The following is a 121896-nucleotide window of genomic DNA, read 5'->3' on the forward strand; positions in this document are numbered from 1 at the left end:
TTCCTTGCTTTAAAACTATGACAAAAATTCTACGGCCGTAGGCTCACATTTTTCTTCTTCATTCCACTTAAGCCTTCTTACTCATAGTCATACTTCTTCTAAGTGTTTATGAGCCTTCCTAGGTTGCAATCACATTTCTACACCCCAGGAAGAAGAGATGAGACCACAGACTGGGCTGATAAGGACTGAGGACACAGAGGCTGGGGGTGTCAACGGTTTTTGCAGGGCAGGGCTCCTGACTGCTCCTCCCGCAGTGACTGGAACCTGAGCGACAGATGTCAAGCTGCATCATGTCTGTGTGAAGGTTCACTCATCACATCTTTTTAGCTAAAGCTTTCCATGAAGTTTTGCATTTTTTTTTGCAGTCTGCTGTTCACCCCACAAAGTGAAGTCTTCTTTGCCTTCCTTTTGTCCCACCCTCATGATATATTGACCTGGTCTGCTAGCACCATGGAAAACATCTCATTAGTGTCTTGTGAACAGGCCAACTCCAGATTCCTTCTCAGGCAGAGAGGGCATGAGTGTGTAGGCACGTCGTCCAGAGGGATCTGTCTCTTTCTAGCTGGTCTGACCTCTTTCTAGCTGGTTACTTAATAAAGACCATCCAAGATGAATCTCCTTGGGTTCATGTTTTCCTTCTTACACAGATAAAAACATGGTTTACAAGCTAATATTATATACTTACTTGGAGGAGCAAATACTCCTCTAAATGAGCACTCCTCGAGTCCTTAAAAGGGATTACAAATTAAATATATCTAACCTTTTAAATGACAACTACAACTTATATGCTTTAAATAATTTATTTATATTTTTGGTATCAGTCCAACTTTTTATAGCTTGTAGTATTTCAATTAATCAATTAACAAATCATCACAACTCAACCACAGTGAGTCCCTGAAAAGCAAGTTCCTTTGTCCTTTGAACACTGCCTCTGAAATCCTTGGATACCCAGCCTGCCCCAGGCCCATTCTAAATCATGTGTGTGTGTGTGTGTTTGTGCGCTTGCATGTGTATATGTGTCTTTACATGCATGTGTTTGTAGGCATGTGTTGTATATATATATTTTTGTATGTGTACGTATGTGAATGCATATATCTGCATGTATGTGCATGTGTACATGTGTATGTGTGTGTGTGTGTGTGTGTGAGACCTAGAGTCTGTTGCTCTCCAAAGTTCTGCTTCACTTCAGGGAAGAGGAGTAGTAGGTCTCAGATGTGAAAATGAGGGGCCCACGTGAGCATTGTGATATATGAAGCTGCTACCATAAGGGCTGTTTCCAATGAGAGAGCTCAAAAATATTTTTGTTGGTTTTATATATTAGTTTCAATTTGCTTTTTAAAATAAGAAACACTCATGGTAAGAGTGAAGTCTACCCTCGCCATCTGCCTACCTCCAGATACAACCATGGTCCCCATGTTTTGGTGTCCCTCTACATTTGCAGGTTCTGAGTGCCCAGGGGTGTCTCCGGCCTTCCCTGTGACGGTGCTGTCCCCCAGGCTCTGACTTCCCTGTAGGATGAGACTGTGCTGCTCACGTTGACCTCTCCTCCCAGTCTATCCCCTAGAGAAGCTCCCAGTCTGGGGGAAACAGAGCTGGGCCGTTTCCTCCTTGGAAAGCAGAGTGGAAGGCAGTGTGGGGACCCACAGGTGAGTGTGCTGGGGTGGTGGCTTGGAGGGTGGGGGGCATCACTGTCACGTGTCAGCCAGGATGGCTGAGTGTAACAAACTCAGGTAACCCGAGCAACAAACTTGGGTAACAACCTCCATATTGCAGTGGCCCCAGCCACAGGGCTCACTTTTTGCTGTTGCTCGGTGTCCATGGTGGGATGTTTGCATCCCCTCTCAGGACGCTGGCTGGTGGACGCAGGTGCTGGAGTCAGAGAGAGGGCATGCTGGAGTGTCACTGCAGGCAATCCAGGGCTCTCGCCCGGGTGATGGGTGCCCGCTCCCCTCGCCTCCCCTGTGCCTGAAAGAGTCCTGGGGCCTCCCCTAAAGACAGTGAACCCAGGAATGCGGCCCGACCACAGGCCCGGAGCACTGGTGACATCCTAGAGGAAGATGCAAATCACAGATGGCAAAGTGGACATTTATTTTGTTTGTATTCTTATTACGTTTTTAAAAAAAATGTGTTCCAAAATGGGAACCCCTTAACATTCCTATCATCTTCTTTCACTAATACATCAGTTTCCGTTATCATTATATGTGCGACACCTTAACTCAATTCTCAAGATGTTAGTAAAAGTCTTCCCTATATTTCAGAAAAAAAAAAGAAGGGAGATTTATTTTTAAAGCTGGGCTATTTCACAGGAACAGATCACTTGTGTTTCCTCCAAGTGGTTCTCAGAGAGGGCTGTGCATCCCCCTGGGTGCTCTCCCCAGGCAGGGGGGCATGGGGGCCATGGCCTGGGCACAGGGAGAGAGCACAGGCCTGGGCTGGGGTGATCACGTATGGGGGCTCTCAGGGTCCTCACCGATCCTGGTGGTCTAAGAACTGCTGTCATTTGATGAAGGAGAAACCAGGGCCACAGAGGCGGGGTAGATTGTCCTGGCTGAGGGTGTGTAGGATGTCAACGCTGCCCTTTGGGTGGCGAGCCTGCAACTCTGGACCCCTGTGTGACTGTGGCTGCTCTCAGGAAAAGAACCGCACACTCTGCTGTGCCCAGCCTGCAGGATGCAGAAGTAAGCCCTTGGGGCAGCACCAGCCCCAGGAAGATCCGATCCATAGCTGCTCAGGTCTCTGTGCCCGGGCTTGAACAGAAGCCTATTGGGGCCAGCTTGGGAGCATCACTTGTTGGCTCTCCGGGCTCCGGTTAGGCTGGTGGGAAATGTATCCAAACATTCAGGCAGTGCATTTGGCTGCTAGTACTGGAGAGCTGGAAAATACCGGCTCGGACAAGGAAGTGGTTTCCTAGTCCACGAGGTAACGACAGGGTTAGCAGCCAGGCCTGGCATGGAGGGCTGCCTGCCTGTCGCCATCCCAGGGTCCTCTCTGTCCAGGGGAACTCCGCCCTCATGATCTAGTGAGGACCGTGGGGGCAAGGGAGGGCTCAAAGGGGTTCCCTTTGAGAAAGCCCTTTGATGGCACTTCCCTGAAGCCCTACTCAGCCACCTGCTGCCACCCCTGGCTGAGCTCAGTCCCAGGACCACCCCTCCCTGTGGGGGAGGCTGGGAAATGATGCACCAACAAAGGTGGTGTCTGGCACTGAGCAGACAGGGGGCAGCGGGCAGGTGCTGCCAGTGATTCTCCAAGTGCTGGTGCAACTGCCCACCCCCATTGCTTCCCACACTTCTCCATTCTTCCCAGGACGGGAAATACTGACAGGTACCTAGGGATGGAGGGCTTGAAGGCCCGGGCCCTGACACGCCAGATGAGGCTCCTTCCAGGGCAGCAGCCTGCTGGCATCTGGTGGGGTTTTACATTTGCTGGTTCTCTGAGTCTTGGTGGGAAGGTTCTGTGTGTTGGGGTTCAGCAAATGCTCTCTGCAGGAGAAACAGCAGGGAAAGCAGGAGGTGCCCTGCAGAGAGGTGGGCTCTGGCGCACCCCCAGACGGGGGCACTGTAGACACTCTGGAGGTCTGCGCGATCAGCAGCCCCGGAAGGTGGTGGCAGCCCAGCTGGTGAGCAGGCATTGGAGAGCCTGCTGCTTCCCAGGTGCAGGGTGGTGGGGGGGAGGGGGCTGGGGGCCATCTGCTGGGGGAGGACTCCTGGCCCTGCAGCTGGCTGCACATGCTCTAAAAACCAGGGCAAGGGTAGAAACGGGTCAGAGCCCATTGACTGTGGATGTCTGTGCCCTGCCTTTCACCCCCATCCCCTTGCTGTGGACGCCCACCTCAGCCTGGGACTCTGCTTGCATACGGACAGCCAGGTAGCTTCTGGTTGAGCCATGCCACAGGGTCACATGGATGTGACATTATTGGCCCTGCCCCTGGGAACTGACATCCTCCATGGAGATCAAGTGCCCCCAAGGAGGATAGCACAGGGGAACTTCTGGACACTAAGGCCAAGGGGCGTCCTTCCTGGGGCCCAGGGGAGTCCCTCCCAGCCTGGCTTACTTTCATAAAGAGGCTTATATACAATTCAAATGGCGCAGAAAGGTATAAAGTATAAACAAAGGGTCTACTGCTTTGTCCCAGTCCCGTTCTCCCCTCAGGGACCACGCTCCTGGGCACCCCTCAGGACACTCTCGCAGGGCACCCCCTTGGAGGTACAGCACACGGGTACTTACTTGATGTCTCCATGACCATTTCCTCACTGTTGGGTGAGGTTGAGTGGTAGGTCCTCTACCTGTTTTCCTCTTTCTTATTGACAGGTACGAACTTTTTGTATACAAGGTAAATTAGCTATTTGCTTTTCATTTGTCATACATATTTTTTTTCCCCAGTTGACTGTCCACCTTTTGATTTTTGTGGCAGTGTTTTCCTTTACGTTTCTAATTTTTATGTGGTCAAGTTCATTACTGGTTTCTAGCTTTTGTGAAGAGGTTCCCTAAGCTGGCTCTGTTAGGCCATGGGCTGAACACCTAGCCTCTCCTTCCAGAAGCTTGGGCCCAGGCCTGGGCTCTGCTTGGGAACAGGAGGTGAGGTGGGACAGGAGGGTCAGGGCTGGATCGTGGGGACCCTGAGTGTCAGCATAGCAGGCTGGCTGCAGGGGATGTGGGGCACAGGTCTGGGGCAGGGGAAGGACGGGACCCAGTTTGCACTGGGAGGTTAACTGGGCAGCGGTGGGGTGCTGGATGAGAAGAAAGGGAGAGAGGTGACATCAGGCCCTGCTGAGGGGCCAGGGTGAGAATGGTGGTAAGGGGCCGTCAGCGCCCCCTCCGCGACACTCAGTGCTCAGGCCGGTAACAGGAAGTGAGGAGACTGAGGGAGCAGCCGTCTCTGCTGTGAAGTGCAGGGGGGTGGCCTGCACGGGGCAGCTGTGGACCTGGGAGGGGCTGCCATTCCGCCAGGGCAGTGAGTGGGCCTGGGTGGGGTGGGGCCTGTGGTTATTACAAGCTCTCTACAGACGGAGGCATGACTTCATTCTTGAGAGAATCTGTTTATTTTCAGATAAAAAGAATCACATTTGCCCGCACTCCTCAGCAAATCTTAAAGTTGATTTTTTTTAAGGTTGATTTTTATAATTTAATTTTAGAAAAAGGTCAACAACTTTGGAGTATGATCTCATATTCAAACTCCCGTTCTGGGTTAAGCAGCCTCAAAAAGTCACTCTCTGTTAACGATGTAGGTATGCGTGTATGTGAGTGCATGCGTGTGTGCACATTAATTTATAAAAATTCTCGCTGTTGCACCCATAAATCCCTTTAACAGTTTCACTTTTTATACTCTGCTGTACATGTCTGTAGTAAATGTTTAGCAAGTACATAATTTGATATAAGCCCCATATGATGTGATTTCACAACCAGAGGCCTAACCACTCAGATATTACTTAATTTGTCAAAGTGATAAACAAGATTATTATGTGCAAACAAACAGGGTTTGTGCTCCAGCTGCGTCCAAGTTTATTTTACAAAGCCGTAAACACAAGGCCCTTTCTCAAGTCCTGATGATTGTGTTTCCCCTTCCTTTTGTTGGTGGGACGAGAATGTGAAGGCTGAGTCGGTGCTCTTAGCATGGTGCTGGCTCTTGGCTTTCTGGCTGCATCACTTCAAGGAACTCATTCATTCCTGGATTGGGCAATGCTCCTCGCTCAGGGTCCTTCTGGGGGTTTCTCACAGAGAGGCTTTCCTGAGCAGGAGACATCCGATCTCAGCTTGCCCGAGCAGGGCCCCGGCCCTGGGGACTCAGGAGCTTATGAAGTGTGCTGAGAGCCTGGGGGCCACGGAGGGAAGGGGCAGGGGTCACAGCTCAACTCCCACTCTGCCCCGAACTGCTCCCCATGTGAAAGCCTCTAGTGTAATTCCATCCCAGACCTGGGGAGGAAAATGGGCAGGCCCGTTATTTAGGAAGGCCCAGCCCCCCATCGTGTGACCTAGCTCAGAATGGGGTCCCCTCCCCTGCTCCTGGAAGTAGATAGAGGAGGCAGGGGAGTTTCTCCCCACCGTCTTCTCTTGGGCTGTACAACCAGCACTGAGGAGATGTGGGTCTCCAGGTGCTGGAGAGCCAGACGACCCGCAAACCACCTCCAGGGTGGTGACTTCTCGGCACTTCTTAGCTGCCAGCAGTCCCGGGGAGAAGCCAGTCCATCTTCTGGGTCCTCAAAGTGTTGCAGGCGGAGGAGTCAGGCTGCTGGACGGAGGTGGTCAGCTCCGCCTGCCCATCATCCCATAGGAATTACCTTCTCTTGCGCATGCAGGCCTCCAGCCGACCCAGCTCCTCACAGGACTGGTAGAAAATAGCAAACTCCCTGGTGCCCCAGCCGCGCCAGACAGCCAGGCACCACTCTGTGTTTTCGTTCTCAAAGCCGCACACAACTGTGTCCTTTGCCACCACAGCCGCATCCACCAGCACCCTGCAGAGAGAGGGGCTCTGAGAAGGGGTCCCCACTGGGGTGGAGCTGTGACTGTCACTCTGCACCTTCTCAAGAGCCTGGCTAGGGGGCTACCGGTGTACCCCAGCTTGGCACCACTGCTGTGCTCTGATGCCCTGCTTCTCCCTGGGGGTCCAGACTGTGAGCAGAGGCTTTCAAAGTCTGCAGAAGGGCCAAGGACATCACTTTCTGTCCAAGGGGATTGTCTGTAAGGCACTGACTCCTTGGAAGGCCACTGAGGCAATCAGGGCAGGTAGCCACTGTCAGTGGACTGAGACCCCTAAGTCTCCAGAAAATACCATTGACTCTCATTCCTGCTTTTCAGTGGTCCATGATGGATTTTAAGCTTTAATGCAATTCCCTTGCCAGTCAGCTCAGGCATGATTCTTATCCCATTCTAAGTTTCCAGAAATTTAGGAAATACAGGGTAATACAGTAGGCAGAAAACCTACTCCAACTTGTCTTAAGTATGTACATTTTTGAGGCTGTGGATGGCTCTGCAGGATCTGTATTCACACCAGAAGGTTCCTTCTGGGCCCGTGCCAGGCTGTGCAGCCCACTTCCCAGCGCTCACTGCCTGGCACCTCCTCCCTTGGTGCCCTGCGCACCCTGCCTGGCACGGAGGCCAGACATAAACCAGGATGTCTAGGGATCTCCAGCACCCTCAGGGCCTTGCATATCACGGGCGCTTGTTAGCTGTTTGCCAAGGGAATCAACATCTCAGATGTGCCACAAAAAGGTGGTGGGCTCAGGTGACAGCGTTCTGCCTGGGCTGCTTTCTCCCTACAGCAAGTGTGCCTGGTTCCTGGTAAACTTGCCTTTGGGAGCTAAATAAGAAAAACAGTAGGAAAAATTCCAGGACACTAATGGTGGGTGCTCTGAGGTCAATAGCCCTGGGATCTACAGACCTGCCTGCTTCCCCAGAAACCTGCCATCTGGGAACTCCTGGAGCCCAAGGCTGCCACACACACACTCAGTCAGGGCTCAGCAGCAAACCCAGGTCTTGTTGCTGGAATCACTGGCAGGGCCAGGGTCGCTGCCCTGGTGACTCACTGAGAAATCTCGATGCTGGTACAGAAGGGAGGGGAAGTGCTGCAGACGTTTCCTCTGTCACTGTCCTGCTCCAGAGGAAACAGGCCGAGTGGGATTTCTTCATAAGGGAGATTTATACATGAGACCCAGTAGACAAAGTGAGGGTGTAGACGCTGCCGGCTGCAGGGGACTCTGGGGACACCAGCCCGTGTCAGCCACTCATCTCCATAGCCATGCAGACTGTGTCTGTATATACTGTCCTGTCCAGAATTGACACAGTGGAGTCTGCCCTGCCTTCTGGCAGAACCCCTGTTCCCCAGGCGGGCGGAGCTGTGGTTAAGGTATGGGCAGCTGGGGCACCTCAGGAATGGCTCTCTCTTGGCAGGAAGGACAGTGAGTCACCTGCCTCCCCGTTTCAGTTGCAGCTGAACTCTGGCCTTGAAGACATACCCCAGACAGGGCACTTGGCCCCCAGGTGTACTGGGTACCCCAGAGACAGGCAGCCGTGACAAGAGGCTGATGCCTGAGTGAGGCTTTGCTGAGCCCCTAGGAGCGGCCTGAAGGACCCCATCTCGTTCCTGCTCTGTCTCACGGCCATGTTGGTGGATGCAATGTTTATTTGTGGAGGACAGAAGCGGGGGAGGCCATTGTGCAGGGGTGTGGCAGTGGGGCCCGGGTTTCCCATGCTGCAGCCCAGGGCCTAAAGGAGGTGCCCTTGGTCTTACCCCCACGGAGTCAGCTCACGGGCTTTTAAGACGGCGATGACTCGGCCCCGCTGGGCACCCGCATCCTTCTCCAGGCCAATGACGATAACATCTCCACCACGCCTAAGAAAGCAAAACCGAGAAGGGGAAGCGCTTTCTCCGGGCTGTGCTCTCCAGGGGAAATGCGTGCAGAAAGTCATGGCACAGGTGCCCTGCTTCTGCATGTGGATTGAGTTACTGGGAGCCCCGAGGCTGGGCAGAAAGGCCTTTCCCAGGAGGAAGCCTAATTGCAGCTGACCGTGGCTCTCCTTTGTGGAACCCCAGCTCTCTCACAGGCAGACTGAGCTTTAGTGCAGCCCTTCCTAGATTTGGGAGACAGATCCTTCCAGATTGCATAATAAGGGGACTGCTCCTGGTGACCCCCGGAGTACCAGAGTACCTGCAAGCTCTCCTACCTCTCCCCCACTGTGAGAGCAGCAGGCAGCACAGGACGGCACCCCACTGCCGGGAAACCTACCTGGGGACCCAGATGACATCTCTCACGGCTAGGATCTTCACGGCCTGCAGGTGCTGGCCGAAAGCCTCCCCGTCCACGGGGCCGAGGTCGTGCTCAGACCTGTCGGCGCCTGCGGTGGACTCGCGCAGCCTGTCGGAGTCCTCGCAGTCGGTGGAGAAGGGCACGCCGGAAGAGCTTGCCGGGGAGCAGGGCAGGCTTGAGGAGGACACAGTGGCCCGGTGGGGCGGGGATGAGGAGTAGGAGGACATGGAGCAGTAGTCGGTCAGCGAGTCCTGGTGGGTCAGGATCTGCACGCCCAGCTCCTCGCTGTACATGATGCTCACGTCTGTGATGGCGTCCCCCTCAGGTTCCTTCGGGATGGCCGTGTGGCTGCCTGGGGGCTCTGGGCCCAATGGCCACACAGGAAACATGTCCCTGAGGGGGCTGGGATCCCCGCAGAAGTACCGGGCACACAGCTGGTAGGTGGCTGAATGGTACATCACCAAGGAGTTGGCCCGGTCATCCAGGCACCAGACGACCTCCTCACCCCTGCACTCTGAGCTGCACACGACCGAGGTGACTGCCGAAGGGGCTAAGTAGGGCTCCAGCCGCCTGCTGATCTCCAGGGCCACACAGTCAATGACCAGTAGGCCTGGCCCGTTGCTGTACCAGACCTCAGACCCGCTGTTGACCACCTCCATGGCCTTCACTGGGTAGGGGTTCTGCCGTGCATCTTCATCTGGGATGTTGAACTTTGACCTGTTGGCTGTGTGTGAGCACAGGTAGGAGCAGCTATCGTCTGGGGTGCCCCGCACTACGGGAAACACGGCCACGAGCCCATCAGCCAGGCCTGCCAGCACCAGGTAGGAGTTCTGCTGGGAGAAGGCAGGAACACGTGAGGCACTTCCTTCTCATGCACTCGAGGGCAGAAACAGGGCGGGTGCAAGACCCCTCTCTGCACATACCCCGGGGGGCACCAGCGCTCCAGCAGCATGCCCTGGGGGAGCCAGTCTTCTAAAAGGGCAGGGCCACCAGCAGGGGCTCTGGGTGTGCTCCCAGACGAGGTGTGCTCAGGGCCAGAAGAGCCACCTCCACTCTGCCTGCCTACGCACGTGACAGCAGCTGTGGGCACCATGTGGGTGTGCTCGCTGCCTCCTGCCTGCCGCCACGAGAGCAAGCCTGGCTCTGAGTGCCCACCACTGCCCCCACCCTACCCCCTGCTTGCCTGGCACGGGGAAGGGCTGAGTCTCATTCATCTCTGTGACTCCACCCAGTTTTCTGCTCCATTAGACAATATGCGCCAACTAATTCTCAAATAAATCACCACTCAGTCTCTTGTGGAAGACCTTGGGTACTGTGCCACACCCGGTTTACCATGTCTACCGAAACACCCGTGGCCCGGCTGATATTCACGGGGCCTTGGGTCGCCCTCCACCCCCGCGTGTAGCACGCGCTCTTCCACACCCAGCAGAGTTCAGCAGGCAGAGGCCGAAGTTGCCGGGACAGTGCCAGACGCTGGGCCCACAGCTCCCTGCCTCCCCACAGCATCTGCGTGGAGCTGGGTACAGACGCCCCGATGGGGCTGCGGGGGTGGGAGGAGGCCCTGGAGGGAAGAGCTGGGAACAAAGCCGGAGCCAGGACGGAGGGAATCCAGGCTTTGGACCAGCAAGGGTGAGCGGCAGAAAGTCCCCTTGCTGGGAGCTGGAGGAGCTTGGGAACTCGGGAGGCCGGGCTGTCCAGGTAATGAGAAAACCAGCCTCTAGCTTGACAGCAAGGCCGATGAACCCTGAGAACACTTATCAAAATCCATCTTCAGGGTTTTAGGGGAGAAGGCAGCCAAAGCGAACGGGAGCAATGTCTCTCTGAGCCGCCGCTCTGAGCCCCAGCCGGGCCGTGAGCCCCAGGTCCCCGCTGGGTGTGGGGTGTGAGCGCGCGCGTGCAAGAACGCAGGGGTCTGCTGTCCGCGGCCACCGGCCTCCGAGGGGCAGGCACCCTGGCGGGGAGGCCCCGCACAGAGCCGGCTTTATTCCGTCCGGTCGTGCGGGCGGTGGTGCCCTGGCTCGGGGGCTCTGGCCAGCAGTGACCTTAAATAACGCTTTGTGTCGTGTTCCCCCGCGCTCTGGCCCTGAGCTGCCCAGCCTCGCCCATGTGGCCACAGTCATAAAGGACTCTAAGGTTGATTTCAGACTTTTTTTTTTAAAGAAATTAAACTGTAGTAGGGTGGAGAGAAGAGCATGTGTTTCCTGACTGCCAGGGAGTAATAATAATGCTCCCATTTACCCAAGTGGACGGGCCCAGAACTCTGAGTGCGTTATGCCAGAGAGCTTCCATAGTCTCTTCTTACCCCCTTTACAAACGGGAGAGCTGGAACTGCATGGTGACGGCCAACGCGTTTTAACAAAGCAACAGCAAGCATGACACCTGGAGCGCTTGCTGCCAGCAGGCAGCAACAGGCAGGAGCCTCCCGGAGGTGCCTGGACTGGAGGCCAGAGAGGCCGGGGATAGTGCTGAGGGGCTGCGTGAGGGTGGGGCGGCTGCTCCAAGCACAGGTCACAGCCCTGGGCCTGGAGAGCTGAATAACAGATATGCTGCAAGAGCTGTGTGAGCGCTGGGGCCGGTGGGGAGCGAGAGGCCGGCCGCTGCGGGGCCTCATCGGCTGGCCGCACAGAAACACCGGCTCTGACTCCAAGGGGCGGCACAGCTGCCCAGCCTGCGCTGGGAGGGGACCACTCGGTTTCATTTGAGAGAGGCAGGGGCTTGGAGGTGGAGGACCTGAGTCCTCAGGGTCACACTGGCTGGGGGGACCCAGGTCTGGGACTGACAGTGGGCACTCTGGAAGGGAGGAGGGCAGCTGCCCCACAGGGGTGGGGGCAGGGCCTGCTGGGGCCTGGGGACTGGGTGGCTGTGGGGAAGCGCTGGCCCTGGCGGGTGGGAAGCAGCTCCCTGTGGCGCTATCAGAAGGTGGGGGGCACACAGCAGCTGCTCCTTTACACCCTTCGCTCCAAGAAGGGCATTTCACGCTAGTCTGGGGCCATGGCATTTGCATGTGGAGTACAAACTTCCCGTCCAGCCCTTAGTATTACCGGTCGCATGGGCTCTGGGCTCTATTGATGGCCTGTCTCTCCAAGGCTGTGACCTGACCTGGGCTTGGTGGCCTGAGGGCACGTGGCTTTGCTCCCAGCTTGCTCATACCCACCCTGCAGCGGGGCAGGGAGAATCAGACACCCCCCATCCCCTCACCTCACCTTTTTTAAAACAGGCACTGCCAAGAAGCAGGTGACAATAGCTGGGGTGTCCAGAGCCCGCTGGGGTGTGTTTAAGGGACACATGCCCCTCAGGCTGTAGATGTAGATCTTCTGGTCCTGCGGAGGCAGACGGCCCATGTGAGAGATGCGTTGGGAGGCACCTGCGTTTCCCATGGGGGCACGCTCTGCCTCCAGGACCCTGCCAGCCTTAGAGAGCGACAGGTATTGAGGCTTTCTGGTTGGTTGATTTTGTATTCCTATTCTTTGCAGAAACTCTGAAAACTACAGAATAGTCTAAAGAAGAAAGGTAAAACCACCCATAATCAATTACCCAGAGGAAACCATTGGGATTAGAGGCCCAGATTCAATTTCCTGCGCGTGGTTGTGTGTGTGTACAAGCTGCTGACACAGGTGGGACCACACAGCCCTGCTCTTCCCTCTTTCCTCTGGCTGAGACGAGGTCCTGTCCCACCCAGTCCTCAAGGGAGCCATGATTTAACCCCCAGCACTGTCATCTCTTAGATGTACCACGACTCGGCTGATCTGTCGTTGGATGTTTAGTCTGCTTCCAAGTGCTCACTACTATGAATTGTACTGGGATGAGCATTCTTACAGACATGTCTGTCTGTCCTTCTCTGTGTGTGTCTTGGTTATTTCTTTAGAACAAATTCTTAAAACTGAAATCAGTGAGGCTTACACGGCATGAATATTTTTCAGATTTCTAATGCATCTCTCAACCAAACTTCCAAACTGCCATCTGGTGAAGTTGCGTTAATATATTATGGACCCGCCTCCCACACACTAGTAGCCTGAGTATTCATTGCAGGGTCTTCCTCCCTGGATTTCTCAGAAGACAGCTCTCAGGACCTTCTGCTGACTTCTTTGATATGAAGGCTGAGGAGATCTGCTGTGTAGACCCAGCAGAATTATAAGGAACCCAGTCACTTTGCCAACCTACTGGTTTCTCGTCCTTCTGGGATCCTGCACCTGATACTTAACACACACACGAATTCCCAGTCTCCAGCCAGGGACAAGGCAGAGTGAGGCTGGTTCATGGAGCTGCTGGCACTGCTGGGGTGGACTCACAGGTATCAGCTGCGGTTATCTGACATGCAAATGTACCTGGGTGCCCTGTATCTTTATTCGCTCAGTCTGGCCCCCCAGGGACGGCACCCGTGCTGTCTGCCTTGACGAGAGCCTGTGTGGGGGTGGTTACCTCGGTGGCCGTCCACAGAGAGCTCTGGACCTTGAGTTGGCAGCTCAGCTTCATCCCTGCACAGCTCATCCGCTGCACTTCCAGAAGGCCCTTCTCTGTGTTCACCACCGTGTAGTTCCTACAGTTGGCAGCAATTGTGCAGTCAGCCCCTGGTGGCCACGGCCACCTGCCTCATCCTAGCCTGGCCCGTGGCAGCCTTAGAGGATGACATCAACTAGGGCCTCACCCGCCACCTTGAAGTCAGGGATGAATGGTCCGGATGCAATGCATCCAGAACCATCCATGGCATTGGATAGAGTCACCTTCTGTCTGCCTGGTAACGCTTGACCATTCAGGCTATGAAAGAACATTCCCAATGGGAAGAAAGACTCTCTTCTGTGACTTTTCAGAGTTCAAAAAGCTGCCCCCGGAGTGAAGAAGGGGGCACTGGGAGGCTGTACCTCCACTAAAGCCATATCCTGCCCTTCCACAGGCCAGAGCTGCCTCACCCCTGTATCACGGGGGCCCCTCGATAGCAGAGTAGACAGAATCAAGATGAAAGACAAGCTGGGTGACTTCAGAGTAGATGGGTTCCTCCACTCACGCCCCCCACACGAGTGCTCTGAGAACTCATCATCTGTCATTGATGAGAACAGCTGTGGGCTCACCAGGTGGGGTCAGTTACATACCCAGGCCACACAGATTTGTTCCCCCATCTGAGGGGGTATGTCAAGTTCATGGAGAGCAGTTCTCAATGGAAAGTTTCTCCTGCCATCGAATTTTGGAAACCCTTGCCATCATGGACTAATAACGTCTATTTGTAGATGGTGGAGATGAGTGAAGAATCAGCAAACAAATACTTTCTTCAAAGGTGTATTTTTCCACTTTTTCCCCCCAATCCTTTTCCTATGCATTGACAAAATAAAACTAGGATATTATAAATAGATTTACATTTAGCTTTGGGAAAAATTTAAAATATGGAGAAACGTAAAGGATAACTAGCTCTACTCCCTCCAACAAGAGTTCTGTCTATGCGGGTCCTGTTCCTCTGTGCATCCTCCCTCCTTGCCCACCCCCTTTCCTTCCTTAATTCACCATAATTTCATTTTCCTCCCCATCTTACTTCACAGCTCACTGCCCTTGGGTGTCTGGACAGAATTTCTCCCCCTCACCTTCCGGTGAGCTTGCTGGTGGTGAGACTTTAAAACCCTCCCACGTCACACAGAGGCCTGAGTGGAACCATCTCAGATCTGCTGGGAGAGGCTGTAAGACTGAGAAGGTGAAGGAACGCATCCTCGGGGGCAGAGCCGGGCTCATCTTAGAGGCGGTGAGAGCCCCCAGCATCCCTGCACCCACTGGTCAGGCTCCAAGAAGAGCAATTACTGGTCAAGTGGTCTCAGGATGTCAGAGACATTTGAGACATATCAACAGATTGTTCTTTACAGGGATGTGCAAATTTACATGCTCATCAGTAAGGCAGAGCCCACCCTCAGCAGATCATTATCTTTGAAAAAGCAAAAAGCTTTGCCAATAAGATAAGCCAAGAAAATAAAAAAACACTTTGTAGGTTGACTTAACATTTCTTTGATTACTAGCAAATCTGAATGCTAAAAAATGTTTATTGTCCTTTGTTTACTTTTTTCAAGTGATACTTCTGTTGCTTTCCTATTTTACTACTGAGAAGTTACGTATTTTTTCCACTGATTTGTAAGAACCCTTGAAATAAAAAGATAATAAATAAAAAACTTTCCTATGTGTTTAAAATATTTTCTGGTTCATTTTTGTATATACTGGTGAGCATTTCAATTTTATTTTGTGTACACTGACACTCCTTATTAGTAAAAATGCTTTATTTTCATGATAGAAAATACGCCCATATTTCCTGGTCTTCTGAGACTGTGAAATTCCACCAGAAGCATTGTGATTTTGTGATGAACTCATAAAAGATTTTGAAAACCATTGTGCTGCCATTCAAACTGGAGGGACCAGTTACCAATCCCTTCCTCAGGCCCTCCTTCCTTTCTTCTTTTTTAAATAGTGTGCAAGTCAAACCTAGTGCTCACCACCCAGCTTCAGGGATTAGGGCCTTATCATCCCCTCATTATCACCATGTCGAATTATCTCCACCCACTTTCTCTGCTCCTGGGATTCTTATGAAGCAAATCCCCAAGATATCTTTTCATCTGTAGATGTTTCTGCATGTATCTCTAAAAGATGATTAAAAACTTACTGTAGACGTATGATTCCACCTAAGAAAAGAGATACTAACTCCTTAATGGCATGTATATCCAGTCTGCAGACTTCCCTGCATCTCTCATGACTGTTTTCACAGTTTGCTTGAGTCAGCAGTGAAATAAACACCTCCACTGGTTTTATGTCTCTCAGTCTCTTTCAAGAGGCTTCCCTCCCCTCTTTTTTCCCTAGCGGGTTATGTGCTGAAGGTACTTGGCAGTGTCTGATGGAGTTCCTGCATGCAGGGGTGTCATCCACCTCATTCCCCTGCCTCTTGATCTGATCCTCAGTCTTGATCAGATTCCATGTGATTTTTTTTTAGGCAGGAATATTTTCTCACTGGGAGTGTGGTTTTCCATTAAAAGGCACATGATGTTCAGTTCTCACTCCTGGTGATCATTAGTGATCACTGTCTACATACACTATTTCAATAAAGATTGCAAAATGCTGACATTCTCTTTTTAGTATTCTGCCTTCATTTACTAGCTTTATTTATCCTGAAAAGACAAACTTCCTCCTATCATCTCTTATGTTACCCTGGGGTATGCTTTACATAGGAAAGGCAGGATAAAACCTTGATTATTTCTGGATATGCTAGTTTTCAAAATAATGTGTTGGTTCTCTAGGAGCCTCCAATGGAGTCACTGATGTTTTCTTTTTCAATTAAGCAGCTTTAGAAATCCATCACATTAAACAATTTCATGCATCTCAATCCATTGCAGTTATTCATACTGATGCTCAATTGGCCTGTCTTTGGCCAGTGGGAAACTCTTCAGGTTGGCTCCTGCCTGAGTCCCTTTAATACACCTTCATGAGTCACTGCAGGCATCCTGAAACATCTGGCCTGTTTCCTGTCCCAGACCTGGAGTCAGCCACTCCTCCAGAAGCCCTGGTTCCCTTTGGTACTTAGACACCATCTTCTGGGTTCTTAGGGTGCTCAGTTTTGTTGGTCCCTGTTTCTAGGCCTTTTCAGGGGGCAGAGCTAGGAAATAGGACTTCATGTTTCTTAAACATAAAATACATCATGAGTCCATCCTATTTAAATTCAGAACTATAGGATTTTATTTATTTAACCTATCTTTCATATTTACATGCTGAATATCACAACTGCAGGGCATGACACGAACATATAATTAGTCCTTATCTTTATCCTACAATTTTAAGCAATATCTTAAAATAACTACCATCAATGTATAATTACATATATATATATATATATATATATATATATATATATATATATATATATGTTTTTTAGGGGGAGGGCATGCTTTCTTAGAGCATGTCTTATGCCAGAGCACTTAATCCCAGTGACATAACCTGATGCAAACCTCACCAAAACTGATCTAAGAAAAATGACAAAGTCCTTTCCATTGATCTCATTGTGTCTCTAGCTTCATTTCAATCCTTTTTAGATTTTAGCACCTGCAAATGTTTGCTGTTAGGCTTACTAGAAGACTCTTCATGCCACAGAATGCTCTCTTGCCTCTAAACACATCACACTAGGTAGTTGGGAGAGGCCATATAATGTGGCCACAACTGAAGAATCTGATACAAGGTGGTTTTTTGGAGACTGTAGTCTTTGATGCTGTCTTTCCAAAACCCTGGCCTCTCCATCCTATGAAACCCTGCTTGTTCCTCAAATATCCTGTCCCTACTTTATCCCACCCACCCTGTCTGAAGGCCATACTCCGGAAACTGCCTTTACTACCATCTGTACCACTCCTACCCACTCAGCGTCTGCATCTACTCTCTGACCACCACCTCTTAGTTCTTTGGCTCACTCTCCCTACCACCATTATTCTCCCCAATTTTTCTACTCTGGTGCTTGTCCATGTTTCCTCAGCCATTTGACGGCCTCATTCAGGTTCCATGGCCCATCTCTATAACCGCTGCCTTGAAAACACCCTCACCTCCCCACTCCCTCTCCTTCCTGGCAAAACCCCAGTGCTGCTTAGAACCAACTGTTGTCTGTCTGTCTTGCAGTCTTGGGCAGCAGAACATTGTGGATGGACACATTACCGCACTGAGGGGTCCCCTTTCTAGTGCATGCCTCCAACCTCAAGTGGGCCTGGGTGCTGGGCTGCAATGGCCCTGGACTCACTCCTCAATGCCCATGTCACATCTTCTCTCTTTCTCCTTGAAAATCCAAACCTCTCCCCATGCTCTCATCCTTCCTGCCACTTCACTGAGAAAAAGTAATGCAACTAGAAGGCAAGGTGCACAGATTCGTGTTTAAGGGCAGCCCTCCCACTGGACTCTAGGTTACCTCCCCCCTCATGGCTCAGCAGCTCCACTCCAGAACCTGTCCTCTCCCCCGACCCCCAGCATTATTTACCACCTCTGCCATCAAGCTTCAAATAGCTCCCATTTTAAAACGAAACCCTTCCTTGACCCCCGTGCCCCATAAGCCTAGCAGATTCCACCTTTTCTTTGCTTCTCTTAATGCAAAGCTATATGTGTATGTCAATATGTGTGGACTCAGTTTCTCTTGAGAGGATTCCACGAGTCTTGCAACCCACTGTCCACTAAACGTCTCTCATGATGGTCATCCCAGACTGCTCCCGATTCCACAGTCGCTCACCACTCTGATGCCAGCAGGGCATAACTAGCCTCAGGACGTTACCTGGACTCCTCTTTCCCATCCCAGAACACCACCGTGTACTCCTGACCCTGGCTCGAGAAGAAGGCCGTCTGCTTCCCGCAGGGCAGCTGGTACATGAAGGCTGCGAAGGTTGGGTCCTTCATCTGGCTCACCACCGAAAGGGCCAGTGGTCGCTGAGGGAGAGAGGCCGCCAGGGCCGTGAGCAAGGGTCACTTTCAACCAGACTGATACCCATTCTGTCCACAAAACCAATGAATCAAGAAAGCAGAAGTGGAATCTGTTCCATTCAGGACCCAATCAAAACAAGAAACTGAAACAACTCCACACGCCAGGAACAGACACTTCCAGGTGTCTGGGTCATCCAGGGCATCTTGAAGTCAGGTGGTTACATTAGCCTAAACTCTGATATCCTGACCCTCATGCCCAGGGACATATAATCTTGTAAAGACTGTTTCTCAGACCTCATTTACTGCCAGTATGTTAAATTAGCATTGTCTAATTTGAAAAAAGAGTTTTAACCTTGAAACCGCTGCCTTCTTCCAAAAACAGCCAGCTTGAAAATGATAATATGGCTCCCGCTTCTCATGAGCAAATGATCTCCCCATTACTTTAAAAAGAGCTATGTTCCCTCTGCTCTCACATGGGGACTGACTTGCTCTAAAGGGGTTGGTATGCTTTATTTACATGATCATGTAACACAAATTGGGGAAGAAAATAAAGTTCATTTTTCCTGAGAGTGACATACACACAAAGAAAATGAACTGGATGTAATGGAGCACTGAATATTTTTTTCTAGAAGAGGTAAGCAGAGGAGGGTTGCCCCGTTTGTTCTAGACCCTCCATGAAGGGTGGGCAGGCCGCCATGTGTGTGCACTGCACTCTGGAGATCTACAGCCTCCCCCATGGAGACAGGAGGTGCCAGCCCCCAGGCTCCATGCCCCCCGGTACCTTCTCGGGCTTCGTGTCCCAGCACTCCATCATGAGGGCCTGGAGTCGGTGGAACTGCACCTCCTCTGGCTGCCCCAGAACCGGGCGGATGCCCTTGGAGAGCTTCTTGGCAATCTGCAGCTGGTGATGGCCCAGCGCGGGCCGCTGTCCCGACAGGAGTTCATAGAGCACCATTCCGTAGGAGAACATGTCTACCTGGGCGGAGAGGAAAGCCAAGTCAGGTCTCCTGCCTGGGCCCGGCGCTTTTCACCAGCTGGCCCTGAGATGGAGGGGCAGGGAAACACAGTTGGAAAAGGAAAACATGGGTCCTGGTAGAGGGATGTAATCATCAGTCCATCCACCATTCTGTCCATTTCTCCCCACCTGTGCAAACATCATTCCGTCCCTTTGTCTATTATCTTCCAGTTCTACCTTTTTATCCATCTACCTGATGGCCTGTCCTTCTGCATGTTTATCCATCTGACTGCCTGTCTTTCTGTCCATTTACCCATATTTCCTCCCATACTTCTTTCCTTCCATCCCTCTGTCCATCCATCCATCCATCCATCCATCCATCCATCCATCCATCCAGTAAATGTACACTGACAACTTGCTAACTGTCAAACCCTGGTTCAGGGCTCCAAGGATGCCACGGGCCTTACCCTTTGGTATGAAGACAAGGCAGGAGAACTCAGACTCCCAGCTTAACACGCTTCCTACTAGAAGAGCCGTGCATGCAAAGCATAAAGAGAAGACCGACTCCCAGATCACAGTGTGCTGACTCTTCTAATTTTAATAAAAAGGCCCAGCAGGGAGAGAGTCAAGAAGTAACTCTGTAGCAGGACGATGGCTGAGCTAGACCTGAGAATTTTCAGTGTGAAGGTTCCTGTTATAATCTTAGTTTCGAGGTCCCTTTTCTGTCACCCACTCCTAAGGAGCTCTTATATTTATCACTCTGATTTGCCTTTTCTATTTTGGTTAAAGGCACAGGTGCTGAGCTCACCCACACATGCTTAGGTCATTCTCAAAGCAATTAATTGACGATTGACCTGCAAATCACTAAGTAATAAGAAATTATAGACCAGGGGAGTTTAATGCCGGGTGACTGACTAGTGCTGGCCCTGGAGGCAGTGTGAGCATTGTAAGGTGGCTTTAAATTGTCTGTGTGCCTGCATCTACCCAACAGCTTTCAGGGAAAAGGATTGGCATTTAGCTATCATCTCTGCCAAGGCTGGCCATGCGGCTGCCAGGGGAGGCCATGCTGGTCCTGCCACGATTTGCTCTCTTCCCCCCAGTTTTGATGCTGCTGCCTTAGGTGTCTTTGCTGTCTGATCCAGCCAATGCCTGCGGTCAGCGCCTGTGGGCTGGGAGCCTTTACAATCCTTACTTTGTCTGCCCCTCATGAGCCCCTAAAGGACAGTACTCTGTCCCCATTTCACACATCTAAATGGCAGAGTTGGGACCCCAATCCAGACCCGTTTCTGTCTTGCACTCTCTGTCCCCTGTGTACAGCCTCCACTGTGCCTCTGAATCGAAGTTTGAGAATTCTGAGGCTGAGGCACTGCTCCTGAAATGAAAAGGTCCACCTGGACATCCTACGAGGTGGGCACAGGCCCCTGTGACTCGAAGCCAGAGCCTTTCGGTTGAGCATGGGAGAGGGAAAGAAGTGTGTGTGGGTGTGTGTGTGGTGGGAGAGCTGCACTGCCGCCAGGACTGGCTGGCTGGCCTTGTGCGGGGCCTGGGCTCCCTGCCGTGGGGTTGGGCTGGGCCAGGGCCAGCAGTAGGCCACGTGGGTACCTTCTCATCATACACGATGCGAGGCCTGATCTCCGGGGCCTGGTAGCCGGGAGTGCCCTCTACGCCAAGGGCGCCCTCGTGAAATGACTGCCGTGAGATCCCGTAGTCGGACAGCTTGATGTTGATGGGCTCCTTGACATCGAGAGACCAGACCAGGATGTTGTCTGACTTCAGGTCACAGAAGATGATGTTTTTCTTGTGCAGATAGGCCAGGCCGGAGGCGATCTGGTAGGCTACTTTTTGGGTGAGCATGTGTCCCAGGGGCATAAAGGAAGAATCTTTGCAAAGAAAAAAGCATCAAACTATTATGATAACAACTGTCTTCTTTTCTTACCTTCTGTTTCCCCAAATACTTGACATTCCACTGACACATCTGCTCAGTCTCCAAGCTGGGTGCCACAGGAGACAGGGAATGACCTCCTTGAGTAAAACATTAGTTAGGATAGAAATGCTTGTCGGGACCGCATTCACTCATGGGATTTCAAGCCTGGAATTATTGGTGTTTTTACTAAAAGAGCAAAGATAAAATATGCCTCCAGTTCATCTTAGGCCCCGTTGCTACTGTGTCTAGAGGTGATTTGCAGGTTTAAGAGCTTCATTTAAAAAAAATGTCTTCCACTGAGAAGAAATGATTGATTTTTAATTGCATTTCTTCTTCCTGAGTCCAGAGATAGTTACCTCTCCCCCTCTCAGCTCTTTGGAATTTAATTACCCATTTCTCAAGGCAGATTATCTTATAATTTTGATAAAAAATAAGATAGATAGGGTAAAACTAACCCAAGGACCCAGAGTTTTAACAACGGTGGACACGTGTGGTGTGTTACAGCTAAAGAAGAGATTTATGTGGCCGGTGGGCTCGTGGTGCCAGGCTGCTGCCTCTCGGGCCCTCCCGGGGCTGCCCCGTGTGATTGCTCTCTCTGCACTGCCCTCTGGAGGGGCTCTATCCTCCTCCGGGGACTAAACTCAAACAGCGTCCAGGACGGGGAGCGTGATTCCGTCTGACTCCAAACCGCGAGCTTGTCCTGCCTGGCCTCCATCACTGCACAGGGTTCGCCCTGGTGAAGCACCTTCCCCGGTGCAGGGAGCCGGCCACGTGAGCCTCAGGCAGGTGAGCCCAGCCCAGGGCCCCCCCCAGGCCACCCACGGCTTCCCCAGGCACTGTGCAGCCTGGCCGGTGCTCTTGGGCCTCCCAGAGGCTCAGGCAGGCTGGCCCGGCAGCCCCCCGGGAAGGTTCTGGGTGTGGCTGGTACCTTTGGCGTTCTCAGACAGCACGGTGTTGAGGCTGCCCAGGGGGGCGAGCTCCAGGGCGAAGCAGAGCGGGTGGATGCTGATGCCGATGAGCGACACGATGCACGGGTGCTGCAGGGCGTGCAGCATGCTGGCCTCCTGCCGGAACTCTGAGAAGTTCTTCATGGCATCCATGGCCCGCAGGTGCCTCAGCACTGTGTCTGCAGGGAAAGCGGCTGTCAGTGCTGCCAGGAGGGCACGGGACACAGAGCACGGGTGCCCTGCTGGGCCCTGTGCGATCCACCCAGGGCACCCGTCCAGGGCCACTCAGGCGGGAGTCCCTGCCACACTCTGAGCTGCCTCATGGTGACTCGAGGGGCCCCTCCACATACCAGGGGTTACAATATAATCCTACGGAATTTGGCCCCCAAAGGTGGCATGGCTCAGGCTGACATCAAGACCCCTCTTCAGGTGCCAAGCTTGTCCTGCCACCCTGGGCAGTTCCTGTGCCCTTGATGGGGGCTGCATGTGCCCCTGCCCGTCACCCAGAGGTCCCCCTTGAAGCCTTGCTCTATGCTGCGGCTGGCTACCGCAGGGTCACAGTTGTATTTTATTCCAATTCTGCGTCCCTGGAGCATCACCCGGAGCCTGGCTCAGGCAACAGTCTGGAATGTAACCAGGTCCCAAATGGTCATTCCAAAGGCTGCTGAGGGTTGCTTACTGCTGATTGCCTTTCTGCCAGCCTGAAGCCAGACCTCTGCAGGAAGGGAGGACCACCCCCTTCCATCAGCCATAGAGGAAACTGGGGCACAGCCATGGGCCTGTGACACATCACCTCAGGCCAGAGGAGAAAGACCTATGGGCAGTGGCGGGGGATCCCAGCCTGCTGTAACCTTCTCCCACTGTCCCCAGAACGCATCCCCCCCTGGGAGGTGTGGCCTGAGTCCCCTTGAGGGGCCCCCTCCCATCAAGGGGAGGGGCAGGATGCTGCCCACCAGGCCGTGGCTGGCCCTGAGGTCACTAAGCAGGGTCCACCAGGCCCTGCTTTTCCTTTTGTGTCCTCATCTGTCCCTTTCCCATGTGCAAATTTTAAAATCAAGAGGTTTAAACAGCATGAAAAAAAACCCTGGCAATCACAGTACATCAGCTGTGCCAGATCTATGTATTGTGTTGGCCAAATTAGTTTTTTAAGTGAAAAAGTTTTGTTTTTCACATTGGGTCTTTGACCATTAAGACTTTATTTTCGAGTGTGGCATCAAAGTTAACCCAAGTCTCGGCCTCCTTTTCGCGAATGGTCAGCTTCTCCCGTGACTCATGATGTTACCTCTGTAACTGCCAGCTCCCCCCCCACCACATGTGGGCTGTAACTGCTCCCTCGACAGGCCTGTGGATGCCCAGGAGGACGAGGCCTTTAAGCCATGACATTTGCTGGGCAGGCTTCCTTCCTGTGTCTTCTATTGTACAATTTGCTCAGCTGTGTTTGGGCTTTTGTCGTTTCAGATGCATTTTAGAATTAGCTTTCTTAGACACACACACACACACACACACACACACACACACACACACACACACACACACACACACACCCTGCTGGGCTTTAGAGGAGAACTAAAGTGATGATATATATGAATTATTCCTCAATACCTTCTGGTTTAATTGCTGCCATGGAGGACATTAGCTAACGGGTCATTGCGGACTATGGGGATGCCACAGAATTCTGATGTGAGCTCACATCTAGCAACTTTATGGATCTTTCTGGGCTCTAATGTTTGTCAATAAAGCCTCTTAGCTTTTTTGTGCACATCACAGAAATTACAATTTTCTCTTTCTTTCTGATCTGTTTTCTTTGTATCATTCTACAATTCTAATTTTTCTACCAAGAGTATAAATCATCCCTATAATCATAAAGATGGCCTAGCCGGGGCAGTGTGACATGTGATAGACAGCCACTGGAGGTGAGGAGGCCTCCCAGCCACACTCCGGGTGGAGACCATCTCTGAACCTCCCATCTGTGGACCTATGTGTGCCCGGGCAAGAGAGTGTCCTTTCCTTCCTGGGGGTCGGGGTGGCGGAGAAGCCACCCCATGCTGGCTTCCCAGCCATTCATCCAGAGAGCCCATCTTTCTTCCTTTAGTAGACATGGCTGGGAGGGTCCTGTGGGGTGAGGGGTCCACCTGAGGTCAGAATGTGTGCCCACCAGGTGCCAGGCCTATGCCAGCCTTGGAGCAGATGGAAACTGTAATAAGGAGGGCCCACACTCTGGAAGGCTCACACCTAGACAGGAAAGTTATCTCCAGAAGCAGTTTCCAGGCCTTGCTCAGCCTGACCCTTGGGCCTGCCCCACGTCCTGCCAGGACAAAGCAGAGCTGCCCTGGGGCCCATGCTGGCCTCGCCCGCCTTCCTCCTCCTGTGTGAATGGCCTCAGGCCTCCCCAAGTTTGAATTGAGGGACACAGGTCTGAAAGGCAATGATGCAGAGCCCTGTTTACCTGCTGGGGCATTAGCGAAATTCTTGAATTTCTTGATCTGGAATCGCTTCACAGCTGCAGGTTGGCCTTGGTAGCGGGCCCGGTAGATGACGGTGCCACTCCCGCCCTGGCCCAGGACGGCGCTGTCATCCTCACTGTGCTCCAGCTTGCTGTTCTCCAGGAAAAGCCTGCCAGCAACAGCGCGGGGGTCAGATGGTTCATCGCCAACCGCTACCCCGCCCTCCAGAGAGGCCTGCTGGGGTGGGCAACGGCTCCCAGGCTGGGTGGATGGGAGGATGGGCTTGTCATTTGGTCCCGCTGGGAGGAGTCATGGTCCACAGCTATCGACGGGGTCAGAGGACAAGCCTCAGTCTCCTCCTCCGTGAAGTGGGCGCATAGCAGGAATTGCCCCACAGTGTAGATGGTGACCGGTACAAGGCAGAGCCTCTGAAAGTTGTCCGCATGGAAATAAAATCCCATGGATGTTTTCCTCCAAAACATTCTGTGCTTTGGCAGCTAGTATCCATCAGACAAACTGCATTTGTTCACTGCTAGGTTAGTTGTTCCCCATTTCTTTTTATTAGGCAAAGAATTACATAACAGCCATGCAGAGCTTCTGATCAGCACCACCAGTGTCCCCACAATCAAGGGCTAGGATTTCACCCAAGTGCAGGGCGTTCAGGCCTGGTCCCTGGTCTGTGTGTTCTAATCCTAAATCAATCAGAGGTTTCTGCTGGGCTTTTGGAACTGCTGCAACTCACTCCTGGAAGGCAGGGATGGAGAGAGGGTGGGCAAGGTGGCCTGACGCCCCCACACTGCAGGGCCTTGCCCTGCTCTGCTGAGGGTCACCTGGGTTCCTCATCAGCTGCCTGTGCCAGGGGGCCCCACAGGCCTGCCCCCACCCCCTGCCCTTGTTTCCCATGTCTTCCTTGAACAGATTCTGCAGCTGCTCAGACTCCGCACAGCTCAGCTGCATCACACCCAGCAGACGCAGCTGTACGCAGTGGAGCCCTGGGGGATGCAGTGGGAGCCGGGCTGGGCTGTTCTCCAAATGCCCTCCCACCCCAAACCAGCAGCTCAGGAAGCCTAGGTGCTTGGCTGCCTCCTAAGATGGGCTCAGGGAGCAGCAGGAAGGCTGGGGATCCCTCGGGGCCTTCTGTTAGGACTCCTGTAATCGGGGCCATGGGACAGGGCTCCCCATCCCTGCCTACCCAGACTCTCAGGGCAGGGAGTGTGATGCTTCAGGGCCATGGATATGCCACAGCCGAAGTTTCCAGAGAACCTCTGCTGGATTGTGAATCCTGTTCAGATTGGTCTTTTTAACTCCTGGCCAAGTACCTTAGTGTAAGAACCATGCTACAGCCTGCAATTACAGCCGCACTAACAGGGATAACCAATCTGGCTTTCCAGGTTCCATGGAGTAGATGCTATGGCCTAGATTCAGTTAGGGCATAGAACATAACAAAGCTCATCAAATAGATGACAATTCTAAAATCTGGGGCTGCCAAGTTGGACACCCCGCTAAGAAATCTGATTCATCCATATATAAAACCTGCATGTGGTCTCTGGAAGTGATAACCTCAAGTTAAAGAATTAGCAATAAAGGAAGCCATTTTACAGAAAAATGGTGTTTGATATTTCCAGCAATGAGGGATTGGGGTGTTGAAGAGAACCACGGTGGGAAATGACTGTATGCAGAAAGCAATTTCTTAATTTAATAGATTCATCCAGAAGCATGCTTTAGAACCCAAATTCTGCAATATCTTAGCGTACTCCACTTCTATTTTCTTGGGATGGGGGGTGCAATTTGGAAAAATGAGAATACAAATATTCTCCCCCCTCCCAAAAGTTTAATTTTCCTTAAAGAACTCAGATATAGCAATCTTTTGAATGATAAAACAATAGGACGTCACAACTTCAAAAAAGTTGGTAACCACCAATGTCAACTGTCTCCAGGGAGAACAAATCATGGCTTCTGGTTTCCATGACTACAGAAGATGCCACCTTTCCCCAAGTGCTCAGATTTTGTGACTGTTTTTTGTTGGATGGGACCACAACATGGTTTCTGTTTTCTCTGGCATTCTCTCCCCAGTTATTATCTTAGATTAGTGTAGGTAGGCTCAACTCTAAGAGCAGATTCAGGGCATTCAAATGCCCAGCCTCAGGGCAGCAGCCAGGAGTCAGCATTTGCCAAGGAAGGAAAAAGCAGCTGGAGTCTGGCGCTCTCCCTTTTCAAACACCGTGGTGGGGGTTTGCCTTCCATTGCTTAGCTGGCAGCTCAGTAGGAATCAGAGTGGGAGTCAGCTCGGGAAGGGGGCTCCAGCTAATGCAAGCGGAACAGTGTGGGGTCCCAGAATGGCTCCACCCTCCAAGTGCTCTAACCAGCTAGGTCTCAAAAACGGGATGAGGACAGCGTAGGGACCTTTGGGTGGCCCAGGAAGGGACCTGCAAGTCACCTGAGATTGGGTGGGAACCAGTGGCTGCAGCGGCTGTTACCACCCAAGCGGGGCCGCTGTGCAGTGCGGCGCGCTGTCGTACCTGGCCGGGAAGTCAGTCATGAACAGCTCGGGGACCAGCTCCTGGAGAGGCACAGGGAGGTCGGGGTGTCTGGGGCAGGAGATGAAGTCCTGCTCGATGGCCGTCAGCACGCAGTCTTCCATGTCGAAGTACTGCACGCCCTCCGACTTCTCGCTGGGGTCAGTGTGCTGCGCCCGGGAGGTCTCGCAGACCGGGCAGGGCACGTACTGCTCCATGAGTGGCGTCCCATCACTTTCCGTGGCTGTCAGGGCTATGTAGGGACACAGTGGGAGACGGCTCATAGGCCGGCAAGTGGGTCTTTCATAGGACTGGGTCTGTCTGTCCTTGCCTGGACCCTTGGGAGTGGCTGAAACATGACTGGCACACTTGGGTTCCTTTTTGGAGATGTGATCCTCAGTCCTCAGAGATGTGGGCAGGGTCTGAGCTATGCTTTGCTCCAATGGCCAAACAACAACCAGTAAGGAGCCATTCTTAAAATTAGAAACACACGGCTTGCACTTACAATGATCTTTTCTGGAAGAGCAAGGTCGGGGGGGAAATTAATACAAATTATAATTGGCAAACTAGTCATTTTACCCGGATTCCCTTAGGTGGGAGACACACAGATTTCTGCATACCTCTGAAAGGAGATGCAAAGAAACACCTCCCAAAGTGCTCTGTGGAGGCACCTGAGCTGGTGGCCTGCTTTGTGCAGGGCAGGAGGTGGACCCCTAGAAGTTTCTGGGCACATCTGCTATGAGCAGGCCCATGAGTAACCCACCCTGCCAGCTGGCGCTGTCTCTAGGCAGCCCTGTCTCAGGCCCGCAGCCCAGTCCTTCCCACCTCAGGTGATGGTCTGATGGACCCCCTGTCAGGCCCTCACTGGTTGGTGGGGGGCCACAAAAGGCCCAGAGGGGTTCATAGGGGCCTGCGGCTCCCCTTGGATGGCCAAGCACTCCCCAGCTCCTGCAGTTCACACACTAAACTGCCTTTTGTCAGGCCCCTTTCTAAGCTCTTCTTTCTTGTAGGTCACCCTTCCCGTAGATATCCAAAGGACCCCAGGCCCTGATGCCTGGAGCACGCCCTGCCCCTGGGCCTCAAGCGTTTCCGCTGAGGCTGTCCCGGGACGTGGGGCTGGCATGCAGGCGAGGAAGCCAGCTCAGGGAGGCTGGAGGAGTGGCCGCCCGCCTTCTGAGGTTGAGGGCTCATGGGGAAAAGGCTGCCTGGTTTTGCCCTAGGTCTCCTCCCTGCACAATGCCCTGTGGATCGGTCTGCATGCTGGCAGACAAACAAACAGGACCTCAACAGCTTCACTTCAAAAAGTGTTTTCTTTGGGTGGACTGTCAATGAAGAAGCTGATCAAAGGACCTGAAGAGGGCCGTGTGGGTGGCTCAGGGTGGGGAGCAGGCAGGGAAGGAGAATGGGGGCCTTGGCAGATGTGACTCCCTTCCCTCTCTGCCTGCACAAGGGCTAACTCTCCATCTGTGGGTCCCCCCACCCCAGCCTCGGCAGCACTGCCCACCCTGTATGAACCAGACCTGGGAGAGGCTCACAGCAAGGGTGTTCTTGGACCACACGTGGTACCCGGGCTCGTCTTCTTCCTACACACTGTGGGCAGCCAGGGGCTGAGTCCTGCACATGCCCTGTGGCGTCTGGGCTCATGTCTTCCCCACAGCGCCCCATCCATGCCCACAGCTGGACTCCCCTGGGGTCAGACTCTGCCAGAGGGCCATTAGGACCCCTCTGGAGCCCTTGGGCTGAATCCTAGTGAGATTCCTGTTCCCCAAATAAGGACCCCACCCTCCAATTTATAAAGAAATATTAACATGAGAAAAGACTGGGTTTAAGAACATCCTCTTACCAGGAAACCACTGGTCAATCAAGGAATTGACATGGTCTGTGATAAAAGCCATTGCTGAGAAGTCTCTCATTTCTGATTGGCAAATGATTTTTATTCCTCCGCTTTTTTTCTTTTTCCAGTTCACATCTGAGGATTCCACACTGCAACCCCAAAACAAAAAAGAGGTCCATTGTGATCAAGCTGTGGAGGCCCCTGGGGTGATCTCCTTGCCTCCAGGGTGAGGAGCCCCAGGGACTGCAGGGACCCTGTGCCCAGACAAGACTGTCAGGGGGGCGCCTGCATTTGACCGTTTGTGCGCACGGCCCTGCCTCGTTCCCCCTCCAGCCTCCAACATGCTGACGACTTTGCAGTAAGGGGTGCTCAGGCTGGGATGTGACCCTTACGTGTGACCCTGGGGAAAGTCCTTTCCTTCTTTGAACCACAGGATTCTCATCTGTCAAGTGGCAACTGTGAACCTGAAGTGGGAAATCTATACCGACAGCACCAGGCACCAAGAGAGGCTCCAATCAGAAAAAAGGGTTACGTTCAAAACACTGAGAAGAATTTTGAAAAAATTCACTGTATGAAATAATCTTGTGTGTTTATTATCCCTGATTAAAAATCACTTATTAGATCTGTTGAGGTGACTTTATGTCTATCTTGCTCAAAAGAATGAAGAAAATAGGAAAAGCGAGCTATGTTAGATATCTTGTATGTCGCCCTTGGGATCCAGGCTGGGTGGGGAACCAGCGGTATCTCCTAGGACAAGGGGGCATCATCTCCTGGTTGGCGCGCAAGGTCCCTGCAGGTCCCAGCTAAGTGGCCACGGCAGGTGCTGGCAGCTCTCACCCCTGAGCTCAGTGGTCACCCACTCCCTAAAGTGCTGGGCTGTGATCACCACACCCTCCCTTGCCTTTCCTGTCTTGCCAGGGGAGAAGAGGAGGGATGAGGATATGGGGAACCCCTGGGACATTTGCTGGGGGGTCTCCTATTTTTAGATTTCTAGCAAATTGCCATGAGGAGCTGCTCGTGGGAGCAGAACTCTGGACATCAGGTGGACAGTCATTGCCAGGGCAAGGTGTTGCCCCAGTCAGGTGGGCTCCCAAATGCTCCTACCTGAGGTAGCCCCCATCAAAAGTGACCAGGAGCCCTTCCTGCCAATAGATGGTCTGATTTCTTTTCACCCTGAATGTGCTGCAGCGATTTCTCTGGTTTCCTGTGAAACTGTAAATGGTGACTTTCCTGTGCCTGCTTTTAGTATTCTTCTTGTTTTCAAAAAGCTGAAAGACAGAGAAAAGACCCTGCTTAGGTATTCTGGGCTCCTCTCGGGCCCCGGGCAGGGCTCTGACAAGGCCGGCCTGGCCCCGTCGTGACAGATGACCACCGTTCTTCCCACCCCCTCCACACAGCTCATCCTTCTGCCAAGTTAGTCGCTGCATTATCTGAAGGGGCGCCAGGATGCCCTGGGAACACATTTTCCCCAAGGGATGGAAGACAGGTTTTTCTTTTTCAAATCTTTCCCTACCTGATTTCACAAGCAGAATATGTTAGAAAACATGGAAAATACAGAAAGAGGTAAGAGAAAATAAAATACCAACTTGATGCCGATCAGAGAGATCAGGAAGATGTTGGTATACTTTATTACAGGATTTTTTCCTTTCTACATCTATGTCACGTTTATAAAACAGCTGAAGCCATATTTCCTAATTTTGTATTTCTAATAGAAGACTAATACAAAATTCATTTTTCTAAAGCTCTATATTTTATTAAGTATAGTAATTTCCCGGATAATTCTCTTCTTTGGACACTGAAGTTGGCTCCAGTCGTTTTCTCTCCCTCAGAAAAGCCAGATGAACACGGAAAAGCACAAGGTTTTCCCTGATTTAAAATGATTTTCTTAGTCCAGATTTTTAACAATAGGATTATTGGGTCAAAGCGCCCATTAGGACTCTGGATACATATAGAGGAAGGATATGCTTTCGAAATGATTAGACTGTATGCTCACTGAACACGGTGTGTATGTTATGATTCTGGGGCTGGTAATTGGTGGCTTTACTCTTTCCTGACTTGATAGGGGAGAAGTGGCCTCTCGCAGGTGCTTAAATTTGCATGCCATTGATTACTCAGGAGGCTGCACTCCTTTTCCTCATCTGAATTTCAATAGGGCTTCCTTTCCAAATTTGAGTGAGGGGTGTTGCCCAGAAGGGCCCCTGCCTGGGCCCGCTGCCCCCCCAGCCACAGCAGGGAGCCGTCTTGGTTCCTCAGGCCCCACGCGTTGCTGGAGCTCTGTGACCTCCCACTTAGAACCTGGCAGGAGGAAGGGTTCAAAGGGAGGGCAGAGTGACCCAGTGGGAGGAGGAGGGACAGCTTCTGCACCCCGTCCTTCAACCAGCACACTCTCCTGGCCCCACAGACAAGCCTGCCTCCCTGCTAACAAGGGCCACACAGGTTTGCAGGCTCTTGCATTTGCTTTTCAACAAACACTTCAGTAAAATGGGAAGATCAAAGACTATCTTATTTAGCCAGGAAGTCACAATTTCATAAGGGCCTTTTAATTAGAATGTGACAAAAATAGACTCAGACTGAGGTTAATGTGAATTATTCAACAGTTGGGGTTTATGCCAGGAGTTCCCATACTGTGCAGTGGGTCAGAATCCCGTGAAAGGCTGTGAAAAACAGAGCACTGGATTCCATCCTAGACTTTCTGATACAGTGAGTCTGGGGTAGGCCTGAGAATCTGCATTTCTAACAAATTCCCAGATGAGGCTGGTTCTGGAACCCCACTTTGAGAATTGCCACTCTAGACAAATACTGCTTCCATGTTATGGTCTTGTGTGAAGTCAGCGTTGATGGACAGCCAGTACTCCTTCCATTAACCCCAGGTACTGACTCCTTGGGTTAGGTCCTCATTATGCACACCAAGTCTGGGTTCTGTGCCCGTGGTTTTCAAGCCTCCCTGGACAGTGGAATCATGCGGGAGTTTTACTGAAGCTTGGGTGCCACACCCAAAGATTCTGACTTAAGTGGTCTGGGGTCTGCTCTCCGAGCGAGTTTAATGCACCGCCTGAGGGGCAAAACCACAGCTCTAAAGCCAGGGTTCTCCAAGTGTGGTCCGGGGCCAGCTGCATCACCTGGTGCAATGGTCTGGTATGCAAATTCTCAGCTCCCAGTCCATCCCCACTGAATCAGAAGCTCTGAGTAGGGGTCCAGCCACCTGTGCTCTAATAAGCCCTCTAGCAGATTTGAGGTGGTTAGTTTAGAACTGCTGCTCTTAAAGAGAGTATCCTTTCTCAGCCAGCTGGGTGCTGATTCGGCATTCACAGAAGGGCTCTGGGCTGATGAAGAGAAGGCAGCTGGCCCTAAGTTAGCGGCTTTGCTTCAGGGAAAGGGTCTCCAGTCAGGCCTCTCCAGCTAAAGGGAATCTTTCCCCCTTGAGGGTGAAGCTGCTAGTGTCTGTCATGTTTTCCTCCCACGGAGAAACCAGAGCCTACCTGGAGGTCCATCTCTGCCAAGCTGATCAGCATCCGTGCTATAAACCTTTGCCAGAAGCCAACGGGAACGAAGCTCATCTTAAATACCCTCTGAATGGTATTGGCTGTGGGGTGCCGCATGCCGTGGGTGTCCAGGCCAGGTTTGGACGGAAGGAGATGTGGGAGGAGATAGCTGAAACACGCCAAAGGGACTGGTGAACCGCATGGCAGGGCCGTGACACCCTGCCCACCCCACCGGGCAGCCAGCCTGGCCTGGGGCACCTCTCCTGAACTGGGTCAGGCTGCCTGGGCGCCTTCCTTCCAGGGCCTTCGGCATTTTAATTTTAGAAAGAAAGGGTAGTTTATATGCTGAGAACAAATGCTCCAAGAGAAATTGAAGATGGGCACAGTGGATATATTTACCAAGGTCTCCCAGACAGAGACTAGATTAATTCTCAGGGAAGACATGGAAACATCTGTGGTCACACACATGTTAGACATAGCAAATCACAGTTGATTCTCTGTAAACTGGGTTGTGATTGGGGAATCGCTTAAAATTAACTTCGGACGGGGAAGGAAAAACAAATACAGCTGCACAGTCCCAAGGACAATGTAGATATTGGGGTCAGAGTAACGTTTTTGGCCTTCGAAGCTGTTTATTGTTCTTGGCCAGTTAAGACAACACAATCGCCTTAAAAGTTAGAAGGAGGCTGTTTGTGCGGAAGAGGGAAGTTTTATAAGAGCACTTTGCTCATCGTAAAAGTGCCCAATGGCGGTGTCAGTGAGCTGCTCGTGATTGTGGTCATTTGAAAGCAGCTGAAACCAGGAGGGCCCTCCAGCAATGCCTGCAAGCCGGCACCTCGGTGAGCCCTGGAGCTGAGGGGCAGGCCCAGGGCGGCTGCGGGCAGGTCCCTGGGTGTGTCCTTTCCTTAACAAAGGCTTGGCCTTTGGCTCTCCTAATCCTCTTCAGATACATCAGTTTAGGTCCAGTAAAATGTCCTCAGAACTTTCTGGAAGAGACCCCCAAAAATATTATAGAAGGAAAATTCAATGACAGCCTGGTGGTCCGAGGGCACAGGCGACAACCCCAGCTCTAGGCCTTCAGCCTTGTTGAGACTCCACTTCCCTGGCGTGGGAAGAGAAAGGGTACCCACCTCTCTGGGCTGGTGAAGGATGGACTGGGCCTTGCAAGTTAGGCTCGGGGGCGGGGCAGGCGGTGGGGTGTTAGGTCCTTTTCAGCCATTTCGGTTGTTGAGTAGAGGTCTTCTCAACTACCTGGGCTACAGCGCCTCTCTCTCTGCCCCTAGGCCCCTCCAGCAGAGCACCCTGATGTTTTCCTTCATGTTCTGGAAAGCCCTTGTCCATCTACTGTCCGGAGCGCTTCCCCAGACGGAGGCCCTTGTCAGTGCCCAGCGTGATCATCTCTGCTTCTGCCCCCGTCACTCAGCCTGGATCTGAGGTGCTCACACTGGCTGGGCCCTGTAGTTCCCTGCTTCTTTCTCCCTGTAGGTGAGCACCGCTTGAAGGAGGGGCCCTGCTCCCAGCTGCCCCAGCACGCAGCCCGGCACACACACACAGCAGGTGCCTCCTATTTTTGAAGGCACAGATGACTTAGGAGCCAGCACAGCAAATGAAGAGGTCTGAACTCACTGGAACGGACGCTCTTCTCAAGGGGAGGGGAGCCCCTGGCAAGACCGCTGACACTGGCTTACTGGCTTAAGAGCAATTCCTAGCTGTGAAAGGTTGTCCCGGGGCATGGCCAGAGAGGCAGCAAGATGGGAATTCAGAGGTGGATTCTTCACATGAATCCCTGCGTGGTGTATGGTGTCTACACCACTGAGACCGTCTCAGACAGTGGGGCAGGGGAGTCATTGCCTCAAAGATGCACAAATGCTCACAAGTGTATGTGTGCTTTCAGGAGGTTCAACAGTTCCCTGAAGGTTTTTCCAAGGAGCTGGAGCCACTCTCAGACTGCAGGTTGAAAACTGTAAACCGTGCTCTGAAAGGAGCGGCAAATGCATGTGTTTGCAATGACTCAGTGATGGTCAGTAGCATAGGTGACCGTATAAAAGCTATGGTGCAAGGAGCTGGTACTCACCTAGGGCACAAGGAACCATCAGAGCTGTGCTAAGATGTGAAATGCTTCGACATTCATGAATTTCTGTGGAACCAGGCACCACTGGCTATGAGTACTTGACCCAAGGAAGAGTCACAATAACAGTACCAATAACACCTGGTGTCATTGGAGCTCTTGGGAACAAGAGACACTTTTAATACTTTACGTGCATTATCTGATTTAATCCAAATAACAACTGTAACGCTAGCAGGTGGTAGTGTTATTCCCATTTTATAGATATGGAAATAAAGGTAGCTGGGACTCACCCTCGGGCATTCCGGCTCCATGTTCTAACCCACTGTGCTATAAGCCTCCACGTGGACTTAGCAATGATCTGGCTGATTTTACTGTTCGACTGGACATACATATACATATACCCGACTTGCTTTTACTGAGTGCTAACATCTCCTCATTCCTCCAGCATCCTGATTAAATAACCAGAAAGTTGTCAGATCTCAGCAATGTGGTTAAGACATAGGCTACCTCCCGTTGGGCTTTCTCACGGGCCAAAGTCAAGGACACCCCTGGGCTGTGCTATGAAGGATCATGTGGATTTTAAATTCCTCTGTGGGGTTTCTGCTTTTAGGACTCACTCACGGCCCCCATGGGGCTGGAGCAGCAAGAAGGACTGAGGCCTCCTCCTGTAGCTATAAGGCCTCAGGCAAATCTGGGTGGGGCCTCAGGCCCAGGTGGCCCAGGGCTGGCTCCCAGGCTGCCCAGTCTGTGCAGGTGGATCTCTAGGCTGGTCATCTGCAGGGTCCAGGCCAGCAACCCAGCAGTCTCCAGTGGGCATCCCCCCAGAGCTCCAGGGCCAGTGCGCAGGGTGGTGACATATTCCATGGGACATGTGTGGCAAAGGTCTGCGGATCTGAGATCCTGCCTGTTGCCTCATGATCATCAGCCTCAGACCCAGAAAGTGGCTGAAGCTGAAGTCAGGGCAAGGAGGCCCTGAGTACCGGGGGGATTTAGGTCAGAGCATCACTAGATGGGACCCATGTCACCCCACCCCCACCGCCCCACCCTCCCTGCATTTTGAAGCCAGGCTGTATAATTAGCATGCATATCCTCATCACTCCATTTTTATGCACCAAATAACCAAGCAATCAGCCCCCTAAAGTGTGAAGAGTTTTTTTTATGCCATTCTTGCCTGTATTTCTACACCTTTTCAATAAATATGTGTTGCTTTAAAAAAAAAAATCTCTTTGAACCCCTTGAAAGACACACGGAGGGCACAGGAAGGAGTAGCCAATGAGGGGTCAGCTGAGCCCACCCTTCCTGCTGCCCCCGTGCAGACAGGCAGGTCATCGCCATGGCCCATCCCTGGAAATCTTGTCCAAGCCACCAGTGACCCCAGTCCTGACTCCTTCCCCCAGGCAGCAGCGTGCACTGCCCATTCTGCAGCCTCACCTGTCATTGGCAACAGGCAGGGCGATCTCAAACTTGGCCAGGAACTGGAAGTATTGCTCTTCTGTCTGCTGCGTGAAGCCGGTCCCCACCAGCAACATCCTGAGGTCCTCTGCCCGGATCACCCCATTCTTGGCCACTGACCGGGAGCCCTTGATGTTGAAGATCCTCTGCAGACATTCGGACAACCAAATGGGGTCAAGGAAGTAGAGGTTCCTCAGGCCGTGGCTGGTGTCCGGGAAGTGGAGCAGGGTGCCCGTTTCTATGAGGAAGTTGATGGCTGCCCAGGAAGTCGGGGGGGGGGGGAAGCAGCGTCAGACAAGGACAAAAGGGACTCTGGAGTGACCTATTTCTGAGGGGCCTGGTCACAGTTGCTCCAGGGAGCAAGCAGCTCTCGCCACACATGGGGCCCTGCAATGGGTTGGCCATCCCATCACAGGGTTCTCTAGGGGCACCATAACTCTTGCCAACGTGCTCATCTCCCCATCAGCTGGAGAGCTACAGTCCATTGATTTCCATTATTCATGGATTCCATCTTTACAAATTCACCTACTTGTTAAAATTTGTGGACCCCAAAATCAGTGCCCACATTGCTTTTGCAGTCATTTGTGGACTTGCACAGTTGGGGAGAGATTTAGTCTCCCTCTCTGGGACCCGGTACCCATGCCCGCTGATGCCCACCTGGGCCCCTCCTGCTGCCTGCCCCCCCGGCCCACACACCAGACTGCAGGTCCTCGTAGTCTCTGATGTCATTGCCGGGCGTCTGCTCCATCAGCTGCTCCAGCTGCCTGTCCGTCAGGTACTGCACGTCGTCACTCAGGCTGCGGCGCTGATGCTCCGCCAGCACAGCCACCTGGAGACTCAGGTAGCTCCTGGGAATCTGGGGGCGGGTGGGCAAGGCTGGGCCCCGCAGGTCCCCGCAGGTCCCGCCAGCCCGGCCCCGCCTGCCACCCCCCTGAAGCCTGAGTAGGTGGAACGTTTCCTATCACTGCCCCACCCCTCGGCCCCGGAGGGTGAGCAGCACAGCGCCAGCACATAGGCGCGCAGTGTAGAACTGCTCACATGGGGGGGCCACTAAGCCCGAGGACACAGCACGCCTGTCTTTCGGTAGCGGAGGGGAGTGCGGATTTCCCCACAGAAGGGAAGCAGGCCCCTCTGATTTCGGTCACCAGATGTGGGAGGTACCCACCAGCCTCCCTGCGAGTCGCTGGCAGCCGATGGTGCTGCCCACGTCCTTCATGCTGCACGTGACGTGGAAAATGAGCTGCCGCAGCCCTTCCTGGCCTTCCAAGCTCTTACAGGAAATCTCACTGGGAGTGCAAAAAAGAGCCACACTTAGTCATCACACCTCCCCTCTCGGAGGAGCACTGTAGCACCCCTGTTTTCCAAAGTGTTTCATCCCTGACCCTGTCAAGCCCAGAGGACTCATGAAAGATGGATACAGAAATGTCTTGAAGGCTGAACTTGGTGCAAAGTACTGTGCTGGTAGCACCACAGCATGTTGCTTTAGCCTGCCTTCCCGATGTGCCCATTTTACTGAGGAGGAAAGTGAGGCATGCAGGTACAAGGTGACCCCAAAGGACACAGCTGGGAAGGAGCAGACTCGGGTTGGACCCGAGCACCACTGCTCCTGTTATCCTAGACCCCCAGGGGAGAGGTGGCATGCTCATGGGCATGAGGGGGGTTCCTGAGAGGCTGATCCTGCATTCTGAGCCAGGTGGACTGGTCCCAGCTTGGTCCCTGCACCAACACCCCAGGCACTCCACCCCACGTGAGCGAATCCAACAGCCACCAGCGCAGCTGCAGCCACGCACACTGCACTCCCATCAGAGGGCGCTTACTTAGCTCGCTGGGCCCATTTCATCATCTGCAAAGTGGGCATGACAATTGCCATAACCTGCAGGGCTGTCGTGAACTAAGGACAGGAGGTGGGAGAAGCGACAGCTCAGGGCACTGGCCCTCCCTGGCCCTGTGCCACGCACCCTCCCCCATCCCAGCCCCTTCTAGAGGACTTGGACCCAATGTGAGCACCAGGACCAAACCTGGGGGCTGCTCACGATCAGGGACCGACATGTGTGATGGGTGATGCATGCAGGTCCTTCCCCTGGTCCCATCGGGGATGTGGGGGCCTAGAAAGGAGGCACAGAGACAGTGTGTCCAGATCCTGCCCTGCCAACCCTCTAGCAAATCCTTTGCCCTCCTTGGGGCTGGGCCTGCTCTGGGGGTGAGCTGCCACCTCTCCCCTTGAAAGGAGTGCAAAGGAGCCACCCCCTGGCTCAGGAGCCCTACTGGGCAGACTCCAGGTGTGCCTGGGAAGATGGGCGAGTGAGGGACCAGCAGCCAGAGTCATGCACGAGGCAGGAGCAATCAGGCAGCCAGAGGACACTCACTGTAAGTGTTTGAAAGTGATGTCTGGGAAGCCCGTGGCCCTGGTCCCGGAGGGTGAGCGGCAGAGAGCCAGCACGTAGGCGCGCAGGGTAGCGATTCTCTCCACACGGAATTTGGTTTCGATTAAGTCCAGGTGTGTTCCGACCACCAGCACCACGGCGTTCGGGGCTTTGGCCTGCGAGAGAGACCCCACGGCTGAGCACGGGCTCCTTCATGCAAATGAGGGCCTGGGAAGCAGCTGCCGAGGTGCACAGCAGGTGTGCTGACCCCAATGCCGGCGGCCCTCAGCCTGCCACCCAGGCCCGCCCCACACTCCGCTCTCTGTGAACACTGAGGGCTTGTCAGGTATGCACTGTGGGGTGTGAGGTGCCCCGGGATTCCTCCCCCAGGGCTGGATTTCTGATCCCTTCAGCCAGGGTGTCAGCCCACAACAGCTTTACATTTGAGAGGGAAGCCCTGGTCTCCGTCAGGGTCCAAGAGTGGGAGCCTCTTAAGTATAAGGTAGGAGAGAATTGCAAGAGCACCACAACCATCAGACCAAGGAGGGTTTTAAGTGCTTCCCTATGACCCTCTGTGAAAACCCACCAAAATGCAAAGCATTTCTCCCTAACAATTTCTCTTTTTCTCACTAAAGTGGGGGACGCTTCAGAAAAGTTGGCTGGACTCCCGCGATGCTCCGAGGCCTCAGCTGAAGGGCTGGTGTCTCCTCACCTCGATGTTGAGCAGCCAGAACTGGAGGTTGGCCACAGCCTCCTCGCCTAGGGCCAGGTTCCAGACCACCACGTACAGGGCCTTGTCTGTGAAGAAGCACTGGTTGACGGTGGCCATGCTGGCAGGGCCGCCAATGTCCCAGACGTTGAATTCCACGGAGTCAACCTACTTGAGCAACAAGGCAGTGACAGGGAGGCATTTTAGAAACCAAGGTGTAGTTGATCCAACAGAGATGACCGGCCACTCAGAACACTGTACTTAGCGGTCTGCAAAGGCATGACAGTGAAAAAGCTTGGCCCGTGGGCCGTTTATCTCGGGAGTCGGTAATGCAAGCAAGGGGAAGGGGCCCAGAGGCTCAGAGGTGGGCTTCTGGGGGCTGCTATTTACTGCTAACAGAGCAAGAGGTTGGGCCCTGGCTGGCTGGCTCCTGGAGGTGGGGGTGTAAGTCCATCTGAGTCCACCCAACACTGGTGCACAATGTCCTGCCTCTGTCTCGGCTGCAGACAGTTAGGAGACATCCTGTTGGAGGAAACCCGGGTGCTGACGTCAGTGCTCATACCAGGCTTAACCTCCGCCTGTGCGATGGTAAGGCCAGGCAGACGGGCCTCTGAACTTGGCGCCCACCAAGGATGATGGGAAACTGCCCTGATGTGGGAATTGGACAAAAGATTAGCTGTTGGGCTGCCGGGAAAGGCTGTGTAAACGACGGTTTCTCTATCGTTCTATGAGGTAAGAGTCTGGCCCGAGCAGCTAGGGCTGCAGTTTTCTGTAGCAAAGGATTGTTTCCACAATGCTGCACTGGTCTCCAAGACACGGCGTGCTGACCTGCTTTTGCATAAAGATGAAAACGGACAGCTGCTCTACCCTGGATGAAGGCCCAGCCACATGGAGAGCTATGGGCTCAGTGTTCCAAAGATCAGGTGGTTTTCCTTCCACAAAAGGCAGGGAAACTTTAATGATGGCAGAAAGGACAGGGCGGGGGGCAAAGGACAGGAAAAATGAAATAGTAATTCACTCCTCAGATCTCTGACAACCATTTGCTAATGAACAGCTGGAAGAAAGTGACATTGAATAACTGCCTAAAAAAGCAGGAGGGAATTTAGAGATTCAGGTTACTTCAGAGAGCCTTCAGGCATGAGAGAACTAGACTCACTCCTGGGCACTGAAGGGAGGGAGGGGTGCAGGTATGGATAATCTGACTGATTGGCCCTAACAGGCAGGACTCCATTCTTTGGAGGACCAGTTTCCGATACACATTCAGTGTAAGTGTCTAGTGACTTGAATTGGAAACAAGACTCCTGACTTGGAAAGTGATTTTGTGTAAAGGATTCTGCAGCAAACCTGTCTGGCACTGTGCTGGGGGTAATGGGGGGAATCACACAGACTCTGGCCTCAAGGCCCCTGGGTTTTCCACAAACAGCCTGCTTACACTTGGATCCCTGTGTGGCTACCTGTAACCACAAATGGTGACAGGTGAGGGGGCCTTACCGGTGTGTGCTCGTTCCCTACACGGGGAGAAGCAGTAAGGGCCTGCCCTGCGTTCTGTCCCACCAGGATCCCACGGGCTCTTTCCTCTGATTCAAGCCCAGGCAGTTTTCCTTTTCATTTATCTCATTCTGAATGAAAATTGGATGATTAATAGGTTCACTGAAGGCTTTGTTTTAAATAGGGCTTAAAAACTAGATTTTTCAGCACTTGGGGTGACAGCAGGTGTCAGGGGGGATAGGACATTCATTGCGGGGGTCACTTCTCAGCATTCTCATGAGGGGCAACTGCTGCTGTCTCTCACGCCTACAGCAGGGGTTCATTCTCAGCTCTGGGGAGGGACCCTACCCCAGATCATTTGAATCATATCTTTGGGGCCGGGAGTGGTCAAGACTGGGCACTGCTGTCTTTAAAAGCTCATCAAACAAGGGACCCTAGGAAGACAACACCAAGACATATCATAATTAAAATGGCAAAGATCAAGGACAAGGACAGAGTATTAAAAGCAGCCAGAGGAAAAAGAAAAAAAAAGCTCATCAAAGACATCTAGTGGACAGCTGGGATCAAGAACCACTGGCCTGGGGCCTCAACTTAGCTGTGAGAGAAAAACTATGAGGTCATGTTAAGATATTATTCACTGCCCTTGTCAAGGCTGGTTTGAAACAGCACACAGTGGCCCCTACAAATATTCTGGGCCTCAAGACACCAGGATGAGGAAATCCCGGGCTGTCTGGAGAGGAGGGAGAAGGGCCCAGGGAAGCGCCCACCCACCCACGGGGACTCTGCACGCTGACCATCCTTGACCTTGGCTCTCGAGCCAGCTGGCCTCTGCAGCTCCCACTTGGTGGTCCGGATGGTGGCCTCGCCGTGCACCACCTGGGGGGCCCTCCCCGTCTGTAAGATCTCCAGGAGGGTGGACTTGCCCTGGCGCGGGGGACCCACGATGATCATTTTCATCAGCTTGCACTTTTCCGCTTTCCGTAGCTGAGCTCGCAGGTAAGACAGCATTGCTTTGGGGCCTATGCAAGATCAGAGGGGGCATGGGGGGGCTGCTGCTGACAAACGGCTGGGGACACGCTCATGGCCCCTGGAAAACAAAATGCTGTCCCGAAGGGACACTGTCTACATGCTCTAATGGGCTGGGACGGGAAGACAGAGGAAAGGTGTGATGCAAATCACCCCAGAAGTGAAGGCGAAAATTCAAGGACCTCAAGACAACATCCTTCCGCCAGCAGGGTCATAAAAAGTTTTATCACAAGGCCAATTACAATACACTGGTCTTTACCAACCATCACTTTCTGGTTAACTTTATAGCATCTTTCCAAACATGGGAGCCAGGGTTGGGCTCCACAGGTCATCCAGCTTTTTCCAGCCCAGGTCCTTAACAACTGGACTTGAGCCATCTTTCCAAGGGGGGTGATGCTAAGGAAGCCCTTACCTTCTTTTCTGATCTCAGCAGGCACGTTGCTGATGCTGAGGTCTTCAATGTCTAACTGCCAGAGGTTTCCCAGCTGTCCCAGCTCAGCAGGGAGCTCTCGGAGGCTAGGATTGCTGAGGGCACATAGAATAACACACACACATGCAGCCGCCTGCAAGCCTCTGGGGCCTGCAGGGGCCACTGACAGCCTGCTCCCCAAGCCAGACATCTTGGGCCCTGATTTCAAGCATGCCACTTAAATTCTAATTCCAAAGCCTCTCTCCCTGGAAAGTCAGTGGTACAAATAGTAGCTATCTTTTGCAAGCCCCCATGGCTTAGACGTGGGTCCCCTCCCACAATTTTTCCATCTCGTCTATTAATTACATTACCATAAAGATGATCACCACCTCTTCTCAAAAAGGCAGTGTAACCTGAATTTATATTTTCATCAAGTTTTGTACCATATGAACCCTGCAGCAGTGCCTGCCAGTAGGACCCAGTAATGAAAGGGTGAATGATGGAGCTTTTCTAATCCCAACCAAGCAAAGCTGACTCCCCGCCTGGCCTTCGCCTGCCCCACCTGTTTGACTGAGCCCAGTGCTGAAAAATCTCACTGCCGCTTCGTGGTGCATAGATGGCTTGTTTCTCCCTGGCTTCTGTGTCCTCAGGTGGTTTATAGAAGGACATTCTGCCTCCCTGGGCTGGGAGGGGCAGTGTGGCTGCTCGGGCTATGTACTTACTTTCCCAAGTAGAGTTCTGACAGGCTCTTCAGTAGGCAAACTGAGGGAGGGACTGCGTCCAGGTGATTGTCATTCAGACAGAGGACTTCCAAAGACTCGCTCAGGAAAGCAGGAAACTCCAGCACACCCACTGCAGGAAACGGGGACGCAGATTGTGTATTTGAGAATGATTCTGGACCGTCACGGCATGGAGGCCAGGCAGCGGGATGAACCGGTGCAACCTCTGCAGGGTATTCTGGCAAGTGTATCAGAGTGAGATGCTCATCTCATTGACCCAGAGATAACCTTGCACATGTGGCCAAGATGTGTGGACAAAAACACTCAGTGGCACACTGTTTGGAATAGCAAAGTAAAAGATTTGCCTACACAGAGGATTGGGTAGGTGAGTAATGGGATAATATAAAACTATTACAAAGCCTGGGAAAGGTCTACATGTATGAATATGAGGTTATACTCAAGAGCTCAGGGAACTGAAAAAGAAAGGTGTTGAAGCAGGGATTCAAGAAGGCTTAATTTGTGTGTTACAAAATGTGTGTAGACATGTGAGGAAACACAAACCCCATGCATTTGTGTGTTATATGCATGTGCACACATACACCACAATGCACATGTGTACATGTTATACATACGTATTAGACACAAACATAATTGTTACCAGAGACACATGAAATTCCATAGTTGTCTGTGGGAAAGGGAATTACTAGAAGACTGAATATTCATTCCACACCCTTCAGGGCTGTTCAAAAATCTTGTTTACCGTGTACACGTATTACTTCTTCAATGAAAAAAAAAAACTAGTTACCTAAAAAATAATATAGGCTCAGTTTTTATGTTTTCTAAGATGACATTCTCTGAAAAACAAACCAACTCTCCAGGTTTTAAGTGACTGCATTGATTAGGCTGAGATTGCCATTAGAATCACGTCCAGTTTGTTTCCGCAGCTCCTCTGGAGTGTGTGAGCTGAGAAAGAATGTGGTGGAGAGCTTGGAAATGCACAGACGGGAATCAAGAGGCTTGGATTTCAGCAGAATCTCTGAAGCGGCTTATCCTCTCTGGTGTAGCTGGGCCTGGGGGCGGGACGGCATGCCCAAGGGTCCCTGTCAGCTCCAGCTCAGAGAATTCAGGATGAAACAACCACCTCAAAGCCCAGTTCTCTGCCAGAAAAGCAAGATAGAAAAGCCAGGATTCTTTTGTTGGGCTGAAACTATGTTCCGCTGCCCTTGAGGGCAACTTCCTTCTTTAACTTTGGCTTTTCTCCACACATGTAGCTGCAGGTTCAGTGGTAATGGGGTGACCTGGCATCAGAGAATGTTCCGGAGAGACGATAATGCAAAAACTGACATTTGGGGCTTGGAAAATCTGCTCAGCTGCTGGCAATGAGCATGGGGTTCAGTGCAGTAGCCTCCATGGACATAAAGGGCAACAGGCTTTTAAAGATGGCTTTGTTCCAGACCTTGTTCCATAAGAATATATTCAAAGAGGCTTTTTTTTTTTCAATGAAAAAGAATGATTAACTTTAGCCTGTCCTAACTCACCTTGAAAGGTCATCAACTGTAAGGAAGGCTCACTTTCTTCGCAGAGAGCACGCTCTGAACAGCTGGCCTCTGGGCTCTCCAATCTTAAAGTTTCACCTTGGTGTTTATTAAGCCTCTCTAAGTAACAGACGGATGGAATAAGGAACTATTACTGCAAACAGAGGCAACACCTGTCAGAGACCTCCTAGCCTGCCGTGAAAACTATGGGAACTGGACTGGGGAGGGCACAGCTCGAGGTATTTATGAACTGTAATTATTTATTCATAAGTTATTTATGACTCTACTGGTCAGAATTTTACCGTAAAAACGGCTGTCCAAATTATTTTTGGACGAGGTCACCGCACAAAAATGACTACTTGAATGTACATAAGTCTACTTGGAATTTTACTATCCGTGGGCAAACAAGTTATCTTTTATAGATAATTCCTTACCCAAAGGTCAACATCTCTGAGAATAACCCTACTGAAGAAAATGATTTGCAATGGGCCCCCTTCTTCTCGCCCAGGTGTGGGCCTCAACTTCCTAGATGAAATAAAAAAAATCAAGAGGACTTTGTCATATGCCAATGCTGCGATTCACCTCTGCCAGGGAGACTTCCAGGAGGTGTGGCCTCTTCCCTAGCTCCCCAGACATGCTCCTACAGGCCACCAGCAAAGTCGTTTTCCAGAACATTTTCTATTGCACTTTTCATGGTGTACCTTTGGCCTTGCACACTGTTGGTGTCACTGAGGGTTGGGCCATCTCTTCATGTACCTCTGCACAGTCTACATCTAAACTGGAGACACCTTTCCAATCAACTCAAACACATGAGGCTCAACACACAGTGGGGGAGTATGACTGACACCCACACCAGCAACTCTTCATGCCCATCATCCCATTGTGGCATCGAAGGGAAAAAAATGTTTCTTTCTCCTTCTTTCCAAGTCAAATCCCTATGTCTGCACTCAGTTTCCAAAGTCCAAAGGCCCTTTGTTTTAGAAAGGATCAGTTATGGAATTCCTCATTGTATTTCCCTGTGAGCATGGTTCAGGACCTTTCCATGTATTTCTGGGCCATGGGCACTTCCTTCTTTGCAAACGGTTTATATCTGTTGCCCATTCTTGTCCATTGGGTTGCCTTTTCTAAGAAAAAAAATCTATTTGTAAGCAGTCTTTGTATATTAGGGACTTAAGCCAATTTATGTTGCAACAATTAGTTGCAAATATTTCTTCTGAGTCTGCTTGCACTATGCCTTTGTTTATGGTGCCTTTTACTGAACAAAGCTTTCTGATTTTTTATGAGGTCCAAGATTTTGGTCTTTTTTTAAATGACTTTTGGATTAACCACTTAGTTTTTAAAGGTCTTCCCCTCCCCCAAATGGTATGTATATGCACTTCAATGTTACTGTTTTCTTTTTCCTTTACAATTAAATCTGAAATCCACATGGACATTTTTTTAACTGATGCAATGTAGGGAACTAGTGTGGCGACTTCCCACTTTCCATCGGGACAGGAGTCATACCACGCTACTAAAACAATGAAGCCTTTTCCCTCACTAAACTGAAATGCCACCTTTGTTATATACTAAGTTCCTATATCTACTCAGGTCTATTTTTGAATTTTTATCTGTTCCACTGAGGATATGTTTGTGTCTCTATCATAGGTAAACACACATATTCATACATGATTGATGCACGTGCATATGTACACAAACAGCACTTGATCAAAAATTGCAACAGGTGGATGGAAGATTTAGTTTACCTCCTGAACAAGTGTGTTGGCCTCAGGGGCATTTCATATCCTTACCTTACACCATTTGTACCTGCCAACACATATCTATTAGACCAAAGAGGAAAGTTATACTACATTTAAAATGACCTAACTATTGGTGCCTGTTCTATGAGACAGCAGCATCCTGAGGGATGCTTCTGTGAGTGTAGCTAGCTTTAGAAGGCCTAGTCTCAGGTTAAAAAGGAGGGCTGGTTGTTTAAGTTGAGGATGGGGCCCCATGAAGGGGTTAGTGCCCTTATAAGGAGAGATGCCAGAGCGCTTGGCCCCTCTGTTTCTCTTGGTCATATGAGAACACAGCAAGAAGCCAGGAAGCAGGCCCTTACAAGGAACCGACCATGCCGGCACCCTCATCTCAGATTTCCAGCCCCCAGAACTGTGGGAAAATAAATTTCTGTGGTTGAAGCCTCCTGGTGCTTTGTCATGGAAGCCTCACTAAGACACTGAAGAAGCCTCAGTTTCCTCACCTGCAAAGTGGGAAACACAATCTATACTTCATGTTGTAAGGCTTAAGGGCATCCATAACATATGGAGGGTGGTGCTCACATGCGGCCAGCCATCCACACACAGTAGCTGCTAGTATCACCAGACTGCAGACAGGAAGGGGGACTTCAGGATACTTGCAGGCCAAATGAGTGACATGAGCAATAGGCACAGTTCTCTTGCAGGTTTTTCAGCCAAACATGGACATCTCTGGCATTCCCACAAGGCACTGTGGTGGACAGCCCTAGATAAGGGCGACCCCCAGTGGTGGAGCAGGGAACTGCCGGCCCAGTGGCTTCCTCTCCCAGCACCGACACACACACCTGCCTCCGTCCCTGAACGCTGGCGGCCTCTGGTGGTGAAAAGGGAAATACGCTTTGTTTTAAGTCCGTCTTCGTTTCTGTTTAGGGGAAAAGAAGTCAACACTTGAGGAAAACATGACAAAGACATTACTATTCTGCTATGACTATGTAGGGCCGAACCGCGCGGGGAGAAGGGTGGAGATTCTGTGAGCAGGGTGCTTGGGCCCCTGCAGCTGGCGAGCAAGCGCCGACAGCCATGGCCTGCTGCTTGCACCAGTGCCGCTCACAAGCCTGGAGAAGCTGACCTAACACTGGCATGACTGGTTGTTTCCATTCTTGAGCTTTTCCATTTCAGGCAGGTGTGAGCCTCTCTGCGCGTGACAGGAAGGCTCATGCTAGCAGTGGCTGTAACAGTCCACGCTTTCACCCGCAGGACTTCTCTTTGGACTATAAGCTTGGAAGTGGCCTTTGGGAAGTGGACATGGGGGGACTGTCCCCGGGGGCCAAGGGCCAGCTGAGCCCATGCCCAGATTTTCATCTTTTCTTAGAAGGCTTTGGGGGACAACTGTTATTCAAGCACTGTCCATACTGATTAGTGATTGGCTAAAACTTCTCAACAGAATGACAGGTTCGGCTGACATGAGGTTTTCCAAAAGACTTTAACATTTAGAAATGGGAGGTCACTGTTTGGGGCTGAACTGTGTCCTCCCCTCAGTTCACATGTTGGACTCCTCGCACATGCAATACCGCGGAATGTGCCTGTGTTTAGAGGCAGGGTCTTTGACCGGTGAGCAAGTTAAAATGAGGTCCTGTGAGTTGGCTCTAATCCAATTTGACTGGTGTCCTTGTAAGAAGAGTTGATTAGGACACAGACACAGAGAGGGCAGACCATGTGAGACAGACAGAAGATGGCATCTGTAAGCCAAGGAGAGCAGCCTCAAGAGAATCCAACTGACACCGCACACGCCTTGTTCTCAGACCTCCAGCCTCCAGAACTGTGAGAATATGAATGTCTGTTGTTCAGGCTGCCCCATCTGTGGTACTTTGTTATGGCAGCCCTAACAAACCAGTACAGACACCGTTCTGAGAGGCGGCTCCACCGTGGTTACACACATATTTTTTAACTTGCTGGAAATAAGGAGACCCCCTGCTTACCTGCCAAACTGGTTTCTGGAGAGGTCCAGGGTTTTGAGCTGTCTGCAGGTCCACTTCTCTGCAGGCGGCAGTGCCACCAGCTGATTGCCCTGTAACCTCAAGAACATGAGGGCCTGAGGGCGAGAGAGAGAAGCAAGGAAAGCCCTCAGACACAGAAGGGGAGGGGATGCTGAGAGAAAAGTCAGTTCCCTGGCGAAGTTCAAACACACGGTTATAACTGATTCTCCTTCACAAAAATTCCAAGAGTGTGGGGCTCAGTCATCTCTTAAAACACACAAAATTACACCAAACACAGCAGAGGGGACAATTTGTAGAAGATCCTTCCCTCCAGGTCAGTTCTTGAGAGCGAAGATTATACGTGGGCCTGTCCTGGGAGCAGCAGCTCACCGTGAGGGTCATTACGGGAGGGGACAGCTTGCCCCACAACGCTGGGTGCTGTCACCTCCCATGACCCACCCTGCCCACCCAGGTGACACCCTGGACAGGCGCAGGATGGCAGTGACACGGAGGGGGACCTGCTCCAGCTACGTGGCCTCTGCCGGTGAGGCGCCCAGGCCCAGCACGGTGGCTGCAGCGTCCCTTGCTGACTGCCCAGCCCTGGTCCTCTGCCCATGTGCTGCGTGCAGGCCCTGCAGGCGAACCTGGTCGCTGAGGGGCACAGGCTCCACCTCTGGACTTGTGACTTGTTTTGCTTTAGTGGGGGTACAGGGGGCACACTGGAACCTTTCTTGATGCCATCACCAGGGACACCGACTGTCCCGTCCACAGTGGGGTAGCTCAGGAAGTGGACAGGCAGCCCCCCCCTAAACTCCTCACTCCACACGCTCTGTCTCCTCCCTGTGGAAGGGGCTCCATGCCACCCCACCCCCGCCCCCACCGTCACAGCCAGGGTTATCGGCACCTGCCACCAGCCCGCCCACTGACTGTCAGGGCCCTGCATGTGCCAGGCCCGGGACTGGCCTGGAGACCTGGAAATGCAGGTGCCCCAGGGCCCTTTCTCTGCCTCGTGTTTGTCCCAAGGTCTCTGAGTTGGTGGCCCCCCTCCCCGAAGACATGCATACTGGAGGCACCTTGGTGGCTTTTTAGGGGCCCCTGAACATGGGGGGGGGCTGCAGCCCTGGGGAGAGCCCATGAGGGCCTAGGTGGCCGCATGGCAGGACTGCGGGCTGCAGCCTGTGTCCTTAGCCGGGGCTGCCGTGAGGCCTTCAGCAAACACCTAGCAGGCCCTGTTCTGGGCCTGGAGAGGAATCCGACCCGCACTCCACCTGCAGGGGCTCCCATTCCAGTGGGGAAACAGAGCCTGACCTACACACAAGCTCAGGTGAGGAGGCGGCTCTGTGCGGGTGGTGCGCGGAGTGGGGACACCCCCAGGGCTCTGGAAAAGGCACTTGGCCCAGTTCACATCCAAAGCTTCTAGCCCCCAGGGGTCTCGTTCTGTCACCTCTGGGGAGGGAGGCAGGGATGAGAAGGCAGCGCCCCTGGGCTTTGGACGTGGGCAGGCCCCAGCAGGCCCACCCCAGGGGCCCAGCAGGACAAGGCACACAGCCAGAGAGGGTCAGGCAGAGGGCTGCGTGGCTGGGCCTACCGCCTTCCACCTGAAGGCAAGTCCTGGAGGGTAAACCCACAACCCTCCACCCTCACACGGCTGTTTCCCTTTTGTACACTGCCTCCCAATCTTTGCTTATAACTATGCACGTTTTGATAGGTGAGCATTTCTTTTGCTCTCAGAATCCCAGGTGCACAGAGGTTTCCCTGCAGTGTGGAGCGATTTTCTCACAAACGCTGAAAATGAGAACTGAAGTGCTGCTAGACTCACATCAAGCTGAAAAAGTCCCAGGGGAACTTCTCTGAGCATGTTTTCTGAGAAATCCACATCTTTAAGGTGGTTTTTCCAAAAGATAGACATCTTGTCTGGTAGAGATTCCAGGGCATTTCTGGATACCTTACAATATTTCTAGGAGTTTGACAAGAAAGAGGAAGAGATATGAATTAGCTTTTAAATGCGGCTGTGCCTGTGAGAAGAGTGTTTCCAAATTTGATGCTGACAAGAGACCATTACAATAAGGCTCTGTGATAAATATGATGGTTAGTTAAGAGGCTACAAACTGTTACACCCTTTTCCTGTCTCTGCTCCAAGGAAGGGACAAGAACACTTTCCTGGGAGAGACAAAGGTGGCTCAGAGTCCTTTCCCTTCATTCCAGAACATCTGGCTCATTGTCCTCGGAAATAATGGGACAGTTCAGGACCCTACTCTAGAGAGGGGCTGGTCTCCCACACACTTAGGTCTAAGGTAGAATGTTAATGCTAGTGATGGAGCATCTCCTGGTTTAAAACCAACAGCAATAAAACAAACATTCTTTATGCTGTTCCATCTGCTTTGACAAGCAAATTTCCCAAGAAATACCACCACCATTTCATTGGCAATGCTGTGGAAACAGAGGACCTTCTCTGCATTCTTATTTTACCTGTTCTAAAGGAACTGAACCCTCTTTTTTTGGGCACAACTCATCCTGAATCAGACATGCAAGCTGTAACCGGAAAGTTCTGCAGGTATTAAGGTGTGAATCTCAAGCACAGAGCCAGGTGGGCTGCCTTCAGGTAAGCTACCTGCCTGAGACACTCAGTGGATCATCTATAACATGGGAACCATAATTCTGCTCTGAATCGTGGCCACTCACTGAGGGGATGGGGTAGAGCATGAAGTTAGTGTGAGAGGCAGGGTTGACTGCATCCCTCATGATTTCCAGCATGGTACAAACCAAAGGGCAGGCCCAGGCATCTGGAAACACCTTCAGGTTATTTCTGGAGACATTCAGATAATTGAGTGACTTGAAAGAATGAAGGAAAAGTGCAGGGAGTTCCGTCAATCTATTGTCAGAAATATCGAGTTCCTGTAGCTTCCGCAAACCAATCCAGTTAGTGGCTAGGGTAAAAAAAAAAAAGTATGGATTGGTAAAAATATCTCTATCAAGAACAAAATGACAAATTAAGTCAGGCTGTTAATGCTAAAACGTACCATTTTCTTCTTCAAACAACTTTTCTAAATAATTTTTTGAAGCTGTCAGTTTTTGAAGTTTTGAGAGGTGCAAGAATCCTGGCGGGAGATGGGACAACTTGTTGCTGGAAATGTCAATTTCGAGTAGCCTGTGGTTGGGCAAGGGAGTCAAGGCATCAGAAGAAAGGGGTAAAGCGTCAGTGTCACATACTTCTCTGTAAACATGTTTCTCTTTCTCCTTGCACAAAGCTACGGGGTGTGCATTGAAAATGCAGCAATATGACTTTTATTGGTTGCTTTAACTGTTACCCTGTACTGTGTAGACACAGAAAATCAGATCTCCTTCTTTGGTGGCCCTGGTCTCATTGACCGATAGGGATGTAAACCCTTCTCATCTATGTGATACCAGAATGAGTGGGTGTCCTGACAGCTGCGGAAGACCACAGAGCAGTGCTTGAACCCTCTGGACCCTAGTCTGGCTCTGGTTAAGGACCCCCACGTGGGTGGCACTTGGTCTTTTAGTTTTTGTGTGCAGGCTTCTTCCCCACAGATCACTGCTGGCCCTAAGCTCTTCCCAGCATTCTTTCTTCACTTGGAGACACAGCTTTGGAGATCAGGTCAAATCCTTTATGGAATCAGGTCATGCTGGTACCTATCAATGCATCATGAAGGTAGGTCCTTCCCCTTCCCAGGAAGCCTCGGGGCAAAGGCCTGGGCCTCTTCCCAAGGCCTCCTGGAAGAGGGAGACAGGAGCTGCCCACACCGGCCACCTGCAGCCAGAGTTCTGCAGGGCTAACCCTTCCCTGGGAGGTGGAATAAAGGCTGGTGTCTCTGCACCCCATTGCTTCCACCAGCCAGGGAGCTTTCAGCCCCCACCTCTGATTCAAACAAACCCCAGCCCCATACCTCTCTGCATTTACCCAGAAAGAAGGTGGGACCTTGTTCCTGAGAGTTCGTGTAAGGGCAGGCATAACTTCCCTCTCTCATTTTAGCTAAAAATTTGTTTACAAAACCACAAACTACAATTAGGGAGCACGTGCAGGAGGGGGGTGGTGGCAGCCAGGGGCAGAGGTCCTGTTCACACTCGGCATGGCCTGTGCTGGGGTGGGGGAGGGGGAGGCCCCCGAGAACCCACCTGGAACAGATGATTTCATCCGATGACTGCACGCCAGGCAGTTCCCCCAGGTGATTGTCTGAGAGGTTCAGCTTCCGGAGGCTGATGAGTCCCCAGGGGATGACCGACGGGAGGGAAGCCAGGCAGTTGGCAGACAGGTCCAGCTCGGTGATCTGGCAGGAGATGTCTATCAGCCAGTCTAGGTCCACCCAAGGCAACTTGAGGTGGGACCATCTTACACGAAGAGCCTGGGTGTTGGAAAAAGAGGAAAAGCACGTTTGGGCAGTGAGCCCAGGGCCAGTGTAGGCTTGGAACAAAGCAATGATTAATTCAAATGAGTGTCTGCCAGGTGGAGTCCCAGGATGTCAGGACCATGTCCAGCTTGTGGCTGGCACTGTGGAGGCACCTGGTCCATCTGCATCTGCACCTTGCAGGCCCTCTGTGCACATTTCCAGCTACTCACTCTCCAGCCTCCAGAGGGAGCACATGGGTGTAGTGTCACCTCTTACAAGGCAGATCACTGACAGATAGAAAACAGCAAGAAGGAACCCAGCTCTGTACAGAGGAGGCCACCCAAGCTTGGGGAGCTTCCCCAGACTGGAGAAGAAAGCTGACGTCCCAACCTGGGTCTTGTGCCCTCCCTTCAGGGATTCCTCCCTGTGATTAGAGGTGCTGCTGCCTGTAGCCACCTGAACCACACCAGACCCCCCCACTGGGTGCTTTGTGATGGGGGTGCTTTGTGGATGCTACCAGAGCGGGAGACTGAATACAAATAGACAATGGCCAGACCGTATATAAAAACAGAACTCTGACCCACACCCTGCAGCAAGCTGCCCAGGAAACTCACCCCCTTATCTGTAATAACCAGCCCAAGACACCAGTCCGCTACAAGTCAGACTTGCAGAAAGCCATACTTCAATGTCGAAGGGAGTTAAACAACAACTTCTCAAACAATCAGTTCCAAAAGACCAGGACTTGATTAATAACTGACATTTTCCCCAGTCTTTGTTTCTGTTTCCAACTTAGAAACCAGGGAAAGCCAAATAAGCCCCCCAGCCAGTCACACAGGGCACCCCCTTTCGGTGAGTCGCCTCCAGCTTCCCCATCAGCAGCCCGCGGTCAGGCCACGCCTTTTTTCCCACTGGAAAGCTTTTCCTCTCCTCGGCCTGTTTCTGAGTCTCTGCTAAAACACAACTGATGCCGGCTGATTCCCTGGCTACGGCAAGCTCGGAAAAGATCTCCCGTTTTTCTTACTCAGCTGGCCTTTGCTTATTTCCACCAGAAGCAGTCAGAAAGGCCAGTGGCTTGCTGGTGGGTGAGGGTAAAAAGGTATCGTTAAATACACAGGAGCAAGGAGAATTGGGGGCTCAGTTAGGTTTCTGGGGGAAATCCGCTTTTTTGTCTTGTTTCTCCAAAGCAACCGGAAATCCATGTCAGAAAATCAGAGAAGCAACAAGGAGTTGCTTTGCAAAAATGTAACAACCAGGCTGACTGGGGTAATGACGCCAGTGTGGGAAGTTTGCTTTCAAAAATGGTAGTAGCAGACAGACTTCCTGAATCGGCCACTAGATGGCAATGTGTGTCCTGTCATTATCTCCTTAGCCAAAGTGCCAGGTGTGGGAAGGCTAAGACACCCTCTCTGGTCTTTGAACCAAGGGGATAAGGTGCCTCTCTGTCGTCATGGCACTTCACCCCTAAATTCTTTAGCATCAGCATGTATCTCAAAAGTAAGATATATTTTCATAATTTTCTACATGACAAACATCTTTATCATTTTTAATGAAATTGATATATTATCAAATTCACAGTCCATACTCAAATATTACCAGTTGTTCCAGAAATGTCTTTTATAACTATTAACTATTTTGTGTCCTGATCCAGGATCCCACAAAGAATCACATTGCATTTAATTGTCCTGTCCCCTTACTTATCTTTAATCCAGAAGAGATTCCCCCCTGCGTTTTGAGTTCTCTTTCAACACTGGCACTGCAATTTTTCAATTGTCTCGTAGGCTATCCCATAATCTGGATTGGCTCAATTTGTTTCCCAGTGTTTAGATTCAAGATGAGCATTTTTGGCAAAAACCTCAGACAACACTGAGTCCTACCAATTGGACCCACTAGAGGGCACTGGTGTCAGGTTATCCTGTGAATGGTAATGCCAAGTCTGAATCCCTGGTTCAGACTTCCTGGTTAAGGGTCCTTCAGATCCAGCCTTCATAAAGGTGCATTTTACTCTTTGTGATTAACTTGTGGGGTGATATTCTGACACTAGGAAATACCTTGTGTTCCTATATCATTTCACCCTGTGGTTTCAGCATCCACTGTTTATCCTGCCCCGACTCAATTAGTACATTGCTGGTTGAAAAGTAGGAATTTTTCTAAAACTACCATTTTTTCTACATTTGTTAACCTAGCATTCTTCCATACAGAAGGGTGTCCTCCTGCTCCTTTTAAATATCATAGATTCTTTTGTTGTTCAAAGTATTATAATTTGTTATTATCATAATTTCTTTTGATGCCCAAGTACTTCCCAAATTGGCCAGTGGGAGTCCCATCAGAGAGGCTCCTGTGTTCCTGACATACCCCTATTACTTTGGGGTACTTTCTTATTTCCTGGCAAAATAAGGTACTCCAGTCTATTCTGGTACTTTGCATGCCCTACCCTTGGAATCAGCTGATTCCTTTTAGTAGAAAATGGTACTTAGAAACCAAGATCGGGTGTTAGGTGTACTCATTGCTACTGGATTATCACTGCTTCTTGGCCCGTTGATCCCACACAGCTCTATATTTAACATGAGTGTGTCCTGATGCCTCTACTTCAAATCTAATTCAAATTAGGCTTCTTCCTAATTTTTCCATAAGTCATCACTGTACCATCCTTCACCTTGTTATTGTTGGTTTTAATCTGTAAAATAAGTGGTTTGGACTAGATGATGTCTAGGTCACTTTTGGACCCAGGATTCTATCTGACCTGTGCTGACAGTGGCCTTCTGTGGGAAGCCCTGGAGTAAGCATGACAGCCAATCTGGAAGCGGGCTCAGAGGGAGGTCACCATGCCAGTCTCTGCCAGTCTTTGAGTCCAAGTCTTATTATTAAAGTCTTATAAACAAAACTCCAAGGGCCTTGGCTGCCTCCCCTTCCTGGATTCTTTGGGACACATGCAGGTGCCAGGCCCAGGGTCATAAAACTGGACACAAAACAGATGTTCTGATCATAGTCTGACTCTTTCCACTCACCTTCTGTGGCCATTCTGGTCATGCAGAATCAGATGGGGTGGACCTGAACTGAAACTGAAGCTAAATGCAAGATGAAAAGGAGGCAGATTTTGGTTTGGATTTTAAACCACAGATCTAAAGTGTTTATTAAAGTCTTATAAACAAAACTCTGTGGGACCATCAACAATAAATAAAACAACAGAAATGAATCAGATTATTGTGATGGGAACCAATGATGGCACAAATGAACTAGATATCCTTAGGGCACCAACTTAGACGTTGCTATCCCCAAATAACCATCTCCCTCCTGCATCTCCTCCACGTCCTTTGAGCTCAGAGCTGCAGCCCAGAACCTCAGGGGACTGGATCCCTCTGTCTGCCAAACTAACTCATGTGGGACCTTGGGCAAGTTGTGGTGGAGGTAGGGACTTTCTCAGGGTGGCTTCCCTTATATGAACCTGCCCACTGATTTCATGTTGCACTAACTCAGTACAAGGGTTACCTCCTCTGCCCGAGCTGGCAGTGTGACGATCTAGAATGTGCACTGCGTGTGCCTCCTGTACAGGGCCTTGTCTGACTGTCTCTGAAGCTCAGCAGTGTGCCCAGCATGCAGCAGATGCTAAATAAATGTGCACTAAAGAGAACCAAGCTACTGAGACCTGCAATCCATGCATTTGCTCCTCTAACCAGATCGATCATCCTACAATGTTCAGGTCTGCTTGAAACCCTTCAGCCTCCCCCAACCTGCAGCCTGTCTGCAGCAGTACACCAGAACTCCTGCCCCAGCCGGGACAGGCAGCCCCCACCTCCACAGTCTGCCCCAACCGCTTTCCAGCCTCATGTCTCATTGTCTCCTCTGCAACCTCTGCTCACCCTCTGCACTCCTGTTGGCAATGCGTCATGGGGCTGATAATCTGCTCTAGGTAGAAGAAACTGGCAGGTGCGTATACGTCCAGAGCAGAGGATTCAGTGCCAAGCGGAGATGGCCAATTAAAGCACAGAAACTGCCTGTTCATAAATGAACCACAGGACTCAGAAAGTGGACCCAAGGCTGAAAACCAGAGGAAGGCTGTGGGGATCCAGGGGGTGTGGCCTCACTGTCAGTAACTGACTGGCCAATGTGCCCCAGGGCTGCTGAGTGCCCTGGGGCTGCACATACTCCCCTGGAATGTGGTTGTTACCATGTTGGGAGATTACTGTGGGAAGCACAAGGTGGGTGGGCCAGGAGCTAAGAGGGCTTTTGCAAAAGTTGGCTCCCGAGAGTGGCCTCCTTTTGATGATGGGTGTCACAACATCATTCAAGGACCCAGGATTCAGCAGGCCGGGCTGGCCTCTGCCTTCCCATACTGTCCTGCCCTGTGATGAAGAGGGAAAGAAGCCCCCTCCTGCCTCTGCACCCTGTTCCATTTCCTCCCTCGTGGAATTCATGGACCTTCTCCTTCCATCTAAATCCTACCAATCCTGAAAGCCCTGGAGCAAGGACCACATTCTCCACTGCCAACTGAGTCTGTTACTGCCCCCACTTTTGTAACAGGGATGGCACCTTGCTTAGCTTATGTTCATGTATTCAGCAACGTTTTGTTGAGTAATGACTTTGTGTAAGCCATTCTGCTGGGCATTGGGGCAGATTAAAGATGCGGGCACCACAGCCCAAAACAGTGCTCAGGGCATTTATGGTTCCCGGGGAAGGGCTGTGTATCTATGTGTGTATGTGTGTGCATTGAATGTGCATCTGGTCACCCTAACTCACAGGCTTCTTGATCTCCATAGACTACGAGCACGTGGTGTTGACCTCAAAGCCAAGAATATACCTGTAGGAAAACCTTGTGTGCCTCTTTTGGGGGCATTGTTCTACGGGAAGAAAATAATCAAAAAGCAGTGGGTGGCTGTGCATGCCACTGACATCCCCAGACACGAGGAAGAGGCGGAAGCAGATGCTGCCAGTTCCTAAAACTGAGTTCTTTTTAGGTCTTACACCTACTAGTGTTTCTGCAAGGTTGAAATCAGTTAAACTCCAGCCCTAGGAGAAGTAGTAAAAAGCAGAAGTCTGAAAAAATTAGGGCATACTGACAACATGGACATGCTTGTGGAAAGATTTCTGGGCTGGATGGAGGTTGAAAACGTGGGTAAAATTTCTACCTGGTACTGGGTTAGTTTAAAAATTTCCATGGACAAAAGTTATTTTCCTTTTGGTGCACAAACATTCCAGGGACCCTTATTTTCCTTTTGGTGCACAAACATTCCAGGGACCCAAGCATTACAAAGCAGCAGAGAGGAAGGAGAAGGAAGCACATTTAAGGAGATGGTAATAACTGACATTGAAACCTGGCCGGGCAAGCCCTGAAGCCCTTGTTACTTATTTGTGTAGAGTCCAGGCAGGATCACAATAAATAAATTTCTGAGGGAGACCAGCCAGCAATTGTATAATCAAACCCATGCATGCTGAACTGCAAAATCAGAGACAGCTGGACTGGAGACCCCACCAATTCAACAGTGCCGTGCTTGCGGCACACCCACCCTGGAGCGAGCAGGTGGAGGATGCACTCATGTTGGCCTCAACTACAAGTCCTTTACATTTTGGGGCCAAATAAAAGTATGGGCTGCTCTCCCAGAAGGCGTGGTGTGATGACGTAGGAAACTTGTTTTCTGACACAGTGGGTAGTGACCGGGAACACTTTGAAAAGGACTAGAGAGAGGCATTTAAGGGCATGTGACTCATAAAGAATGAAGTTGGGGGCGCTTCTCTGTAAGAAGGTTTTCTTGTCCCTGCTGGAGGCTGCGGTCCAGAAGGGCAATTACCTGCCTTTGCACAATGTTTCTTAAAGCCACCGGACATAAAATATCAGGGTGAATGAGCCGCTGGGCCACAGTGACATGTCTCATGCTTTTATATCAGTGCAATCCTTACCGGCTGAAGAAAAAGAATAGTTAAATGGAGTGTGTGGGTCTACGATGCTTCAGGCTGGCATTTAATCATGAGAGCTGTGGACTGGTAACCAGGCCCCAGACAGACACAGGGGAGGGTCCTCTGCTCAAATACAGGTGGTATGCCTCCGTGGTTCTGTGGGAGAACAGCCTCACCAAGGCGGAGTTCCGATCCCACCTCCTCACCAGGTCTCTATTGAGCCCACAAAGCAGACATCCTACTTCTCTCCAAGTTTCCAGCTCATTGCTCCTCTTGGTTGGTCAGTGCTTGACCTGTGGTTAATCATGTAAAAACCTTCCTCCCAGAGATTGCAAATCCCTTGAGGACACAGACTAGAGCTCCATGATGGCACAGGGTATGACACAGAAGGGCAGGCAATAGAATTAGTCTATTCAGTCAAGGCACACATGTTAAAACAGGGCAGGGGGAGACACACAGAATGTTCTAAAATATATTCATGAATGCTTGGCCTACAAAAAACCCAAGCCTTCCTTTCTGTGGTTAAGCAAAGACTCCTGGGATGAAGGCAGAGGGTGCCTTCTCTTTACTGAACCATCCAGGAAGAAAGGAGCCACCTTCTGATATGACAAGGAGCAGCCAGGACACCAGAGAGCCGGAGAGGCTGTAAAGAACAATTGGCCCAATCTAAACAGAATTGAATCACTAAAAGATAGGAAGAGCAAACGAAGAGAAATCCTAAAAAAGTAGGTACTCAGAGCAGCAGAGCCAGTGGCAGAATCTGCAGACACATGCCAGGTCGCCTAAGTGAGGCCAAGGGCTGTGGGAGGGGGTCTATAGATGGATGCTGACAAGCCGGGGCCAAGTGTTTTCTGGGAATGGGAGAGGGGAACCACTGAAGGGGGCCCTCAGTTGGATAGAGGAGCAGCACGCTGCAGACGGTGGCTTGCCCCAGCCTCCTCCCAAACACCTGCTGCTCAAGTCCCTGCACTCTGGCAAGGATAGGCTCTCAAGGGGAGATGGGACACTGAAAATGGGAGGATGAGGACCCTTTGCCTAGCTGTCTGCTGCCTGTGCAGGTGAGGTGTTCATGGCAGGTGGGCCCAGGCCAAGGGCAGTGGAGCCACGGCCACTGCGATGGTGTTATTGGCTGAATTGTGTCCCCCAGCACCCGCTACCAAAGATGTGTTGCAATCCTAACCCCCGGCACCTCCGAATGGAGGCCTAATAGGAAAGCTTGGCCTTTAATAGAGGTGATCAAGTTAAACTGAGGTCTTTAGGGTGGGCCCTCATCCAATATGAGTGGTGTCCTCTTGAAAAGCAGACATTTAGACACAGAGGAAGACATGCTCAGAGGGAAGACAAGGCAGAGACGCAGGGAGAAGATGGCGCGTGACTGAGGCGATGGGTCTACAAGCCAAGGACTGCCGGCCACCACCAGAAGCCAGGCGGAGGCAAGGACCGGTTGTCCCCTGGAACTGCGGGAGGGAGTGCGGCCCCACCAGCATCTCGATGTGGGACTTCTAGCTTCCTAGACTCCAGGCAATACTCTATTATTTTAAGCCAGCTGAATTTGGCACTTTGCTATGGCGGCACTGATACAGCCAGTAACGAGTCAGGTGGAGACAGAAGTCAAGACCTGAGAACCCCGAACATCCCATCCACAGGCCCGCAGGCTGAAAAGGGAGAAGAAAAACACAGAGATTCTTGAACGCTAATGGGATGCCTGCTGAGATAAGTAGACCAGAACTATAATAAAAAGGTAAGAAAGCAGAGAGTGAAATCAGTCACTAAATTAGAAAAAAGCCTGTGAGGACTGCTGTGAAAATACTAGTGGGTGCACGGGGAGGGGGAGAGAAAGAGAAAGGGGAGGACTGCCTTCCTCCCAAACTCAGAGGGGGGCTGAATCAAAGGGCTCAGTTATTCAGATGACTGAGTGAGAGAGAAAAATGAAGTCAGTTCTGACAAAATCCATGTCTGCTCAAAATATTGTAAATATCAGAATTAGGGGTGGCCCCCTGCCAGGAGGACTGCAAACAAGCAAAACAAGGAAAGGCTGCCATAGCAACCAGATCAGTGAGAGAAGTTAAGTACAAAAATAACTTACAAGTGAACCCTGGGAAGACACTTAAACACTCAACATGGAACAATGTGTTGCTTCCAAGGGCACACTCAAGATCACACTCCATAAGAGAACCTTCTGGAAGCCAGCGCAGGGAAAGCACCTTCCCGTGAGTCTTTGCAATGTATGCACAGCACTTCCCAGTTTTTCCACTGACCCAGTAAGGTCACAGGAACCCGGTAAGGCTGTGCACAATTTGCACATAAAGAACTTCAGGGAGGTGACCTGCTCAAAAGTTACAGAACCAGGATAGCAATGCAGGTGGACGATGCTCTGTCTGGTTTCTTCCCACCATACCACTGTGTCCCCATGACCATGGAAAAGCTGACAAAACTTCAAGGGCATTAGGAGAGATAACAAGGCGCCTTGATAATGATAAAGACATTTAAACACACAACCCCAAAATACAAACAGGCTAAATCTTTATGTCCCCACCCACAGTAAAATATGCGAAAGAAAAACTAATGAAAATTCAAGAAAAATATTAGCAGAATGTGATAGATCAAGTATGCAAAAATTGAATAGAGGAATTCTAAAGCTACACACTACAATAACAGTGGGATGTCACCAAATGGTACAGAGCAGGAGAACAAATTCCATTTCAAACAGATATGGACTTGCACGTGACTTGGCTAAATGCTGAGTAAGAAGGAACAGTAAATAGGAAAAGGGGGAAAAGAAAAGGAAGGGAAAAAGGCAAGCATCCTACATATTTTATGGCTAGACAAAGGCAAAGTTTAGAAACCAATGATGAAAGAAGAAATAAAAGTGTGCAATTACTTGGATATTAAAACATGCCCTTTTAAGTAATGTGTGGGTAGGAAAGAAAAACCAGTGCACAACAGGACATATTTTTAGAACAATAAAAACACCACAAGTAATGGAAAAGAAAACGCACCGCTCTGATCACAGTTACAAAAAAACCAAAGCAGAACAATAAACTAGCCCCACCCCACTTGGAATGAAAAGCTAAGAGTTAGCAGGAAAGTGAAAACAATTAGCACCAAAATAAAATAAAGCTAAGGAAGCTGATAAGTAAACCCAACAGTCTTCGAAAAACTAATAAAGCTGATAATCAAAGGACGAAGTTAAAAACAAAAGAGATTGTGCCTGAATAATCTAAGAATGAAAACGATAATCTAACAACTGAGGCAGTACCAATGCTTAAGTGATGGGAGAGGTCCCCACCCAGAGCTTACAAACCGAATAACAATGTTGAAAATGCAAGACTGACTTACAAAAATAAAAACTCTCGAAGTGACACAAGAAAAGAAAGACACTATAATGTACGTGAGCCAAGCCAATAAGGAAAATAAAGGATTACTTCCCAAAGGCTCCAACTCCATATAATTTTTTCAATCAGATGTTTCAAAGAACAAATAGTCCCTATGTTATTTAAATGGTTCCTTAATAGAGGACTCACTTCATTTTATGAAGTTACTTCACAAGGACTATTAAAATTCTAGGTCCATTACATGGACATACACGGATGCAAGAACCATCACAAAGTTTTCTCTCATAGAAATCAACAGATGAACTGAAAGATTTAAGCTTTGCAGCCAAGTAGGACCAACACCAAGAAAATAGCATGGTGGTGGTAACTTAGAGAAAACTGTCAGCACACTTCCAAATAAAAGTGGCGCTCTTCTAAGCATCTCAATGCCAAGCGGTGTTTAATAAAATTTTTCACTCTTTCTTCACTAGAATTCTTTAAATTAGATCAAGGGAGGTTTATAAAGAAAAAATAATTGTGCTTCGTCTCCTGTAGTATTTCAGTCATTTATTTCAAAAGGAAGTTTACAAGAAAGTTGTCTCTAGCTCCGATTTAAGAATTCTGCCAGTAGCTATTTGAAGAAGGGGGAAAAAAAGCACAAGAAATTCAGTGTCTGCAGTTACCTAATCCCCTTAATTTACTCTTGAGAGAAACTTCATTTTCCTCAAGTTTTAAATAAAGACAAACATGTTTGCCTTACAGGATTGCAGAGGAGATTAAAACAGAATGTTGGCAAAGTTCTTTGTTAGCTATGAATCTCATACAAATAGGAGGTCTACTGCATATAAAAAATTCCAACCATCCGTCCACCCATCCATCCATCCATCCATCCATCCATCCATCCATCCATCCATCCATGCAACCACCTATTATTCATCTTGTTCCAGGCCCTACACTGAGGGGCAAACAAAATAAGCAAGATTGGTCAAATTCCCTGCTTGTGAGAAGATTCCAGTCAACTTGGGGGAACTGACATTAAACAAGAATGTCATCCCAAAAGACAACCGCCAACTTTGCTAAATATTACAAATAAAATGGACAGGAAGCTCCGAGAGGTATCGGGGAGACCTGACTAAGCCTGTGTGGGGCTCAGGTTGGAAGGGTGTCCTGCAGCAGTAAGGAGCTGAGTGCTGAGGGCACAGGAGCTCCTCCTTCTGGCTGTGTGGTGCCCACCTGCAGGTGTAGCATGGATGGCATGGCTCCCCTGCTGCTGGACACTTTGGTTTCTTTCCCTTTGTTTCTTCTTATAAACAGCAGTGCTTCAACCATGTTTGTGGGAATCAAATTTTTTTCTTTTTAATTATTTTGAAAGTCCTGGAGGTATTTTTCAGAAAGGAAACACCACATTCAGAATAGGTCACTGGGAAAAAAAGAGTTTTATTGTTTTCGTCACATGATGCCAATTACTTTCCACACATATGGGACCAGTTTATAGTGCCATCAGCAAGGCATTGGTGTGCCCATTTGCATACAACACTGCCAAGTGTCTTACTCGGCATTTATATTTATTTTTGCTAGTTTAATAGGTATGTGACAGTCATCTCAAGCTGTTTTAATTTGAATTTCTGTAATTGCCAATAAGGTTGCATATGTTTCCATGCCATGATTTATTATCTGTGTTGACTATGTGTAAATTAAATATTCATTTCTTTTAACTTCTTGCCCAATGGGATTTTTGAGCAATCCGACATCAAGGGCCGTGGTTCTGACTTGATCACTGCTGAACCCTGAGTATCTAGTGGGTAAACTATAAACCTTGGCTGAATTAAATTCAATTAACAACTGATACATAATTTATCAATGGTCTGCTCTGGAGTTAGATTTTGATCAGTTCTTTTTTCAGGTATCTTTTATTGCTTTTGCTTTTTAATATTTCTCTTTAAAATTATATTTGACTAAAAGTAATTTTGCCTTATATAAATCATTTTACTTAGGACTATATATCTTTATACATATTTGCATATCTTTAAAATTTTGTAATGTAATTACCTCCCATTTATAACTGGAATGAATGAAAAAAATATTCTGATGAGTTTCCAAATGCTTAACTCTTGCCTATCTGGAATTTCTTTGTATCACTGAGTGTAGTTGTCTATGTTAATACCCAAAAGCTCCAATGATGTTTGATGATATTTCGTGTTCTTATTTTTTTCTTATTGTGTTTTCTAGTTTGTCTCATAAGTTCAAATAAGAGTCCCACCATTTCTGCATCTCTATTTCATTAATCACTTTTTCCACTTTAAACTAGATACAAATGGTTTGTATAATTGCTGCTTTGTATTATGTTTTAAGATCAATTAAGACAGTCCAGCCTGAATACGTACCTGAATGGCTGGTTGCACAGTGTAGTTGCTCACTTATTCTACTGCATAACCTTTAATATCTGATTTCAAGCTCTAGGAAGCACTGGGCACGTGGATGGTATCACAGTGGCATTCTATTCCATAAGGAAAACATACAACAGGGCTTGGGTGGGGGAAGACTCAGAACTGGAAACTGGAGAAGACAGACACGTGTAGAATAATTGGCCAAATTCCTCACCAGGGCACAAGAAAAGCAGAATTGATGGAAAGAGGCTCAGAACAGTCCTGATTTTGGTTTTGTGACTTTCCATGGGCAGGTAAACGACTTTCTCTTTCTCTCACTCAAGTGAGTGAGTAGTAGAAAGGCCAGGCCACGGGCAGAGCGCTCCTCGCTTGGCCTCTTACCTGCCAGGGCCCTGCTGGCCAGAGACTGACTTCTGGGAACACCAGCTCCACATGTGCCACATGGGAGCACTGCCAGTGGGAGGAGGGCGTGAGGAACCAAGACAGTGGCAGGGTGTGAATGTGGAAATGCTCTGGAAAGCATAAAGCTCTTGAATAAAACCCCTTGCACCAAACGGAGGCCTAACCCAGGACAAGGGTGCTCCCCAGGGGTTTAGAGTCCCCCAGGCAAGGCTGCTTGCCCATGGTGCACACAGGGCTCCTGGGAGCCTTCAGCCCCTCACCTAGCCCACTCGGCCAGCTGCTCATGAGGGCTGCAGCCAAAGCCAAGCGGTCATAATTGCCGTATCCTACCCTTTCTGAGCATCCTGCAAATACAAACCCTCAGACCCACCAGATCCCACAGACGGCGAAGGGCTGCTTCAGTTCTGAAAACCGGCAGCCTGGATGTTTGGGTTCAGGCACAGACAGGCCTATGAATGGGGTGGGGGTCACCAGGGATTTTTAAGATATATAGCCAGAGCAGATCTGAAAAGTGACAACAATAAATGGTCCTCACGAGGTCAGCTATCAGCTTTGAAATGATCAGAGACTTTTGAAAGGAAATTAATAATTTCCCCATTGCATGGTTTCAAAATTAATTTTAGCTTAAAACAGCCCCAGCCGAGGCCTCTGGCCTGGACCTCTAACTGCTGAATGGGCATGAACACTGCAGTTATTTCAGGATGTGTTTAGGTCTTTCCTGGCATTTCTGAGTTTTCCTGCTCCTTTTTGGGTGTGCTAGCATCAAAGTGTTGTTATTTCTCATGGCAACAAAGCAAACACTGACAGGATGTTTGCTGCGAACACAGGCACAATGTTCAGGCTTGAGTTTGGCAGCCCTCAAGAAGGGCGCCAATGAGCCGGAGCCAGGTCCAACTTGGCTTTGCTTTTACTCTTACAAGTGTGTCCAGACCACGTGGTGTGGGCTCTCAGACCTTCCCTGCCAGGCACCAACAAAGCCTCAGCAGTCCACGCCTGCCAGCAGAAAATCAGTGTGGACTTTTCTGCAATTCCCTGTTTGCCAGCCCAGACAGGTCCTGGCAGCCTGGGAACCAGGCAAAGCCTGACATAGAGGCAGGCAGGCGGGCTCTGAACCCCCACTGCTTGTGGCTTCCACAGAGGCAGCAATTACATTAACACATACCAACTAGCTGATGGGGAGGCAGAGCATATACACACACACACACACACACAAAAGATAACTGCTTCGGCAAGGTCACTGCTATGAATGCCTGCAGGCAAGGGAGCTTTCTGGTTCTGCATACGGCTGCAAAGCACCCTTTTATGCCTGCTCTTGCCTAATATGCTGAAATCCAAACGCCAGTTCAATCCCATTCCACCCCTGGGAAGCTAGGCTCACATACCTCTGGTTCCTGAGTCATTGCTCCTCACTGCTGGACCCCTCTGGGCTGCTCCCTTCTCTTCTATGAGCAGCACAGAGGAACTGCACTATCACAGTTCAGGGTTCATAGGCAGCCAGACATGCCCACTGCAAGGCCTTTGAAATTCACTTAAATAAGAAAAATACCACCTGTTTTGGGGAAGCCCAAGGAATCCTTATGACTCACACCTTCCTGTTAATTTCATTTTCTCTTCTGATTCACCCAAAAGGGCCAAGGAGAAGAAAACTAACATTGTCTTTTTTTGTTTGTTTTCTCAACCAAAAATACAAAGCCATGTCCATGTACCATGCTTATCTTGGTACACTTAGTAGGAGTTACCCCACAGAAAACATTGCAGACATACATGTTAACCATTTCTGCTTTGAACCTTAAGCCAAGAAAATCAGTCACTGGCTCTCAACCTTAGATGCACACCGGAATCACCTGGGGAATTTAAAAAACCTATCGATGAGGGTCCCACCCCAGAGTTTCAGATTCAACTAGTGTAGGATGCAGCCCAAGCTCCCAGGGATTCCAATGTACAGAAAAGTCCGAGAACCACTGATGGATGAGAAAGACCTGGGAGGAACATTATGAAATGAGAAAAGACCTGAGTTTAGGAGACACAGGGTCTGCTCTGAGCATCACTATTTAGTGTTTGCTGTCCTTGGACAAGTAACAGATGTCTCTAAGCCTCAATATTTTCATGTATAAAACAGATATTACTTGCAGTTCCTACTGAGATGTTGTGAGGATCAAATATGACAAGAAAGCACTAGGAAGAACACCAAGCACTACATAAATGTAGGGGTTAGATGATCACTATTTCCTTTTGCAATGTGAGGCTAATATTTAACCAATATTTATAGAGCACTATGTGCCAGACCTAAGTGCACAGATGCCCTCCATGGTGACATGAGAATTATCTGTGTTTTATAACTGAGAAGACTGACAAGCACAGAGAAGTAACAAGATATGGAAAGTAGAATGTCAGTAATCTATAAAAACTGGGAAACCAGCAAAAATAGGGGAAGGGTAAAAAAGAAATAATAATAAATACAATAGAAAAAGATGGAAGGAATAAACCAATGTGACAGGTCCCATACAAATGTGAATTAAGTGGATATTTCAATCATTACTCTCAGATGATTAAAAACTGAATACTGTTTACAATAAATATACCTAAGACAAAGAAAAAACTGAGAATAAAGGTCTGGGGAAACTTACATAAAGTTGATGCAAAGAAAAAGATGGCAGTTGGCCATATGAAGAGCAGACAATTCCGATTTTAGGGATAGAAGCATTAGCAGGGTTAAAGCAGGTATCTGATATAATGAAATAAGTCAAAATGAGTCACAAAGCCATAAACCAAGTGTATGAAGCAAAAACTTTTAGAATTATATGGAGAACAAGATAAAAATCAGTAGAAGTAGGAAACACATATATGTACATATATATATACAACTTACGTATGTACTTATATGTGTATTTCAGATTCTAATGAAGGAAGCCAGCACAAATAGAATATGAAGGACTTGGATAATGCAATTGACAAACTAAAATTAGGGGGTGGGGGAAGACTGAAATAAATATTTAACTCAGGAATCTGGAAAAGAACTCCAGTAATAATAGCTAAGGTCTGTTAGGTACTAATGTGCCAGGCATTGTTATTAGAAAGTTACAAATACTGCCACATTTAATTGTCAAGTGATCCTCTGAGACAGGTTTTCTCCCTTCCTGTTCTGCAGATGGGGAAACCAAGACACAGAGACGTGAAGTAAGCAGATGAAGGTCCTAGAGCAGTGAAGCCTGGAGCCCAGATGAGAACCACACAGTCTCATGACAGAGCCTTGCCTTGACCAAGCCGTCACGAAATACTCAAAGACCCAAAATACTCAAAGAAGAAAATGTGAAGAAGGTTTTATTATAGATGAAATCTAAAATTAATGAAATAGTGGAATAAATAATAAAAAATAAAATAAAATAAAATCTAGCAAGTCCCACGGTGGGATTGCTAGAATATATAAATGCCCGGCTGTTCTAATTAGGTTCAAAAGAGAAAAAGTAAAACTGTTCTATGTAATAAATAAAAAGGGAAATATACAGATCTAGGAGAAAAAAATTATAAGAAAAATGTAAATGCAACACATGATGGCAAATTAAAAAATTTAAAGGAAATGGATGACTTTCTACCACAATATAACTTTTTGACCAACATATAAGGAGACAACCTGAATAGATCAATGACTTCAAAAGAAATTGGAATGTAAAGACCTGCTTTACCTAATTAACCTTTTGTAATAAATAATTCCTTTGAAACTTCTCTAGTGCTAAGATGGAAATTCTTCAAGTCATTTTGTAAAGCTAGCACAGTCTTATACCAAAATTTCATAGAAACAACAAAAATTGAAAATTATAGATTAATTCACCTATAAATGTAGATACAAAATAAAGTATCAATAGACTGAATCCAGCAATAAGTTAATTAGCATTTATTATAGGAATTCAAGGTTGGATCAACTTTTACCACCATCACTTATTACATAAACAAATTAAAGCAGAAAAGCTACATGAAAATATCAATAGCTGCCAAAAAAGGATTTGCAAAATTTCACCCAATTTTCATAATAAAACTCAAAGCAAAAAGGAATGCATGGAAAATACCTAAATATAACCAGTCTACTTACCAAAAATCTACAGTAAATGCCTGTAAATTGCTGAAGTGAAGACCTTTAAAATAATGAACAAGAGAGATACATCTGCTATCATGATGATTCATCTTTTGAAATTTCTAGTGACACAATAAGAAAGAAAGTTACACAGATATTAGAGAAGAAGACACAAATTTGAATTTGCAGGTGACTTGATCATACACCTAAGACTCTTCAAAAAACTGACAATTAATAAGGGAAGTTGGTAAAGGGACTGCATAAAATGTAAATAACAGGCCTTTCCTGCATACCAGTAACATCAAGTTGGAAATAGAAACGGAAAAGAATTATATATATTCCATCCAATAGTGGCAAAACCAATAAAGAAGCCACAAGTCAACGAGAGGTCTATTTTATGATGAAAACTATAAAAACTCATTAAAGAATAGGAAAGCTGCAAAAATAGTGTCACCACGGCAAATGCACAAAATGGAAGAATAAATGTCTAACAAGAGGCAAGATACTTTTGAAAAAAAACAAAAAAACAAATAATGAGTAGGAAACTTGCCTATTATTAAAACAATATGGCATTTACCTAAAAACAGATAATAGGCCAGTGGACCAGTACAGAGAATCCCAAAATGTATACATTAGGGAAAATGAAAATGCTGACATTTCAATTCAGAGAGAAAAAAAGTATTTTCTATTTTAAAAATTGTGCTGGAATGGTTGACTATCCACCTAGAGGAGATGACAGTTAGATTCCTCCCCCATGCCACATATACATATAAATACCAGGATAATTAAAGCTTAAAATGTAAAAAATAAAAGAATACAAATATTACAAGATACTCTAGGGGCATATTTATATAAAATTGAGGTGGAAATGAGCTTCTTATATAATCCAGATGTCATAAAGAAAAGGAGAGACACATTTGACTACATATTCTCCTACGTTTGATGTCACAAAAGATAATAGGCAAAAGAAAAATAATGGATTGGGGAAAATATTGGCAATGTGTATGATTGACAAAGGCTTAAAATCTCTAATACACAAAAAGGCCTTCCAAAGTGAGAAGGGAAAGATGAATAACCCTTTAGAAAAAGAAAAGACAGACAAAACGGGCAACTCACATATGGGAAAATGATAATAGTTCATGAAGATATGACAAGATGCTCAATATTATAATGTAAATGTGGACATCAGAACAAGGAGATATCATTTTCACCCATCAGACTGATGAAAATTAAAAGGCTCCTTTCCTGAATATCTCGTGTTGGCCAAGGTATGGAGACAGAAATTCCCATATGATGATGGTCAAAGTGTGAATTACCAAAGCTTTCTGGGAAAGTGAGTCCAAAGCAGCAGTCCACTTTTAGGACTTTGTCCTACATAAGCAAAAACCAGACTGTATTACAGGGGTAAAAATCAGAAATAATCCTAATGTCCACCAATAGGAGAATGGCTGAATCAACTCAGCTACATTCAGTCTATAGATTTAAGGCACATATTTAAAGAATAAGATGCAGCCACACTGACTGATCTACAAAGTCCGTAATAGAGTGCTAGCTTTAAAAAGCCAGGTTGAAGGTAATGCCATACTATTTTTATTATTATAATGGAAGACTAACTGAAATGAAATCCTGTGTCCCCAGTTCTATGGAGATTATGATTGACATATAACACTGTGGAAGTTGAAGGCATACAACTTGTTGATCTGACACACTTAACCTATTGCCAAACCATTACCACCATGGCGTTGGCTAACCCCTTTGTCCGACTTACTTTGCTTAGCATAATGCCCTCAGGGTCCACCCATGTTGTCGCAAATGGCAGGATGTCCTTCTTTCTCATGGCTGCGTACTAGTCCGTTGTATATATATACCACCTCTCCTTTACCATTCAGCCATAGGCAGTGACACTCACCATTTTTCCTGGACTGCTGGGCAAGGCACTAGCTTCAATGAAATACTTCCTGAGGAGATGTTTGCTGGGGTCAGGGCTGTCCAGTAAGATGTAGGAACAGAGAAAGGCCCCGTGCCGAAGCAGGAATATGGCAATATCTTCATTCCCTAAAGGACAGAAAATGGAAAGCTAAGGACAGTCAGGTGTAGAGCGCGTCACAGCTGTCCAAAATGGCAGATGCTGACACATGAAATGGAAATGAAAGAGGGCTTGTGATCGAGGAACTTCCCTTTCACCATCAAGTTCCCGTTAGTGAAAGAATTTTTGTGGGATTTTGCCCTTTGGAGTGCCTCTTATGAAGGGCTCATTGGCCGAAGTTGGTCCCTGTCACTGGAACCCCCTTGCAGGGGTGGGGGTGGGTGGGGAATGAGGGAAGGCGCAGGTATTTGAAAAACCAGCAAAGAACAGGGGTTGCAAGAGTCTCCACACAGGCAGTATAAGAGCAAGGGGTGAGGGTGAAGACACTGGCCTACATCTTGAAACCACAGTGGTGCCCCAGGGCAGGACTGACTGGGGGACCCACCTGACTTGATGGCCGCGTAGAGGGGCAAGCGCACGATGACAGGGAACTCATTCTTCCTGACCGCGTAGCTCTCTGGGTCGGCCCCGTGTGTGAGGACGAGGAGCTTCACCACCCCCAGGTGCCCTCGCTGGCAAGCCAAAGCCAGCATCCAGTTGAGCAGCCGCTGGGGGCTGCAGGGACCTGGTGGGAGATGACAGGACAGGGGAAAAGTGCCACTGCAGGGTTCTGGTTGTGCCCACTCTGATCTCCCCCTTGACCATTAATAAAATTGAGCTGTTCTAGTTTCAGCTCAACGTCACTTCTGTCGAGTTGATAGTGTTTTCTGAAATAGTTCCTATGAATTGCTTATGACATTTTCCCACAGCATTATAAACCTACCTGTTCATCAAATAATGTCCAGTTAGAACAATATTCAAAACAGCACATACAGTGTAACTGTAACTGAATAAAAATGCATGTGTGGAAATAAGACCAGAAGGAACTAGCCCAGCGGAGCAGTACTGTCCCTGGGAACTGGGAGTGGGAATATTCCCCTTACCCCAACCCCAGCCTCGACCTCATCCCTAGAGTAGCATTTCACACATGCATATGGACTCGGGAGACAGGCAGCTTAGGGTGAAAATATTTAAGCTATGTCATCTTGGAGAGATTTTTTTAAAACCTCTCTCTTACTCAGTTTACTCATTGGTAAAACAGACATAACAACATCCTCCCAACTTTAATGTGAGGATTGCAAAACTTAACATATGTCAAGTTCCTGGCTCAGTACATTCTGACTCAGTATATGTTATGATGTTCTTAAGGTATTAATACTGCTGTGCATTTCCAAATTAGTGGACATATATTGCTTGCATACATAAAAAAAGGTTTTGATGAAAGAAATAGATTTAACTCTCCAACCTAAAACTTTGGGAATTACTCTCTGAATGAACCACCTGCTTAATTTCAGGATGAAAGAGCACTGAATGCCTTGTATGAACAGGGACAGAGTGACTGAAATGTTCAAAATCTTCCATCCTCCGCAGTGACACTTCCCAGTTGCATCATGTCATTGTCTCATTTTCAGAGGCGGAAAGTCCTTAGGAAACCAAAGTGCTCCCAAGCACGAAGAGAGTGACCCGTCCCCTCCCATGATGGGAAATTGACGAGGAGAGGGCTGTGAGGCTGGGACAGCAGGAATTAAAACACAGCACATAGGGTATGTAGCACAGTGCCTGGGCTGCCGCAGATGCTAAATAAATGTCCCTTCTTCTCCCGCAACTGGTAACTAGAATGAACAATTCAAAGGAGGTGATGCATGAACAGAGATTAACAAGTGATCCCTAATTCATTTACTGCAAGGATATCTAGGTAAGAGAAACCCGGTCACCATGTGGCCAACTTCTGCTGAGGATGAGTGTGCACTGTTCTCAGGAGGCAGGCGCTAGATTTCAAAGCCATGATTTCACTATGAGGAAAGCAAAGCTCAGAGAGGTTGGGGAACTTGCTGAAGGTCCCACAGTTGGTAAACGGCAAACTCAAGACTTAAACTCTGCTTTATCTGCTTAACCAGAACTCCCGACATGTGTTCTCTGATGCGCAAATCCAATGACACTCAAGACCGTTTCGGTCTCCATTCTTCCTCCTTGTCCTGGCTCCATCCCTGCTCAGCCACAGAGACCAAGTGATGTCTCTGTAATTACACAGTGAACTCACCCATGGTGAGCCTCTCATCCCTCCTCTTCTTGAAGCTCCCTCATTCTCTAGCTGCCTCTTGTGTCTTCTGGTCTTACATTACTCCATCAATGGCTGCCTTCCTCTCCAGTTTGGGAATTCCCACAGGGCATGCACTATTTTGCCCATTTCTGCACTTCCTGCAGGGCCCAGCACAATGCTCTGGACTCCTTCAGTCCTCAGCAACTCTGCCCTGAATTGAGTTGAAGATAGGATGCCTTGGGAGCAGCTGAAAACTATGCTCAAGTCCAGCCAATCTCCCTCCTCTGCAAAAGCAGACAACCTAAGCCCACTTCCTTCTTTTCTCTGCCAAGTAAACTCCTCCTCTCCTTGCAAAACCCAGCTCAGATGTTAGCTCCTCCTGAAGACCCTGTCCTGCACCCATCTAAGACCATTCCCTGATGTGTGCTCCCAGACTATTGTGTAAACACTGTAACTTCAGCATGGCTATGCTGCACAGATACTCCTTTGTGCATCAACTTCCGCTGCTTGACCAGGAACTATGAAAGTGCTGGAGCCACCTTTATAAAAAGTCTGTGTGTCTCAAGTTCTGCAGAATGTCCAGTAAATGACAAATGCCCAAAAAATGTTAGCTGTATGATCAGGTGAGCGAACCCACTGGGGTGGACTCTTTGGGGCCAGAACAGAGCTAATCTTGAGGATCCGTGATGAGAAGGGTTCTGTGTTTGGCTCTTCAGTGGCCCAGGGTCCTCCCCTGCCCCCCTGTGTCTTGCTGGACCCAACCTGCATCCATGGGCCCTTAAACACTGCCCTGATTTCTGTCCATAACCACCCTCCAGACACATGAAGGGGGGAACCAGCTCAGAACAAACTCTAAACACGAATCTGCCTCAAATTACACAGTTGAACACCCCTAACAGGGCTGCTACATAATTGCTGGCACCTGATGCAAAATGAAGAGCTGAGGCCCCTCGTTTAAAAGTTATTAAAGTTTTGAGATGGCAACTGCAGTGTGTTAAAACAAGTGCGGGCCCTGTGTGACTGCTGTGTTGCACATCCATGCAGCTGGCTGGCTCTGTTCCAAGCAAGATCCTAACTCTCATAGACCGCCTCTGTGAAAGAAGCCAATCTGAAAAGGCCACCTCCTGGATGACTCCAATGATACGACCTTCTAGAAGAGGCAAAACTACGGAGACAGTAAAAGGATCAGTAGTTGGGGGGGTTCGTGAGGAGGAAGGGATGAATAGGTGGAACACAGGATTTTTAAGGAGGTGAAACTGTCCTGTGTGATACAGTGGTGGTGGATATGTACCATTATCCATTTATACGAACCCATAGAATGCGTAACACCAAGAGTGATCCCTAATGTAAACTATGGACTTCAGTTAGTGATAATGTATCAATATTGGTTCCTCAATTGTAAGAAATGTACCACACTGATACACATGTAAATAACAGGGGGAACCGTAGGCAGTGGTATATCCCAATTCTCTGTACTGTCATATCCACATTTCTGTAAACCCTAAGAATAAAGTTTTATTTAAAAGCTTTAAAGAATAATATTTATTAAGTTAAAAATGAGCATAGATCCATATTCTTTATTAAATGTGGTATGAGAGAATTTACCCCGTGAATTAAAGGGAGTGAGATGAGGGATGAGGCACTAACACCACAGGCAGTTTTCACTTTGGACTGTTAGTTAGATGCCCCAGATTTCTGGATCCCCTGATGGGCCAAAGTGTGGAGAAACATGTGTTTTTAGGTGAAGTCCCCAAATGACTGATTCCTAAGAAGGGGGTCCCCTGAGTGGTGGCGAGGAGCTCACACCCTGGGACTTACCTGGCAAAGACTCGAGCAATTCCTGCACGACGTCAGTGTGTCCAAAATGCGCTGCCACCACAGCAGGGTTGTCATCCGTGGGCTCCGTCGACAGCTCCACCCGCCTCTCGGTGAGAAGATACCGGACGGTCTCCAGATCCCCGTAGGCTGCTGAGATGCTCAGAAGCTGGCCCTGGTCAAAGCAGAGCATGAACAGGACTTCAGTGAGATGAGCACTCTTGGGAACTGCCAAGAGAACTGACTCCAAATGCTGCGCTGAGCGCACAGGTAAGTCCACAGTGGAGCCGTCCAGGATGGCAGCACCAGCTACGTGCGGCTACTGAGGCCTTGAAATGTGGCTTGTGCAAAGTGAGAGGTGCTGAAAGTGTAAAAACGCACATGATTTCGAAGACTTGGTACAGGAAAGGTAAACTATCTCATCAATGATTTTTATATTGAGTACATTTAAATGATGATCTTTAATACACTCAGGTTAAATATGTAATTCAAATTGTACCTGTTTTTATTTTTTCATGTGACCACTAGAAAATATGATCGTACAAGTGTGGCTGGACATCTGTTTCTTTGGGACAGCGCTGCTCTCAACTGTAAGCTTCGTGGGGAAGGAGACCACGTGGGTATCTCCACCTGGTGCAGAGCAAGAGCTCGATCACCATCTGACATGCTGCATGGACCTCAGGAAAAGGAAAGGCAGTCAGGTTCTCTAGAGGACTACCCTGCCCGTATTCAGACCAGGGGACTCCACCAATCTGAGCCCAGGGACAAAGATCCTCCAGCAGCACGCAGTGGGATTCTCAACTTCATAGTCCAGAGGAAAAGGACAGGGTGGACACTGGACCAGTGCCTGAGTCCTCTGCCTTCCAGCCACTCCGGTATGTAAAGGCTCTCTGAGGAGGGCAGTATATCAATACATGGTCAAGGAAGGAGGTTCAGAGAGGGTTCAGAACTCGCCAAGATCACATAGCCAGCAAGTGGCTGTCATAGACTGTCTGTAAAAATGGCCCTGACTTTCATGGGATCCCTGGGTCTGCAAAAAGGAGGCTGGACTGGTGTGAACAGGCTTTGACTGTATTATAAAGTCCTTCTGGAATGTGGCTCTTTCCTATAGGCGAGGGCATTAACATTGTTCAAGGAGGCAGATGCAGGACCCAAGTTGGACGGAGGCAGCCTGTGCCATCACCATCGACATTTACCAAGGGACCTACTGTGTGTAAGAATGCACTGAGGATGGCAGGGGTAATTTGTAGGCTCCACGAGTTTATAATTAAGCTTGACTTGGAAATCCTCAGAAAACAGCCACAAGCAAGCATATTTTGCTTTCTGAATGGTTTAGAACACAAGTGCTTTTGGAGTCACTTTAGAGTGAGATGAACAGGATGGGTCAATGGAATCCCAGGGACAGAAATTAATATTTTTCAAACTTACACAATGTGCCAGATGCTGCATTGAGTATTTTATTTACATAGTCACGCTTAATCTTGATAACAGTCCTATGAGGAATGCATCTGTTGTTGATCTTAAAAGAAATAAAAAGACAGTTGTTTTACCATCAACATGAATTTATTCGGGAATAGCAGAGGAACTATAATTTAGGACGAGCCGACTAAGGTGAACCATAGGCAAGTCCAGAGAACAAAGCAGAGGGGAAAGGAGGATGCTGGGAGAGGCTGTCCTGTTGAGGAGTCATTGGCTGGGCTGTCGCTGGGCAAGGAGAAATTCTTCCTTCCTCCCCTGCTCGAGTATGTAAAGTAAGCTTCTGCGTCATGGGGAATGTGGGGCGTGCTTCTTACCCAAGGGGCAGAGTGTGAGCACTCCCCTTCAGGGCTCCTGACTCTATTTTAAATGAGGTTTCCTTTATTTATTTTCACACTGTATTTCCATCTTGTGGATGAGGAGATGAAGGCTTGCCCAGGGGTAGGAAGCTCAGAGTCAGCAGAACCATCCAGGACTGAACTGCATCTGTTTAGGTCCAAAGCCCATGTTCTCTCTATTCCACCCAAGACCTCCAGGGAAATGTGGGACTTGAGAGAGGTTTGGGTTCTGTAAGTGGAGTAATTGGGCTGGCGATGTGAGGTCAGGCAAGGGCCTGCGGGGTAAGGGAAGGGCCAGTCTAAGGGACTGGAATTATTTGGAGAACAGTAGAGGACTGTACATTCAGTGTGACCAGAAAGAAAAAGCCCACAGGCCTGCCCATCTGCCCAGGGTGGGGCCCAGTATCCTGGCCATTCCAGGAAAGCATTTGCACTAGGAGAAAAGCCACAGGGATTGATTAAATGATTCACCACACAACCAGCAGCTGTCTAGACTCAGTGGTTAGAGGCTTACAAGTCCCATCCTTATGAGGAGGTGATGTCGCAGAAGCTACCCTGAGGCCAGGAGGGCACCAGAAGGGGGGGAAGGTCAGGGCTGGCTCCCCAGAGAGAGACAGCCCAGAGGCTCTACAGTATATATTTATCTTCATTTTAATTCCAGTAGCAAAGGAAAGTATAAAGCAAAAAGGAGACTTCTCTCTATGCCTCCACCTCCCAACCCCTCCCTCTGCCAAGGAAACTGCTGTTACACAGCCTTCCAGAATATGTTGACCCTATAGGTGCACATGGATAATCCCATATAAAACCAAATGATTTTTTTCATGTCATTTACTGTAACTTTACTGGCATATAACACAGCTGTTCAGAAAGGTGCAAAAATTTTTGTGTTCAGTTTCACGAACGGCCACAAAGTGAACAAACACGCATAAAAGGCATCCAGCCCAAAGAGCAGAAGATTTCCTATGCTCAGAATCCCCCTCATTCCCCCAGCCCCTTCTAGTCACTGTCCTACCTGGAGTAACCACTATCCTGACTTCCAACACCAGATTTGTTTTTGCCAGTTGTTTAATATTATAGAAGAGGAATTGTATTCCACTTTTAATTTTTAAATGTCTTGCTCTGAAATAAGTAGAGATTCACAGAATGTTGCAGAGATGGTGCTGAGAGGACCTATGTTTCCTTCACTTGGTTTCTCCCAATGGGAACATCTCACGTAATTGTAGTTCAAGATCAAAACCAACAGTTTGATATTAGTATAGTGTGTGTGTATAGTTCCATCATTTTGTGGCATGTGTAGATTTGTGTAACCACAAGCACCATCAGGATACAGAACTATTCTGTCTCCATCCTGGTTTCCCTCAAGCTAACCCTTTTACAGTTTAGCCCATCTGCCTCCCCTTTGCCAGACCTGCCTGCTGACAACCACTGATGTCTCTTCCATCTCTGTGATTTTGTTATTTTGAGGATGTTACATAAATGGAACCATACAGAATGTAACCTTTTCAGGCCGGCTTTTTATTTCTTACTCAGCACCATGCCCTTGAGATCTATCTGCATCATTGTATTTTTTCATTGAGTCCTTTATACTGCTTCGTTGTATTCCATTGTATGCTTAACCATTCACCCACTGAGACTTTTTGGTTGAATCCAGTTTCTTCCTGGTGGCAGACCTCTCATTTTATCCTCACATGGCAGAAGAGGCTTTTATAAGAGCACTAATCCTATTCATGAGAGCTCCACCTTCATGACCTAATTGCCTCCCAAAGGCCCTGCTCCGAACAGTATCATATATTCAACATATGAATTTGGGGGGGGACACATTTAGTCCACAGCAGTCTATGAATATTGAGTATTATATTGACTGATTATCAAATACTGAACCAGCCTTGTATCCCAGAAATAAATCTTACTAGGTCATGGTGTATAACTCTTTTTACCTGTTGCTGAAGTATATTTGTAATATTTTGTTAAGAATTTTTGCATCTGTATTCATACTGGACACTGGTCTGTTCTTTTCTTTTTTTGTACTGTCTTTGCCTAGTTTTGGTATCAGGGTAACATTGGTTTCACAGAAGTGTTAATGTTTCTTCTGTATCTGGAGGACAATGTGTAAAACTGGTGTTAATTCTTCTTTAAACATTAGGTAGAATTCTCCAATGAAAACATCTGGGTCTGTAGATTTCTTTTTTACGAAGTTTTAAATTATGAACTCAATTTCCTTAATAGTTAAAGGGCTATTAAAATCATGTATTTCATATTGAATGAATTGTAGTTTCTACTTTTCCAGGATTGGTCCATTTCACCTAAGTTGTCAAAGTTATGTGTGTAGAGTTGTTAATATTTTTCCCTTATTATCGATGTTTGCAGGGTCTGTTGTTACTGTCCTTGTTTCTTTCCTGATATTAGTGATTTTTCTCTTTTCTCTTAGTTTTGCTAGAGATTTGTCAATTTTATGGATCTTCTTCAAAAAATCAGCTTTTTGTTTCATTTGCTTTTTTCTCTATTATTTTTCTGTTTGTATCTCAGTAATTTTCTACTCTTCTTTTTAGGGTTTCCTTTCTTCTGCTTGCTTTGGGTTTAATTTGCTCTTCCTGTAGTTTCTTTAGGTAGGAGTTGAAAGTATTGATTTGAGAATTTTTTTCCTTTCTTATATATTTAGTGCTATAAATTTTCCTCTCAGCACTGCTTTGCTGCATCCTGCAAATTTCGGTATGTTGTATTTTCATTTTCCTTCAGTTCAATGTATTTTTTTAATTTCCCTTGATATTTTCCTAAGGAAGTTTGTGGTTCATTTTTGAGTGCTTGGAGATTTTTCTATTATTGTTTTGTTATTGATTCCCAGTTTGATTCCACTGATGTTAGAGAACATATTTGTAGGATTTCAATTCTTTTAAAGGTGTTGAGGTTTGCTCTATAGCTTAGTAGATAGGATTCATCTTGAGATATATCCCATGGACACTTGAAAAGAATGTGCATTCTGCTGTCAGTAGGTAAAATGTTTTATAAATGTCAGTTAGATCCTGTTGGTTGATGGTGATGTTAAGTTCTGTATCCTCGCTGATTTTCTGTCTAATTGTTCTATCAATTGTTGAGAATGTTGAAGTCTCCAATTATAATTGTGGATTTACCTAGTTCTTCTTTAAAGTGTACTTTATCTGATGTTAATATAGCCACTCCTGCTTTCTTCTGATTTAATGTTTGCATGGTATATCTTTTCCCATCCATTTACTTTCAAAATATATATATCATGTTTGAAATGATTTCTCATAGACAGTATATATATATAGTTCTCATATTTTTAAATCCACTCTGCAATCTCTATCATTAAATTCATGTTATCTGGACTATTTTTGTCAATATAGTTATTTATATACTAAAGCTTAAGTCTGTCAAGCATCTCTTTGTTTTCTGTTTACCCTTTCATATGTGTTTTCTTTTTCCTGCCTTCCAGTGGGTTTCTTTAGTGTTTTTAAAATTCCATTTTGATTATCTATAGTATTTTTTGAGTGTATCTCTTTGTATAGTTTTTAAAGTGGTTGTTCTCAGTATTACATACATAACTTAACAAAGTCTATTGGCTTCAAAATCTTATCAGTTAGAGTGAAGATAAAAACCTTTCCTCCTTGTGGCATATAGAGAGTTTATAATCATACAGGAAATTCTTGAAAAAATAATGAGAAAAGTATTTTGCATATAATAGCGTGCAAAGCTATATATACAATATGACTGCATCGATATTCGAAATAACAACATTGTATGTGCAGATTAGCAGAGTGGAAAAAAAATAGACCAAAACCGTTGAGCGAGATTGTTTGGATGAATTAGGCATATGACTATTTTCTTGTTTGTTTGTTTTTCTGTACTTTTATATATATTTCTAAATTTTCTTTTTTGAGCATATTTTATTTTTATTATAGGGAAGGTATAAAAGAATAGGTGGAACCTTTCAGACTGGCAGTTTGTTCCTTACATTTTAGTTACTTCCCATCCCCTCCCCCCAAGGTCCCTGGGAAAGCAGGAGTGCTGTGCTTAGATGATGACAGGCTGAAGTGTGAACGCGAAGGGACTAGTGTCCATAAGTTTGCATGTGAAATGTGAAATCTCCAGAATACCATACAACCCCCCATTACTATTATGACAACAAGAAGGTAATCTGAGCGGTAACCTTCACCCAGCTCAGGTCCCCATCTCTGCCCAGAGGGCTAGCATTGACCCACCTTTTCGAGCTGGGACGTGCTCTCGTCACAAGCCTCTCTGAGCAGGTGCCGGGCCCTGCTGGGGTTTCCTTGCTTGTATGCAGCGTGAATGCCTTCTGTCCCAGGGCACGGCACTGTGGGGTCCCTGCCTGGCGTGGACGGTTTGCCGCCCATGTCCCCAGCACCTGGGAGGATGGAAGGACACAGAATATCGCCATTACTGCACGTGCTACTCCCTGCATAGGACAGCAGCTGTGCCATCCACAACATTACCCTGGGGCTTTAGGAAGGGAAAAGGGTCACCCTGAAATGCTGCAGACATCACCAAGCCCAGCAGACCCTGGGACCTGCAGCCTTGCAGGAGGGACTTCTTGTGTGGGGCTGGGGCTGAAGTCAGGCTGTCAGTGAAGGCCCCAGGCAGACAGCAGAGCTCGGGAGGATTCTGCAGGGAGACTGTTGCCTGGAGTGGGTCCAGGGCACCCAGGGTAGCTGCCTGGCCAGGAACTGCCAGGCTGACCTCTCTGAAAGCCATGGATCATCAGGAGAGCCTGTGGCCCCTCAAAGGGATGTAGTTTATAGCTGTGGAAGAAAGATATTAAATACTGGGCATGTGAAATGTATACCCTGTATGCTGAGAAAACTGCACAAAGGGCATGGGATTTGGAATCAGCAGCCCGTATCTATACCTGCCCCTACACAAACATGCTGCATTAAGATCTTGGCAATGTGAAACTCTGGGCCTTGGGACACTCTTGGACCACCAGTGTAAGTGGCCCAGGGCATGCCTAAGACACCTCTCGGCTCTGCCATGCTGGTTATCTGAGACGTGGCTATGCCCTCAATGCCTTGCTGTTCTCTAATACCAGACACTGGCTGTACTGGGTGGAGGATGGTGCAGGGCTTCTCCAGAACAACTAAGTACCTGGCACCACTTGGGAAGAGAGGCCAGCCTTGCATAAGGCCATGATGCAGCAACGCCAGGGCATTCTTTCACTGAGCGGCCTGGGAGGTCAAGCACTGTGCTGGGTGCTGAAGATGCAGAAGTAAAGGAAGTCAGCCCCTGCTCTCATGGAGCTTCCAGTCTACAAAAGGGGTTTCGTGGACCCAAAGGCTGAGGAACAGGCCTCAGAGGTCCCCTGAACATCCTATAAGTGCACACAAAACTGTGTGTGGGTGGGTACACATGTGTACATTTTGCTGCAGAAAATTCAACGTTTCTATCAGACTACCAAATGTGCAAGTGAACCGGAGCTAAAAGCTTTATCTCTATAGATGTTACAGAAGAAGACTACAGGGAATGAGGAGTTAAATTCTGATTGTGTTGAGTGATAGAAGTAGGGAGAGAATCTACCATTCTTGGCCAAGTTCACATAGCCAATAAAAGGCAAAACAGAACTGAAGTTTGGTCTCTCAGCTCTCAGGCTGGGGCAAAACCCATCCCGTGTCTCTGATGCCTCTTTGAAGGGATAAATAAAACAGGCTTATTTCATGTGAATACAGAAATGTCGAGCAGGCTTGCCTTCCAGACATTCATTTCACAAAAGTGAGTAACATTGGAGTAGCTAAATTTGGAAACATTTCTAAATTAATTTATTTTAATGACTTAAAAATTACATGCTTAGAAATAAATTAAACAAATGATGGAAAAGATCTATGCCCTGAAAACTGTGACAACACTGAGACAAATTAAACAAAACCTATATAAATGGAAAGACATCCTAAGTTTATGGATTAGAAGAATCAATATTGTTAAGATGATGGTCAATTCTTCTCAATTCCATCTACAGATTCAGTGTAATCCCAACCATAATTCCAATAGGCTTTTTTTCTGAGTGTGTGGTAGAAATTAAATTCTGATTCTCAAATTTGTATGAAAATTCAAAGGACTTAAAATATCTAAAGTAATCTTGAAAAGAAGAGAATTGGAGGATGTGCACTACCTGATTTCAGGACTCATTATAAAGCTACAGTAATCAAGACAGAGTGGAACTGGTAAACACAAACAGATCTGTAGGAGAGGATACAGGTTCAGAAATAGACGCACTCTTGTACATCCCGTTGATTTTAATAAGGTTGCCAAAGCAATACAGTGAGAAAAGCAGAGTCTTTTCAACAAATGGTGTTGGAACTGGACATCCACAGGGAATAAGAAGAAACCCTGACCCCTACTCCTTATCACACACAAAAATTAATATAGGATGGATCATAGGCCTAACCATAAAGGTTATAACTATAGACCTCCTAGGAAAAAAAAACATAGAAGAATATCTTCATGACTTGAGAGTAAGGAAAGGTTTCTTGCATGGGGCACAGAAAACAAAGTTCCTGAAATTAGACCTCACCAAAATTTAGAACTTCTGCATCAAAAAAGATTGATCTGTCCTTTTAAAAATGACCAGGCAAGTTACATACTGGAAGAAGACATTTGCAAAATATATATCCCAAACGGAATGTATCCAGAATATAAAAAGAACTCCTGTAACTCAGTAATAAAGGACAAACAATCCAATTAAAAGTAGGCAAAGCTTTGAACAGGGAAAGATATTCAAAGAGCTTAATACCACTAGTCATCAGGGAAATGCAAATTAAAACCACAAGGAGACACCACTACCCTCTCACCGGAATTCCTAAAATGTTTAAAGACTGACTACAATTGGTGAGGATATGGACCAACCAGAACACTCATGTCTTATGGGTTATAGGGTATAAAATGGTAAAACCACTTTGCAAACAAGTCTGTGGTTTCTTATAAAACTAAACATACATCTATCCTATGACCCAGCAATTCTATTCTTGGATACTTACCTAAGAGAAATAAGTCTAGAAAATGCCTCCAAGAATGTTCATAGCAGCTTTATTCATAGTATTTCCAAACTGTAAGCAGCACAGGTGTCCATCAACAAGAGAATGGATTAACAAGTATTACTGTGGCTTGGCAACTACTCAGCAATCAAAAGAAATGAACTATGAACCAATAACCCATGAAATGACTGATCAGGATCTCAAAACAAAATGTTGAGAGCAGGAATGATTACACAAAATGATTCTATTTATATGCTGTTTTAATCTATGGAAAAAACCCAGAACAGTGGTTCCTGGCAGTAGGGACAGACATGGAATTTACCAGAGAAAGGGCCAGAGGAAATTGTCTGGATGATATTTTAGTCAAGACTTGTCAAATGGTCCATTTACAATATATGCATTTTACTTAACATAAATTTTACCTAAAAACTATAAACAATATTGAACTGTAGTTAACAACATGAATGTTGAAGTATGTGAGGGTGAAGTGTACAGATGTTTGCAACTTAGTTTGACATGCATTGAAAATAATGGGTCGATGGATGGATAAAGGGAGGCACAGATGTACAGAAATGTGAAAGAGCAATTTTATAAAATGTTGACGGTAGAATCTAGGTGGTGGGTATACAGATGTACATGGATCAATTCTTTCAACTTTAGTGTATATTTAAAATTTTTCATAACAAGTGATTGACAGACAAAGTGGATCAAAGTGTCATACCCTAAATGCAGGGCCCGCCACATGGCATCCTAATGTGCTCCACCCCCAGCGGAGAAAAATCCAGCTCAGCAGAAGGGCAAAGATAAGCTGCTTACAGAACCAAGGCCTTTGCTGATACTGTTCACTGGCTTTACAGCCCACTCTGAGCCATGATTTTCACCATTTCACAGGCAACCATTCTGAAAATCCATGTAGATGGATGAGCATCCCACATAAGCTGCAGCACCCCTGAATCAGCAGAGCAAAAATCTCTGAGTGGAGATGATTGTTTTTCTGGCTGTGTGTTTTTGGAAGGAGGAATTGCAAAGGGATAAGTGTGTAAGTGGGTGTACGTGTGAATAAGGTGGCTTCCCTTACCATCACACACTAAGAGTTTCCATTAATTATTTACAGCCAGAGACCCTGAGGCCTAAGAGGTGCTAGAGGGAGAAAGGCCATTGGCAGGAGGCGAAAGGAGGCTGAATCAACAGCCGCGTCATCCACCAGAAGGGGCACTTAGTCATGGCTCATCTTTCAGAATTAAATAAACATCCCCCTTATTTCTGTAAAAGGCAAGCCAGTGTGTGTATGTGTGCTGGGCATGTGTGCAGGAACAGGTACAAAATAACCTCTTCTGTTCACATTAGGAACATAATTAGAAACATTAACCTTAGGCTTAGGCTCAAGTTAAGCAACATTGAGAAGGTAGAGCTGAGGACAGAGGGCACATGTGAAATTATAAGGGTGATTTTACTTTAAATTGATTTTAAAATAATGCAATGTATGTGGAGCAAATGACATAATAAGAACGAAGACTTTGCTCGGTTCTATTTATATTTTCTGACTGTGGTGTTTTCAGCTTTGAATCTGTTTTTCTTAAGTTGCATGAACAGAGCCTGCCCACTCTCACTGACCCTGACAGCTGGGGGCGTCTGGTCCAAGCAAGTTGTTGGAAGGACATTATGCGGTAACATCAGTTAATGCATATGCATTCAATTTAATCTGACAACTTCATTTGATTTCCTGAAGTTGTAAAGACAATGGTTAACATACATTTAAGTTGGACGAAGAAAAGACCAGATGCTCATGATGAGTATTAAGGATGGGCTGGGAATTATTAGCAATAGGATTAGAAAAGATTCTTCTTCTTTATTTCCCAAGTTCACCACAGTAGAATTAAATGACTATTTTATCTAAAATTTTAAGGAGATTACACAAAAAATAAAAACACGTTCTCGTTAAAAAAAATTAAATACAGAAATATATCACAGAAAAGGCACAATCCCACTTTCCCACCATCACATACCCTTTCTTAAAGGTAAATATTGATTTTTATAACAAGTATGTCCCCCAAAATACTACAATTTCATATTTGAGAATTGGTAACCTTTCATTTAAACTTAAAGCAGGGGAATGTATTGATACTATTTGAGATTATTTAATTATTTATGCCTATAAACCAAGTACTTTCCATATTATATTCTATCATACAGTAAAATATCACAGTTCTAAATATTTTGCTCATATAAATTAAAAATTCTAATATTAAAAACATACCCCCCTAAACTTATCTTATTCTAATAAAATATTAATATACCAAATAAGTACTTGGACTAGTAGGAAGATAAGAGAGCATTAGAATGATTCAATTTCAAATTAGAAAAAAATTCCTTTTTGTACCCTATTTACAATTTGTGTCACTATTTTCCTACATAGCAATGAAAATCCCCTATTACACATATATAAGTAAACTACACTCAGGCATCTCAATTGCATTTAATGCAGTCAACACACTTAATAAAGTACAGAAGTAAAGGAGAAGGGGAGACCAATAGCGCAGCTGTTCTATTTTTAAGGTTGGGTTGGTGGTGTTTGATTTTAGGAGAAACCGTTAGGAGTAGGAGGCAGTGAGGGAGGCTGTAAATGCAGAGGGTGGTTAGAGTTAAGGATTTAGTATATGTGGAGTCACTCAAAAATACAAAGAATACCCACAATAAGTGGTGAGCAGGTAAATGAACATATTCCTGCCTGGTGATACATGTTAATATCTGCATATTTAAATATGCTAGACAGAGATGGCAAATGGGGGTTCATTATGTGAAGAAGTATTTGGTTAAAAAAAATATTTAAAAACCTGTGGGACCAGAACATCATGTAATCCTTGATGATCCCTTTCAATTTCATATCTTAGTTATAAAGGAATACTTGGTGTGACCCTGCATCTTTCATATATTCAGTCATTTCCAGGAGAAATAGTTTTAAATGTCAGTAACTCAATGTCTAGGAGTCATTTCTGTAATTCAGGTTTCCAAAAAGCAAGTTATTCTGGCTACAGGAAAACGAATGGAAATTATTCTTTTTAATTTGGGGAAGTAAAAAAACCAGAATCCCATGAATACTACAGAGCAGTGTGTGACATATAAAGGCCATGTCACTGACGCACTGACACCAACTGCCTATCGTGGCTTCCCCACCTTAGGGATGGGCCTTCTTTGTTTGTTGATTTTGAGTCTGTTCTGTCCTCACATCCTAAGGAGACATTCTTACCTTTCCTTCTAGAACAATATTTGGTAAATTATCCCTCCCAACCCCATAACAAATAAGTAAAATTTGGAATAAAATTCTCTCTTTACTGTTTTTTTTTTCTACAAATCTAAGACAATGGAGAGATAATATGAACATGACTGTAATTCTGTAAGTTCTCAGTATTGGCCTCTTACACACACACACACACACACACACACACATGTTATATATTTAATTGTCTCATCCCCACTAAAGAAAACACGTACTGCAGAAGGAGGCGGCGGCCTGTCAATTCAAAATTGGTGGCATCCTCTGTACATCCTAGAAAAGACACTAATATTCTACTTACACATCCTTGAAAATTTTTTTTATTATGTTTACCTCCATCAGCAGAGTAGTAAAAGTAAAAATAGATCTAGCAACCTCTAGTTCATTGCAAAAGAGACAGAAATAAACTTCAGGGTGCTACTGACCTGGTCATAATTGTTTAACAACCTTCCCAAGCCATCTTCGGCTGAGCCCCTGTGTGTCCAAAGCATGGGGAAGGGCTGTTCCCTGCCGGAGGCGACACCCTCCTGGCACTGCGGCGGCTCGCCCACTGTAGTCCTGGCTTTACCAGCCTTGGGCTGGAAGGATGCTTCTTTCTTTGCCAGCGATCACTCTAGGATTTTAGCTTCTGTAGCATTTTTTCAGCTCAGGGTCGCATTACAGAGAAATCCAACCCTTTACTTCTCTGGGGAAGATGGAGAGGTTGGGGGGTTGTGGAGGGTAATATGACCCCCAGGCTGACCTTCAGTGGTAATTCCTCACCAGCTCCAGATGGTGGGCGCTCACACGCTGGGCCACTTGGACTGACCAGCATCAGCAAAGAGAGCAAAGGCAGCGGTGGCATTCCCTGGGGACCCGGCTCGTGGCTGCCACGGAGCTGCGCTCCAACCATGGAGGCCATGCGCGTCTCATGGCAGCCAAGCCTCGCAGCACAGGTGTACAACTTCCTGTGGGTAGTCTCACCAAACTGCTGGAAATGGGTTTGTTATTCAAAGGGGGATGAGGGGTTATGTATACAAACAGGTCGGGCAGGAGGAAACACACTCAGAAGTGCTCCTTTCTTTAGAAATAAAAAATACAATCAGTCATAAGATGCCATGTTATGTCCACCAGACATAGTGAAAAATTTAATGAATTTTAACATTCATTGAGGGCCAGAGTGTGGTGAAATTGGTGCACTTGTCATCGTGGGAGGCCTTGCAAGTGGCATGCTGGTTTCAAAAAGCAATAGGACAATAATGTACGTAACAAGACCCACGAAGAGGGTCTGCCGGTTCACTCATGTTTTTTTCCCCTAGGAATTTACCTGCAAAAATAATGTGGCACAAACAAGATACACTCCTGAGCTATGACACTGTGCCCTACAGAGGTCAATACCACAGCAGATCACCCACCAGATCAGCAGCCCCTGCCAGGGAACTAGGGAGAGGCTTATAGTAAAGGGAGGGCCTGGGTGCCCAGGACTGACTTGATTTATGTCACTTAACTTAATGCTCACAGCAAGACTGAGTAGGTGCTGTGGCTGCCATTTCACAGCGGAGGGAGGCCAAGATGAAGACATGGGTCGCAGTGACTGAGCCAGCAGGTAGCAGGGACAAAGGTGTTAACAGGTCTTTCTGACCCCAGAGCCCATAGAATTTTCACTACTCTGCTCTCCAATTCAATACCTGTTATGGACTCCATGTCTGTGTACCTCCAAAATTCCTATGTTTTAACCGTGGTCTCCAGTGTGATGGTATTAGGAGATGGGCCTTTGGGAGGTGGTTAGGACACGAGGGTAGAATCCCTCTGATGGGTTTAACGCCCTTCCAGAAGGGACAGGGGCTCTTAGGTCTCTGCTGTCTGCCCTGTGAGGACACAATGAGACGCCAGGAAGTAGGCCCTCACCAAGGACAATGTCTGCTGGCGCCTCAGTCTTGGGTTTCCCAGCCTCCAGAACTGTGGGAAATAAATATTTGTTGTTGGGGCCACCCAGCATGTGAGCAAATTGTTAAAGCAGCCCAAGCTGGTGGAAATAGGACCTCAAAGTACCTCAAAATGGGGAACTACTATGCGGCCACTAAAATCGGTAACAATGAAGACTAAGGAGAAGTATGAAAAATACTTATGTAATACTAAGCTAAGAGAATATGGAACACAGACTGAAACATCATGGAAAAGATACAGAACACAGAACCCTGGTTGACATCATCTGAAAACATGCAAAGCAAAAAAGTATATTGCAGGTTGGTAGATTATGTGTGATTAAAATCCTTTGGGCAAAAAGGTTTCCAATGAGTATTATCTATTAGTTTTGTTTCTAAAAATGTAGTCTGTCTCACTCTGTTTAGAAACCTGCAACAGACAGCAGCAGTTGCCTTTAGCAGGTGGAGTTCTCTGTGTTTTCCAATATTTTTTTTTCTCACCAAGCTTGTATTGCTTTTGAAATTAAGAAAAGACAATTAAAAGGTGAAAGTGTATTTACCACAAAGTTGACAAATTTCAACCTGCCTTAATAACTAGTTTTTTGATCATATGACCTAAATGGAAACAGCTCTTGGCTCCTGGATGATACTAAATCTTGACTCACTTGCTCTGGAAAAAAAAAAGAAAGCAACAAAATCTCCCAGGAAAATAATTGGCAAAGGTGTCCTAGACTTGAAAGATAAAATAAAATGGTCTATGGTAATATTCAGCACATCAGTGATGGGTGCCATTTATTGAGTCCTGCCAGATGCTCTAAGAAATGTCTTGCATATATCTGCCTTCCTCCCAACTCCCATGCAAGGCAGGAGTTCTCATCACCACTTTCTACAAGGTGATGAGTGCACTGGATACTTGGAGAAGCTGCTCCCCAACCTCCCCAGGTCCCAGTAGCAGACCTAGGACTTGGATCCCAGCACCTGCTGTCAAAGTCTGACTCCCACTTCCCCGGCTGTGTGCTCCTAACCACACATGGGGTACTGTTTGGAATGTAATGTGCTTAGCAAGCCCATGCAACTAAAGGTAGATGATCTTCTCTCATTAAATGGAACAACCAGAGAGGAAATGGAAACCAATTCCTCCATTCATTTTCTGCAGCCACAGAAGAGACAAAGAAATACAGAGCTACAAAGACGGATTCTTTCCTAGACTTGGTTCCTCTTCCAAAAATTCATTTAATTATTGCTCATTCATTCTACAAACATTTAATACCTATGATGTGCAAGCTAGACCCGGGAGACACAATGTGATGAGTCAGGCAGGAAGAACTAGAGGGTGATGCTGCATTCTTGCCAGATCTTACTTTTAAACATCTACAACAGAAATCACGCTCAGGAGACTTGGGCGGTTGACAGAAAAACACTAACCTGGTGAAGAAAGAGGAACCATCCTTCTGGGGAAATAAAAATCCCAATGGTTAGATAATTCCTTGATTTAATACTGACTCACATACTATAAAATGGTACAATCTAAAGATGTAAAAAGAAATCAGTCAGACTTGTCTTTGGGCACGTGACTGTGGTTATAAACACAGAGGATTAGGCCACCGTTTGTGACAGCAGTCCTGCTTCTGGGGAACTGACTCCAAGGGACTAATTCTACACATTTAGAAAGCACTGTGCAGAAAAAAAAAAAGTAATGTGCATAAAGATGCTGGTTACAGTACTGTGTAGTTTAGGAAAGAATGGTGGTTGTGACAATTATCAAATGCCTTCACTGCTTATCACATTGGGCACAGCAAGGGACACTGCACACAGGTAAACTGACCAGAAGGAAGAGCTCACAATAACACTGGTTTTTCTTCCACAGTGGAATCTGAGGTGGTCTTTTCCTCTTTCCTCTATTATTCAGTTATTTCCCCATTACCGCTATAATGGAAAAGTAGTTTTTAAAAAATATACTTTACAGATTAACAAAGTAAAATTGCTAACTGTGTCCAACCTCCTCTTGGCAAAGAGGGACATAAAGGAAGGAAGAAAATAACCAATCTAGAGGGACATTTGGGATGAGGCACCAAGACTTTTCCAGCGGCATCTTTTACCAAGAACCATGAACTGTGCTCGAACACATGGTGAGAGAAAACAGAACTGTGCTCAAGTGATGAGACGTGGGTTCAAGGCGTAGCTCTGCTGTTTATCAGCTGCACGGTCTTGGCAGGTATTTAAGATGTCTGAATCCTGTCAACCTGAAGCAGCAAAAACAAAACTGGCACAAATCAAAAGTATTGTAAGATGCTTGAACAATTAAGTAAAAAAAAGAAAGAAAGAAAAGGGGGCATACAAATGGCGGTTATTTCCAGAGAATCTGGCTCCTTCCTCCCCATTCCAGGCTCCTATGACGCAGCTACACTGTACTCCTTCCTCCATGAACCTCATACTCGCAGCCTTCACACCTGTGCCTCTCCATCTGGAAGGAACCCCCACCACTTCCCTGCCTACCAAATTCTCCTCCTCTTTCCAGGCCCAGCATAGTTGCTATACCCCCGGGAGGACTTGTGGGACTTCCTGTGGGCTCCCTTCTCCTTCCTCTGCCTGCACCTGGCCTGACCGGATGTCCAGTTGTAGGATATTTGTCCACATCCTTTCTGCCCTAGGCTGCCCCCAGGCTAGGCCCTGCTGACTCTGCTACTGAGCCATGAACACAGCAGGTGCTCATTAAAATTCACTGAATTCAATGTGTTGACCCTCCAAAGCTCTCCACATGTCAGCAAGGGGTTCACCTATAATCTTGTCCATCTGCTGTATCACTCGGAATGGCCACAGGGGCACAGAGTTCTCCAGGGGAAAGGAGAATTATGACTTCAGGCACTTCTGGATTTTCCTTCCCAAAAATGGTTTCATTTTGGCCACAGAGCCCTGCCTCCACCCCACCTGCTTCAGCGTCTGGCTGCTTCAGCACAACGGTGGTAGGGTTCACGTCAGGTCAAAGTTTAGACTGTTCCAAGACAATACTTTGGTACTTTCCAACTCATCAAAGTACCCCAGGACTGAGTCACACACACTGCCAGGGAGGGAGGCCTCAGAGCACAGAGAGCCACAGAACAGAGAGGAGGAGAACGATAGCCTTGTCCCTTTGCTCTTGACCCCAGACGGCATGCTTGTTCACATCGCCCCCCTTGTGCTCCTGGACATCACGGCACCACCTACCTCAGGGGGGTAGTGGTGAGTTTCAAGGGACGAAAGCATGGCAAGTGCTGACCCTTAATGGGCTCCAGAAAGATGAGGGCTCTTATTATTTTTATTTGAAATTTAGTTAGAAATTTGGCCCATGTCTAAAAATTGTGACATTTGGGGCTCTTATCTTACTCCTTAGGCATCTAAGATACATCATTTTGATTCAAATCAACAAGTTGGTGGTTTTCTAAATCTTCAATCTTACCCACTGAGCTCTGGGTCAGATGGGAGGGGAGGTCAAATATTTGAAGACAAAGGGCTTGCCTCTGGTGGTACCCTCACTGGGCTGCAGAAGCCGAAGTACAGATGCACCCAAAATGCCTGGGCATCAATTCCAGACAAGACAGGACACGCCAGTGGACACAGCGAGTCCCCTGCACACTGCCCAGCATGCAGCTGAAGCTCAATAAACATTCAGTGTAAGTGCTGCTGGCTGACCTGAAGGGTCTTGATTATTTACTGAGAGCGCCCTTATCTAAAAATGCTGAATGAGATCAGCCAAAGTTCAAATGAGTGGCCATAAAGTTCATTTTGGTTAACGCTTAAAAGGTTGTTTTAGTCCATTAGGGCTGCTTTAACAAAGTACTACAGACTTGATAGCTCATAAACAACAGAAATGTGTTTCTTGCAGTTCTGGAGGATGCAAGTCTGAGCTCAGGGTGCCAGCATGGCTGGCCAGAAGGTCCCTCTTCTGGGTGACTGGCTGCTCCCTATATCCGCACCTGGTAGAAAGGCCAGGGACCTCTGTGGGAGCTCTTCTCTGAAAGCACTAATCCTATTCCTGAGGGCCCCATCTTCATGACCTAATCACCTCCCAAAGTCCCCACCTCCTAATTCCATCATCTTGGGAGTTAGGTGTCAACATGCAGATTTTGGTGGAACACAAACATTCAGAGCAAGGCAAGGATCTTGCTTAAAAGCATAGGAAGTGCCCAGTAATATTTCCAAGTAAGAGGTAAGCTTATAGTCAATTTGGTTTTAAATCCTGGAATCAGTGTTCAGAGTTAATTGTCTGGTTAATCACTGTAAAATCCTTGCTTGCAATGATTACTGTGATAAAATATGATACATTCTCCAGGGAAAGCTGCTAGAGCTAAATGCTAAGTGTCTCCTCTTTAAAGGGTCAACAAGAGCACCCCCAAAAGAAGAGCATGCTAATAAATGGTGTGCACACAACTGGGCTGCCATATGGAAAGATAGATCCATTTCTCTCTGAGAAACCAGGATATTCCTAGTGGATCAGAGACATGAATGTAACAAAGCAAATACACAAAACAAATGAACAAACAAGACAGAATGAGACTCATAAACGCAGAGAACAAACTGGTGGTTGTCAGAAGGGGAGGCAGTGAGACGATGGGCAAAACAGGTGAAAGGGTTTAAGAGGTACAAGCTTCCAATTATAAAATAAGTAAGCCATGGGGATGAAAAGTACAGCATAGGGAATATAGTCAGTAATATTGCAGTAACTTTGTGTGGAGACAGATGGTAACTATATTTAGGGTGAGCATTTTGTAATGTATATCATTGTCAAATCACTATGTTGTACACTTGCAACTAATACAAGTTGTAGGTCAACTATACTTCAACTAAAAGTAAAAAATTTAAAGAAGTAAAAATGAAAAAAAAAAAAGAAACTACATAAGCAGTAGAAGGAAATGGGGAATTCCTTTTTAACCTAGGAGAGTGAAACCCTCTTTACTGTGACTCAGAACCCACAGCAATAACAGATTGCTAAATCTGACCACATTTAAAAAGTAACAGCTTTATTGAGATATAATTCACACACTATAAAATTCACCATTTTAAGTCGCACAATTCAACGGTTTTGAATAAATTCAAAGAATTGTATCACAATCATCAGTCCTCTAATTTTGAACACTTTCACCAGCCCAGAAAGAGACCCTGTGTCTGTTTGCAGTCCCCTTCTTGCAGCTCCTGACAACCGCTGATTTCCTTTCTGCTCTATAGCCTTGTCTACTCCGGACATTTCATATACATGGAACCATACATGTCATCAGTACTTCATTCTTTGCTATTGTCAAATAGTATCCCATTGAATGGAGTACTACCTTTGATTGTCAGTTGATGGGCTTAGATTTTTCTACTTTTGGGCTACTATGAATAATGCTGCCATGAGCAACTGTATACAAATTTTTCTGCAAATATTTTCTATTATCCTGTAGGAGTGGACTTGCAGGGCCAGAGGGTAACACTAGGTTTAAAATTGAGGAAGTGCCAAGCAATTTTCCAAAATGGCTAAACCATTTTACATTCTCACCTGCAATGTCTGAGCATTCTAATTCTCCACATCCCTCACCCATCATTTGTCATTTGTCCATCTTTTTTTATTTCCTATTCTAGTGAGTATAAAGTAGTGTTGTCATTATGGCTTTGATTTGCATTTTACTAATGACTAATGATGTTGAGCAGTTTTCATGAGCTTATGGGCTGTTCTCTATCTTTGATTGATTTCTATTCAGATCCTTTGGTCATTTATTTGTCTTTTAATTATTGACTTTTAAGAGTTCTTTATATAATTTGGATATAAGCCCTTTATAAGACACATGACTTGCAAATATTTTCTCTCATTCTGTGAGTTATCTTTTCACTTCCTTAATGATGTACTTCATGCTCAAAAATGTTTGATTTTGGTGAAATCCAATTTATCTATTTTTGCCTTTTTCACTTGTGTTTCTGGTGTCATATCTAAGAAACTATTTCCTAATCCAAGGTCATGAAATTTTAACCTTATGTTTTCTTCTAAGAGTTTTAGAATTTTAGTCCCTACATTTAGGTCCATGATCCATTTTGAGTTATTTTTTTGTATATTTTGTGTATAGGAATCCAAATTTATTCTTTTGCATGTGGTAATCCAGTTGTATCAGCACCGCCTGTTGAAAAGATTATTATTTTCCCATTGAATTGTATTAGCACCCTTGTAAAAAATTACCTAACTGTAAATGTATGGATTTATTTCTGTACTCTTAATTCATCCCATTGCTCTGTATGTGTGTCCTTATGCCAATACCACATTGTCTTGATTACTTTGATTACTTGATTAGTTTTGTAATACAGTTGGAAATCAGGCAATACAAGTCATCCCACCTTTTTCAAGACTGTTTTGGGCATTTTGGTTCTCTTGAATTTCCCTAGGAATTTTAAGATCAGCTTGGCAATTTCTGTGAAAATATAAGTGGGGACGCTGAGCTTGTATTCGTAGATCAATTTTGGGAGTATGGCAACATCAACATAATTAAATCTTTCAGTCCATGAACACAGGATTTTTTTCCATTTATTCAGGTCTTCTTTAACTTCTCCCAACGATGTTTATAGGTTTCAGTGTACAAATCTTCCACCTCTTGTGTTTATTCCAATTGTTTATTCTTTTTGATGCTACTATAAATGCAATTGTTTTCTTAATTTCATTTGCAGTTTGTTCACTGAGAATATATATAACTACAACTGATTTTTACATTTTGATCTCGTATCCTGAAACCTTCCGAACTAACTTATTAGTTATAATCGTGTGTGTGTGTGTGTGTGTGTGTGTGTGTGTGTTCCTCAGGATATTCTACATACAATGTCTTTTGCAAATAGATAAAGTTTCATTTATTCCTTTACAATTTGGACACCTTTTATTTCTTTTTCTCATCTTATTATCTTGGACAAAGCCTCCAGTACATTGATGAAAGTAGGTAGAGTGGACATCCTTGTTTTGTTCTTGGTGTAAGGGAGAAAGCATTAGTTTTTCATAATTAAATATAATGTCAGTGGTGGATTTTTAATAGATGTACTTTATCAGGTTGAGGAATTTCCCTTCTATTACTACTTTAGTAAATGTTTTATCATCAAAGGCTGTTGAATATTGTCAATGTTTTTTTTTGTGTGTCTGTTGAGATGGTCACATTTTTCTTGTTTATTATATTAATATGATGTATTATGTTGATTGATGTTAAACCAAGCTTGCAATCCTGGCATAAATTCCACTTGGTTATGTATACGATCCTTTTTATATATTATTGGATTTGGTTTGCTTTTTTTTTTGAGGATTTTTGAAGTTATATTCATAAGAGAAATTAATCTGTAGTTTTCTTTTCTTGTGATATCTTTGTCTAGTTTTGGTTTTAGTATCACACTGGACTTATAGATTGAGTTGGGAATTGTTCCCTTCTTTCCTTTATTTTGGAAGAGTCTGTGGGGTTGATATTAATTCTTCTTTAAATGTTTAGTAAAATTCACCAGTGAAGTTATCTGGCTTTGGATTTTCTTTGCAGGGAGTTTCTGGATTAATAATTCAATCTCTTTATTTGTTATAAATACGCTCAGATTTTCTATTCCTTCTTGAGTCTTTGTATTTTTCTAGGAATTCATCCTCTTCATTTAGGTCACTGAATTTGTTGTATGACTGTTCACAGTATTATCTCTTATAATTGTTTTCGTTTCTATACAGTTGGTAGTATGTGTCCCTTTCATTTCTGATCTTTGTAATTTGAGCCTTGTCTCTTTTCATTCAAAGTTAGAGTTTGTCAATATTGTTGGTTTTTTCTCAAAGAGCCAATTTTTGGTTTCACTGAATGTCTCTATTATTTTTCTAGCCTCTATTTCATTTATTTCTGCTCTGATCTTTGCTCTTCCTTCTGCTTGCTTTGGGTGTAGTCTGTTCTGCTTTTTCTAGTTTCTTATGGTAGAAGCTTAAGGTATAGACTGGAGGTCTATAGGTGGTTATTTCTATAAATTTCCTTCTGAGCACTGCTTTAGCTGCACCCTCTAAGTTTTAGTATGCTGCATTTTTGTTTTCATTCAACTCAAAGTATGCTCCAATTTCTCATGTGATTTCTACTTTAACCCACTCATTATTTAGGAGCATGTTGTTTCATTTCCACATATTTGTGAATTTCCCAAATTTCCATCTGTGATTGATTCTTTATTTCATTTTCACTGTGGTCAGAGAGCATATTTTATATGGTTTCAATCCTTTAAAATTTACTGAGGCTTGTTTTATGGCCAAACGTAACATTTAAAAACACAGGGAAAATGTCTCAGAAAACTCTGTGTGTCCCAAAACACAAAAAGTAAAAAGACAAATGGCAAATTAGAAAAAAAAAACTTTGCAGTTTATGTTACAGGTGAAGGGCTAATATGATGGAACAGGTGTGCTCTGACATTGCTGGAAGAGAATGAAAAGTGGCGTGTCCCCTATGGAGGTGAATTTACCAACACCTAGCAAAATTACATCTGCATTTTCCCTCTTCGCCGATACCCTGCTTTTAGAAAATTTTACCAAAGATCAATAGCACCATAATGTCTATATAAGACTATTTCTTGCAGCATTATTGCATGGGAAGCAATCCAGAAACCCATTTATAGAGAACTGGCTAAATAAACTATAGTATGTTCACATAACAGAGCCAGCCCTACGTAGTGGTAAGAAGGAAAGAGAAAGAGTTCTGTATACTTGGGAGTCATGTCCTATTATTCTGTGATTCTCAGGTATCTCCCATTACCCCCTGCCCCCAGGGCCATGCGTGCTGGGTCTGCACAGCCCATCCTAGGACTGCGAAGACAGAGGCTCAGCTGAGGGCAAATGAGGAGCCAGAACTACATCCCCAAGTGGTGGCTCTGGAGGAATTGTAGCACCTGTGATTGGCTTGGCTCTGACCATAAAGTGACACTGGTTCATGGAAGAGGGAAAGGCCTGCTCCCTTTCTCTCAGCCACTGTGCCCATGGGTCACTCTGCCAAGGATTCTCCAGATACCCTTCCATAACCTCCATGCATCTGTTAAGTACGGATGGTGGAACAGAATCCACAAGGAGGCATCCCACCTCCGCTTCCCCACCCTCCCAGGCACAGTCCCTGAGCACCCACCTGTGGCGGGCAGGGTAGGGCAAGGGCACTGAGGTGTCTGCTCTGAAAAAGGCAGAAATGGGGGCAGAGACACATACACACAACAAGCCAGGCTGACTTTGGGGGACACACTGGAGGTCTCTTGAGAGAATGACACCAGAGATTGAGGTCAAGAGACTATATTTTGTGAACTTCTGGGGAACATTTGGGAAGAGTTCAGAGGTTTGGCTGTGTGCTGTAAATGGAAATCCCCAGGGAGGCCTTGCCAAGAAACTTTGGTAAGGATTTCAGCTGCTTTTTTATTTTGTTTTAAGAGTCCGGGCTGGAGTTGCCTTGGACTACATCACTGTGCTGACAGACACCATGAAGTGGCTCAGATTTCCCTGGATCTCACATAAATAGTCATTTCTCCTCTATTTCATTTTTTTAACAAATGGATTATACTACGATTATGTCCTACAACTTGCTTTTCCAACTTAAATATTTCTTTTCCCAAGTAAGTATCAGCACATGGAGATCTAGCACTTGTTTTTCATGGCAGCTCTTGGTCCTCACTGAAGGACATGCAGGACATTTCCAGGTCTGTGTGACCCTTCTAGACTGTGCTGTGTGCCTGTGTGTGCATTTCTGCTCACTTGTGAACTGCATCTCCAGGTTAAACTCCTAGCAGTAGAAGGAGCAGAGGATACATTGAGCCTTCATTTTCATGAAGACTGCCAATTTGTTTTTCCAAAAGTTGCACCGATTATATCCTTACTTAATTATCAAGTCAGTATTAGTTAAAAATAAAATATGAAAAACAGAGCAAAAAATTCTACCCTTGCTATATTAAATTCTATCACACTTTCTGAGTTTTTCTGAACTGAAAAGAAAAATAACATACCTCATAAGTGGTTTTGGTTTGCATTTCTTTCCATATGAATAACATATAGCATATTTTCATATGTTTACTCAGCATTTCTCTTTTCCAATGAACTAAACTTTCAGAATCTATTTTTTTTGGTTCACTTGAAAATTGGAATGTTCTTTTCCTCACTGATTTGCAAGTGCTCTTTGTGTGAAAATACTTTTTTTTTTATCTGTTTGTTGCTTGTCATCTGAGAGATGTTTTTCTGCAGAATAGTCCTAATTGTTATGTAACCACGCTTCTGAATCTTTGTTAGCTAGGATTTTGGGCTGTGCTAAGGAATAAAAGGCCTTCCTTGCTCCAAAATTATTTTAAGTTATCATTTTCCTAGACTTTTAATGGTGTTAATTTTTATGCTTTAAGTATTTGATTCACCTCAAACTGATTTTGGTGTGAAAGTGAGAAAGTGCAATGTTATTTCTATTATTCTATTACCAAGTAAACTTTCTTTTCTGGACTAACTTGAAATCCTACATGGCAAAGCAAAATTTATGTGCATTTTAGTCTGTTTTCAAGTTGCTACTCTGTTCCATCACTGTCTCTGTCCTTTTCTCTACAGTCTCTCATTAATATGGTGTTGTAATAAATTCTAACATATGATGGAACTAATCTCCCCTTCTCTCAACCCATCTGTTCCCCATTTGAATTTTCCTGGTTATTCTCATGTTTATTTTTCTAGGTAAATTTTATTATACTTTCCAAAAAGAAATCCTGTTTGTATTTTAATTGCTATTGTATTGAATTATAGAGTCAGCTTGCAGAGAACTAAAATATTTGCAATGTTCCTTCCTATACAAGGGGAAGTTATGTCATTTTATTTACTCAAATATTCTTTCTGTCCAAGGTTTAAAGTTTTCTTCAGATGGGCCCTGTATATTTATCATTATTTCCCCTGGATATTTTATATTCAATTTATATTAATTTAATAATTCAGTAAGAAGAAAATAAAAACATTACAGCCCTTTGCACATTTAAAGTTTTCATTTTTTTTCTGGGTTTTTAAGTGAATCTCAACAGAGCATCTAATTATGTGACATCCACTAGATATGATACCAACATGAAAAACTTGATAAGAAAGATCAAAAACCTCCTAAAGATTCATAAGCAAGAGGTATGAAGAAAGAGTTCAAAATAAGCAAGTATAACCAGTTTTACAGCTGAGACTCACTTATCTTAGGAGAACTACATATTAAAACTTTACTGAAAAACTGTTTTTTCACATATCAGATTAGGAAAAGCCAAAAAATTTGATAACAAACGCTGCTGTCAGGCCTATGGGGAAATGGGCAAGCACATCACTGTGGGAGAGTGGGGTGAACAGTTAAAACTTCCATGGAGATGACTTGGCAATGCTGGCAGATTTTTAGAAGCATATGACTTGTGACCCACTACTTTGGGAATTTATTGTATAGATGCATTTATATACATACATGAAAAGATATTATTTATTATAGCAAAATATTGGGGACAGCCCAAATACCCATTAGGAGGAGATTATGTAAATAAATCAAGGGATATCTATACAGTAGAATACTATGCAGTTGTCAAGAAGGATGATGATGGTGGTGGTGGTGATGGTGGTGGTGGTGGTGGAGGTGATGGTGGGGATAACGGTGATGATGAGAGCCTTTATGTACAAATGTGTGAAAGAAACAGGCAAGGTACAGAACAGTATGTGTGATCAGCTACCTTTTGTATAAAAGAGGGAAAAATAAGCATCTGTATTTGCTTTTTTTGTATACATATAAAGAAATTCTGGAAGGATATAAGAATCTAAGAATTGTAGATTGATACCATGGTTTTGAGCCGTGTGATCTCATTCAAAACAACTAAAGTTTTAAAATCTTGGCAAGGAAAAATATATGAGGTCATTTGCTCCTTCTTTTCCTCTGCCTGTCTTCAGGCAGAGATACACACTCTCAAAGTCAAACAACAAAAATTCACTCCAGCTGATTGGCCTCAGTGCTGGGACTGCCATCTGCCTTTCAAATCCAAAAGGAGGCACACTAAAAAAGAAGCCAAAAGCCAAGGTCAGGGGTCCTCTGTAGCTCACAAAGTTGTAAGTGGATGTGTTTAATGTGTGGATTTGAAGGGAACCCACTGGGTGATTAGCGTGATTACGACATGGCCTCTTAAAGGTTAAAAGCAAATGCCACAAACACATCCGCATGAAAGATAATGCTTAACAGAAGTGAATGCCTGTAGCCTCTCCCTTTTGCCCTAAGACAAAAATGCTGAGAAGATCATAAGTCTGAGCAAGAGTTCATGTTGCTGGGAGTTGTGCGCCTCTGCGGCCGGGGTTTCCGTGTGTGGATGAAGTGAATCATGCTGCTCTCTGTGACTGTCACATTCTCAGCTACTTTTCCTGTATGGAAATACCCACTAGCATAGCATAAACTTCTTTAGTTTAGCATAAACCCTGGCCAGACAACAGCATAGATCTTTGTTTTTTATGAGTGATATTCTGATTATTAAAGTGAGGAGCTCCACAATTCCTCAGTCACCACAAACATCCCAGGAATGCCCGGGCTCTGCTACTGTGGCCCTTTGCCCACCGAAACCTGCCTCCCTTCACAATTTCTGTATGGCCTGTGTTCAAGGCATTCCCTGTGGACAGCTGGCTGCTGAATATTTAAAAGATACTCATTGATATCAGAACTTCAAGCTATACTGGGAGCTGTCTTCCATGAGACATACAGATTTGCACCCCTAAAAGAAATGCATTCTGAAGACAAGGAAAGGAAAGATTTCAACTTTAATGGAAACAGTCTTGATTAAAACTTTAAACAGTTCTAACTAAAACAGTTTAATTTTGATGAGCAGATGTGGGATCACCACTTTTCAGCTATGCATGCACATATTTGAAACAGGACTGTCTATGTTTAAATTCCGCACCTTCAATGGCTAAGAGCCACATAACATCAAAGGCCTCCCCGGTTTTTAAGAGCTACTCATTTTCATGATCACAGTAGCATTATCATTTTCACTAACAGAAATAGAGTTCAGGTGAGGCTGCCTAACTTGCCAACAGGGAAAGAGAAAGACACAGACATTGATGGAGGGCTACCTGTCACACACACTTAGCATGGTGCTGAGCATTCTGCAAACAGATTCCATGCTTCTGTTACAGATAAGGACCTGGGTATGGAAGGACCAGAATTTGAACTCGGCTCCTTCTGACTGCAAAGCTTACATTCTTGATGCAGTCACTCAGTTTTTCCTGCAAACTGCACACTTCTGAGATGGTGAGCAGAAGCCAAGGAGATGCTGGAAGATGGGATGGAGACAGCAGACTGGCGGTAGCTATCACATCTTGCTCCAAATCCTTAGAAATCACAAAAAGTATCAAACAAAAATTACCAACAAGCCACACTAGGACAGGAAAATGAGGAGATATAAAAGGGCCAGAAACCATGGTGCACACGGTGGAGTGGGCTGGAGGAGGGCTCTCAGGCTGGCAGGGGGAGCAGGAGGGCCCCGAAGGCCACTAGCAGGGTAATGCAGGAAGGAGGAAACTACAGCGAGCTCTTCTCCAGCCAGGGCCAGGCAGTGGGGGGCCCAGGGGTGAGCCCTTGTGTGCTAGAGAGGAAGTGTGGACCCTCAGGAGGCAGGCGGCCCCCAGGAGGCATGTGGAGCCTCCCCACTAGAAGACATGCTCTGGGTGCACCCCCGAGGCAGCCCGCTGCAGTTTCCCGCTCTCCTCCCTGCAGGCTGCAGTGAGGGATGCTCGTTCACAGACAGCCAAGGGGAAGCCCAGACACAGAGACCCACTTCCAGCCACGCATCAAGAGCATTTGAGGAAGGTGAATGCCGTAAGGAGAAGCACGCATTCTACCAACTGAGCCAGCAAACTGGGTGGGCAGGAAGAGGCCTCCCCACCTTCTACCTCCACGCACACAAAGTAAAGCCTTTCTCAGATCCCTGCTCGTGTAGCCAAGGACCTAGTGCCATCGGAAGCACACTGACCAACAAAGCAGGAGAAGACGGGGCATGTCTCAGCACAGCCCCCCTGGGGCCTCAGAGTCCCCATGGGAAGTGAGCTGCTAACAGTGACAACACTGGGCAAGGCAGAGTCTCCCCAGAGCCGAGCCTGCATTTCTTCCTGTATCTTTAGCTTACTGCTCAGGGGGGAAACTAGACAAACAACCCAGTCACCGAGATAAGGAAGGCAGGCAAACTTTGGACTCTCCCAGCTTGTGATTAATCCACCACCACCCTCATCCAGGAGGAAAAAGGACTGAGTCAGGCCCTGAGCACCTCAGCAGAATCTCGGCCTTCGGCAGGCTAGCATCTCGGGGGCCCATCTCCACCCAGAACTGGTGCTAGTAAAGCAAGAACAAGACCTCAGAATAAATATGAATGACATTTTGGAGAGAAACAGGAGGACAAAGCATCCAAAAGTAAGAATGGACTAAAAAGCTTAGAAATGAAAAGTAGAAGAGTTGAACTATCATAGTAACAGTGTGGCAGAGCTGGAGGGCAATCAGTGCCCTGGAAGACCATGCAGAAGGTGCGGCCCTGGGACACAGAGGCTCCAAGTACAGACAGAATATTAGCACATGGGAGCTGACACGAGAAGCTTTTCAAAAGTGTCTCATAACAACTTCAGAATTATATACCCAACTAAATATGAAAACTTCTCCAGTTGAGCAAGATGAGTTCTCAGAAGTAAGCGGATACTGCCCAGAAGTTGAAAAGGGAAGGAGCGGATCTAGAAAGAAAAGAATAAAGAGAAAAGCAGAAATTAAATAGAAAGCAGAGACACAAAAACAGGGCAGCAATGAAACCCACAGTCGGTTCTTTCAAAGGACTCATGAAACAACCTTCTTGAAAGATTGATCAAAGATTGGTCACCCAAAAAAACGAGGGGTAATGGACCACAAAACAGCATCTAAAATGAGAATGGAGACAAACTCTACAGTTAAGAATTAAATCAGAAGATCACAGAAGGAAACAGGCACTTTGGAGAGATGGCAGGTGGCAGGACTGGACAACAAATCCCCAGCCTAGGATATCTTATCACATCGGAAGGCAAGGAGGTTATCAAAGACTCCTGGGGTCATGTCAAAAGATAGAGGACGCAACCCACAGGGGCTTCCACTGGCTAAAGATGAATCGTTTTAGCATCAACAATCAAGTAAGTTAAAATCCATGAGTTAGTAATGACAGAAAAAAAAAACCAACCCTCATTAGTGGCCTTTGAAAGATATTAGGGAATGAACTTCCTTTCAGAAAAAGGAATAAATAAATTAAGGGAAAGAATCAGGCATGTATCCTGATTTTCCCATACAGACTGTAACTCAAATTGCCACAGTGTTGATGGGAGAAAGTCCTTTACAGATGGATTCCGGCCAACAAATGAGTAAGGAATGATAGACTTAGGAGATCACTACTTAGCAACCTCGTGACATAACTGATCTAATCAACAATTTTGATGATTAATAAAACCATTAGGTGAAAAGCTGAAAAGCCATTAGGATCTTTATAGTGCATTATCAGAGTGACAGCACCTGAAATCACTGAAAAATGTAACTATGGAAGAGAGACAAGGAGACATTATTTGACGTGCCAGGTGAAGCAACAGGAAATACAAAACACAAGCTATCTAGGTTCTTGCCCAAGCATCTTACTGCATCTAATCATGTTTCTGGATCTGCGGAAGCACAGAGGAGAGAGTAATGTGTTAAACAAATAGCAAGGATGCTATTATCAAAATTCAGACTGTGGGAAACTGCAAAGGACAATCAATGTGGTTTGATCAATAATTAAACTGCAAGGAAAAGTAGGCATTAAGAGACTTAAGCACCCAATCACCCAATAGAAGTCAGGGACATTAATTCAACAAACTTGATTCAAACAAACCAGTGATAAAAACAAATGATGAGCCAATCAAGGGCACTGGAACCCTGACTATGTATCTGACGTGACTCATGAAATATTTTTTAGTTTTTAAAAATGTATGCAAAATATACTGTGATTGGTTCACTGTTTTCCTTTCTCATTCTTTCCTTCCTCCCTCCCTCCCTCCCTCTCTGCCTTCCTTTCTTCCTTTCCTTCTCTCTCTCTTTCAGACTTCTTAACATATGAAGCCAGGAACTGGGTTCTAAATAACCTAGGAGATATGAATAGATCACGATTGCTTTGTGTGGTAATTGCTGCATTGTGGGCAATGGACACAAAGAGGTCCACTACAGTATTCTCTCTACTTTTGCAATGCATCCAAAATTTTCCATAATATAAAAAATTTAAAATAACTAATACAAACATAACATTTCAAAGTGCTGCCTAGGCTAAAGATTTATGAAAAAGAACACAGCCATTTTGAATCTAGGCCTAAGAAACTGTGGTTTTGGAGGCAGAAAAAGGGGAAGGGGACTATATATTTTCCCTGACACAGGAACTGGAAGACTGGGGTCAGGATGGAAGGGAAAACTTTTCATTATATTCTATTTCGTACTTTTGAATTTTATACCAAGCACCTGATTTATCATAAAAAAATGAATAAAATAATTTTAAATATTCTTAAAATCCTGAGGCCACTGTAAACTTTATGCCAGTACCTTTGAAAATCTAGATTAAATGACTATCTAGAAAATGCATTGCCAAAACTAACTCAGGAAGAAATGGAAAATTAAATAAACTAATAACCTTTAAAGAAATGGAATCAGTTATTATTAAAACATCTACCCATAAAAAGGTACCAAGCCTCAATGGTTTTATAGGTAAAAGGTTTTATCCAGCTTCTTGGAAAAATATCACCCTTGTATTGTACAAACTTAATGTTGATTGAAAAAGTAAATTACAAAAATATTGGCATGAGTATAAAAATATCTATTTAGATGCTGGGCATAGAAGCCACAGGGCATAAATCTGCAAAGAAGTAAAAAGCTAACCTTTTCAAACAATAAGGCTTCTCTCTCACTTACCAACATTACATTTCCCTGTATGGCCCCGGAAGATGACTGGTTAGCCAGAGACGGGTAAGATTCCTCAAGGGAGGAACAACCTAAGACAGGCACAGTCACAGGGGGGCCATCAGGTGAGAAATTGGGGATCAACAGAGGTGAGGCTTAGAACCTCACCCCCCCTGTTCTGAGAGAAATCTTCTGCATACGTGGATGTTTTGTTGCCCTGGTCTAGCTTGGATTAACACATAGTCTACAGGCACACACCTGATCATCTACATTTGCTCTCTTACAACACTAAACTATGTTTTCTACCTTTATCTTGCATCTACCTACCACTTCAGCATTTTATTAAAAATAATAATAATAAAGAGAGAAATGTGGTATCCACATATAAATCAAGTATAAAAGTCAAATGAGTATTCATATTTGAACTGTTTATAGTTCATAATGCATGAGCAAAACCAAAAGTTTCTGTGATGAGTGCCTTTGTACTGTTCACCATGTAACTTATTCACTATGTAAGAATTTGTTCTCCATGTAAGAACTTGTTTGTTATGCTTCAGAAGATTGGAGACTGACGAGAATTAGGCTTGGGGTGGATTAATGATTGTGCATTGAGCATTGACTCCCCTATACAGAATTTTATTATTGTTAACAACCATTTGATCAATAAATATGAGAGATGCCCTCTCAAAAAAAAAAAAAAAGTACACACTTCCAATTGTAAAATAAATAAGTAACCGGGATGTAATGTATAGCATAAGGAATATAGTCAAGATATTGTAACAACTTTGTATAGTGATAGCCGGTAGCTAGAATTATCATGTATATAAATGTTGAATCACTGTGTTTTACACCTGAAACTAATGTAATACTGTGTGTCAACTACCCTTCAATAAAAAATAATTATCTACAAAAAAAAATTAAAAAAAATATATATATATATATTTAGAAAGTTTAAGTATGGAAACTGTTCACAATTACCAAAATGTGACTGGTTGACACTGTGTGGCAAACCCAAAGCTGTTTCCCAAGCATCTGGTGGCTGAGGGACTATAACATCCCACAGCCCAACACGGCCCCTGTCCTGAGCTGGCACCCACTCTTAGCACGCCATTGCCATACCTTCAGAGAGAAACCCATGCTAGACCCTTCGCCGGACTGGAACCCACCCTTTCAATGCCCTGGCATGCCTGCCTGTGCGAGGATGAGAGACCGGGGACCACACACAATCCCTCCTGCAGACCCAGGCTTGGTGATTTCTGTTCTTAAAGTCTTTCTTAACTCAAATGGGTGATGTTATGGAACCTATGCTGACCCTTGTAACCAGGTCATGGTCCAGAAGGGACCTACCTGGCCAGGCAGAAACAATACTATGCATTCATGGACACATGCCTTTTTAGTAACAGCATAAGACACAGCAAAGAGTCTGTACTATCTTCAGAATAATGGCTACCTTCGGGGGCTGATGGGGGGTGGTGACGAGAGAGGGCCAAGAGAGTTCTAACTCTGCCTTACATTTGATTTCCCTCTCTTTTGCTCCTCACATCCAATCTATTATCATGTTCTCTGGTGAATTAAAGATGACCACAAGCTTTATGCCATTCCTTCCCTTAGGAAGTGGAATCTGTCTTCTGTCCTGCACTGAATCTGGACTGGCCTTTTCACCTGTTTTGACCATCAGAGGGCAGGACAAGTGATGGAGGGTCAGTTCTGGACCTAAGCTTCCTGGAGGCCTAAGAGCTTCTGGTTCGGAACTCTGGGAATTCAATCACCATGCTGAAGAGAAGCTCAGGCTAGCTGTGTGGATGCTGCAAAACCTGGAGAGAGGGAGAACTCAGTAGGAGCCCTGAGGCCTCAGACACATGAGCCCTGCAGATACCTGACCCACAGAGGCCTGGGGAATTGGAAGTTGTTTTAAGCCAGTGAGTTATGGCAGCAGTTTGTGATGTAATAAATGTCTAAATAAGTCCTGATTGCTTTCCCTTCAAAACAAATTCCTAGTCCATCCTCTTTTCTGACCCCTGCCCCACGGACCCCTATGCCCTGGGCCTTCTCTCCAGGGCTCCAGTGACAGCCTTCTGGCCCCTAAATCGTACCACGCTGCTCCTTGGGTGTTTGACTATCCTTGGAGTGAAGTCTGAGCCCCACTGTGGCCTGTCATAATGGCCAGCTCTGCACCCCTACTAGGCGCTCCTTGCGCGCCGCTCCAGCCAAATGGGCCATCTTGCTGTTATGCAGATATGCCCAGCTCATCCTCACTTCATAGCTTTTGTACCCAATGGTGCTCTTGTCAGGCTGCCCTTCCCCAGCTCTTTATGGGCCTGACTTCCTGCCTCCATTCACTTGATTCTCCTTAAATGCCACCTCTCCCTAGATGCCTTCCCGGACTTATCTAAGTGGCCTCTGCCCATCACTCTTTACCCCTACACCCTGGCTGATTGTCTGTGGCCCCTTTCACTCCCGACAGTGGTGCATGTGTTTATTTGTTGTGTTTTCCCCTTTGAATATAAGTATTATGAGAACATTTTCTTGGTTTCCCAGTGCCCGGTCTGTAGAAGGCTCTGACATAAAGTGGAGGGGATGATGAGCACAGGAAGGAGGGCTAGGAAGATCATTATCTATCATTTGCAGTATATTGAAAATGTTCTTCTTCCCAGCCTTCCCATGGTTCCCACCTTCCGGTCAAGCAAACAGACCTGAGGTTCAAAGTCACCTCCTCAGAGAGGTCTTACCCAATAACAATTAAAAATAGTCATGTGGAGCCTCTTAAGCACCTTGTCTTGCTGAAATGCTATCTTCACTGAGCATAACCCTATTTTTTTCCTGTTCTTTGCTTCCTATTTTTCCTGCTAGACTCACAAGGCCCCCAAATAGCAGAGGCCACACTCCTGCTATGTCCTAAGAATCTAGAATAGTGTCTACTACAAACAGATGCTTGATAACTGTTGAAATAGTAATGCTGCATTAATAAAGACAAACAAAAAGTCAGGTTTAGAAAGAAGAAATTTGAATGGCCAACAGGCACATGAAAAGATGCTCCACATTGCTAATCATCAGGGAAATGCAAATTAAAACCACAGTGAGATATCACCTCACATTGGTTAGGATGGCCAACATCTAAAAAACAATAAACAACAGATGCTAGTGAGGATGTGGAGAAAGGGGAACCCTCCTACACTGCTGATGGGAATGTAAATTAGTCCAACCATTGTGGAAAGCAATATGGAAGTTCCTCAAAAAACTAAAAATAGAAATACCATTTGACTCAGGAATTCCACTTCTAGGAATTTACCCAAATAAAACAAGATCCCTGATTCAAAAAGACATACACACCTCTATGTTATAGCAGCACTATTTACAATAGCCAAGATATGGAACAACCTAAGTGTCCATCAGTAGATGAATGGATAAAGGAGATGTGGTACATATACACAATGGAATATTATTCAGCCATAAAAAGAAAACAAATTCTACCATTTGCAACAACATGGATGGAGCTGGAGGGTGTTATGCTCAGTGAAATAAGCCAGGCAGAGGAGACAAGTACCAAATGATTTCCCTCATTTGTGGAGTGTAACAACAAAGCAAAACCGAAGGAACAAAACAGCAGCAGAATCACAGACTCCAAGATTACTAGCGGTTACCAAAGGGGAGGTGTTGGGAGGGTGGGTGGGGAGGGAAGGAGAAGGGGATTAAAGGGCACTGTAATTAGCACTCACAATATAGGTAGGTCACAGGGAAGGCAGTGCAGCACAGAGAAGACAAGTAAGGACTCTACAACATCTTACTACGCTGACAGACAGTGACTGCGATGGGGTGTTGGGGAGGACTTGATAATATGGGTGAATATTGAAAACACAATGTTGTTTATGTGAAACCTTCAAAAGATTGTATGTCAATGATACCTTAATTAAAAAAAAAATCCAGGCTTAAAAGAAACATTTACAGACACATTCTGCATATAAAGTTAGCTGATTGTGAATTTCCTTGACAATCCTTTGAATAATATAATTATTGGTTTATCTAGAATGTGTTATAAAAATGTTAATTTTAATAAACTTGACATTAAGAAATAAATTTTGAAACAAAGTGAGAGGACAGTAAGATTGACATCAAAATAAAATAAATGTCAATTAGGATCCTCTGGAGAATTCAAGAAGACACTGCCTACACAGCACAGGATATATTTCAGATAAATAAGAGCTCAAAGTAAGAGGTCTGGGGATGAAAATGGAAGGGAGATGGAGGTAAAGAAAAGGGCAGAGATGCTCTCAGAACAAGGATGGCATTGAGTCCTCAGGCCAAGTCATAGCAATGGGAACATATAATTTAACACTACAAATGCAACACAGAGATGAGTCAACCCAGGTGGAATTAAATGTAGAGGGAACAGCAGGGAGGTATGGTAGGGAAGTGAAGGGAATCTTCATCTGTCACGGCTGGCAGGCAACAGACATTGTCTCAATCGACAGAGTAAGGGATGTGCAGGCATATTATTTGTGTAGAGAAATGGAATGGACCTGCAGAGCTAGAACAAGGAACAGGAAGTAGAGACCCCTTTGGGTTGACAGCGGGCTTTGCTGTATAGTCCACGCTGTATCACTTGCTTCTTTAACCAGGGTGTATATTACTTTGATAATTTTCAATCTGCTTATGCTTTGATCCCACAGTTCTGCTGGGGTACAGGAAGTAATGCGCAACTCTTATGGCAATAAACAAGATGAAGAAAGAATCTAAAGGCATTTTAATAGGTGACTCACTAAATAAACATTATTGTATTCATACTACTGAATTTGGTACACGTGAGAAAGACTCCAAGACATAACCAAAGTGAAAAATGTTGCACAACATACATACAATTGAACATCATACGTGTAAAACCAGAAACACATACTAAATGAAGTGTGTGTGTGCACATCTGTGTGGGATGTTCAGAAGGAAGCACACTCAGCTAAGAGTGATCCCCTGGACAGGATGGGAATAGTACTGTGGCTTTACCATTTGAATGTTCTATGAGAATGTGTGTAATTACACACAAGTAACTTGGGGGAGCTCCCTGCTTACTGTTAGACATGGGCTCTTTGTTTCCTTTTGGCTTTTGAACCTGAAGGTGTCAGTGGTGATTTCAAGTAGACAAAGGCAACTGCCCACTGGAGGCTTTTGATCCTGACATCTGGTGCAGGGTGAGCAGCCTGGGGGCTCTGCTGCGCCTCCCTCCATCGGGCTGGGGCCCTGGGTGAGCTTTAGACTCTGGCCATCTAGGGGTAAGTGGATGGGGGTACTCTCAAGGGCCTGCAGAGGGCAAAGTGGAGGGAGAGGGGAGGGGGGCAGCTCTGCCCCTGTGTCCAGGGACCACAGTCTCCTAACGGTTAGTCTACAGACTACGGCACAGAAGCTCAGTGGTATCTGAGTGGATTGTGTGAAGTTGCAGGCTGCCTGCTCTTGAAGGTAGTGGGATGGTTTACTCTGCCTAAAAAGAAATCTGCAGGGAGGGCAAGGCATCAGCTTTCAGTTATTTCAAGAAAGGGGTTAAGGGATCCCATCAGCCTGGGTGTGTGAAGCTTAGGAAAGCAGGGCTGGTTTGTACAGCAAAAGTTTCCTACCAGGGTTTCCCCAGAAAGGCTGGCATTATTTGAGTGGTAGTCAGCTCCCCACAGCTAGAAGCAAGCAAGCATATTCTAGACAATAAGCAGGAGAAGACCCAAGCCTCATATTACGGTTAATGTTAAAGCCCCATCAAACCCAGAGCTTCCGTAGCCGTGCCAGACCTTGTGGGCATGAAGCACAGTTGTGTTAACTGCTGCCAGTATTGATTGATGACCACAGCTATTTCTCCCATCTCCAGGGCCACCTCGGCCGACCTTCCCTCCACCACACTCAAAGAGGGATTCCGACACTGGCTGTGGTCTCCTATAGCCAGGCTGGAGAAGGGCGCCCCACTGACTTCTGTCTCCTTCCCTGCAAAACCCTGTTTAGTCCATCCTGTTCCCACAGTGTGAACACAGCCCATCACAGGCATGAACAGGACACTGACACCAGGCACAGGGTAGAGACGTGGGCTTGCTCTGGATCTGGAAGGCCCTCAGTAACGTGGGGCTGTCCTTGGCAGGATTTCTCACAGCCAAGAAAGCATGCTACCACCTGTGGGGCATTTCCTATTTCAGTCTATTTCCTACTTCTATTTCTGGAAGGCAGGAAAAGCCCCTGGCTTGAGCAAACCACTTGTCTCTTATATTAAGAAGTTATTTTTAATACAGATTTGAAAAATCTAAAGGAAAAAGAAAAAGACATTGAAAGAAGCTATTCAAAAACCTGGGATATGGAGACCTTCTGGAATGTTCTTTCTCCTCTTTTGGTCCATGCTGGGTCCGGTGAGGACCGCTCACAGAGAAGTTGGGGGGTGTGACCCACCTCAGGCGATGTCTGTGCAAGCACCCCTCACCCTTCACGATCCGAAAGTCTCGCCAAATGTTCAGGGCCGGAATTATCTAGAAGTTTCCTCACTTCCTTACTTTCCAAGGAGCCTCACCTCAAGTGGCAAGACAGGTTTTTCCACTCTGACTAGTGTCAGATAGACGCAGAAGAATGTCTAGTGACTTGTTTGTCAAAATTGTTTTGCAGCCCTGGTCCAGTATCTCACTGACCTTGTCCTGTTCATTACATGCTGTGAACTCTTCCAGGCTTTCTAAACATCCCTGCTGCACCTCAGGTGAGCTGACTGCTGACAGTGCTAAGGTTGCAACACGCCTTCCTGGGGTACAGTTGTGTTGCACAAACGCAGGACAGGCACACACAGATCAGCGGGCATCACATGTCAGCTGGAGATGCATGCAGACACGGGCTTTGTAAGGGTTAAGCATTCTAAGCGACCACAAAGTGAGTTATGCAAATCAAAATATGCAAGGCATGAGAAAACACATCTAGCTAACACTACACAAAATGACATTACCTCACACCCAAAAGTAAACATCCGCTTTTTACTAATTTTCATTAAAGTTCAGATCTTTTTCTAAACTCTACTTGGAAATATGATATTAACTTTATCATTTCTAAAGCATGGTATCTTCCAAGGCTTTTTAAAAGGTGAGGCAGAGTTCCTCCTACATTGAACAGAATTTGAGTATGACTGCTTTTCTTTCTGGCACTCAATTTTCCTTGGGCAGTGCAGGGAACTGGGTCAACAACTGGGCTGAGGCTGGTGAACTGAGATGAGGGGGAGGGAAAGCAGGGCTCCCGTGATCCCAGGTAGTCTGAGCAAAAGAGGGTGCAGAACAAATCCAGCTCACCTGCTGAGTACACACCTCAAGGGGCTGGCCCCTGAGGGAGGCACAGCTGGATGCCCACAGAGTCAAATGTTCCCCTGTTTGCTCCAGAGATAAATTTAGGGAAAAGAGGCCATTTGAAGCAAATTTGACCTTGGAAGTGAGCATTAAGATGCACCGGTTAGATTCTAATCACAAAACACAAGTATGTAAAAAGATAACAATTTTTCAAATAAACTGCGAGACTATTCCTCTGGTTGCAGAAGTAGTGCAAAAGGCAAAAAAAAGAAAAGGGTGGCATGCTCATTGTAGAAAACATAACCACTACAGATAGCAAAGAACAGTGGCTGTAATCCCCACGTGACCTGCTACCCTTTGTCACCTGCCCCCAGGCTGTGGTCTTGGTGTACATGTGTAAATTCTGAAAATGAAACCCAACATTCAATGTTTTAAAACTGGGCCTGCAAAGCTCTGGGGTCAAGGTGAAGACTGGTGGGTGGGTTCACCATCCCCACCCCCTCACACTGCCTGTGAGAGCAACTCCACTGTTAATGTCTACGTAGGCTGAGGCTCCAGGTTAAGACCTCATGGGAGGAAAAGGCTCTGCTGGCTATCAAATAAATAAATAAAAATACATAAATTAGGTACTTTTTCCTCCCAAAGGACTGAGGCCAACCAACCAACACCTATCATGGCAGACGGAATAAAGGGCACCAACCTGTCACCTCTGCCATGGCTCCTCATGGAGGTGACAGCATGCCATGCTGGGCCTTAAGAGACACATATGATTTTGCTCTCCCCACTTGCACCTGTGCCACTGGCCAGGGGACACTAGCCTCTGGCCTCTCTGCCAGTCTGCTGGTCTCAGGAGAGGGGTCACGTGGAGCAGGGCTGTATGCAGCAGGCCCCCCACCCCACCCCCAGCTACCTGCTGCTGGTTAGGGGCGCCAGAAATAAATGCTGACTGGTACACCCCTCAGAGAGTGTCTGTCTCCGTCAGCATTCAGAGAGGTCGAGCCACTCAGCTGAGGTCACCCAGCACCAAGATTTGGTACAGGCCTGATTAACCCCACAGGCAGGCTCTGGAGGCCCGAGCACACTGTGTGAGTCCCAGAAGCACATCCCCACCCCTTCCACTCAATGAAAGGAAACAGGCATCCACCACCTGTTGGGATTCTAAACACAGCAGGGATAGAAGTGCCTGTCACTCTGGCTGACCTAGAGTTAGCAGTGGCTCCTTAGCCCAGAGCCAGAGGTGACAGATTCTCAGTGCCTGCAGATGCATCCTGGAGGTCCCCATGGTGGCGCTGTCCTCCCCTCGAGGGGCCAGGCAAGCAGAGGAGGTCTTCCTCTGCACTCTCCCACTCAGGGGGTCCTGAATGGCAGCTGCAGGAGGCTAGAGGGGCCTGATGCCTGGCCACCACATAAGCAGCCCTTGCCAGCAGGAGGAGGTGAGGTAGGGTTTCATTCCGAGGGGTCCCAGGGCTGGGCTCCCATGCTCAGCTCCTCTGCTACCATCAATGGGACCTTTCAACTCTCAGAGTATAGGCATAAATTTGTACCTTCTTCATAGGAGTCCTATTGGGAATTTAATTACTATTGTAATTCCTTAACGGAGAATATAATTTCCATAATGCTGGGCCACAGGACAGAATTTTCAGTGTATTTCAGTCCCCTTTCATCTCATTTTTTTCAGCTCTGTGGTTTATGTGCTGTTTATAAAAAGAAAAGGAGTCATCAACTGCTCTGCAGGCATGCCCCCCACCATGCACCCAGAAGAGTACCGGGTGGGGGCTGCGCGATTTCCGTGGCTCCTCTACCCTGGTGTGTAACCTGAGCTTCATTCAGAAAAGGGTGGTGGGGATCCTGGTTCCACTGGGAAAGAGGCCCCTGGGGCACTCACGAGGACTTTTCTGCGCCTGCAGGGAGGGAGCGGGATAAAGGAGAAGCGCCAAGTTCAGACTAGTGGGGCTGGGGAGTGGAGCGGCAGGGTTTTGGATTCTCTGTGCACATGAACACTTTTGGCTCTGCCATGGCCCAAAGGCAGGACTGCTTCCAGGTCTGTCCATGGGTCCAGGGCCCTAGGACCTGTAAGAAACAATGGTGACCCTTGGTCCCCTTGGAAAGCCATCATTTCAGCCTTGCCACTCTGTCAGCAGCCCAGACCATCAGCACGACCTGGGAGCCCGTTAGAAACATGGACCCTCGGTGCTCATGCAATGAGAATTTGCATTTTGCCAAGATCCCCAGGGCACTCATGTACATATTGTAATTTGAGAAGCGCTTTTTTACAGGACCCAAAACATTTAGAACAGCTGATTCTTAGCCGCACCTGCACATTAGAATCATGGGAAGGGGACAGGGAACTTTAAAAAGTTGAGCACGTCTCTCCTTCTTGCAAGATGCTACTCCAGTAGGTCTAGAGGGTGCCTGGGTGTTGGCAAGTTTAGAGACTCCCCCAGTGTTTCTGGGTGCCTGTGTGAAGACCCACTTGCTTAGATCACCAGCCCTTGATGAGGAAGGGGATGAGGCAGAATCTTCTCTGGGGCTTCCACCCAGTAAGCCCCAAATGGACCCAGTGCCTCTGCTGCCACCCTTACTCCTTAGGACTGCTGAGAGGAGAGACACATGGGATCATGGGGTGCAGCGCATACTGGAAAGTAGGGGTGCTACCTCCAAGCTGGGTACAGCATTCCACCACATCCATGGTGTGTGCTTTCTAATAAGCAACTGAAAAGACATACGTCTGTAAAAAAGAAAATAATAACTTCAAAAGATGCAAGGCAGACATTCTGGGAGCATTTAGTGCTGGGCAATATTGAGAAGCAAATTCTTTTCCCATTTCATAATTTGACTTATGTGCAAAGAACTCTTCCAGAAACATGACCCTAGTTAGCCTTTGGGCATTTTTGATGGAGAAAAAATACTTAAGTAACTGAACAAAATGTCTGCTGAGCCAGATGCAATGTTGAATCACTAACTGCCGAGAGTACAAACACATGGGCCTCCTCAAACCCAACACATGGGCCCTCTCAAACCCCACAAGGTGGTCTAGACTTTGAGAACAAGGTTCAAATCGCAGTTTTGCCATTTACAAGTTGTTAACCTTACCAAGTTTCTACACATCTGTTACTCTCATGTTCTTTGTGTATACAATGGTGGTAAAAGTGTACTTTACAGGCTGTCATCAGGATGAAATTAGATTATTTCCTAAACTGCATGCACCCAACGGCTAGTATGGACTGAAGGCTTAACAAATATTTAACAGTATCAATGATATCCTCTTAACTTGTAGTAATAGTGTTGAAGGTGTTAAAAGTGGTACAACTCTAGTGGAACATATGGCAATACATGTAAAGAGGTTTAACAATGTTTAAAACCAATAGTCCCACTTCTATCAATCTGTTCTGTGGAAATAATCTCAAAACCATGTATAAAAAGATGGGAATGGAATGCTTTCGGTATGAGTCAGCAATTAGAAGTGACTGCAATGTCCCAAAAGAGAGTAAAGATTAGGTCAATCATTTTATATAGTGCTCCCACATAAAATACCTCACTTGATCACATGAGCTAGGTGACTGCCACAAAGTTAGGGGAAAAAAGTAGGATACTAAATTATATAAACTATTATAAGCAAATAAACTCAAAGGCCTTGAATCCTAGAGAAGCAGGTTAGAAGAAAACATAATAAGATGTTAACTAAGCTTGTATTTAGGGCAGTGGGAATCTGGGTGATTTTTTTTTCCACTTCTCTTTTTAAACCCTCTTCAATTTTTCTTTAATAAACATGTATTATTTTTATAATGGGAAAACGAAACCAAATCCCCACTAAAAACAAAAACCTTTTTAACCAACATGAAGTGATGCCCTCATTCTTAAGCTCTTCCAGTCCATGATAAATTTTGTCTCATAGTCCCTCAATGTTTAAACCTAAGTGAGAATCCCAAGACATATTTCATAATGAAAAATACACCAAATAACCGGTATTCTTTATCCTTTGGTTGAAACCCCTTGTTCTTACACAGCTAGACTCCCCACAGGACACACATGGCAGGTTGTGTCCAGTGGGCACGGCTGGCCCTGCTCTTACCGTTCTGGGCCTCCATAGCTTGTCCTGGACACACAGCTGACCCCTCCGGCCCCACACACCAGTACATGCTGGGAGGTCGCCGCGACATGCCAGCCATGAACACTCAGGTGGCTGTTCTCCGAGTCAGATCCAGACGTGTTCACCACCGCCACTGCCTGAGGGGTGGACTACAGCATCCACGCACGGTCATGGCTGCGCAGAAAGCGGTCTTGTTCTGGTGGTGAAAAACATAATTAAATCAGAAAGCTTTTCTGCATTGTCAAGCCCTTTCCTGTGGCCTTGCGTAAATTTACTATTTACATTGGTGCACTGGTATTTCCCCTCTCCTTTGCTCCACTTTCCATCCTGCTGGCTGTGCCTGCCCAGCCAGGTGCGGGCAGCAAAAAAAACAGACACCGCCCCCCTCCGCCTCCTCCCCTGCCCCATGGCTGGGTTCTGATCATTGCCACCTGGGAAGAGTTGCGAAGAAACCCCGGACAACTGCAGAACACCTGCTGGGAAAGAGTTCAATCACTGTTCAATCAACACACATTCATTGTCACATGCACAGTGACACCAAGACAACCAAAATGAAGCTCCTGCCTTCAGGGTCTCACAGTCAGGCTGGGCGGAGGGAGACACGTAGGTGGTCACAACCAGGCCCTCCCTTTGCCCAGGAAGACTTTTCTGGAAGCCCAGAAGCAGGCATGTGACCTTAAAGACGCAACCAGGCAACAATCCCAGAGAGAAGGTGTCTGGAAGGCACACTGATTATGAAGTCAAGTCAGTTTGACCCTGGGAGATAACAGAAAGAAGCCCCACATTTTGCTGCTCCCCCCCCACCACCCTGGGGCGTATCTGGCAATGTCTGGAAGCGCGTGTGGTTGTCACAATGGGAGTGAGAGTGTACAGACATCTAGTGGGAGAGGTCAGGGACACTGCTGGATATCTTACACCACACAGGGTAGCCTCCCACAACAAAGAATTATCCTGCCCTGTTAGTTCCAACTATCCAGAAAAATGCTGAGTTGGACTAAGATTCATCCAACTAGACGAGGCTATGAAAGAACTGCTGAGACAAGGGGCTGGTCAGTCATGCCGGGCTCCCACTGAACTTGGGGGTCCCCGGCACAAGTGCCCAGCCTGCTGTGGTGCCTAAGTGACCAGAAGCACCTTGAGGGCAAGACCCAGGCCCTGCTCAGGTGATCTGCTTGATGGGAAGGGGACTCCCATATGAAATGCATGTGTTTCTATTAGTGTTCATACACAAAGAACCTGGTAATTAGCAACTGCTCTCTGATACAGACAACTCCAAAATGGTAGTCCAAAAAAAAATTAAGGGCATGGAAATGATGCCCGAGGCAATATGGGAAGGAGAAAGTAGGGTTTGCATGGCAAAGGCTTGGATTGTCTCTGTCATATGTCAGCAGAGTGACCTCCAGCCAAAACCTATGTGTTTCTCAGTTTTCTCACCTATTAAAAATAGCCAGGCACCTTCCACCCATGCAACCTCGCAGGGCCGCTTTGGGATTTCCAGTACGGCAAAGTTTCTGCAGCCACTTTCTACAACAGGGACAGAGGTGGCCCTTCCCCATAGCAACAGTGGGAGGCCTGCAGGGCCAACAGGGTCTCCCACCTGCCCTCTGATAAAATCAGAATACCCATGCTGGAGGGCAGGCCCGCTGTCTCCCCAGGGGCAGGCTGTAGGTGCCCTGAACGGGTGGGCACTGAGTGCGCTACAGAACAGGGCTGTGACAGGGGAAAGGGGCAGCCTGGACAACAGTCAGGAGACAATCAAAACTTTATAAATGGCAAAACCTGATTAGGGAAACCAATGTGACACGGGACAGGGAGAAAAAGTGAAAGAAGCGATACAGAATCTCTGTTTTAAAATAAAGGCTACACATCACAGAATAACATTCAGACACCAAGGAGCACAGCTTTCTGTTTTCAAACACCTCTCAAAATCAGCTATGAAATACACCCCAAAATACTTCAAAAATCCATATGCTAGTAGACATTCCTTCTGAAAACACAAGTGTCTTGCCATATGATGTTTTTAAGTTAAAAAAAAACACACTTTTAAATATTATAGGCCAACCCTCACCCAGTACATTTTGTTCCCCTTTTCATTTTCAGTTTCCTTTTGAAAATCACTTTAACCATGGAGGATTTTGCCACAGGAGCCATTTTTCAATTATAATTTGTATTCTGGCTTAGACTCTAAGATAGAAGTTTTCAGATGAGGTAACTTGAGTTTTGCTCAGTTTTCACCCTCAAAGAGATCTTGGCTTCCTCTTGCCTATGTTGGGTTCAGACGGAGGCAAGAAATCCTGGTCACAAGTTACACGGTTTCTTTTCATTATGGCATATACTTCCTAAGGACGGCTTTAAGAGGTGTTCTGCAGTCATATTTTAATGATTTTTTAAATCTCACCAATTTTCTTCTGCCAAGTCTTTATGCCTGCACTAATGAATAAACCTAAATAATTAATTTAAAAGAAAAAATGGACTTGACAATCATTCTACAGATGTCTTTTACTGGGCACTTTCCTTGAGGAGTCAACTCCTTGAGTCCATGAAACTTACAGCTGGTGGGGAGGGCACAGTTAACTAAGTATGTCCTATAAAGTTTCTGATGGGAATGAAATACAGGAGACCCTGGACTCACTCACCTGTAGGAGGCTTGGAAAGGACTGTCAGTACCAAAGGGCTGGAGAGCCTGCAAGTGAAGTGCGTTAGAAACGTTCATATCTTCTGAATCAAAAGCCTGTTGGAGATGGTTGGCCCATGGTCCTCAGCCATCCCTTTGGCACTATCTGCATCCCTTGACCAATATTCTCTTGGATTGTGGACATCAAGATATCAAGGAGCTGCAGACCAGAGAAATGTGTAGTTCTCAATCCCAGATAAGCTCCCAAGGGCTGAGAACAGAAGCCTTCATGAGTTTGAAACCACAACCAAGTCAAGGCTGACTATTCCCACTTTGGTCACTGTACCAGTGTGTACTGGCGCCTTCTGGGAGTGAAGATGCAGCAGTGAGCGAGGTAGGCACATAGGAATGGTCTCTGAGTCCTGGAGCTTCAGTGGAGACTGCCAGGTAATTAAAGCAGAAATCAAACAGATGAGAGGGAACACAATGTCATGGAGACAGCAAGAAGGGTACGGAGAGAGGCAGGTGAGAGTGAGACTGGGTTTAGTGAGGGGGCTGCCCAGGTGAAGGCTTAGTGGGCAGGACTACAGGGGCCATCTGCTGAGAGCAAGCTGGGCCAGGGTGACTGGGGAGCAACGGCCAGCTGGTCAGAGATGGCAGAGACCAGATCAACTGGGGCACGAGAGGCAAAAGAGGTGTCCTGGATTTTGTGCCAATCCCAGGGAGAAGCCACTGAAGGGTTCCAAGCAGAGGAAAGACACACTGATTAATGCAATTAAAAAAAAATTACTCTGGCTGTCAAATAGAGAATGGGGGGAATGTAATCAAATGGGAAGGAGATGCCAGTACCTTAGAGTAGTCCAAAGGCTGTGAGAAAGAAGGGCACGGATGGACTCCCACACATTTGGGTCCCAACAGGACTTGCTGACGGACTGAATTCAAGGGATGAGGGATGGCATGGAGGATTCCTAGCAACTGCGCTGAGTATGGGGCCACTCCCTGAGATGTGGACACTGGGGGAGGGAAAGTCTGGCTGACCCTACAACCTCCTTTAGGAACAAAGTAGGTGTGAGGTTTGTCTGTTTTAAATGTAATTTTTTATTCTGTCAGGATATAAGCAAAGAGAAGTCAAATCACAAAAGGCATTTAATATGATTTCCAAAGTTGTGCGTATTCCAGTTGCCCCTTTAATGTCTGCATACTTTGATACAACGTGTTTTGGCAAACTCTAAAAATTTAGCGTGCATTGCTAAAGAACACTTACAGGACCCCTGTTTCTCTACCTCACCGAACCCAGCAGGGCAACGTGTTGGTGGGACTGACTTCCTGGCCTCAAACAGCGAAGGCGCAAGTCGAGCTGGCCGCACATGTCCCCAAATTCTCTGTCACCATCTCCCTCAGACCTCCGGCCCTCCCAGGCTCCATCCTCCGACCCGCGATCGCACTCACCTCCCGCGCCCTGCCCGGGAAGGTCGCCCGCAGAGACCGCCATCGAGATGGCGGGTTTTATCCGGACCTGGACGGAGACGCCACCTTGGGCACAAGCACGAAGACGCGCTCGGCCATCGGCTTCGCCAGGCCGCCCCGGGCAGAAGGAGCCTCTAGCGCGGAGTCGTCCCCGCACGCCGGCACCCCCACTCACTCCCGCGCGCGCTCGGCCGCTCCAGTGGAAGGAGGGAGTTTCCTGCAAAGGCGGAGGAAATGTGTAGACGCCCTGGGGTATATTCCTATTTTTGTTTCTTGCTTCTGCTCCCCCGTCCTCGGCACCGTCCCGCGCCGGGGTTCGGGTTCCACTCCTGCGCCCCGCTCAGCCCCCACCCGGTAGGCCGGCTAGGTTCCGGGCCGTGAGACTGGGGGCGCCCCGCGCCCTCGGTGGATCCGGGCAGGGGCCACCGCGGCGTGGGCGCCTGGGCTGCGGGGCCCGGGCTCCACGCGGACCCCTGCAGGAGGCACCCAGGCCGCCCGGTGGGGCGCGGGCCGGGACACACTTACCTGCGGCGGCGGCGGGGCAGAGCCCAGGGCGCCTGCGACGTGGGGCCGAGCGCGCAGGCCGGGCCGGGCCGGGCGGACTCCGGAGCGCGGGGGCCAGGCCGCCCACAGCCCTCCGCCCCCTCCGCCCCCTAACCGCCGCCTCCGGCCGTGCGCGCCGGGCAGGGCCGGGCAGGGCCCCGACGCACTTCCTCAATCCTGCAGCCGGCGGGCGGGCGGCGCGAGGGACGCGCAGGGCCAGGGTCCGCCGCTCCAGTCCTCCCGGGGCCCGCCCGAGTCTCCCTAGCCGTATAGACCGCAGCTCATCAGATCTGCTGCCCCTGCAGCGCGGCGTCCCCTCCGGGTCTGGATACCCGGCTCTCTCCACGCGGGGCAGGCGCAGCGGCAAGATCGGTCGGTCCTCGGCTCAATCCAGCTTTGACTGTCTCTCTGCTCTGCTCAGTCCCAAAATCTGCGGCTTCACCTCCGACTCGTCTATGCTGGCCGTATACTCTAGCAGTAAATATTAAAAATACTGTCCAAGGAATATTCATTTATGTACAACTCTTTATAGGGCAGTATAGGAATGTGTCTTTTTTTTTTTTTTGGTGAAATGTGTCTTTTTAAAGCTTAATATTTTGCAAAACAGCGCCCCTTCCACCACGTGAATCTAATTTAATTATGAATGTATATAACAATGTCACTACTTGGTGAATCATTTTAAATTGTGTAGGGCTTTTTTTGTTTGTTTTGTTTTGCGGAGGTACATAAAACATGGGCAATGTTGGCGATTTATTACGTTTCGACCTAATGTAATTATGTTCATCACACCACGGAGGCCATTAGCCAAACGCAGATCATAAAGACACACGTCCGTGCGGCAGGCAGATGTTGGATTCGTCTCCACGTGCCCATGAGAAATAGAAGCCTGCTGGGAAAGAAGGGGAT

The 121896-nt window shown here is 47.0% G+C and overlaps 1 protein-coding gene across 6 annotated transcripts; it reads right to left on the bottom strand.

The window, feature by feature from the left end:
• Positions 1–5475: 5475 nt before the first annotated feature.
• Positions 5476–121303, bottom strand: LRRK1 (leucine rich repeat kinase 1). Of its 6 annotated transcripts, none has more exons than XM_057494763.1 (34): positions 120973–121303; positions 116349–116562; positions 80140–80303; positions 74112–74283; positions 70599–70778; positions 70037–70182; positions 51855–52081; positions 50741–50868; positions 50484–50647; positions 49540–49677; positions 47724–47836; positions 46590–46666; positions 42483–42612; positions 41764–41876; positions 41130–41344; positions 38841–39005; positions 38132–38304; positions 36931–37051; positions 36462–36621; positions 35745–36021; positions 32243–32414; positions 29868–30031; positions 28773–28912; positions 26933–27182; positions 24416–24582; positions 21951–22148; positions 20701–20978; positions 18925–19119; positions 17998–18149; positions 13161–13278; positions 11945–12061; positions 8721–9571; positions 8225–8326; positions 5476–6449 (listed from the first exon to the last, which is right to left on the bottom strand). In XM_057494763.1, exons 2-34 carry the CDS (start codon positions 116443–116445, stop codon positions 6272–6274), a joined length of 6042 nt encoding a protein of 2013 aa, XP_057350746.1. In that variant the 5' UTR covers positions 116446–116562; positions 120973–121303; the 3' UTR covers positions 5476–6271. The 6 variants fall into 6 exon arrangements, with proteins under 6 accessions (XP_057350746.1, XP_057350745.1, XP_057350747.1 ...); XM_057494762.1 differs by lacking the exon at positions 120973–121303 and adding an exon at positions 120430–120664; XM_057494764.1 differs by lacking the exon at positions 120973–121303 and adding an exon at positions 120430–120568 and having other exon boundaries at positions 47724–47812.
• Between the last annotated feature and the right edge of the window lie 593 nt (positions 121304–121896).

Source organism: Manis pentadactyla, chromosome 18, assembly GCF_030020395.1.
Source record: "Manis pentadactyla isolate mManPen7 chromosome 18, mManPen7.hap1, whole genome shotgun sequence".
In the NCBI taxonomy this organism is placed as follows: domain Eukaryota; kingdom Metazoa; phylum Chordata; class Mammalia; order Pholidota; family Manidae; genus Manis; species Manis pentadactyla.

Coding starts and splice junctions, on each gene's coding strand:
- LRRK1 (XM_057494763.1), bottom strand. CDS start 116,445: ATGGCTGGCATGTCGCGGCGACCTCCCAGCATGTACTGGTGTGTGGGG. Junction 70,779..74,111: donor ATTGCTCGAGTCTTTGCCAG/GTAAGTCCCAGG, acceptor ATCTCCCACCAG/GTCCCTGCAGCCCCCAGCGG. Junction 28,913..29,867: donor TTTGATGGGGGCTACCTCAG/GTAGGAGCATTT, acceptor TTGGGGTTGCAG/TGTGGAATCCTCAGATGTGA.